Consider the following 140,384-nt stretch of genomic DNA (forward strand, 5'->3'; position numbering starts at 1 on the left):
GTTAACTCTACCCACAGCGACTGGCAAAGATACATTCCGTATGTGGCAAGTGCGTACAATAGCAGTTACCAAGAAGCCACTTAACATACCCCTTACAAGATAGTGTTTGGCCATCCTATGGACTCTCCCTTTGAGATCAATAAATTACCTCCGGGAGATCGATCACACAGCCGTTAAGGGGCTAGACCACCACCTTAAGGCCATTTGGAAGAAGGTACAAGGGGACAACCGCAAGGTAACCATGAGGCAGATAGAAAGAAGCAATAAAAATGCCATCCTCCCCCCTACAAACCTGGTGATTTGGTTTTACTAAAAAATCTAATGTAAAGAAAGGAAGAGTGAAGAAATTTACCCCCTGTATGACAGACCATATTCAATTATTTGGCTTACTTCCCCTGTTAAAGCAGAACTACAACTACCTGACTGCAAGGTCCATTTTTATGGGTTAAAACCCTATTCAGGAACTATGCCCCTCCCACTGCCTTCTGAGACAAGCACCGGACCTTCAGCAGATCCTGTTCCTCCTGTGAAGCGGAGAAAACGGAAAGTTCCAGCACCCCCAGCTCGCCCCAGATCAAAACATCCTTATGCTCTCAGGTCCAGGGATTAGAAAAGGAGATGCTAATTTGTGCCTAGGAGATTCCTAGTTTGTTCAACCAAAGGAGAAAGTAACAAGATTCAGGCAACCACTTTATTTTTTTTTCCCTTCTTCTTTGCAAGTGAACATTTTACCCCTACAATTCATATTTTATGCTCCCATACTACAAGATAGTTCTAGTAAGCGTATAGTAATTTACCTCTCCCTCCTGCCCCTCTCTCTGCATGCCTGTCTTCCGCCATTAAATTACTGTATGCTTACTAGAACTATCTTTGCTAGCAATGCATAGCACTTAAACATAGAAAGGCACCACATTGTTTACGCAATACCTACTTTAAACGTAATTTCTTCCATCCTTCTGCCTCACCACCCGAGTAACTTCACCTCGTAAATTTATTTGCATTCCTAAGCCCCTAACATGTCTGCTAATCATGTACGAAGTGTATTAAGGGTTTAAAGGTACCCTCTCTCAACCACTGTATAAATATTTGTCACTTGATAATATTAAGCTACTTGCCATATGCAGCTTTGTTGCAGAATTTTTGTATTTTATTGTTATTTCCCTTTTAGATCTCCCTTACTGATAATGATTTTGTTTTGCCTTTCGAAAGAATGATCAAGTTTACCCTCCTAAGTCATTCTCCAACGCTACTTTTTACAAGCCTACATCACTGAACATTTTGTTTTGTTATCAAACCTAGAATGTGGAGCCCCTCCTTGTGTTGTCTATTCTATTTGTCTTTTACTGTTCAACAGATTGCGATATTTCAGATTTCCATCTGCCATAAGGAATTAATGTCCCACTGCTTTGCAGATGTGCTAAGTCTACTGTCGTTTTAGTAGCATTTATTTCCCTGTTTTCTTTCAAGCTGCCTAAGATTACAAATGACTGCGAGTTTCTCACTCTCATGTCCGCTAATCAGGCTATACCTCCAAGGGAAGTTTAGAAGCAAGCGACCTCCAGCTGATGGATCGTGAAGTGGAAACACACCACAATAACAAAGCGTGCCATTACAGAGGTGTCTTCCAGCACATCGACATTTAGTTTGGTGGCGCTTTGCGGTTCCGAATCTCCCCTGAAGAATAGTACCACCTTCTCACCCTCCGTCTAGTCTCGCGTACCTTCATAACCGACTATCTACTCTTTCACCAAATTCATAAATGGCTTCACCATTACATGCTCATCACAGCCTATTCAACCCTTCTTTACCATTTCATTGGTCAATACTATTCGCGTCAATACTATTCGCTACAAACACTGAATTCGCTTTAATTTTCCTAATTTTTATGGACTACGTCTACCACTGGTTCATTACAATGCGAAGGCGTCGCTCACTCAAGATGCGCCGCTACTGACCAGCTCAGCGTCACACGTGCCTCGCAGATGTCTTGCTATCTCAGCACGCCACCTGCGCACACTGCGCTGTGACCTCAGCATTAATTTGAAACCTGCTTCTATCGCCTCTGTCTGTTACTGCCTCCAGCCAGCTTCATAGCGCAACCTGTTTTCCCAGTACAGAGTCCGATAAATTGTTTCACCACTCTGTATTATATGCCTTTTGTATGCTTAGCTGTGTTGAGTGATGTCCGACCCACTATGCGTTGTCAGTTGATTCCAGTTAGTAATTGGTACCAATAACTTGTATTTTTCTTTTTTTTTCTCCCCTTATGGCTTTATGTTAGTTTTCAACATTTCATCATTTTGCTGCACAGCAACACCCTTGCTATTTTCCATATGTTATTTCATGCATGTGTTTTTATAATTTATGCCATTTGTGTTGTATCTTATGTACTTGTATTTTATATTGCTAACCCCAGTATGTAAAGGCTCACCACAGCCCTGGATTTTAGATACGAGGGCCGTTCAGAAAGTAACCTCCGGTTGATTTAAAAAAATACACCAAGTTAAATAAAAATATTTTAATATATACATCTTACAACTACATCTTTGCACTATTTTTCTACATAGTCTCCATAGCGATTGAGGCACTTATCGTATCTCTTCACAAGCTTTGAAATTCCTTCTGCATAAAAATCACCCGCTTGTGCCTGGAGCCAGCATGTGACCGCATCTTTGAGCTCTTCGTCGTCATCAAACTGCTGTGACCCGAGCCATTTCTTCAAATGCTTGAAGAGGTGATAATCACTTGGCGCCAGGTCTGGGCTGTAAGGTGGATGGTTGATAACGTCCCACTTGAAGGACTCAAGAAGGGCCGTTGTTCTGCGAGCAGAGTGAGGACGGGCGTTATCGTGCAAAAAAATGATACTGGGAGTCAGCATACCACGGCGTTTGTTCTGTATAGCCCGTCGTAACTTTTTTATTGTTTCACAGTACACGTCTTGATTAATGGTCGTACCACGTTCCATGAATTCAACCAACAACACCCCTTTGGCATCCCAAAACACCGTTGCCATCAGTTTTCTGGCAGAAAAATCTTGCGAGGCTTTTCTTGGTTTGGTAGGCGAATTTGAATGTGCCCACATCTTTGATTGTTCTTTTGTCTCAGGGTTCACGTACTTAATCCAGGTTTCGTCACTGGTCACGATTCTGTTTAACAATGGTTTTCCTTCGTCCTCATAACGTGACAGAAAGTCTAATGCAGAGGCCATTCTTTGAGTTTTGTGGTGGTCGGTAAGAATTTTGGGCATCCATCGTGCACAGAACTTACGGTAACCCAATCTTGCTGTCACTATCTCGTACAAGAGAGTCTTAGAAATCTGTGGAAAACCAGTAGACAACTCCGACATTGAGAAACGTCGATTTTCACGAAGTTTTGCATCAACTGTCTGAACGAGTTCATCAGTCACCAATGATGGTCTACCACTCCTCTCTTCATCATGAACGTTTTCTCGTCCACTTTTAAATAAACGTACCCATTCACGGACAACTCCTTCATTCATAACTCTTGGTCCGTACACGGCACAAAGCTCACGATGAATAGCTGCTGCAGAATATCCTTTGGCTGTAAAAAACCTTACGACAGCACGCACTTCACATTTGGCGGGGTTTTCTATTGCAGCACACATTTCAAACTGCCACAAAAACTAAACTAGCGCAGGTACGACGTTCACTCGACCACGGCTTGATGCCGGCTGACCTGTTGAGTGTGTGAACGCACAGATGGCGTCGCTACTCCCCCCACAACCCGCACTGTGACCAATCGGAGGTTACTTTCTGAACCGCCCTCGTATATTGCACTACACCAATCCTCCCATTTTGTAAGACTAGCCCTACAGTCGGGTTATCTGACTTTGTGAGTTAGCGAATCCGGAATCCTATTATGCACCATGTCCATACCCAGAGCCAGACTAGTATGTTTAGAAGTGAGTGAAGCACCCCAGTTACATAAAATACCCAATAGAGATGAGTTGAACATGCCCCTGAAGTTGAAAAGAAGTACGCTAACCTCTGGATGGAAGTGCCCACTGAAATAAGCATTTGTTTGTGGATGATTAGTGCCATGACGTGACGTCATTGCTCAAGCATGGTAATGTGCTATCTTGCTGAAGATTGTACTTCTACACTATAGCAGTTTATTATACTTTATTGCGGTAGCTCGTGCCCCTATTTTTCAGTTCACCCTGTTACTTCAGGGATTTTAGGAATTTTGTAGTTATTACCTCCCCAATATGTATTAGCCCTATGTCTTCCTTGCCCATGCATTCCACCGGGTTCCAGCTGTTGCTTTGAGTTGCTCGTCCCCACCTCAACAATTACTTTCTACCTCCCTCCTCCAGGGTCGTGTACCTTGCACCGTTTCAGTTAGCACCCGCAGAGTGCCCAGCTGATCGACTTATTCTTTCAGTTTTCAATTTCTTAAATCGATCATCTACCTATCCCTTTCGTCTATGCGTCAGTGGCTCTTGTCTCTCAATGCAACTAATATAGTCTAGCAGTGTTCTTCCTGCACCATTGTACTCTCAGGCCATTGTAATCAGAGGCTCAATCAGTGTCTTGCAGTTAGGCTATACACCCATTCTTGGGCCCTTGTCATTCATCTCATAATATTTTTTCAATGCTGATATGTAGCTCCGTGTTATTTTCTTTTCCTGGGGGCACTTCAGATAAAGTGATGGAACAGATTGCCACATTCTACAGATAGAACAACCAATCTGCCAATTTGTCTGAGGGCTCCTTTCTGATATTCTGTCCTACAATCCTCCAGGGTTGCGGTTAGTGCCCAGCTGATCGGTTTATTCTTTCAGTTTTCGGTTTCGTAAACCGAACGTCTACCTACCTCTTTCATCTGTGCGTCATTGCCTCCCCCGAGAGGGAGGGGGAAGGATGCCTTTTGTAATCCAATATGACTCCTACAGTCGGAATTTCTCTGTTATCACTGCTGAATCAAGTTTTACTCTGAAACCTGTCACCTGAGCTCATTCACAGTTATACCCAATTCCTTATTCTTTACCTTGACCACGCACTTGGTTGCGAGTGGGCCGCTTGGCATAAATGGCCAATATGTCGGGCTACCCTGACATTGCGATCGCAGACAGCTGTACACGAATATACCCATAACAAACTCCTCGTTAAACGTGACATTATTTTTCCCATTGGTAAAATCCCTTTTCTTCCTAAATCCCAACATCTAGTACTAAAGCTTCTGATTCAATGAGTCACTTATGAAACCCCTACATACAGCGAATTCCACCTACGCATCGATTGCAGGCATTTATTAATGCAACCCCTCATTGTTGCACCTTCCTGATCTAGACGACGAGTAAGCATGACCATACCCCCCTCATTCCCTCACCACCCTGTTGCTACTAACGTCTACCCCTGCAATTCTTTGGAATCTTTCCCGACTATTTATTCTTTTTCTCTCCATACCTTCTGTTTTTCATAAGTGGTAGTTCCTTGATTGTTTAACTCAGTGCACGAAGCTGTGAAACAGAATTGATCTGTTCTACCCCTGTAAGTGTATAAGAGAGGATATGACGACTTCCAGCTGTTAACACCCAGAGGGCAGCGAAGTTTTATTGATGATGAAAGAAAATTGATTTGTTTTATCCCTGTAAGTTGATTTGTGTACAGGCAAAAGTTCCTGTGTGTGTTGTTGTAGGTGATGCTAAATGGTCTGTTTTATGCTGTCACCCCAAGTCAGAGCAAAACCAATAGCCATCATTCACTTTACCATGCAGAGAGTTTCCAGTTGATACAAAGTTTTGGAGTCGTTTAAATTGCATGTTATGCTACCAGGGAACGCTTAATATAAGCAGCGTACGGTGCAAACATGTGGACCGGCACAGCTGTCGCCTTGCGATAAGCTAGTCACATCCCCGAACACTACCACTTCCTCCCTATTCTTCGCCCCGTTTGCCATATTCAATTCTAAATTTCATGTGATTTATCAGTCATTTTTGTACAAGTTTTAAGTAACAGCCAGCATCGCATGTAACAAATACTTTCGAACAACCCAGTCCTACCATGTTCTACTTAACGGTAGCAGTTTACTATTTAATAGTTCTCCATGTGTTATCATTAGCCTCACTGAGGAGGTGTTTGCATCCTTGTCCTAGTTCTGTATTACTCCTTTAGAAATTATCTTTATTGGTTTACCACTATGAGTAGAGTTTAGAAAAGGACTTTTTGTGTGACTTTGTCGCCCCCTTCTGCTGTCCCTGAACAGTATTCTCCTGGGGAATACCATGTTAAGTTGTGAAATGTACTAGTACCGCCCTCCCCCCTCTTGATCTGTGCATCGACCCTTCTGTTCTGGAACCCCCCACTTATACGCTCTGGCGGAAGTTGCAGCGCGTCATAGCGCACTGCTGCCTGCCGTGGTCATCAACCTCCGCCGCTGCCACCGCCAGCAGCTGATCGCCGCAACCAGCGCACTACTCGCAGTGTCCCGCACCACCGCCGCCATCCAAATTTTATCAAACAAGCATTCATCACCTAATTATTGTCATTTTTTAATACAAATCTAACACGAAAAAACAAATAATCAAGATATACTGTTAAAATTATGTAAGGCCATCCTTCGCAGGAGCCCTTTAGTAACTGTCAATTTACCATCCCCCCCATGCTTCACTCCTGCGGAGGGGACAAGGGTGTACAGTGGGGGCCAATACCGAATGGATTTATTAGTATAAAGTTTGATTTTTATTTTTTGACTCGATGTTCGTCAGTGCCTTCTGCCTGGCGGTAAGTTGCAGCATCTCAGTCACATTGCCCAAAACCGGATAGAACGCACTCTGAAACTCACATGTTGCTGACGAGGTAATGCTACTGAACTACGTGTCTTACAATCTGACCGACCAATAGGGAGGCTTAGAGGTGGTCAAGTGGGCGTGGAACTGCGGCCAGCCACCAGGAGCGGACACGCCGTTCACTCTCTTCTGCTGGCAGCTTCCAAACTGACCAGACGCCCTCCTCACCTGCTTTCTTGGGTGGCTGCCCATTTAGTCAAAGCGGCTTCTCCAGGCCTGCCTTTCCTTTTTACGGCTTTAAAACTTCATACCGTCAAACTGTGTTTGATTTTTCACCTCAACGGGTGCCCCCTGCTCTCCCCTCCTGGCAAATCCTGACTCATTAACACAGTTGTGAAACAAAAAATCATTTTATTTTTGGTTGGCGCACTTTATACACAGGCGCACCGGCTCAAAGAGTTAATACTACTAATGTCTACTTTCATACTACTAATGTCTTTTTTCATACTATGTTCTACCCTACTAATGTCTTCTTTCATACTCATATTACTCAAACTACTTATAATTTGCCTTAACTTCGCTTCCAAATTTCCATCTGCCATAACCTGTTGCTCTTGCTGACTTTCGCTACCAGGTTCCTCCTTCTTAACCTTAATGATCTCACCCACTTCAATTCTGTTTTCGACCATTTCGCTCACCAGTACTGTTTTCGACCATTTCGCTCGCATCACCACACAATGTAGACGACACTTGTATCATTCCATCTACAATAGGACTTTCATTCCCAACATTCAAAGTTACATTCATGTTTGATTTATAATCATTGTCGTCTGCCAAACCAGGCCCCTGTTGTGCCCTGTCTCCCATCACACTGTCTAGTTCATTAAGGCCACTCTTATTTATCACTTAATACAAAACAGATTTTGCTATGAAATTACCTTATTTTTTTAATCACTCATTTCCAGCTGCTACCGTTGCAGTTGTCATCTCAACTTGCTATCACATGCAAGTTGTAATTCTCTCAGCGAGGCCTCTTGTTTATCTCTGTCAGCTGTGTCCACCTGTGAGCTGCTTGGCTGCTCTTGTACTTAATGGCTGCTTCCATAGAACCCACTCGCTTATTGGCTGCTGTACTACTGTGGCCATGAAACCCCAGTGCTGATTGGCTGCATCATCTCCTCCATTTAAAACTGTACTGCAAATCACTCGAGTTCACACTTCACTGTCAAAGTTCGTGAGTCCTAATTTATTGTGTCCACATACAATAGTCCTCACATCGAGGCACCAAATGTGACAGTTTGTCCACTTTTTTTGTTTGCTGATTGTCCTCGGTGTTGACGTACTGCGTTGTGATACTGGATGAAAAATGGGGTCTGGAAGTACAACACTAACTACTTTAAATAATGTAGCCCATAGGTGCACAGTTGTGTTTCACAGTAGTTTACTTTCACTGTTCACAAACCCCCTAATTATACACAGTTATATGGCCAGTACACAATTGTCTAACTTTCAATAAAGCCTCATTAATAGTTTGCAGGCAAACCTCCACATACTGCTACAATAGTTTACTATTGAACATCTACAAGCAATAAAAACCTAACCACAAAGTTCACAGTTCTTGAAGAATATGGAGCAGACACTGTCATTGTTTTAACACATGACCTAATTGTGTTACATTTATTTTATGGATGCATTGTTGTTGATATAACCAATACATGTACCTCATCTGAAACTCGGCCGTGGACTGACTGTCTCGGGACCAAAAACTGGGGTCTTCTATATCCTCACAATAATAGGTACTGAAACTTCACATGGATGTTTAATTTACAAAAATTACAATTAAAACTTAACTCAGTAAATTAACTAAATACATCAAAAAGTTCAGTTCTTGAACCAAGGTTATGCTCTGTGAAAAATTCTACAAGGCGGCTTCCTCTTTCATTTCTTCCCCCCAATCCATAATCACCTACTATGTTTCCTTCTCTCCCTTTTCCTACTGACGAATTCCAGTCACCCATGACTATTAAATTTTCGTCTCCCTTCACTACCTGAATAATTTCTTTTATCTCGTCATACATTTAATCAATTTCTTCATCATCTGCAGAGCTAGTTGGCATATAAACTTGTACTACTGTAGTAGGCATGGGCTTTGTGTCTATCTTGGCCACAATAATGCGTTCACTATGCTGTTTGTAGTAGCTAACCCGCACTCCTATTTTTTTTATTCATTATTAAACCTACTCCTGCATTACCCCTATTTGATTTTGTATTTATGACCCTGTAATCACCTGACCAAAAGTCTTGTTCCTCCTGCCACCGAACTTCACTAATTCCCACTATATCTAACTTTAACCTATACATTTCCCTTTTTAAATTTTCTAACCTACCTGCCCGATTAAGGGATCTGACATTCCACGCTCCGATCCGTAGAACGCCAGTTTTCTTTCTCCTGATAACGACGTCCTCTTGAGTAGTCCCCGCCCGGAGATCCGAATGGGGGGACTATTTTACCTCCGGAATATTTTACCCAAGAGGACGCCATCATCATTTAATCATACAGTAAAGCTGCATGTCCTTGGGAATAATTACGGCTGTAGTTTCCCCTTGCTTTCAGCCGTTCGCAGTACCAGCACAGCAAGGCCGTTTTGGTTAATGTTACAAGGCCAGACCAGTCAATCATCCAGACTGTTGCCCCTGCAACTACTGAAAAGGCTGCTGCCCCTCTTCAGGAACCACATGTTTGTCTGGCCTCTCAACAGATACCCCTCCGTTGTGGTTGCACCTACGGTACGGCCATCTGTATCACTGAGGCACGCAAGCCTCCCCACCAATGGCAAGGTCCATGGTTCATGGGGGGGATCATGCCCTTATGACTAACTAAAGTTTTCCCTTGGTCTTTCTCATCCAATAACACTTGATAATACCCCTTGGATAAATCAAATGTTGATAAATACTTGGCTTTACCTAGCCCATTCAAAATTTCATCGATACACGTTATTAACAGATATCACTGAGGCACGCAAGCCTCCCCACCAATGGCAAGGTCCATGGTTCATGGGGGGGATCATGCCCTTATGACTAACTAAAGTTTTCCCTTGGTCTTTCTCATCCAATAACACTTGATAATACCCCTTGGATAAATCAAATGTTGATAAATACTTGGCTTTACCTAGCCCATTCAAAATTTCATCGATACACGTTATTAACAGATATCTCATTTACACATCTAGAGTCCACAGCAGCTCACCATTTCTGTTTCTCACTAGCATCTATTTCTTTGAAATCATAATTACGTGAAAATTCCATGCACTCTTATTCTGAACTATAATATCATTTATATTTTATTAATTTCCTCTTACAAGACCTCTTGTTATTCAATACGTTTTTGTACATAGTACCCAACCTTCTGCTTCTGGTATTAACTTGATTTCATGTCTTATTACATCAGTATGCGTGAAGTGATTGCCTGGGAAGTGAATCATTGTATGCTAAACATATGTACATAATGGCAGTTCTTTCTTTGCTATTCAGATGTTCAACCTGGAGTTTTCTTTTAACTTACTGGTCCTTGACTTCATTTCTATCTTTACTCTTCTCACATCAGGTGCCACTTCCTAACCACCAGTGCCAGACACTTCATCGATGTATTTTCCTGTGTCACATTTACCACACTCATTATACATGCGGCATCTCTTACCATCACCAGTGCTTCTGGTACACAAACTCCTGGCCTTACTTCTTACTTAGGAATTATCACCTCTGTATGTCTACACTCACTCTCAAAACTTGTTTCTCTCTGGGACCCATTTAGAATGTTTGCCCTTTTTTATCTCTTCTCACATGGAATCTCTGTCCACCGTTTCTGCTGCCATCGAACTGGCTCTGAACACATTTGATAAAACTTATATGTCTTCGATTCTGACCACAAACAAACCTATACCTTGCTGTCTTGCAGCTCCTATCACCAACGAACCAGCACCTGCTGTGTTTGAGACAACTTTCCTCAGTTTGGTGAATCCAACCACAACTGAAGAGCCATATTGCTTTCTCGAAACTCCTACCATTTCCACCTTAACACCCTGCTTTTCTGTGACTCCTACTGTTATCAAACATGCCCTTCTGTCTTCAGTAATATTTCTCCCAGTCTTGCAACTCCAACACAAACACGTCGCAGTTTTGAGGCTTGTACCACTACCGAACCAACATATAGCTGTCCTGCAGCTCTTATCACACTTGCACATAACATAACTGTTTCCCATGGCTTCTACTACTCTAACATATTTACCATAAAATTTTCTCTCTGGGAGCTGACTTTCCTGTAACATTCGCAACTCAATTCGCTTCCCACAAATCTATATGCCTTTTGCACTGTAATCAATCACAGCATGCCATCCTATTACGAAATCCCTTCCTAACAAAACCTCGAGTGCAGAAATACCTCTGTCTCAATAATATGAACTTCATGATTCACTAACAGATCCCTTGTGACCTGCAATTCAGTATCTATAGCACCTTCTATCTTGGCAATAGTATTTATGATCTCTCTGATCCTAATACTTTCACCTAGATCACGCATTCCATAAACTTTTATATTCAACTTAACTCATTTATAAAATCATTCCTAATCATATAGTCAACAGTAAATATTTTGCCTCAGAATATGCTATGCAACAGTCTCATTACACCTCTTTTTAGTTTTCTGGACTCTATGCTTTCTTTTCACCAGCCACGCATATTCATGACATTGTCTTGCATAGTGGCCTAATAACTTACACTGGGAGCACTTTACTGGCTTTAACCATTCTGTTTCTCTGTGGTGCTCTTTAAATCCCTGTTTTGTTTCTGCTAGCCTTTCTGCCTTTGCTCATTACAATTTTGCCATCCAGTCCGGCATTTCTTTTTCCTCCTCGATTTTTGTTTCCAGTTCTGTCTCAAACATCCATATCAGTCTACTTGCACAGCAAGCTTTATTTACTATGTGCCCTCGAGAATTACAATTCTAGTATACTGGGCTTTAAGGCAGTCGGTCTGTCTACAGCTTCCTAACTACATTTATTGCTATTGGCTTTTCTTTTGCCGATGCAGTAGCAATCTCCTCCACTGAGGCAACTCAAGGCTTCAGAGACTGTTACTGTCTCTCCTCTAGCCCTTACTATAATTTTAATTCGGATGTCATAAAGACCCTGTATGAATGCTGCTCTGTCCAATTTCAGAACCAGAGCAATTCTTCCACCCACCCCAGCTAATGTCATTACGCACCTAATTGTTTCTCTAAAATGATGCTGTAAGGCATCAATGTTCGAATCCAACTGTGCAATGCTTTCACTATGCTCTTGTCTACCTGCAAATATTTTACAAGACTAATAGTCCAATGTCCATTTACAAGCATGATTTTTCAGTAAAATACCACTTTCAGCAGACAAGGTGGTTGTCAAATCCCTGACTAACTATGTACTAATGGTAGCTCCTACTGTTTGTGCCCTAACAAAGATGAGCAAAACATCATGCTGTTCTGGGGCCACTAACTTGAACGCACTATCATAGTTATCCAAAAAACTCATTTAATTGCATTTTGTTGCCATCAAAAGATAGTGGCAATTAGGCAACAGTACTATCGTTTGCATCTAATTACTTGTTTTTCAGCATGCTGTACCCTGTACCAACAAGTTTTCTTATCTTATTCAAGTATTTCTGCAGTTTGCACTGCCTCTTGCACCACTATCACAGCTCTCGTCACCTTTCAGCCACGAGACCCGCACTGCCAGTCCAGCTTGGCACCTATGCACCTCCAATTACGATATCTGCATCCTCGCAGCTAGCAAACTTCTCTGGTCTGTCAACTAACTGATGTCACCACCTTTCTGGAATAGCATGTTCTTGTGCCTCACTGTCAACTTGCCTCCCACTAAGTTGAACCTGCGCCGTGGCAGACGTTCCTGGCCCGTCAGAAGATCTCGCTCCACTTCTTCTCTGGGTCAGTGCACTGTCACACCTACTTGTTAACCCATGTCCCACATAATCAGACCCGCACTATAACGGACCTTCTCAGCCCATCAGAGTCATCTCTTTTTTCCCTTGCCTCAGAATGCTTACCACACTTCGTCTCAGTTTTAATTCTCAAAGCCATCAGTCCTTTCCTAACTTTGGGCTGAGTACTGTCAGAAGTTAACAATGTCCTACACCAATTTATCAAATCCGTTTCCTGTCCCATTCCAATACTGTGCAGAGAGACAGTAAGGTGGTGGCCTACTGATAGCCAAAACTGGCAAAAGCGGTGCCTAATTTGTGCCAACCCCACAGAATAAGGTACCTATTTTTAGCCAATCCCATATGCGGCACCAAAATAAATGGCATCTGTAGTGTCCTACAAGGAAATCAGCATGGGACCTGGCACTACTTCCACTTGCGAAATGGCTCATCCAGCTCACAGTCTTGAAACCCTAGAGTACATGTTGGAAATATCTGCAAATAAGGGAACTTGTTTGGAAAAGGATAAGGAACTCTGTTTTTTAAAAAAACTGAGACTTAACAGCTATGTGGGATAGGAAACTACTCTCAAAGCCCATGAGGTACTAACACACTGACTATACAAGGTGTTACAAAAAGGTACGGCCAAACTTTCAGGAAACATTCCTCACACACAAATAAACAGAAGATGTTATGTGGACATGTGTCCGGAAATGCTTAATTTCCATGTTAGAGCTCATTTTAGTTTCGTCAGTATGTACTGTACTTCCTAGATTCACCACCAGCTGGCCCAGTTGAAGGAAGGTAATGTTGACTTCGGTGCTTGTGTTGACATGTGACTCATTGCTCTACAGTACTAGCATCAAGCACATCACTACGTAGCATCAACAGGTTAGTGTTCATCACGAACGTGGTTTTGCAGTCAGTGCAATGTTTACAAATGTGGAGTTGGCAGATGCCCATTTGATGTATGGATTAGCACGGGGCAATAGCCGTGGCGCTGTACGTTTGTATAGAGACAGATTTCCAGAACGAAGGTGTCCTGACAGGAAGACGTTCGAAGCAATTGATCGGCGTCTTAGGGAGCACGGAACATTCCAGCCTATGACTCGCGACTGGGGAAGACCTAGAACGACGAGGACTCCTGCAATGGACGAGGCAATTCTTCATGCAGTTGACGATAACCCTAATGTCAGCGTCAGAGAAGTTGCTGCTGTACAAGGTAACGTTGACCACGTCACTGTATGGAGAGTGCTACGGGAGAACCAGTTGTTTCCGTACCATGTACAGCGTGTGCAGGCACTATCAGCAGCTGATTGGCCTCCATGGGTACACTTCTGCGAATGGTTCTTCCAACAATGTGTCAATCCTCATTTCAGTGCAAATGTTCTCTTTACGGATGAGGCTACATTCCCACGTGATCAAATTGTAAATTTTCACAATCAACATGTGTGGGCTGACGAGAATCCGCACGCAATTGTGCAATCACGTGATCAACACAGATTTTTATTTATTTATTGTTCCGTGGGACCAAATTAAGGAGAAGTCTCCATGGTCATGGAACAAGTCAATACATGAAATTGTAACACAATATTAGAAACGGATAAAATGAAATATAAAAAACATATTCAGGTGACAAGTAAGTTTAAATAAAGGAAATAAACAATGTAACACTGGAATTTGCTTAATTTTTTAGATCTTCGAGGAGCACCTCGACAGAATAGGAGGAGTGAGCCATGAGGAAACTCTTCAGTTTAGACTTAAAAGAGTTTGGGCTACTGCTAAGATTTTTGAGTTCTTGTGGTAGCTTATTGAAAACATACAGATTGGATTTCTGCCTAGTATTAACTGAGTGAAAGCTGCTAACTCTTGGGAATAGGCTAATATTGCTAACAACAAACGACATTAAAGAAAATATATACTGTGAGGGCAATGTCAGAATTCCCAGACTATTGAATAGGGGTCGACAAGACGTTCTCGAACTTACACCACATATAGCTCGAACAGCCCGTTTTTGAGCCAAAAATACCCTTTTTGAATCAGAAGAATTACCCCAAAAAATAATACCATACGACATAAGCGTATGAAAATATGCGAAGTAGACTACTTTTCGTGTTGAAGTGTCACTTATTTCAGCTACTGTTCTAATGGTAAATAAAGCAGCATTTAGTTTCTGAACAAGATCCTGGACATGGGCTTTCCACAACAGCTTACTATCTATCCGAACGCCTAGGAACTTTAACTGTTCCGTCTCGCTTATAATATGCCCATTCTGTCTGATCAAAATATCGGTTCTTGTTGAATTGTGAGTTATAAACTGTAAAAACTGAGTCTTACTGTGATTTAGCATCAAATTATTTTCCACAAGCCACGAACTTATTTCATGAACTACATTATTTGATACTGTTTCAATAGTACACACAAGATCCTTCACTACCAAGCTGGTGTCATCAGCAAACATAAATATTTTTGAATCACCTGTAATACTAGAAGGCATATCATATAAATAAGAAACAGCAGTGGCCCCAGCACCGACCCTTGGGGAACGCCCCACTTAACAGTGCCCCATTGGGACTGAACATCACTACCACTCTCAATATTGCGGAGAATTACCTTCTGCTTTCTGTTCTTAAAGTAAGAGGCGAACCAATTGTAAGCTACTCCCCTTACTCCATAATGGTCCAACTTCTGCAGTAATATTTTGTGGTCAACGCAGTCAAAAGCCTTCGTTAAATCAAAGAAAACTCCTAGCATTCACAACCTTTTATTTAATCCATCCAAAACCTCACAGAGAAAAGAGCATTTTCAGTTGTTAAACCATTTCCAAAACCAAACTGAACTTTTGACAGCAAATTATGTGAATTTAAATGCTCCAGTAACCTTGCATATACAACCAACCTTCTCGATAACTTTAGAAAACACCGATGGCATAGAAATAGGTCTATAATTGTCAATATTATCCCTCTCTCCCTTTTTATAAAGTGGCTTCACTACCGAGTACTTTAATCGGTCAGGAAACCGACCACTCCTAAAGGAAAAGTTACAGATATGGCTAAGTACTGGGCTAACATACATAGAACAATACTTCAGTATTCTGCTAGATACCCCGTCATATCCATGAGAGTTCTTGGTCTTTAGTGATTTAATTATTAACTCAATCTCCCTCTTGTCAGTATCATGGAGGAGCATTTCAGGTAACAGTCTCTGAACACTTTTTTCTAAGAGCGCTATATGATTCCCTGTTGGGACTAGGTTTCTATTTAATTCTCCTGCTATATCCAGAAAGTGATTATTAAATACTGTACATATATGCAACTTATCAGTAACACGGACATTCCCACTACGCACTGATCCTATATCCTCGACCTGTCTCTGCAGACCAGCCACTTCCTGTGCCATTTCTGTGAACGTTTGGGCAGGCATTGTTGGTGATGTCTTTATTGGGCCCCATGTTCTTCCACCTACGCACAATGGAGCACATTATCATGATTTCATACGGGATACTCTACCTGTGCTGCTAGAACATGTGCCTTTACAAGTATGACACAACATGTGGTTCATGCACAATGGAGCTCCTGCACATTTCAGTCGAAGTGTTGGTACGCTTCTCAGCAACAGATTCGGTGACCGATGGATTGGTAGAGGCAGACCAATTCCATGGCCTCCACGCTCTCCTGACCTCAACCCTCTTGACTTTCATTTATGGGGGCATTTGAAAGCTCTTGTCTACGCAACCCCAGTACCAAATGTAGAGACTCTTCGTGCTTGTATCGTGGACGGCTGTGATACAATACGCCATTCTCCAGGGCTGCATCAGCGCATCAGGGATTCCATGCGACGGAGGGTGGATGCATGTATCCTCGCTAACGGAGGACATTTTGAACATTTTCTGTAACAAAGTGTTTGAAGTCACGCTGGTACGTTCTGTTGCTGTGTGTTTCCATTCCATGATTAATGTGATTTGAAGAGAAGTAATAAAATGAGCTCTAAATTGGAAAGTAAGCGTTTCCGGACACATGTCCACATAACATATTTTCTGTCTTTGTGTGTGAGGAACGTTTCCTGAAAGTTTGGCCATATCTTTTTGTAACACCCTGTATATTGGCAACTCAACATGTACCCTGTGCACACAAGTGCCACGAGAAACTGTCCCGTCCCATCCCATAATCAGAGTAATGCAAGTCCCATGTCTCAAGGAGACTGAGTATGGAATCTCTGGTGTCGCTGCTTAGAAAGGCTCACATGATGCACCTCCCATGTGATTGTGCGCTATCCTTTTCTCTGGTCCTTCCAGAAACTTCTCTTAGCATGCACTACCCTGACCACAAAAACACAAGCTCTACTGCTTCCTACCATATGCTGATGTTCGGTTACACTTTTACCCACCCTCATTGTGTAACATTATAATTGTGGCTACTCACTCCTAGTACGTCACCTGACTCATTCGCAACAATATCGGCATTAAAACATCCATTCATACTGTGCTTAAAAAACACATAAGCACTACTGGAAACAGTAAGTAATTTTTCACTGTTGTCTCAGTTTTGTAAAAATCGTAGTCACAATGTGCCAACTTTTAATACACCTATGTACTGTTAATTGTACCACTATTAACGTCAAGTAGAAAAATGATGTAACTGAACAAGCACCTGAAAATGAGGCCCCTCCGAAGGATTGAAAAGTATTTTGCTTTGAAATAAAAATCACAAATTGTGATAAAGTGGTTTTTTCTGTTTTATGAAAGTAGTAATAAAGCCATGGAAACAACACTAAGAGCAATGGATAAAATTAAAAACAGCAAAGTGGCATACACACTATTCGGTGCCGCCAAAAATCACCTTACCTTTATGAATCCCATACTAGTAATTGACGAAGCTGAAAAGATTGAATAGTCTGTGCTATGATTTTTGAAACCTTAGTCAGTCCTGTGATACCACAACACTAAAGACAGATTTTGTATTATTACATTCGAGTAACACTTGTGACAGTCAATCGTAGGGGTCAGCACATAGCAAAATTTTTGTGATGTAAAGGAGGCTCATAAAGATAATGAAACAGCTGTCTCCTCAAACATCCACTAAACCAATATATAGAGAATTAAAAATATTGCCTGTTCCCTGCATTTATATACTAGACACCTTTGTTAACAAGAACTCACATAAGTCTGTATACAGTTATAACACATTCCAGTGTAAACATCCTACAAGCCACAGAATGACCAGGAATCTAGTTCAGCAGTGTGCTCTATAATAAATTACCCTTACCAGTTTGTAAAAACAGCCCGACTTTTCAAAATAAAGTTAAGAACGTTTTGCTTACACCTCTTTTTATTCATTCAATGAAAAACCATTTTGTATTAACTCTACTTTAACCTTCATTATACTTACTGTTGGTGTTAATTACTCTTATTACTTTGAATGTTACAGTGTTACTAACTTGTAGTGTATAAAGCTGGCACATAAGTTAAACAATTTTTGTTGATTTTTGCTATATAATTTTATTATTTTTGAACTTTACCACATTTTGCTGTCAGATTTTTATATTTCTGTGTACACGGCTTGTCCTCTATCCCTTGTAAACTGCACAAGGCAAGAGTCTTGGGAAGTAAATAAATAAATCTCCACATGTGATTGTGTCCTCTTAGATCTCAACCTCATCTGACTGCAAAAACGTTATCATAATAGAGGAATAATGTACCTTCCTTAGGTTGCTAAACTGCCAGATCTTCCACGACCAATAAACAAATTAAGGATACGCTAATCTAGCCAGCACCAGGCTAAATACACAACACATGTAATTATTAAAACAAATTTGTTCACGTACATACAAATCATATAGAAGCTAATAATACATCACAACAGCCATAAAGACAATTTTACATTCTTTAGGAGAAAGGGTAAATAACAGTATAAATAGAATAATTTGCTATGAAGTGATATTACAACTTTATTTCTTGGTCATAGGGTGGCTTCTTAATGGCAGATTAAGCACTACAAACGTAAGATAATACTGCCGGACAGACTGTATATGGTATTGTGTATCAGTTCTCTGTGAAATAAGCAATTATATGTTCAGGTTACAATCTCTTAAAAGGCTAATGTGGATCCTGTAAGTTTTTGCATCTTATGGTGAGTGTAAAGAAGTGGTGATATTGGGACATTAGTGAACCAGTCTGATTAGTCTCAAGCACAAAATTACTGTGATTGCAATATCATCTGCCTGAAAATAACTTGAGATGTAAATCACTTTCTGACATTGAATTCCACATTCACAAGTTGGAGGGAGCCTCTGCCTATACTGTGGATGTGAGGAAAGTTTCACAGATTCAAGCACATCCTTATAATGGACATTAGGTATCATCAACCTCACATCCAGTCCATAAACCAAGATTTTCTGGCAACAGCAGATTGCAAATTACAGTACTGGGAACCTCTCTACTGTCGTGTTTCTTCCTATACCTCTTTCTGCACACTATATGCCCTTAGTTTAAAGTTCAGGGATGTGGTTGGAGTCACTGAAATTGGTGCTAGCTATGTGCTTGTTATTTGTTGGATGTCAGTTAATTTTTGAATGACTGGGTACTCTGGAGTTTCGATTCTCTAGAGCCTCTTGATATCCTGTGTATGCAGGAAATGTCATAGCTCAACTGAATGTGTGACCAACAGGTGTGAAGCAGCCCATAGATACCATGATGGATCTGGATTTTAACAGCACAAATGGATTTCTATATTACCTCACGAAGTCAAGATACTGAAGAAGATGGTCAGGACGATACACCACATGAACACAGTCCAACCATCAGTAGTTCAACAGGGTAATGAATGTCAATGCCAGAGGCAGGTTGAAGGTTTGCATGACTATCAACAGAAGTTCCTTTAATGTACTGAAGATAGCATAGAAAGCGGTTCTTCAACATGAGAGCAAATGAAATTATTTAACACGTGACAGATGATGGGGGCAGCTGTGTTCACAAAATAATCTATCCAGCCTGTGACTATCTTTGATGAGCATAATTTTTGCTTATAACCTCTTTACTATCCATATGTCCACCATGTTAGCATTGTGTGCCAGTAAGCCACACAGTGAGTCTCAAGTGTTAGTCATGAATTGTTACAAGAACGCTTTATCTCAACACCAAAGCATTTGTATTTTAGGGACATTTCCTCTGGAGGCTGCCATCTAAACTCTTGCAACAATTATCTTCTTAAAGCCATACTGTAAGAGCATCCCAGATTCCACCATATTGTAGCTTGCTTCTTGCAAGTACTGTGGACAGTTTTCCTTGGAATGATTGAAGAAGCTGCTCTTTGCAACATTTCCATGAACCAATCATGTACCATACATCCAACAAGGGGAGGAGGGAAATTCATTTCCTCTTTTACATTGGTTGAATAACCTTCCCACTCGGTTTTGTCACATTTCCATTTGCCTGGTCCAGCTACCCAGAGCAGAGGAGGAGAATTTGTTGTCAATGTGATAACAATGAGATAATGATGTGATCCCATGAAGTCTTTCATGACTGCTGAGTCACGTATCAGAATAAGAGACAAGAATAGACACATATTTATCAAAAGCTGAATTTATTAGAGAAGGTGAAGGTACAACAGTGGGTGAAAGCTCATATTGCTAAATGAGGTCTTGACCTTCTATTAGTGAAGGAATAACCACATTATTTTAGTCTGTTGTTTTGCAGCCCCATTCTCCAGTATGAGAATTAAGATTACTAGAAATTAAGCAAGATGGCTGAGTTTGTGCAAAAATTTCTTGCCTTGTATCATTTGTGGTGTGGAGTAAAGTGACATGACTGGTAGTTCTTTAACATATTGTTATAATATAGTTCAGTAGGTCAACAGAGCAGTATCCCTCTTCCCCCTTCACTCCGGTATTCTAGGATTATGTTGTTTCTGGAGAATCTAACAAAGAATTAAGCTTGAATCATGTTTTCAGAATGAGATTTTCACTCTGCGGTGGAATGTGCGCTGACTTGAAACTTCCTGGTGCTGATATGAAACTTCCTGGGAGATTAAAACTGTGTGCAGACCGAGACTCGAACTCAGGACCTTTGCCTTTTGCGGGCAAGTGCTCTACCAAATGAGCTACCCAAGCATGACCCATCACCTGTCCTTCAATTCTGCCAGTATCTCGTCTCCTACCTTCCAAACTTCACAGAAACTTTTCTGTGAACCTAGCACTCCTGGAAGGCAGGATATTGCACAGACATTTTTGAATCATGTCTGTGATTGTGAAAATCACCGGATGAATGATAATCACTGAATGGAGCACCCTTTCTGTATTAGAACTCGCTGATTATGCATTCTATTGGACAATTTTTAGATCTCTTTTGTAGATTTCAGGACATGGATGATTCTACCTTGAACAAGTGGCACAGCATTTGGATCCAGTTGACCATGGACTGCCTGTTATACCAAAAGAAATCTCGCATATACATCAGTCAGGTTTTGCCCCAAAGTGCTCCCATTTGGCTGATGAGTTACGGTAGGCTGTGCCACTGAAACACAGCAAGTTGGAAGTTTTTCCAGATGTTACATTTTCTACTCCCAGGAATACATTTTTTTTCTTCTATTTTCAATGCAGTTGTACATGTAGTAAGTTGTGAATACTACAGACTGTTATTTAGACTAAGTTCCAGACAAATTTATTGTTCATTTGGTCATATTTATCTTCCCAATGCCAATGATACAATTAGTTTAACTAGCTCAAATAATTAAAAGTTATGACTAATTGAAATTTCGACATAGTGAGCAAGGGGGGAAACCCCTTTCAGCTAATAGAATACATTATTATTCATTTGAAAGTAGCTATTTCAATCCTTTCGAAAACTTACTTGAAACTAACAAACTTCATATAGCTGGCACTGAAACTTCAGTACCTCTTAATTTTAATTGCCTATTTTGCATTAATGCTTGCAAGATTCTTGTATCTTATCTATTTACTTTCAAATTCTGAAGGTGGCAGGGATAAAATACAGGGAGCGAAAGGCTATTTACAATTTGTACAGAAACCAGATGGCAGTTATAAGAGTCGAGGGGCATGAAAGGGAAGCAGTGGTTGGGAAAGGAGTGAGACAGGGTTGTAGCCTCTCCCCGATGTTATTCAATCTGTATATTGAGCAAGCAGTAAAGGAAACAAAAGAAAAATTCGGAGTAGGTATTAAAATTCATGGAGAAGAAGTAAAAACTTTGAGGTTCGCCGATGACATTGTAATTCTGTCGGAGACAGCAAAGGACTTGGAAGAGCAGTTGAACGGAATGGACAGTGTCTTGAAAGGAGGATATAAGATGAACATCAACAAAAGCAAAACGAGGATAATGGAATGTAGTCAAATTAAATCGGGTGATGCTGAGGGGATTAGATTAGGAAATGAGACACTTAAAGTAGTAAAGGAGTTTTGCTAATTAGGGAGTAAAATAACTGATGATGGTCGAAGCAGAGAGGATATAAAATGTAGACTGGCAATGGCAAGGAAATCGTTTCTGAAGAAGAGAAATTTGCTAACATCGAGTATAGATTTAAGTGTCAGGAAGTATTTGTATGGAGTGTAGCCATGTATGGAAGTGAAACATGGACGATAACCAGTTTGGACAAGAAGAGAATAGAAGCTTTCGAAATGTGGTGCTACAGAAGAATGCTGAAGATAAGGTGGGTAGATCATGTAACTAATGAGGAGATATTGAATAGGATTGGGGAGAAGAGAAGTTTGTGGCACAACTTGACTAGAAGAAGGGATCGGTTGGTAGGACATGTTTTGAGGCATCAAGGGATCACAAATTTAGCATTGGAGGGCAGCATGGAGGGTAAAAATCGTAGAGGGAGACCAAGAGATGAATACACTAAGCAGATTCAGAAGGACGTAGGTTGCAGTAGGTACTGGGAGATGAAGAAGCTTGCGCAGGATAGAGTAGCATGGAGAGCTGCATCAAACCAGTCTCAGGACTGAAGACCACAACAACAACAACAACATCTATTTACTTTTGTTACAAAATTTTTTTCTCTGAATCTGACAACATATCTCACTAATTGAGACACTAAGACTGAATAATACAATAATTTTATAAGTATTACAGACTGCTGAAAATACCTAACATGAATGGGCAAAAAAGTCTGGTAATCAAAAATAAATTTCAGCTGCAAAAGACAGAAGTTTTCTTATCTTTATGATAAAACGTAACTGAATATTTGCAAAATTAGTGAAGCTGGTGTATGATAAAATCGTGGTCCTGTCTGTGACAGAACAAGATATGACTGTATGGGGATGGAATAAGATGGGCCATGTGAATGTATAGGGCAGGTCTTGCACCTCTATTTAGCACAAGGGTATAGAGCCCATGTGGCAAGGTGCTGGGAGTAGCTGTGGCATAACAATGAACCACGATATTTCTTACTTTTGGTGGGCACTGAAATATCACTTTGGGAAGGGTGGAAAGGATTGTGGTAGGATAATCCTCATTTCCAGACATGACAACAAGTAGTCTGAGCTCCTCTGGGGGATATTGGGTAATTAGCAGGATGCCCCTTTGCAGCTGATTCATGGGTGTGGATATGGCACAGGAAATCTTTTTGTCAATTATGTTTGAAATGTAAAGCCTGCGCCTGAATGCCTTCGTAGCAGACGCACGGTTCCGGACTGAAGTGCCTAGAACCGCTCGTCCAATGCAGCTGGCCATGTCGTGGTTATACCCAACTTAGAATCTTGTGGACACAAACTGCACAAAAATTTTACACTTGAGTAGATTGAGAGTATTCCCTATGATAATATTTTTGAAGTTTTATGACATGAAAAGACAGACCCCTTGAAATGAATTGCATAGTTGTCATGCATTACACATATTGTTGCATATGGGTTGTAAGATGAGTATACAGATAATCTCACCTCTTCAAGGATGTGTGGATAAAGTTGCAAATGTTATAAATTACTCTTGCTCTTGTTCTGAATTGTGGCATGAGCAGACCCCCCCCCCCCCTCCACACACACACACACACACACACACACACACAAGAAACACATGCAAATAAGAACACTGTTAGTAAAAAGTGAAAAATATAATTTCTCAACAGTATACATTTAAGATTCTCCAGAATGTTGTATATACAATCAGTCTATCACCAAACGGCTGGCATTGCCAAAAATAAAAATAATAAAAAACAGTTCGGCCAACTGAATGAGTATTATAATTCCATTTTTCTGGCTTGTTCTCTTTTAATGACACCATGTTGCTGGAATGGTATTTTCATTAGTAAGTACTACTTATTACCCTTTCTTCAGAGTCATTATATATATAGTGTTAGACAAACTACCGAGAAAAACTAATATAAACATGTTAGTGCAATGCATTACTTACAACCACAGAGGATATATACCACCATTAAAAAGAAATATCAATATTAACGAATATTTTGTAGGTAACATTTCAAAAGTGTGCAGAAATCTTCAGAACAAACACCTTAGTAGACTATATCCTCAATGGCTCATTAAAAAAAGGAATGTCTCACACTGTGAACATATTATGCTATTGTTTCAATGTCTTCAACAATTGTTTGGAAACACACGGACACATTACATGTGTTTGGTCTTCTTTAGATCTATGCCCCAAAAAGGCATTAATAAATGCAAGCACCTTTTGGAGAAATTCCTCTCCTTGTCCTTCAAATAAAAAACTTCCGTATGAAATTATCAATAACAGACGTTAACGAAAAATTTGAAGAAAGCATGACTGTCATGAAACCATCCAACAAGTATAGATACAGTATGACATGGTGCGATGACCATCGAAGTACAAACTCAGAACTCTCCCAGGCAATTTCATCATTCACCTATCAATATATTGAAAATTAAAAACACAACAAAACCTTGCATTTACAATACAACAATCAGTGATAACAATTTTAAGTAAATATACAATTTTAAGTAAATATACAATTTTAAGCAAATTCAGTTTTAGCACTATACTAGAGCTGACAATTGTGAAGATTTACCTTACACATTAAGCATTTGCGGTGAGTACAACCTGCACAACTTCTCCTTTCTTTCTTTCTTTCTTTCTTTCACAGGGGTTTATTGGCAATGACAAAGTAAGCTCCTGGCTGAGGTATGAATGTAACAAATGACACTTCCATCTAGTTTGTGTATGGAGGTCAAAATGAGAAATTGTTTTTGCATTTAATATTTCTTGGTAACTACATTACAACTTTAAAGGTAACATGTAAAAATGATAAATACCTTATTTTAAACACAAAAAGTTTCCAATCCACAGATGTACACAATTGTGTATGTTGACAAAATGTAAATTTTATTTTTTTCACAAATGATAAATTAAAGAAATGAGGTTTGTGGCAATGATGTCATTGTTACTGTACTTAAATATTGTTTGACCGGAAAGATTGGTGGTTGCTGAAGAAAGCTTTTTACCTAATGTCTCCAACTTATGTCAATTGAAGAGCAGGGTATGAAGAACAAATTAAGAAATGTGGAGATAGCAGCATTGACTGATAAGTACTAAACATTCATTGTGTGTAGCATAGAAACTGGCAACATAAAACAGTATTCACATGAACTTTTGAGCTCTTCCTCTTTTTCCTGGTAAAAAATGCGCACATATTCTCTCTCTCTCTCTCTCTCTCTCTCTCTAACACACACACACACACACACACACACATTCCTCCAGCTGCAGTGAGACTCGCTGTGGCAGTGAATATTTGGGTGTCTGTGTGGATGTGTGCACTTTTACAAGAAAAAGAGCTCAAAAGCTAGTATGAATACTGTTTTCTGTTATACGTTTCTACTCTCCACACATCAGTCCACTATAGGGGAATCGTTACCTTACCTTTATTTTATGTACTGTTCCATTCAGGAATTTCCATTATTGTTAAACATTTATTACTAATCTTTGCCAGATCTTTTTGTAAGTGAAAAGTGGACAAAATGTGCACTCATTACTCTACTTACATAGTAGCGTAGTGTATTACTTTGTGATACTGGGCATGAATACATGAGTAATGAAGACAGCAGATCTGTGTCGTGGTACATCAATTATAAAAGACACCTGGATCAATCTGGGAAGGTATACACAAAATCAGATTGAAGGAACAACTTGCACAATGCAGCCCACAGACAAGAAGTAGACAGTAATTACAAGCAAAAGTGAAAAAGACGCTACCTGATGGCCGAAAGTACAACAGAAAGAACACAGTGACTGGACATAGAGCTCAGCTTGGAGTGACAGAGAGCAAATGGGAAGATCAACAAATTAATGGAGTTAAAAGAGAATGAATGAATGAGAATTAAATGAGAAAGAGGAGCGAAGAAAAAATGCGAGACTAAGACAGGAAAATAAGCCAAAATTTTCAAAAATAATGCAACAGTTAAGGAAAAAGACAATCCCTTTGTAGAAGTGAACCTTATTCTACATTAAGATACCGTGTTGTTATTCATACATTATCAGGTCATTTATGTCAAAATACAAAATATAATTATAATTCGATAGATAAAAAAATCTACTCACCAAGTGGCGGCAGGAGAATATACACCCAAAAAAAGATTTTACGTATGCAAGCTTTCTGAGCCAGTGGCTCTTTCTTCTGGCAGAAGGGTTGTAGGGGAAGAAAGATGGATGAAGGAAAGGACTTGAGGGGTTTAGGAAAAGGGTTAGAGTATGGAAAAGTCACTCAGAACCCCAATTCAAGGAGATAAGAAGGAAAAACTGATTGTTCAGTCCTCTTCCTTCCCCTTCACACCTTCTGCTGTAAGGAGGAGCCATTGGCTCCAAAAGTTTGGATATGTAAAACCTTTTCTTATATGTGTGTTCTCCTGCCACCACTTTGTGAGTAGCTTCTTTTATATATGCAATTACATTATACTACAAAGAATTTATTACTTTCATTAAAATACAGAATAAATATGATACTCTAAATATAAATTCTATCAGTAATTTAGAATCATGGGAAAAAAGAAAAAAAAGGAAAAAAATATTAGTCTTGCAGAAGGAGCTGTCAATAAATGACTACAGTAAAATCCATAGCATGATTCTCTGCAACTAATGCTCTTCTTTATAAAAACAATTCCTAGGTGCTAGATTAATGTGACTCAGCGAAAGCTGATGGTGAGGAATTGTGCAGTAGCAACAGAAGCGTGCCATGTGACATGCCAGTCAACAGTGCCTTCTGCCAGTTCTGTTCATTTCTCGCATTTTGAAATATGTGTTATGGGATTAGCATTTTGGGCCAATTTTTGTGTTAGTGCAGTAGTCATGTTTTTTTTTTTTATTACAGGCAACAGGAGAGTATATGATTCGAGTTCCCTGTGTAGAATGCACCTGCCAGAGGATTTCCCACTTCTCTAATACTGTATTACTTATTTCATATTCTATGGTTTATTTAAGTATTTTATAATACTCTTCACTGCTTTCTCAATTTTCTTTGAATAATAGAGCCCAGTTAGCTTTTTTGAGGAACATCATCTAAATGTCATTTACACTCCGAGTTAGATGTATCTATTGCAAAATGCTCTTAAAACTTAGTATTTTGTCTGATAAAATCTTCTAATTACTTGCCATAACACTTTTCATAGAGCCATGAGCATTTCATTTTCATAATGAGGATCCGACTTTCTGAGGAGTAAATATAACAATGTTCAATTTACTTTGTAGGAATTTACATTATCAATAGCGTCAAAAAGTAAATATTAAAAAAGAAAAAGCTATAGCACATATAGATACACAAATATCAATAGCTGATACATATCACATTATTTTTCCTTCAGATATTTTCTGAAGATGTCATAACAGTTTTAGTATTAATGTATGAAAGATTCAATGGGAAAGGTCAGTAATTCTAAAGTTTCAGTTCTTGTTCTGCATCTGTTACACTGCCATCACCATAATCATTCTGCAGCACATCATCTTCTTCCTCATCATCCTGTGACAGACGACACTCTGTACACCTAAAATGAAGCATGTTATACAATTCTTCAAACAAGCAACTTCAACATAAGACACCTTAATCAAACATGTAAGGAGCATAAGGAAAAAATAGGCAAGAGACATTTAATAAGTCTACTCAGAGACTATACCTGCTTTCATTGATTCCATAGTTGATGCAAGTGTGCCCAACACATTCACAACAACCATCATGAAACCACCTGTAACTGCTGGCACCCATAGAGCGGCAAGATTCCTTGCATTTGTTCCAAGGTGAGCAATGTGCCATGTAAGTTACAGTGCAGTTCACTACAGCCAGTGAACTCTTCCCATTAGCTGTAACATGAAAATTCCACACTTAATCCATTTATCAACTTTATGGGTCGCATTACTGAGAAACATTTTTCCATTACTGCCTGCAGTCATTAAGTCAAATGAAATGATTGTTGCTAATATTACAGTGCTATAAATAATGAGAATAGTAAAATCATTTATTTATATCTGTGTACAGATAAAGACAAAATTTTTCTACCAAATTATAACAGAGTTTAAGACATCGGTCCACCACATTGATCAAAACAGAAATATCAGAGACTAAAAGCAACAGGAGAGTATATGATTCGAGTTCCCTGTGTAGAATGCACCTGCCAGAGGATTTCCCACTTCTCTAATACTGTATTACTTATTTCATATTCTATGGTTTATTTAAGTATTTTATAATACTCTTCACTGCTTTCTCAATTTTCTTTGAATAATAGAGCCCAGTTAGCTTTTTTGAGGAACATCATCTAAATGTCATTTACACTCCGAGTTAGATGTATCTATTGCAAAATGCTCTTAAAACTTAGTATTTTGTCTGATAAAATCTTCTAATTACTTGCCATAACACTTTTCATAGAGCCATAGAGAGATAGTGACTGCCAGAAATGAAGGTGAGATAAATGTTGGATTGCAGTGACAGTCTTCAATAACTGATAGGAAAAACACACCACCTTGTGAAATTCCATGATGAAATTACAGCTTTCACATTAGGAATGTTTGCTAAAAGTGTCCTGTTTTATAAAATAATGTGTGTTGACTACCGCTTTGCTGTAATTTAGAAATTTTAATTGGGGCCAGAGTTAGAGAGAACTTTTTGGTTATGGCCACCACTCTTGTTTGATTAGAAATCTAAATACAAAACTGGCCAAGGATGGGGTGGGAGAGGTGGGAGACGAGGCATCAACTTCCAAAAACTGATTATATTAAGGCTCCAAAAATATAGTTTTCACCATTGTAATACATTTTATTGATGAAGGTCATTCTTCTGGGAATATCTCTCAGCTCTTGCAAGCAACTTAAAAAAGGTGAAAAGATGAAACTCCTAGAAGAAATATAAACTTGTGTATGAAATAACACACCCTAAATGAACAGATGGATGTAGCAGTTTACAAAACTTCTACAACATGCTTAACAATAAATAAATACAATTCTGTGAAAGAGACATCACCATTATACATGGATTCTGAAAAACAACTGCTATTGCCAGTGCAGCAGGGTGCTGCAATTTATGGACAGTAGCTGGGCACTCATTCCCAAGAAGCTGTCTAGCCAGTACGAATGACTTGTGTATTTGGTATAGCAACCGCTTTTTGGCAAGGAGCCTGACAACAGCTTTAATACACAAGACTGGTGCATAACCATGATTTGAAAATCCTTTGCCAATTTGAAAGGAAACTTGGGCTGGAGGATCTGGAACACACTCGCAAACCAGCAGGTGAGAAACTCTGACAAAGAAATTCTGTAATCACCTGACTTGAAGAACAGAAGTATTTTGAGTGAACTGTGTTTGTAATTAATATAATAAAGTATTTTTCTTGCTGCAAAAGTGTCTTATAATCCTTCAATTACAAAAGAAAGATTAGGGATTAACATCCTGCTGACTTGCAAGGACATTAGAGACGGAGTACGAGCTTTGACTGTTTCAAAGAATGGGAAGGAAATTGGCAGAGCTCTTTCAAAGAAACCATCTTGACAATCATCTGGAGCAATTTAGGGAAGAAATCACAGAAAGTCAAAACGAGGATGACTGGACACAGATTTGAACAGTCGTCGTCCTGAATGTGAGTCCAGTGTGTTAGCCACTGTGCCACCTCACTTGTTTCAACCAGGAAAAGAGAAGAGTTAATGTGTACATAGGTAGACATGTCAGTACACATTAACAGAACCAAGTTTAGCAGCTATGTAAGTTATGCAATCATGAGAATAGGGAGTGGTGACCTGCTGTGGACAGGTTGAAACAAGGAGAAGTAACATCGCTACTGAGACTCGGGGAACTACTATTCCGAAACAACACTGTGGTACTGAAATAAACATTGGTCCATAACATTCCACCAAAATCTTGACACAGTAAGTATACAGTATTTCAAGTATAACACTGGTTTTTTCACTTTCATGTTCTTTATACAAAGCTTGACAAAAAAGTGATGCCCTCAGAGTGGGAGGGGGAAATAAAACAAAACTGCACAGGTTGCGAGGGTGTGTGAAATTTCAGTGATTACAAAATTGACTCAAATTTATAAAGACTTGTCAGTATGGTGTGCACCCCCTCTGACATGGCTGCATGCACCAATTCACTTGGTAAGAGTGTCAAAGCTGTTATACCCTCTCCTGAGGCAAGCTGGACCACAAGAGTTGCAACTGGTCTTCCATATCCTGGATAATATCGCTGGGACAGATTTGACTTCAGAGTTGGTCCCAAATACGTTCTATCAGGGACAGATCTAGGTATCTTGATGGCCACAGGAGGGCCTCAACATCATACATACAATTTGTAGACACACGTCATACTTGGACGAGCATTGTCTAGTTGGAAAATGATGCCATGATAATGTTGCACGAGAGGCAACACATGAGGACGCATGATGTCTGTGGCTGTGCTGTCACGAGTTCCCTCGATCACTAAGAGGTGTGACCGAAAGTCAAACCTGATGGCTTCCATCACCACAATGCCAGAAGTAACACTGCTGTTCCTCTCCAAAAAATGTGATGAATGGGACCTTTCCACAAGCTGAAGCCATAATCACTGTTGATGGTCATCTGGAGTAGTGCAAAATCTTTATTAATCATTGAACACAATGAGATGCTATTCGTCAGCAGTCCATGCTTCTTGGTCACAGCAACATTCCAAATGCTGCCATCTGTATTGTGATGTTAGCAGCCTATGCATTGGACAGTAATTATGTAGTCTGACTACTGGTAGTCTCTGACCAATGATTTGGGATGACCCATAATGTTGCAGGGGAGCCATTACTTGTTCTCAGATGGCAGGCAAAGATGTGAAGGGGTTATGATGTGCTGGTACCCAATATGGTGGTCCTTACATACCTTTGTAAATGATTAAAAATCGTACATTTCTGTGACAGGCTGAATTGTTGAATGGCCACTCAAGTGCATTAGTGTTCTGAGTGTATAATGTTGTTACCACACCTGGTAGTGTATATAAGGGATGTGAGCGGCATTAGTTTTTGAGTGATCACTGTGAAGATGCCATGTGCTCGTGTAAGACAGCTTTATCAATACCTGACTAAAATTTGGCTGACTGTTTGAATCTGGAAATATCCAGATTTGTTGGGTGTTAGGATGTGAAAATGGCCTGATATTGGACTGCATGGAAACAGGGCATGCATACTTGTCATCAAGGTTCGGGTTGACACCTGACCAACACGAAGAAGTATTGCCATACTGGGAACCAGCACTTCGTAACCCCATCATCTCTCTGCCTGCCATCTGAGAACAAGTAATGGATTCCGTGCAACATTCTGTGTCGTCCCATGGTGCCAATGGTATGTCAATTTCCAAAGTTACACTGACATCCAACCATGTCCTCTGGGTGCTTCACTTTTTTGTCAGGCGTTACACATGAGTAATTTAAATTAGTTGGTATGTGATGCTTTAAGTCTGAGACGGGACAGTGTTGCAATAAGTATTGCCTGCCTACAAAAATCATACATAAATACTACGTGTATGCTAACAGTTTCTGTAAAAAAAGTCTAAAATTTGTTAGTAATTCTAATTCGGAACAGAGTAAATTGATTTTTTCAACACAATAGATTTTTTCTTTTCCAGAAAATAGTTTCCAACTTACCATATGAAATCTTGAAAACTATCAAACTCTGTTAGGCATCCCCCCGCCCACCTCCAGACTGTCAAAATGCCCTGTTCATTATATCATTATGTACCATGTTTGGTTCTATTTAAAATGTTAGTTCCACACTTCACATGAAAATAGCTTCACTATGAAAGCCGAAACTAAATGTGGAGTGAAATAAAAAACTTTTTAGCAAGTGAAACAGTTAGTCTTCAATAACAGAAAAGTACATGTCATCCTTTTACATAGATTAGTTTACTTTAAATACTGACATCAAAAATAAGGCACAGTTATCTTTTAATGTTAGATACAGACATTTGACGAAAATGCGTGAACATTTCTTTTTTATGTCTGATGATGTAGACATTACTGCAAATGATTACGCTTCACACACACACACACACACACACACACACACACACACACACACACACACACACACAATTTATTTTCAATGGTGAACTGTTGTGGAATGTTGTGTTGCATAAGCCTAGATGCGTGGTGTCATTTGTAGGATGCCCGAATATGGAAACATCTCAGAAAGTCTGCTGGGTTGTGAAAACAGGGGGGAGGCTGATCCGAGTGTTCATTAGAAGAGTCTTAGACATTCAAATAGAACAAAAATATGGAAACTAAAGAGTAAGTCATATGTTTGTCCGGAAGGATGCAATTTACTAGAACAATTTACCAGAAGACAATCCGAGAATGTAAATTGAACAGCCAAAAGGCAGCAGACAGCTTTTGTGGCAAAGCTGGCAGAATGGCACACAATGCGGCACCAGATGTAGGGTAGCTATGTTTGATGGCACCTATACAGGGCTGAAAGCGCGTGTGCACGTTGACCTCTCAGTACAAACTTTTTTTAGAAATACTACACAGTTTGTGTGTCTTGATTTGATGGTTAGTTCGGGGAACTGTTCCAATTGAGTGCACTTTCAAAAATAGATTTTGGAATGTTCACAGCAAGAATAGTGTTTACTTGCTTGCTACACAACAGTGTGACGTAACGTGTGGCAATAGGATGAAGCATGTAACACATAAAGGAATTCTGTGAGAACTACGCGTGGTTGGCTTCAACACCTTGTTCAATAGGTATTGTTTAATGTATCCACGGCCAATTGTCTAAATGAATTAATACAGCTGTTGATTGGACATTGACTGCATTTAAAAAAAATTACAAACAGTTACTCCTGATCTGCTTTCGACTATCTCAATTTATTATCTGCCTCCAAACTCATCTTAAAGTGCCTTACCAGTGCACAGATTAAACATACATTGAAATGTGCAGAATATGTAGTGACGAAGTATGCAGTAGCCACTGTCACTGAGAGTGCTGCATCATCGACATCGTCAAGAAGTGAGACACACACGACACTGGGATGAAACAGACCCATCACAATAAAATTCATCTCGCAAGGTCTCAAAAACTAAAAGATGACTTTCAGTGCTACTATTTTCAAAAACTTAACCACTGGGGTGTCCCAAATTTTTTTTGTTTTGTTGTTAGTTTTTTCTCTTTTTGTAGCTTGCTTGTAGCACCAGTCCTTTTCCAGTCTGGAGATTTTCTTTCAGCACTGCAACATACCCACCGATTTTGAGCAGTTTGGAAAACAGACGATAGTACTGTTAAAAAAAATTAAAATTGGCAATCAGTTTTGACAACTAAACAATTATTTCAGGCACCTCTCTATAGAAAGTGACAAGCCACCAGTGGTGGGAAGCAGAGCAAGGGGGGAGGGCACCACAGAAATCTGCTACGTCCAGCGAAGAGACAGATAGCCACAGGCAGGTGGATGGGGAACAACCAAAACGTTGGTAACTTTGAGGTAGCCAATAGCTTGAGTGTAGACAGCCCAAGTGGTGTCCCTTCTATCAGTTTTCTTGACTAGTTTGATGCAGCCCTTCACAGTTTAATCTCCTGTGCCATTCTCTTCATCTCAGAGTAGGACTTGTGCCCTATGTACTCAATTATCTGTTGGATGTATACCAATCTCTATTTTACCCTGCAGTTTCTACCCTCTACAGCTTCCTCTAGAATCACACAACTTTGCCCTGATGACCTAACATCCTACCCTTCTTGTCAGGGTTCTCCCCCGAGTTCCTTTTCTCAGCACTCGTGGGGATAAGCACCTTATTTGTTTTCAGTCCACTAATTTTCAACATCCTGCAATACAACCCCAAGTTTCTTTTTAATTCTTCTGTATATAATTCTTTTCTGCAACTCGGCTGTTAAGCTGATTTAACAATAGTTCTACATCTTGTGTGTGTGACGGGTGCTGTAGTTTTTTCCATGTGGGTGACTGTAGTGGCGTGGGAATAGGGGAAGTAAATGAGACTCATCAGTGGTTTTCTAGGATATGTAGTAGAGATAGGAAGATACTAGAACAGGAGGGGAAAATTGCCACCCTTCAGGCTGAGTTAGACAAGGCCAGGGGAGATCTTGATAGGTTACGGAGGGAGAAGGGTAAAGAGAGGTGGGAAGTGGCCACAGGCAACAGGCAACAGGACGAACAGGCCTGGAACTTTGTATGACAGCTTTGTGGTGAATGTGGAAAATAGATTTGACCTGTTGCTTCAGTTAGGAGCTGGTGAGCCTCAAGCAGTTGCAGGTGTAGACAGGGCACAATAAACTTTCAGCAGCAAATTGAAAAGTATGAATGTAGGGAAATCAGTAAAGAGAAAAAGTGTTGTTGTTAGGTAGTTCCCATGGAAGAGGTGTTGCGTAACTTTTGCAGGATGAACTAGGATCAGAAAATCAGGTCACCAATTTTTTTAAACCTAGTGCTGGTCTGGAGCAGGTGACAGAGGATTTAGGATCACTTTGCAAAGATTTCACTACGGAAGACACCATGGTTATAGTGGGTGAGCCAAGTAATAGTACTTACAGAGATCCTGGGTACGGTATAGCGTGTGACCTGGCAAAGACTGCATCAGCATCGAAGCATACTAGTGTTGAGTTTGTATCTGTCCTTGGGCACCATGACCGACCTCATTTGAACTCTTCTGTCAAGAGAGTTAATTTGGAGTTGAACAGCTGCTTATGTCGGGTGCAGGGTCACACATTGGCGTGGTTCCTGTTGATTTTCTCAATAGGTGGGATTATACTAGGCATGGTTTTCATCTCAACAGGAAAGGGAAGGGTAAGCTGTCTGGGAAAATATCAGGAAAGTTAAAGGGGGGAGGTACTATCATGAGTGATAAAATACCAGTGGTTATAGGGTTCAGAAAAGACCCTTTTTTAGTGTTGGGAGGACAGAAAGAAACCAAATTTTAAGAGAGGTTAGGACTGAGACAAACCTTCAGTTTGAGAAAGAAATCAAAAAACATAATTCTAGCTTATTACATCAGCATAAACAGCTCTTGGTTAAGAATTTTCAACAATCAGCAGATATTTCAACTCTGCCAAATTTTAACTCAGTCAATGTGAAATGTCAGCTATCTTTATTGCATCAAAATATTCGAGGACTGAGAAATAAAATTAATGAATTAATTATCTGCATAGACGAATTGAGTCCTCAAACCCAGCTAATATAATATGCCTCTCTGAACATCATGTGACCACTTGTATGGAACTTTGGTCAAATCCAAAAAAAATTAAGTTTTTTTTTTTTTTTTGCTACTGAAAATTAATTGGAACATTCCTCTTTAATGTAAACTTTGAATTATTGTTCTACTCGCCCTAGAAGTGGAGTTATTACCATTTTCCCCCCACGCCTGCAGAGGAAATCGGCAGCTGCTGAATACATCCAACACCCTCTCGTGACTTCCTGGCGAACTGCTTGGGATTTTCTCGGCCTGTTACGCATACAGCGAGTGTGCAAGGGTTGGCTACATTGTTTTCTGTGACAAATGAAGCGCTAAGAGCGTGGAACATCGTCTCTTTGCTGTTTACCGTTTCGAATTAGTTCAGTGTTGCGTCTGTTGTTGGTAGTATTATACTTCTTGTGTAAAGTGTTGTTCTGGTTACGATGCCACGTTTTAGTAACCGTGTATATAAGGAGAGGAAGAACGTAGGGAAAAGAAAATTAACACTAATACCAAGTTGCGATACTACAATTACTGAAACAGTGCATTCTTCTGCTAAGCAACACATGGCCCTGTGACATCTTCTAGCAAGAAGCTGACTGATGGAAGTGACAGATTTCGTGAATATGTTAGTGACAGTGATGATATTAATGAAGTACTGAATATTGGATTATCATCTTCTGTGCTGAAAGAAAGTGTTCTGTGCAAAATGTGTTCAAGTGTAGGAGTGGGACTAGAGATAACAAAGCACTTTGGTTTAGCTTGTGAGATGAAGATAATCTGTGCATGTTGCAAGTATCAAGTGACTTTCTACAATTCACATGCCAATCTCTTTGGTGAAAATGGACGATCTAGAGTGTTTGATGTGAATGTTCAACTTGTGTATTGTCTTCGATCCATTGGAAAAGGGTCTGCTGCTGGTAAACTGTTTTGTGGTATTATGAACTCGCCATCGCCTCCAAGCAAATTTGGGTACTACTGTGAACTGGTAGGATCCTCTGTTGAAGATGTGGCTTTGAAAACCATGAAGGAAGCAGTGGAGGAATCTGTAGAAATGAACGGTGGTTCTAGGGATTTGGTAGTGGCATTAGATGGTTCCTGGCAAAAGAGGGGTCATAAATCCCTGAATGAGGTTGTAACTGCTACTTGTGGTGATAGTGCAAAAGTGATAGATGTTGCAATATTATCAAAACATTGTAGGTGCAAAAATAAAATCAAATGAGAGCACAGTGGAACCTGTGAGGCAAATTTTAGTGGATCAAGTGGAGCAATGGAAGTGGATGGAGTGAAACAAATTTTTGAACGTTCAGTTCCCAGATACAACGTTAGGTACAAATACTACCTTGGGTATGGTGACTCCAAAGGTTTCAAGACTATAGAGGAACTGAAAACATATGGAAAAGAATTTGTAATTGAAAAGTTGGAATGCATTGGGCATGTGCAAAAGCGTATGGGTGCACGGCTTCGAAGGCTCAAACAAACTTTGGGTTCACGTAAGCTCAGTGATGGAAAGACAATAGGAGGGAGAGGCAGGCTTACTGATGAGGTGATTGAACGTCTACAGAGATACTATGGGTATGCTATAAGGCAAAATACTAGTAATGTTAGTGACATGCGAAAAGCAGTGTGGGCATTGTTCCTTCATACTGCCTCTTCCAATAAATACCCTCAACACAGCCTGTGCCCAAAACATTCCTGGTGCAAATATAATGCAAAAAAGGACTATGATCACAAACATGGTTTGCCAGCAGCTGTGATAAATGCAATAAAACCAATTTTTCATGACTTAGCACAGCCAGAATTGTTACACAAATGTCTACACGGAAAGAAGCAGAATCCTAATGAGAGTGTAAACAATTTGATTTGGAAAGTGATTCCTAAAAGGGTGTTTGTAAGCATAAAAACACTGCACTTTGGTATTTATGATGCAACAGCAACCTACAACCAAGGGATCAGTGTGAAGTGTGAAGTTCTGAAGGCATTAGGATTTACAGCTGGGGTGAACACTGTACGAGCACTAAGAAACAGAGAAAGGATAAGAGGAGCAGGAAGAAGAGAAAGGCATATGAAGTATGATGGAACAACAGGCCAGAAAAGAAGACAGAAGAGGAAGCTTTTGGAGGATGAAGAAGAAGACCCTGATAATCCATCCTATAGTGCAGGAATGTATTGAGAAACTTTGATAGCCATTTCCCGTAAATTAGAATTTTTCGAATATAAGGAACATTTTCTCAAAATCCACTCAAGCTAGCGAGATGAAATTTTTATACAGCACTCCTAGTGGTCAAACTTACATTGTAACACAGCCATTTGGCAATATGTTCAGTAGTTTCACTTCAGTTTAATTATAAAGCAATTATTTGTAAAAAAATTTGGGTGAGGCCTTTGGATAGGACAGAGGTTTCGGATTGGGAGAGAGGTTTGGAGGAAAGGTTATCTATGTCCTATTTTCTCAGGCTTGTCTATTTTCTCATGCTTGAAACTTCCTGGCAGATTAAAACTGTGTGCCAGACCGAGACTCGAACTCGGGACCTTTGCCTTTCACGGGCAAGTGCTCTACCAACTGAGCTACCGAAGCACGACTCACGCCCGGTACTCACAGCTTTACTTCTGCCAGTACCTCGTCTCCTACCTTCCAAACTTTACAGAAGCTCTCCTGCGAACCTTGCAGAACTAGCACTCCTGAAAGAAAGGATATTGCGGAGACATGGCTTAGCCACAGCCTGGGGGATGTTTCCAGAATGAGATTTTCACTCTGCAGCGGAGTGTATGCTGATATGAAACTTCCTGGCAGATTAAAACTGTGTGCCCGACGGAGACTCGAACTCGGGACCTTTGCCTTTCGCGGGCAAGTGCTCTACCAACTGAGCTACCGAAGCACGACTCACGCCCGGTACTGGCAGAAGTAAAGCTGTGAGTACCGGGCGTGAGTCGTGCTTCGGTAGCTCAGTTGGTAGAGCACTTGCCCGCGAAAGGCAAAGGTCCCGAGTTCGAGTCTCGGTCGGGCACACAGTTTTAATCTGCCAGGAAGTTTCATATCAGCGTACACTCCGCTGCAGAGTGAAAATCTCATTCTGGAAACTTTCTCATCCTTGTCTATTTTCTCAGGCTTGTCTATTTTCTCAGGCTTGTCTGACATTTGGCATTACCCCCAAAGGCCACACACTTAAAGTTCCCATCTCTGGCTGCAACCCTTCTTTCCATCAATCCCTATACCAGTTCCAAACTGAACAATCCATTGCCTTCACCCACCTAATCCTTCACCTACACATCAACTCAGCCAGTGAACACACCCGTCAACTCCTATCCTTAATAAAAGTCCTCAATCTTTCCTCTCCCACATCCACACTGGCTGTTCAGAGCATCCTCCTACAGGCCAACCGCAAATTAGAACAGCATGCCACCCTCCACCTCAAAAAACTATCCAATCTCCTGGTTTCCCACCTCCGGAAAGGCAACTCACTCACCCTTCACAACCTTTCCAGCAAACCTCAACCTCCTCTCATTGCACACAAACCCAGTCTCTCCCATCTACTCAATCTCCCACTTCCAGCTCCACTCCCTCCACAACCTCAAAATTCCGATCAACACAATCTGGAACCACAACACCCTAATTCAGTAGTTAACCTTTCCTCCAAACCTCTCTCCCAATCCGAAACCTCTGTCCTATCCAAAGGCCTCACCTTCAGACCCACTCCCAGATTCAACCAAACAGCCCTCGTCAAAGATTTACTGTCCTACACTCGTACTCTCTGCTGGAAATATCACTTTGCCACAAAGAAAAATGATCCTCATCCTACTCCTAATGATCAGACTCCCCAAGACACTATCCAAATTGAACCCTGCCTGGAACAGTTCCGTCCTCCGCCACAGAGGGACCCACCTCCTCTTCCTCAAAATCACTCTCTCCAAACCTTCCAGGAATTTCTGACTTCCAGCCTTGCCTCTCGATCCTTCTTAAAAAACCTTAATCCTACTCCCAACATCACCACTGCTGAAGCCCAGGCTATCCGTGATCTGAAGACTGACCGATCCATCGTCATTCTTCCGGCGGACAAGGGTTCCACGAATGTGGTACTTGATCGTCCGGAGTATGTGACTGAGGGACTGCGTCAGCTTTCAGACAACACCACATACAACGTTTGCCAAGGTAATCCCATTCCTGATGTCCAGGCAGAGCTTCAAGGAATCCTCAGAACCTTAGGCCCCCTGCAAAACCTTTCACCTGACTCCATCAACCTCCTGACCCCACCGACACCCCGCACCCCTACCTTCTACCTAAAATTCACAAACCCAATCATCCCGGTCGCCCCATTGTAGCTGGTTACCAAGCCCCCACAGAATGTATCTCTGCCTACGTAGATCAACACCTTCAACCCATTACATGCAGTCTCCCATCCTTCATCAAAGACACCAACCACTTTCTCGAACGCCTGGAATCCTTACCCAATCTGTTACCCCCGGAAACCATCCTTGTAACCATTGATGCCACTTCCTTATACACAAATATTCCTCATGTCCAGGGCCTCGCTGCGATGGAGCACTTCCTTTCACGCCAATCACCTGCCACCCTACCTAAAACCTCTTTCCTTATTACCTTAGCCAGCTTCAACCTGACCCACAACTTCTTCACTTTTGAAGGCCAGACATACCAACAATTAAAGGGAACAGCCATGGGTACCAGGATGGCCCCCACATACGCCAACCTATTCATGGGTCACTTAGAGGAAGCCTTCTTGGTTACCCAGGTCTGCCAACCCAAAGTTTGGTACAGATTTATTGATGACATCTTCATGATCTGGACTCACAGTGAAGAAGAACTCCAGAATTTTCTCTCCAACCTCAACTCCTTTGGATCCATCAGATTCACCTGGTCCTACTCCAAATCCCATGCCACTTACCTTGACGTTGACCTCCATCTGTCCAATGGCCAGTTTCACAAGTCTGTCCACATCAAACCCACCAACAAGCAACAGTACCTCCATTATGACAGCTGCCACCCATTCCACATCAAACGGTCCCTTCCCTACAGCCTAGGTCTTCGTGGCAAACGAATCTGCTCCAGTCCGGAATCCCTGAACCATTACACCAACAACCTGACAACAGCCTTCGCATCCCGCAACTACCCTCCCGACCTGGTACAGAAGCGAATAACCAGAGCCACTTCCTCATCCCCTCAAACCCAGAACCTCCCACAGAAGAACCACAAAAGTGCCCCACTTGTGACAGGATACTTTCCGGGACTGGACCAGACTGAACGGGGCTCTCCAGCAGGGATACGACTTCCTCAAATCCTGCCCTGAAATGAGTTCCATCCTTCATGAAATCCTCCCCACTCCACCAAGAGTGTCTTTCTGCCGTCCACCTAACCTTCGTAACCTCTTAGTTCATCCCTATGAAATGCCCAAACCACCTTCCCTACCCTCTGGCTCCTACCCTTGTAACCGCCCCCGGCGTAAAACCTGTCCCATGCACCTTCCCACCACCACCTACTCCAGTCCTGTAACCCGGAAGGTGTACACGATCAAAGGCAGAGCCACGTGTGAAAGCACCCATGTGATTTACCAACTGACCTGCCTACACTGTGACACATTCTATGTGGGAATGACCAGCAACAAACTGCCCATTCGCATGAATGGACACAGGCAGACAGTGTTTGTTGGTAATGAGGATCACCCTGTGGCTAAACATGCCTTGGTGCACGGCCAGCACATCTTGGCGCAGTGTTACACCGTCTGGGTTATCTGGATACTTCCCACTAACACCAACCTATCCGAACTCCGGAGATGGGAACTTGCTCTTCAATATATCCTCTCTTCCCGTTACCCACCAGGCCTCAATCTCCGCTAATTTCAAGTTGCCGCCACTCATACCTCACCTGTCATTCAACAACATCTTTGCCTCTGCACTTCCGCCTCGACTGACATCTCTGCCCAAACTCTTTGTCTTTTGAGTATGTCTGCTTGTGTCTGTATATATATATATATGTGTGTGTGTGTGTGTGTGTGTGTGTGTGTGTGTGTGTGTGTGTGTGTGTGTGTGTGTGTGTGTGTGCGCGCGAGCGAGCGAGTGTACACCCGTCCTTTTTCCCCCCTAAGGTAAGTCTTTCCGCTCCCGGGATTGGAATGACTCCTTACCCTCTCCCTTAAAACCCACATCCTTTCGTCTTTCCCTCTCCTTCCCTCTTTCCTGACGAAGCAACCGTTGGTTGCAAAAGCTAGAATTTTGTGTGTATGTTTGTGTGTCTTTCAACCTGCCAGCACTTTCGTTTGGTAAGTCACATCACAAAATTCAAGCTTTCGCAACAAACTGTTGTCTCGTCAGGAAAGATGGAAGGAGAGGGAAAGACGAAAGGATGTGGGTTTTAAGGGAGAGGGTAAGGAGTCATTCCAATCCCGGGAGCGGAAAGACTTACCTTAGGGGGAAAAAAGGAAAGGTATACACTCGCGCACACACACACACATATCCATCCACACATATTCAGACACAAGCAGACATATTTAAAGACAAAGAGTTTGGGCCAAACTCTTTGTCTTTAAATATGTCTGCTTGTGTCTGTATATGTGTGGATGGATGTGATGGATGTGTGTGTGTGTGTGTGTGTGTGTGTGTGTGTGTGTGTGTGTGTGTGCGCGCGCGCGCGCGCGCGAGTGTATACCTGTCCTTTTTCCCCCCTAAGGTAAGTCTTTCCGCTCCCGGGATTGGAATGACTCCTTACCCTCTCCCTTAAAACCCACATCCTTTCGTCTTTCCCTCTCCTTCCCTCTTTCCTTATGAGGCAACAGTTTGTTGCAAAAGCTTTAATTTTGTGTGTGTGTTTGTGTTTGTTTGTGTGTCTATCGACCTGCCAGCGTTATATATATATATATAAGACAATCATTCCACTTTGGACCTGTGGAAGGTACATTAGCTTATTTGTTTCAGTTGTAAATATTTGTCACGTATTATTGTTTTTCTGACATGTTCTACATCCTAGAGGACCTCCTCAATATGGATCAATTGGAATGAAAGTAAATCTAATCTAATCTAATCTAATCTAATCTTGCTACCTTCAGGACTGCATGGACAATATTTCCCAAAAGTCTGATGGTGCATCTCAAGTCTCATAGATTCTACATAGCAAATTGAGTAGTCATTCGGTTGTCACTTCCCCGATTTAGAATTTCCTGAGGAATATTATCCATCCCTTCTGTTGTGTCGATTCCCTAAGGTCTCGACACAATGAGTGGCTAGGTGCACGCGAAACTAACGCAGACGGGCGTAAATTCTGAAACAGGAGACTGGATGAAAACTATAAAGAAAAGAAGAGAGATTTTAATATACTTAACTTTAATGTAGTCTTGTTCTTGTTGAAATACATCTCTTGCATAGTAGTAAGCAATTAGCAATGATACACATGGCGCCTTGCTAGGTAGTAGCGATGGACTAGCTGAAGGCTATTTAATCTGTCTCTCGGCAAATGAGAGGAAGACGTGATACGTCTTGTCGCAAGCTATGTCGTCCGTACAACTGGGGCGAGGTCATGTCCGTGTCTTGTGACCTGCCCTGTGGTGGCGCTACTTTTGCGAATACACAGTGGCGACACGCGGGTCCGACATGTACTACAGGACCGCGGCCGATTTAAGTTACCACCTAGCAAGTGTGGTGTCTAGCGGTGACACCACATTCCTCCCCCGCAAATCGGCGAACGGTCGTGAGATAAGGCTTCCGCCCGCCGTGGGGAGGACCCCATGTTGACGTATGCGATGAGGTGGGGAGCCTAACAACAGGCGAGGCTGTGCCACCCGCACCCGGCCATTCGGTCCGAGGGGAGCTAGGAAACGCCTGCAAACCTAGTCCAGGGTGCACGTCAACATGAGGTGTATGCGCACGTAATGATATAAGAGGAGCCGCGGGGTCGACCTCCATGTGGTCTGAGCACCCGACGGGCGAAGACGACATCTGGTCCGGAGCGGGCAAGAGGTCCATGGCGGAGGACGGCTGGTCACGGGAAGCAAGCGGCGGCGCGTGACCCAGGGAGGCGCGAGGCGGCTGCAGCGAAGCGTCCGCTGCTGGCGGCGCCGGCGGCGGCTGCGGCGGCGCGACGCCATGAGGCAAAATGGAAGGCATCGTCGGTAACACCCGGGGATGAGGCGAGCCAGTAGATGGGTCCCCAGGGCGCTGACCTGACGGCTCCGTCGCTGAAAGCAGACGGGGAGCGGCAGAACCCAGGCGACGACAGAGGCGCAGCTGATTGAGATGCCGACGCACCTCACCAGAGGCCCCCAAAACCAAATACATCGCGCGGCCGAGGCAGCGAAGAATGCGCCCTGCGAGCCAACGCTGTGAACCGCGATAGTTGCGATAATAGACAACGTCGCCAGGAGCAAAAGCAGGAGACTGCCGCTGCACAGGAACCTGATGTGGCGGATGCAGCAAAGACATCAGAGTTCGATGAGATCGACCATGGAGCAATTCAGCCGGCGAGCGACCATCGCGAGGCTGAGAGCGATATGAGGACAAAAAGAGCAACAAAGCGTCCTCCCGAGAATGCGACTCTTTCAATTTCAACATCTGGGACTTGAAAGTCCGGACCAATCGTTCCGCGGCACCGTTTGACTGAGGCGAAAACGGCGCGGACGTCAGATGTTGAATACCATTGGCCTGGCAGAATGACTGAAATTCTGCGGACATGAATTGTGGGCCATTGTCGGAAACAATAGTCTGCGGAAGACCTTCAATGCAAAAGATAGCAGACAAGGCTTGGATTGTGGCAGAAGACGTCGTGGAAGACATCCGGACAACAAAAGGAAAATTACTGAAAGCATCGACCACAACCAACCATCGAGCATTCCAGAACGGACCAGCAAAATCGATGTGCAAGCGTTGCCAAGGGGAAGTGGCTTTCGGCCATGCAAAGAATTTCCGCGGCGGTGCGGATTGTTGTTCGGCACACGCCACGCAAGAGGAGCACATATTCGCAATCGCAGCATCGATTCCGAACCAAGTACAGTGCTGCCGAGCAAGTTGTTTCGTTCGCACTATACCCCAATGTCCTTGGTGAAGAAGCTTTAAGACAGAGGACTGTAACGAACGTGGGACCACGACTCGGGATTGATCATTATCGGAACGCAACAACAAAACACCACGTCGGACAAAAAGTCTCTCCTTGTGGGCAAAAAATCGGCGAACCAAAGGATCCTCGATCCGTGACTTTGACAAGGGCCATTGCGAAGCAACAAAACGCAAAACAGTAGCAAGGACAGGGTCAGCAGCTGTGGCTGTAGCTACACGACGAAAATCAATCGGAAACGATGCGACCACGTCATCGGTTTCCGAATCAATGAACATGCAAGCAAGTTCGGAAGAATCGAATGTTTTATCCTCAGCAACAGGCAAACGGGACAACGCATCAGCGTTTCCGTGCTTAGCAGTGGACCGATACAAGATATCGTAGCGGTACTGCGAGAGAAAAAGAGACCAGCGAATGAATTTCTGCGCTGTACGTGGAGGTACAGGCTTGTTTGGATGAAAAAGCGATGTCAAAGGTTTGTGGTCCGTGATGATTGTAAAGTGACGACCATACAAGAAATCGTGAAACTTTGTTACACCAAACACAAGAGCCAAAGCTTCCTTCTCTATTTGGGAATAATTTCTTTGCGCAGATGAGAGCAATTTTGACGCAAAGGCAATAGGGCGATCATGCGAGCCATCCTTGTGCGCAAGCACAGCACCGATCCCGAAATCCGATGCATCGACCATCAACAAAAGGGGTTTTCGGGGATCGAATGGCGTAAGGCAAGTAGTTGAAAGTAACGCCGATTTCAACTGGCGAAAGGCGCGTTCGCATTCCGTCGTCCAGACGAACGGAACACCTTTACGGCGTAAGCGATGAAGCGGAGCGGAAATGGAAGAAGCATTGCGCACAAATCGGTGATAATAATTTACCTTACCCAGCACACTCTGTAGCTGTTTTAAGTTCTGCGGTGACGGCAAGTCCTGAATGGCACGAAGGTGCTCTGGACTCGGATGTATTCCTTGGGCATTTATGACATGCCCCAGGTACGGTAAGTCACGAGCAAAAAACACACATTTGTCCTTCCTCAAGCGAAGACCATTTTGTCGCAATACCTGAAATAATGTTCGGAGATTCTGCAAATGTTCTGCTTCTGTCTTTCCTGAGATTACAATATCGTCCAGATAGTTCGCAGCAGTAGGGACCGACGCACAAATAGTTTGTAAATATTGCTGAAATAAAGCAGGGGCGGATGCACACCCGAATGGCAGTCTTTTGAAGCGATACAAGCCAAGATGCGTGTTTACCACTAAGACGCGCTGGGAGTCTTCGTCCACAGGTATTTGCAAGTACGCATCTGCTAGGTCCAATTTTGAAAAATATTTTCCCGGGCACAGTTTGTCAAAAAGATCTTCCGGGCGGGGCAAAGGAAAAGTAGCAGTCACAAGTTGTGGATTCACAGTGGCCTTGAAGTCCACACAAAGTCTCAGTTTTCCGGAAGGTTTTGGCAAAATTACTAAGGGTGAGGCCCAGAGAGAAGCCTGCACACGTTCAATTACACCATGAGATTCTAAATCGTGCAATGTTCTGGCGACCTCATCACGCAATGCGTGGGGAACATTGCGCGCTCTGAAAAATTTCGGTTGCGCGTTGTCTTTCAGTTCCAAATGCGCTTCATAGTTCTTAGCGCAACCAAGGCCCGGTGCAAAAATGTCTACAAATTCTTCACAAAGACTAGAAACGCTGGCGGAAGGCACAGTCTGATTCACTGATAGGACCTGATTTACAATAGACATATTAAACAATTGAAACAAATCTAAACCAAACAAGTTCACTGCACTAGAGGAACGAAGAACATAAAATGACACAAGTTTTGTCTGGCCCTTGTATGCGGCAAGAAGGCTGCACTGTCCTAACACAGGTATATGCTGTCCTGAGTAACTAGTTAACGTAACATTTGCGGCACGCAACGGCGGGGCGCCCAGTTGTTTGTACGTGTCGTGATTGAGCAAGGAAACTGCAGCTCCGGTATCGAGCTGGAATGGTATCACTTTTCCTGCAAAGTCTAAGTCCACAAAAAGTTTATTGTCTTGTTGACGACAAGAGCGACTGTCTCGTGCAATTTGAACTGATACAGGTCCAGAAGCACTTGCAACTTTACGGGATTTCCGGCGACGTCGACGCACACTTTGGGTGGGACGAACACAGTCACTGTTAGCTAAAGTGTCACTGGACGGGTGGGCATGAACTACATGAATGTCCATGGGCGAAGGTCCACGAGCCTGATTGTCCTGGGTTCGATTCCGGCGCGAAGCAAAAGGCCTGGAATTATTGCGAGTGTCTGATCTAAGCTTTTTCTGGCAAACACTTTGTACATGTCCTTTCTTTTGGCAGTAAAAGCAAATAGCTTGGCGTGACGGGCAATTTTCACGCGAATGTCTAGTTGCACACCGCGGGCAAGATTTCACTGCATTTGCTTGCTTACGCGGCGCACGTGGTTGCAAGCTAGGCGGCCGCAGCGAAGTCGGGCGCGAGGGCCGCTTAGCGTCCCGTGCAGCGGGCCCGGCGGGCCGATTAATGTGACACACTGCTGGCGAAGTTTCAAATGATTCCTGAGCAAAGTCAAGTGTGTCTTGCCTGTCCAATATGTCTATCACTTGTTGCAGGGAGGGATTAACTAGCTTCAAAATCTGTTCCCTTATGCGAACATCAGAAACGTTCTGTGCAATTGCATCACGCACCATAGTATCTGAATATGGGAGGCCACATTCACAGGCAAACGCGCAGTCTCTAGTAAGGCCTTGCAAAGTCGCTACCCACTCCCTGTTAGTCTGACCGGCCGTACGTTTTGTACGAAAAAACGTATACCGTTTGGCAACTACATTTACTGTTTCTTTGAAATAGGCATCTAAAGCAGACAAAATGTCCTCGTAGGACAGAGTTGCTACGTCGCGTCGGGGAAACAATTTCACTATCACCCGGTAGGTAGACACACCGACACAAGAAAGCAAAAACGGCTGCCGCTCTTTACCTTGAATTCCATAAGCAGTGAGGTGGAAGTTGAACTGATCGGCCCACTCAGTCCAGCTCTCGTTATGGGCCTCAAAGGGCCTAAATGGCGGTGCGACAGCGGTGTGTGGCTGCGGTAGCGATGAAACGGCTGCCGCCGCATCGGTTTGCAGCGCACGTTGACCCTGGACGAGCTGTCCAAGGGCTTCCAATAACGCCTGCGTCTGCTGATTCTGCAAGCGAAAAAATTCGGACAGTACATCTGGAGAATGCGGCGAAGCCATGACACAAGCAAATTAGAGCAAGTATAACACAAAGACTGCAACGTGGGCGCGGCACCACTCCTCGGCGCCAAAATATTGTTGTGTCGATTCCCTAAGGTCTCGACACAATGAGTGGCTAGGTGCACGCGAAACTAACGCAGACGGGCGTAAATTCTGAAACAGGAGACTGGATGAAAACTATAAAGAAAAGAAGAGAGATTTTAATATACTTAACTTTAATGTAGTCTTGTTCTTGTTGAAATACATCTCTTGCATAGTAGTAAGCAATTAGCAATGATACACATGGCGCCTTGCTAGGTAGTAGCGATGGACTAGCTGAAGGCTATTTAATCTGTCTCTCGGCAAATGAGAGGAAGACGTGATACGTCTTGTCGCAAGCTATGTCGTCCGTACAACTGGGGCGAGGTCATGTCCGTGTCTTGTGACCTGCCCTGTGGTGGCGCTACTTTTGCGAATACACAGTGGCGACACGCGGGTCCGACATGTACTACAGGACCGCGGCCGATTTAAGTTACCACCTAGCAAGTGTGGTGTCTAGCGGTGACACCACACCTTCCACATTATTTGATCCCAAGTTTTCCAAGGTTCTGTTAAACTCTGACTAATACTGGATTACCTGTATTTTCCGTATCAACTCCCATTTCTTCTATCATATCATCAGTTAATTACTTCTCTTTGTAGAGGGTCTTCAATGTTCTGTTTTCACCAAGCTGCTCTTTCCTCTTGCACTCTGATATTGTTGAGCCTGTTTTTAATTTCACCAAATGTTTTTTCGACTTTTATATATATGCTGAAACACTCTTTCTGACAACCATTTTTTCCACATTTTTTCCTGCAACCACTTTGATTTAGGTTCCCTGTACTTGTTTTTTATTCCATTCCTAAATGACATACTGGTGTAGTCCTGTCATTTCCTGAAGATTTTTGTACTTCCTTCTTTCACCAATCAAAGTATTTCTTCTGTTACTCATGGCTTCTTCACCATTACCATCTTTGTATCTGCGTCTGTCTGTCTAGTTTCTGTAATTGCCCTTTTTAGAAATGCCTATTCCCCTTCACCTGAAGCGCTTACTGTAGTTTTTGCTATCACAGTACTGACAACTTCAAACACACACTGCCAGTGTCGTCGTAACTGCCGTCCGCTTCACGTCTGCTGTGCAGCGAGCTACCTTAATTTATATATTAACTGTATTTTTCTTACTTGTCACTTCTTCCAAGTGTTTTTGCTTTTAGGAAGCTTTAATTGTCGAGTGCTAGTAATAGTGTTCCATAGATTTCGTGGTTGTTTTGAATACAGTCAAAGAGAGTCCCTATAGTTAAGCATAGTGCCAGTAGTGCTAGTGTTTGTTTTCAATACAGTCAAGAGACAGGTAGTGCTATTTTCATTGTTTTCTACAAGAAGTGGCTAGTAACCACAGTTTAGTCAGCCGCCTTTAGTGGATTAGCAGTCTAGTTAAAAGTTGATTAACTCCCTACAGTAAGTTGATTTCTTAGGATGGATAGGATGTGTGACTACTGTGTACGGACGCAGGAGGAGCTGGCCACTGTTCGCGAACTGCTGAACGTGTTCATGGCCGCGGTCAGCCATCTTCAGGCTGCTGCCTCAGAGTGTAGCGGCATTGGGGAGTCTGGTGCGTCGCATGGTACACCCCAGGTATTACGTGCTTCACCCACTGTCCCTGCTGTCGAAACATCTTCGCGGGTACCGGGAGCGGTTGGGCCACCCTCTCCCCAAGGGGAGTGGCGGGTTCAGCGGCGTTCACGGCGCATGAGGCGGAGGGTCAATGTGGAGGCTGGCCGTGTGGCATCGCCCGCTCTGCCTGTGATTGGGCATGTGGCCGCTCCTTCAGCAAGGTCCGAGCAGGCACACGGGGGGAGGGGTGTATTAGTCATTGGGAACTCCAATGTTAGGCGGGTGATGGAGCCCCTTAGGGAAATAGCGGAAAGGTCAGGGAAGAAGGCCAGTGTTCACTCTGTCTACTTGCCGGGGGGTCTCATCCGAGATGTGGAGGAGGCCCTGCCAGCGGCGATAGAGAGCACTGGGTGCACCCGACTGCAAATTGTTGCTCATGTCGGTACCAATGACTCCTGCCGTCTGGGTTCAGAGGTCGTCCTCAGTTCGTACAGGTAGTTGGCGAAATTGGTGAAGGCGGAAAGCCTAGCTCGCGGGATAGAATTTGAGCTAACTATTTGTAGTATCGTTCCCAGAACCGATCGCGGTCCTCTGGTTTGGAGCCGAGTGGAAGGCTTAAACCAGAGGCTCAGACGATTCTGCGGAGATCTGGGGCACAAATTTCTCGACCTCCGCTATCGGGTGGAGAAATGTAGGGTCCCCCTGAATAGGTCAGGCGTGCACTACATGCCAGAAGCGGCTACAAGGGTAGCGGAGTACGTGTGGAGTGCACATGTGTGTTTTTTAGGTTAGAGAATTCCCTCCCTAGGCCCGACAAGACGCCTCCTGAGACGCGGCAAAGTAGGAGTAGGCAAAATGCAACAGTGAATAACAATATTAATGTGCTAATAGTAAACTGCAGGAGCGTCTATAGAAAGGTCCCAGAACTGCTCTCATTAATAAACGGTCACAATGCCCATATAGTACTAGGGACAGAAAGTTGGCTGAAACCAGACGTAAAAAGTAATGAAATCCTAAACTCAGATTGGAATGTGTACCGCAGAGACAGGCTGGACAGTGAAGGGGGAGGTGTGTTTATAGTGATAAGAAGTGCAATAGTATCGAAGGAAATTGACGGAGATCCAAAATGTGAAATAACTTGGGTGAAGGTCACGGTTAAAGCAGGCTCAGACATGGTAATCGGATGTCTCTATAGGCCCCCTGGCTCAGCAGCTGTTGTGGCTGAGCACCTGAAGGATAATTTGGATAATTTTTCCAGTAGATTTCCCCACCATGTTATAGTTCTGGGTGGAGATTTTAATTTGCCGGATATAGACTGGGAGACTCAAACGTTCATAAAGGGTGGCAGGGACAAAGAATCCAGTGAAATTTTTTTAAGTGCGTAATCTGAAAACTACCTTGAGCAGTTAAACAGAGAACCGACTCGTGGCGATAACATATTAGACCTTCTGGTGACAAACAGACCCGAACTGTTTGAAACAGTTAACGCAGAACAGGGAATCAGCGATCATAATGCAGTTACTGCACTGATGATTTCAGCCGTAAATAGAAATATTGAAAAAAGTAGTAAAATTTTTCTGTTTAGCAAAAGTGACAAAAAGCAGATTATAGAGTACCTGACGGCTCAACACAAAAGTTTTGTCTCAAGTATAGATAGTGTTGAGGATCAGTGGACAAAGTTCAAAACCATCGTACAATATGCGTTAGATGAGCATGTGCCAAGCAAGATCGTAAGAGACTGAAATGAGTCACCGTGGTACAACAACCGAGTTAGGAAACTGCTGCGGAAGCAAAGGGAACTTCACAGCAAATATAAACATAGCCAAAGCCTTGCAGACAAACAAAAATTACGCGAAGCGGAATGTACTGTGAGGAGGGCTAAGCGAGAGGCGTTCAATGAATTCGAAAGTAAAGTTCTATGTACTGACTTGGCAAAAAATCCTAAGAAATTTTGGTCTTATGTCAAAGCGGTAGGTGGCTCAAAACAAAATATCCAGACACTCTGTGACCAAAATGGTACTGAAACAGAGGATGACAGACTAAAGGCCAAAATACTAAATGTCTTTTTCCAAAGCTGTTTCACAGAGGAAGACTGCACTGTGGTTCCTTCTCTAGATTGTCGCACAGATGACAAAATAGTAGATATCGAAATGGACGACAGTGGGATAGAGAAACAATTAAAATCGCTCAAAAGAGGAAAGGCCGCTGGACCTGATGGGATACCAGTTCGATTTTACACAGAGTATGCAAAGGAACTCGCCCCTCCTTCTTGCAGCGGTGTACTGTAGGTGTCTAGAAGAGCATAGCATTCCAAAGGATTGGAAAAGGGCACAGGTCATCTCCGTTTTCAAGAAGGGACGTCGAACAGATGTGCAGAACTATAGACCTATATCTCTAACGTCGATCAGTTGTAGAATTTTGGAACACGTATTATGTTCGAGTATAATGACTTTTCTGGAGACTAGAAATCTACTCTGTAGGAATCAGCATGGGTTTCAAAAAAGACAGTCGTGTGGAACCCAGCTCGCGCTATTCGTCCACGAGACTCAGAGAGCCATAGACTCGGGTTCACAGGTAGATGCTGTGTTTCTTGGCAAGGCGTTCGATACAGTTCCCCACAGTCGTTTAATGAACAAAGTAAGAGCATATGGACTATCAGACCAATTGTGTGATTGGATTGAAGAGTTACTAGATAACAGAACGCAGCATGTCATTCTCAATGGAGAGAAGTCTTCCGAAGTAAGAGTGATTTCAGGTGTGCCGCAGGGAAGTGTCATAGGACAGGAAGCCAGAATGAGATTTTCACTCTGCAGCGGAGTGTGCGCTGATATGAAACTTCCTGGCAGATTAAAACTGTGTGCCCGACCGAGACTCGAACTCGGGACCTTTGCCTTTCGCGGGCAAGTGCTCTACCAACTGAGCTACCGAAGCACGACTCACGCCGGTACTCACAGCTTTACTTCTGCCAGTACCTCGTACGTTGGTAGAGCACTTGCCCGCGAAAGGCAAAGGTCCCGAGTTCGAGTCTCGGTCGGGCACACAGTTTTAATCTGCCAGGAAACTGTCATAGGACAGTTGCTATTCACAATATACATAAATGACCTTGTGGATGAGATCGGAAGTTCACTGAGGCTTTTTGCAGATGATGCTGTGGTGTATCGAGAGGTTGTAACAATGGAGAATTGTACTGAAATGCAGGAGGATCTGCAGCGAAACGACGCATGGTGCAGGGAATGGCAATTGAATCTCAATGTAGACAAGTGTAATGTGCTGCGAATACATAGAAAGATAGATCCCTTAACATTTAGCTACAAAATAGCAGGTCAGCAACTGGAAGCAGTTAATTCCATAAATTATCTGGGAGTACGCATTAGGAGTGATTTAAAATGGAATGATCATATAAAGTTGATCGTCGGTAAAGCAGATGCCAGACAGATTCATTGGAAGAATCCTAAGGAAATTCAATCCGAGAACAAAGGAAGTAAGTTACAGTATGCTTGTCCGCCCACTGCTTGAATACTGCTCAGCAGTGTGGGATCCGTACCAGACAGGGTTGATAGAAGAGATGGAGAAGATCCAACGGAGAGCAGTGCGCTTCATTACAGGATCATTTAGTAATCGCGAGAGTGTTATGGGGATGATAGATAAACTCCAGTGGAGGACTCTGCAGGAGAGACGCTTAGTAGCTCGGTGCGCGCTTTTGTTGAAGTTTCGAGAACTTACCTTCACCGAAGAGTCAAGCAGTATATTGCTCCCTCCTACGTATATCTCGCGAAGAGACCATGAGGATAAAATCAGAGAGATTAGAGCCCACACAGAAGCATACCGACAATCCTTCTTTCCACGAACAATACGAGACTGGAATAGAAGGGAGAACCGATAGAGGTACTCAGGGTACCTTCCGCCACACACCGTCAGGTGGCTTGCGGAGTATGGATGTAGATGTAGATTCCTCAGTACTTCAGTAGGCCTGTCCCACTTCTTTTCAAAGTGATTTGTCTGGGTGATTCTCTTTAACTTCAGTCCACTATTCACCATTACTTAGGTGTGATTAGAGTCAATATGAAATCTGCCAATATCTTCCCAGGCCCATTTCCAAGTATACCACCTCCTCTTGTGATTTTTGAAAGAGTATTCTTTATTAACAACTGAAATTTATTGCAGAATTCAAGTGATCTTTCTCCTCTTTCATTACTACTACTGAGCCCATATTATCCTGTAACTCTTACTTCTATTCCCTCCCTACTACAGAGTCAGAATCATGCACAATTATTAGATTTTAATGTCTCTTTACATACCACATTAACAGTAACAGTATCACTAAAGTGTTTGCAGTAACTCAGTCTATGCCCCACCTGCCTGTTTATGAGGAATCTATTTCTGTTACATGATTTTCTGTTGCTGTTGATACATCCATATACTCCATCAGAGCAGCTAACCCTCACCAACATTGTTCCTCATTGACATCAGATGTTGTTGACAGTAGTATAGTACCTTTCTTGATAGCGATGGGTATAGCAGTACTGAGCACAATTCTTCATCAATGGCAGTGAACTGCTCAACCTGGATTTGTTTGGTTATTCCTGCATATACCTTTACGAATGAGGTTTTTTTTTGGGTTTAAGGGCGCTCAACTGCTGAGGTCATTAGCACCCAGTCACTGTTGTGAGAGCACATGGAATCTGGTAAAACTCAAGGGGATGGGGGGACACCAGAAGGACCTGACAAATATGCAGATAAAATAAGTAAAAAGGTTAAATGTCTTTGGACAAGCCAGTTAAAGTTATAAAACGCAGAATACGAGCAGCTGCTCGAGCGTCATCAGCTAAAACATCCGGTAAAGTAGATGGCAGGGACAGGACAACACGAAATTGACTAAAACGGGGACACGACAATAAAACATGGCGCACTGTTAATGCCTGACCACAAGGGCACTGCGGGGCTGGGTCACCGGAGAGCAGGTAGCAGTGGCTAAACCGGCAATGCCCAATCCGCAACCTGGTCAGAAGGACCTCCTCGCGCCGAGATGGTCGGGAGGATGTTGTCCAAGCAGTTGGGAGCGGTTTTACTGCCCGGAGCTTGTTTCCTTGGAGGGATGACCAAGCATCCCACCACAACGACACAAGCCTCTTACATACATCCCCACGAACGTCAGATGACGGGACACAATGGGAGGCTGGCCGAGGCATGAGGACTGCAGCCTTGGCTGCAGCATCCGCAGCCTCATTCCCAGGCACTCCTACATGTCCGGGAACCCACAGAAAGCTGACAGAACCACCATTATCAGCGAAAGAATGGAGGGACTGCTGTATCCGTTGAATCAAGGGATGGACCGGATAGGGAGCTCCAAGGCCCTGAAGAGCACTGAGCGAGTCAGAGCAGAGTACATACGATGAATGGCGGTGGCGGCGGGCATACTGAACGGCCTGATGGAGAGCAAAAAGCTCGGCCGTAAAGCTGGAACATTGGTCGAGGAGCCGGAATTTAAAGGTGGCGGCCCCGACGACAAAGGCACAGCCGACACCATCGTCAGTTTTGGAGCCATCGGTGTAAATAAAGGTGTGACCGGCAAGTCGAGCACGAAGTTCGACAAACCGTGAGCAATACACTGCAGCCGGAGTACCCTCCTTCGGGAGTGAGCTGAGGTCGAGATAAATACGAACCGGAGCCTGGAGCCAAGGTGGTGTCGGGCTCTCACCCTCTCTGAAGGTGGTAGGGAGGGCAATATCCAATTGTCGAAGCAGGCGACGGAAGCGGACTCCGGGGGGCAGCAGGGCAGACACATACAACCCGTACTGACGGTCGAGAGAATCGGCGAAGGACTTGTAAGAGGGGTGGTCGGGCATAGACAACAGCCGGCAGGCATACCGACACAGCAGTACGTCGCGCCGGTAGGTCAATGGTAACTCGGCAGCTTCAGCATAAAGACTCTCGACAGGACTAGTATGGAAGGCTCCGGTCGCAAGACGTATCCCCCGATGGTGGATGGAGTTGAGCCGGCGTAAGAGGGATGGCCGAGCGGACGAGTAGACGAAGCTCCCATAATCCAGCTTTGATCAGACTATGGACCGATACAAGCGAAGCAGGACAGTGCGATCCGCTCCCCAAGATGAACCGCTAAGAACTCTGAGGACATTAAGGGAACGTGTACAACGGGCCGCCAAATAAGAGACATGTGGAGACCACAGTTTCCTGTCCAACTTGAGCCCTAGAAACTGAGTTGTGTCCACGAATGGGAGAACAACGGGACCGAGATGTAAGGATGGCGGAAGGAACGCTTTATATCGCCAAAAGTTGATACAAACCGTCTTCTCTTCAGAGAACCGGAAGCCATTTGCCACACTCCATGAGTAGAGGCTGTCTAGACAACGCTGAAGACAGCGCTCCAGGAGGCATGTTCTCTGGGCACTGCAGTAGATCGCGAAGTCATCGACAAAGAGAGAGCCTGAGACATTAGGTGGAATGCAATCCATAATTGGATTGATTGCGATGGCAAAAAGGGCTACGCTCAAGACGGAGCCCTGAGGCACTCCGTTCTCCTGGAGGAAGACGTCGGACAATACGGAACCCACACATACCCTAAACTTTCGATCCGTTAAATAGGAATCAATAAAAAGGGGCAGGCGACCGCGTAGGCCCCACCTGTGCATAGTGCGGAGGGTACCTCCTCTCCAACAGGTATCATAAGCCTTCTCCAAGTCGAAGAACACGGCTACCGTTTGGCGCCTTCGCAAAAAGTTGTTCATGATGAATGTCGACAAGGTCACAAGGTGGTCAACAGCGGAGCGGCGGCGACGAAAGCCGCATTGGACATTAGTAAGTAGCCGTCGAGATTCAAGAATTCAGACTAACCGAGCATTAACCATGCGCTCCATCACCTTACACACACAGCTTGTAAGAGAAATGGGGCGGTAACTAGAAGGAAGGTGTCTATCCTTCCCGGGTTTGGGTATAGGAACAACAACGGCGTCACGCCAACGCATGGGGACTTGACCTTCGGTCCAGACGCGATTGTAGGTACGAAGAAGGAAGCTTTTGCCCACCGGAGAAAGGTGTGCCAGCATCTGAACGTGAATGGCATCTGGCCCCGGAGCAGAGGACCGGGACAGTGCAAGCGCACGTTCGAGTTCCCGCATAGTAAACGGGGCATTATAAGTTTCCAGATTCAGCGAGTGGAAGGAAGGTCGCCGAGCCTCTTCTGCCTCTTTCCTGGGAAGGAAGGCAGGATGGTAATGGGCGGAGCTTGAAACCTCCGCGAAAAAGCGGCCAAAGGCGTTGGAGACAGCCACAGGATCAACAAGGACCTCATTACCTGAGGTCAGGCCAGGTACCGAGGAGTGGGCCTTAATGCCCGACAGCCGGCGCAGGCTACCCCAAACGACGGAAGAGGGAGTAAAACTGTTAAAGGAGCTGGTGAAAGAGGCCCAACTAGCTTTTTTGCTGTCTTTGATGACTCTACGGCATTGCGCTTGGAGTCGTTTGTATTCAATACAATTCGCCAACGTAGGATGGCGGCGAAAGGTGCGTAAAGCACGTCGTCGAGCACGAATAGCGTCCCTACAAGCCTCGTTCCACCAGGGGACGGAAACGCGACGTGAAGAAGAAGTAGTACGAGGAATGGAACGTTCGGCAGCATTGATGATAACAGCCGTGAGATATTCGACCTGACTGTCACAACTGGGAAAATCGTGGTCCGGAAAGGTCGCCAGGGAGGAGTAAAGTCCCCAGTCAGCTTTCAGTATGTTCCAGCTCGAAGGACATGGGGATGGGGTGTGGTGCAGGAGACGAACGACACAGGGGAAGTGGTCGCTCGAATAGGTGTCAGAAAGGACATACCACTCGAACCGACGGGCAAGAGTGGTAGAACAGATCGAGAGGTCCAAGTGGGAGTAGGTATGAGTAGAGTCCGAGAGGAAAGTCGGGGCGCCAGTATTGAGACAGACAAGATTGAGATGGTTGAAGACATCCACCAAGAGTGAGCCTCTTTGACAGGATGCAGGAGAGCCCCAAAGGGGATGATGGGCATTGAAGTCGCCAAACAATAAAAACGGCGGGGGAAGCTGAACGATCAGGTGCATCATGTCAGCCCGACTAACAGCAGATGACGGTGGAGTGTAGATGGTACAAACTGAAAAAGTAAAAGCAGAAAGAGTAATGCGGACAGCTATTGCTTGAAGAGGGGTGGTCAATGGGATGGGATGGTAATAGACATCGTCCCGAATGAGCAACATGACCCCACCATGAGCTGGGACACCGTCCACAGGGGTGAGGTCATACCGCTCCGAGGTATAGTGGGTAAAGGCAATACGGTCAGTCGGGCGCAACTTGGTTTCCTGGAGACCAAGGACGAGCGGACAGTGCAGGCGGAGGAGCAGTTGTAATTCCTCCTGATTAGATCGAATACCTCTTTATGTTCCAACGAAACAACGCCATCGCTAGTCAAAAAGTTGGGGGAACGAGATGGGGGAAGAGCTGGTCACCTCGACGGCCGCGGAGGGCCAGGTTGCGAGGGAACAACGCTACAACCAACGGGAGGCGGATCCGGTTCCATCGACTCGTCGCCAGCTGCGGCCGCTGTCCCTGGTTGTGTAGGAGGGGCAGCATCGTTTGCCGACGAAAGGCCAGCTGAGCGCCTGGCAGCAGAGCGTCCCGGCGAAACTGAGGACGGCCGGGAGCAGCGACTCACGGATGGAGCGTCAGACGAAATGCGCCGGGGTGGAGAGGGGGATAGAGACTTCTTCTTGGAGGCCTTCTTGGAAGGCCTAGGAGGCACAGGGATGGTGGGCTGGACCCGAAGAAGGTCCTCACGCGCGGTGTCCGTTTTGGAACGCCGGACCTCGGAAGCTGGGGTCCGGAACGTTTCCCCGATGGACGCCTGAGAAGAGGATCGCTTCTCAGGTGGCGTGGGGGCAGGAGGAGGAGGAAGGGTGGCCCCTGGGGCAGAGGGGGTGGGGGCCACGGGGGAGGAGGATTTGGAAGGGAGGGATTTGGGAGGCGGAGGCAGAGCCCCCTGATGGGTGGAGGGGGGACAGGATAGGGGTGAGGATACCGCGGAAGGAGTGGACACAACTGAGGCAAACGAAGTGGTCAATGGCACGGGATGGAGGCGGTCATACTTCTTCCTGGCCTCAGAATAAGAGAGCCGATCCAAAGTTTTGATTTCTTGTATCTTCTTCTCCTTCTGATATGCGGGGCAGTCTGAGGATCTAGGCGAGTGGACGCCAGGACAATTAATGCACCGAGGTGGTGGGGTGCATGTATGTTCCTCACGAAGAGGACGTCCACAATCGCCACAAAGGGGCTCAGCCTCACACCGTGACGACATGTGCTCAAAGCGCAAACACCTAAAACAGCGCATAGGAGGCGGGACGTAAGGTCGCACGTCACACCGGTAGCACATCACCTTTACCTTCTCCGGGAGAACGTCCCCCTCGAAGGCGAGGATAAAGGCCCCGGTGTCGATGCGACGGTCTTTGGGGCCGCGCTGGACTCGCCGGACGAAATGCACGCCTCGGCGCTCCAGGTTGGCCCTGAGCTCCTCATCAGATTGTAGCAGGAGGTCACGATGAAAAATAACCCCCTGCGTTCTATTTAGTGCCAGATGTGGGACAATGGATACTGGGATGTCCCCTAGGCGGTCGCACGCCTGGAGCGCCGCCGACTGTGTGGCGGAGGTGATCTTGATAAGAACGGACCCTGAACGCATCTTGCTGAGAGCCTCGATTTCCCCGAAGATGTCCTCAATGTGCTGAACAAAGAACATGGGCTTGGAGGTGGCGAATGTCCCCCCACCGGTTCGAGAACAGACCAAATAGTGGGGGAAGTACTTCGCCCCAAGCCGGCGGGCCTGTCCTCCCATGGAGTGGCCAAGGGGGAAAGGGCAGGAGAACCAGAACTAGAAACGGTACCTTTTCTTTTGAAAGACTCGGCCGCAGAGCGACCTGATACGTGTTGACGTTTCATCTGCGAAACGTCCGCCCCGATACCACCCACTCTGACCAGGGGCTCTCCCCACGGGCGCCACCCAGCCGCAGCAAGGGCCACCTGGCAGGATGACCATTGCTGGGAGTCCTGATGCCCCAAGGAGACGGGCATCTACTCCTTGGCCGACGTGGGGAGGGTGCAGCTCAGGTATCGGCAGTACGATCCCTGTGTTGTCAGGGGGCTACAACCTAGAGGGTACATGACGACCCCACCACAACGGGCTGGCTACCGTGCTGGATTTCTGGTGCCATGGAAAACCCATCATGATCGCTGGTGCAGATGGAGATGCACTATGGGCGTAACTTGGACAACCCATCAGGCGTTTAGGCCCAATTTGAGGAATAGTGGGTATGGTTACAACGCCGGTGCAATGCTGAGTGCCAAGGTCTTAGTGCACTTAGGACCAGTGGTACACCACGTAAGGTGTCCTTCCCCAAAAGGCTCGTACTTCTTTAGAATTTTGAAAAATGGAGGTCAAACCCCAAGGGGGACCATCACATGGAAGGCCGAAACGGTTGAAACTCCTTTTAGTCGCCTCTTACGACAGGCAGGAATACCGCGGGCCTATTCTAACCCCCGAACCCGCAGGGGGTACGAATGAGTTGTGGCTGCTCATAACATTTAGTGATCTTAATTTCTCCTTGCTCTTCCACAATGCTATGAGTGTTGCTGGTATGTAGATTTCTCGTGATGCTGAATAGCTTTTTGCAACTGACAAATGCTTCACTGTATAACTGAGCATTTACACTGACAACAAATTCATCTCACTGATGATGGCTGGATAACATTTTCAAAGACAAACAACTGCCCAGAGCAATCTGTTGTGTGTGCTTGTTGGAAAAGCTTCATCAGTTCTATGCTCTGATCTTCAACACTATGACTGCTTGTTACGTCTACAAAAAGTTCCATCTAAGATACCATCGTGACTACATTCTGTTGAGACGACCCCGGGTTCCATAATTCATAGTTATTCTTGCTATATGTGTTCCTGTTGGCTGGACTTGTCTCCCATTTGCTAGCTTTATCACAATCTCTTCCATATCACAAAACATAGTCTTGGAGGGTACGATTCGACATTGTAGAAAAAAAATACTAATGAATAGACTTTTGCCCGTACAGGCTCGTCACTGATGATGATGATGTACAGGATATTTCTTGACATCTCGTTAACTGTTGTCCGTTAAGGATTTCCACTTTTGGCAGCTTCACCTCCATAGATGGTCACATTGATTACTTTCCTAAATTTGGCAGCTAGGTGAGTGGCCAGTACCTCTGTACAGTGATGGGGAACAGCTATGGCATGTTGGGGAGCGAACTAGTCCAGGATATGGTGATGGGCTTTGTCCCACAGGTTCGTTACATTTGTCTGTGGTTGACTGGCATGAATACATCTGTTGTAATGGTTGATAGCTTGCAGCATAATAGTATTCTTTCTGTACAGTAATGTACATGTCCAGGTTTCCCCATAGTGGAAACAGACTAGTGTATTGTTCTCCATCCTCCAAATGTATGTTCTTCTGCGGGGCATTATACTAAGTGAATAAGCTGGGTGTACCTCCATTTGTCGGATGCTGAGATTCTTGTCTGACAGCTGTGACATAAATCGGAGTTGGCTGTGTCCATTCTTCATGGTGTATTCAAATGGAGGCTGGGACTGCTGCCAAATATCAATACACTTCTTCTTCAACATCCTGTATCACCTTCTGAAGTATGGAGTTGACATTCCTGTTTGCTACCTCTTACATACTCAGTCAGACATTTCTAGCTGCCATAAATGGTTGTATATCTTCTGTTACTACCTGGCTTAAGAGAGAGGCGAGATCTTCCACAATCGCCATAGAAACCCCACTTGGGAATCTGTCATACGTTTCTATCAGTCTTTTCTGCTGCATTTCCTCAGCACACTCACTCCACGGTGTTCGTCTGCTAAGTCGATCTGCCATAGATTGTTTTCACCAGTTCAGCCTGGGATTTGTCCCTTGAGCTCTTCTCTTCGATGTTCTCAAAGCACTGCTGGGCTGTCCATGTAACATTACAAATTGCTAAATACACCATGTTGTCTCACTTCTTGCATTTGGAGACTGTCAAATCCTTTCAGCCACTTTGTCAGGTCCCGACAACCCTCTCTGGAAAACATTGATGGATGCCTGATGTGCAGCTGACCTACTGTTGGCATGAAAGCCATGTGCCTCCTGAATATAAGCACATTTGAAATGATGCACTGCTTTTATTCCGGTTCCTGTCCATGTAGGTGATGGCTTTTACACTGCCTAATTGGAGCCACAGTCACCCTCATGTTACGAAGTACCCGATGTACAATATTGCATCATAATCCACGATGAAGTCTAAATCCGAAAGCAAGGCTGGCAATGAAGTGCAACTCTTAGCACTGAAAGCATGTTTATTTTACAGACACCAACCTACAGCCAGAGCTAACTCCACTCTCGGATGGAGAGTGCTGCTAATCACACAACCACAGAATATTACAGAACTTTCAAACATTACAAACATAAGAAGTTTTAAGAACTTTCCAGAAATGATAAACACTAAGTAACAAATATTTTCTGGTGATGGGGTTTCAACTGGCAACACGCAACATGCTTAAAAAAAGAATTTTCAATCTTCTGTTTACCACTTCTTTTATTTTCTTCATAAAACCCAGATTTACCTGGAAGCTAGCCTTATTGTCCTATTAATCTTTCTTAAACTTACATATCTATCATCTTATCCTGAATAGTTTAACCATAAATTATGTTTGTACAATGAATTCAGTACTGAACTTTTTAAAATGTTTTGTATTTAAGAAGCATGTTTAATAAAATGAGTCCACTATTCAAAAATAGTTACATAATTAAAAGTATTTCTACGATTTCTCACTGTCAGTCTCTGCAACTGATTGATCACTGCAACCAACTGCCATGCAGAGGGCCCATGTCCAATTCCCAGTATTGCCAAGGATATTTCCTCGGTGGGAAGACTGGAATGGGGTTTACTCAACCTCGTGACGGCAACTGAGAAACTACTTGAGCAAGTAGTAGTGACTCCAGGTCACAAAAGCCAACAGTGCCCACAAAAGTGGTGTGCTGATCCCATGCCCCCTCCATACCACATCCAACGTCGCCACTGATGAAGCAAGACACCAATACTGATAGACCCAACAGAGCCTGTGGATGGAGTTTACCTTTATGACTTCTTGTTCCTTCAATAGCAGAGTTTTTCATAGTCTCTGTAACATGCAAGCCATGGTGATGGCTCAGTCACTCTCAAGAATGTTCAGATGGGGAGGCAGCAAAAGCCCAGAATTTTTTTTGAACATAGGGCCAGCGTAACAGTATTGTTGCTGGCTCTGAATGACATAGGGTAGAAATCTAGAAAGATTAGTGGTAGGTCTAACTTCTCTTCTTTAAATGTGATGAGCTCAGTGCCCAGTCATGAAGTAAAGATTTTATCATGGCTTCTACAATGTGGGAAAGTTACTTTGCTACCAAAAATAGCAAATGTATAGTATATACAAAATTCATACAAAATAAAATATCATCAATTGTCTTGAACGGTATTTATAAACCAGTTACACAAAGTTGTGAAATGGATAAATAACTTACATAAATGTTTGATACAGCACTGAATGGAGTATATCTTCATGTTTTATTCCCATGTAACACTGTTAGTTCCCAACATTCCTCTAGGTGGCATGTGCAAATGAGCTATTCCAACAGTTATCATGCAGTCATAAAATCATGCAGAATGACCACAATGTTGTTTATGGTCTCATGAATCCAAATCTGCTACCACAGTTCAGAGGCAATTCAGGACTTAAAATCACAAGCCACGAACTCAAAGACAAACTGATATTGATTGATATGAACATTTCACCGAAACAGGATGTGTATCATAGAGGATGCCAGATCAGGATTGGACGGCATTCTGACACAGTGACTGAACAAGTCTGGCTGCCTTACATTCATAGTCCATGTAAATCAATGAGACATGCCAGCTTAGATTTGAATATGCCTAGTTTTACAGATTGGAAAGTGTTACTGGAACACCTATCATTCAATTCCCACAAATTACAAATGTTGCAAGTTTTAAGAGAAAGTGACAAAGGAAAACAAGGTGAGTTTTGCGTAGAAATGTTTGACAAAATGCAGAATGAAGATGATTTTCTAGATAAAATTGCACTCAGTGATGAAGCCACCTTCCATACCTGCAGTACAGTGAATCAGCATAATGTTTGGATATGGGATGAGCAAAAACCACATCACATAATCAACTTATACGGGAGTTGCCTAAGGTAAATGTTTTTGTGCTGTAAGCTGTAACAAATTTATGATTCTTCCTTTTTTTTGCCACGTCAAATATAACTAGTACATCAAACCTGGGAATGCTTGAACATTATCTAACGCCTCAAGTAGAACAGGATATGGGCACACAGGCAGTTGTCACCATACATAATAGGATTTGGCAGGAAACTGATTACAGATGCGACATATGCCATTTTATTGAAGGAAGTCACAATGAATATTTATTTATAAAACTTTAAGATCTATTGCATTTTGTGCTATATCAAACATTTCTGTAAGTTATATATCTTTTTCGCGATTATTAAACACCCTGTATATGGTCACCAAAATGTATAAAAGAACTATGTAACGACTAAAAATTAACAACTAAATACTGAGATTTTTTATTCATTTCTATATAAACAAGAATTAAATAATTATGCTTATTGACTCACTGTTTGCCATTATTATCTCGTTGTCTATTTTTGGGCTAAACAGAGAAATATCAAGTTCCTGTGGATAAGTATATGATGTCCATCTTCCCTCTGTGTCCGGATCCATGGTCAAGGATTCAAACAGCGATGGTATGGGATCAGTAAACTCTTCAACATGGCTTATTTTGGTAAGTGGACTACCAGTGGAATTAGACTTTGTACACATATCTGAAAAACGAAAGTATTAACAAACACAATATTAGTTTAGTTTATATTGAAGGCATTAATTACTATGGCCATTTCTTATATAATATGATTTAAACATTGGAAATTCCAGATGGAATACTATTGTCATGATCTAAACACTTCTACTTCTCATAAATGGAAACTGTGCTATCCCTTCCCCTTCTCCGGCCTTTGTTGGAGATGGTGGTCATTTGTATGTGAGACGTGCTTGGTTGTGTGAATGAATGTGTGTGTCTTTTTCTGAAGAAGGCTTCAGTTGAACACTAATGAGTAAAAGTCTTTCATTGTGTCCACCTGCAACTCAATATGCTGCCTTTACAGTGAATAGCAATCTCTCTTTTCCTTACTGTTGCTACTTCTCACAAAGGCTGCATGTGTTTGTGTGTATGTGCATAGATACTGTATCAACAAATGTCTCATCACACATGCAAATAGACTAAGTTGGTTCACTTGTCACCTTTTATTACCTTCCACATATTTTATGAAATCTGCAGCAACAATGAACAAGCAGTAGCGTTATCACTTGTTTTCATTAAAATGCGGTATTATCATCATTTTTACGTGATTCTTCTTATCACCACCACCACCACCACGGAGATGTGGTCCACCTATATAACTAAACAAAAGTCTGTTTCCATGCCCTACCCATTTTGCTTCCTTTCATTTACAGATCATCAATGGGTTGTAATACATCACATGTCGTAAATAAAAGTAACTGAACTGCTTATGACATAAAAACATAGTATTTTATTTACCTGCATAGATGGAAATGAAGAGGTACTGAGAAGAGTGGGAGAGAAAAGACAGTTACTAGATGTAATAAAGAGAAGAAAAAGAAATTGGATTGGGCATATATTAAGAAAGAATGACGGACTGATAAAAACAGTTTTAGAAGGTTATGTAGAAGGGAAAAGGAAGCGAGGAAGGAAGAGATTCCAGATACTGGATGACATGATGGACGGTACAACATACAGCAGCCTTAAGAAGGAAGCAATGGATCGCAGAAAATGGAGAGGCAAAGGACCTGCTAATATAGCAGATAACTGATGATGATGATAGATGGACCACATCTGCAAGAATATAATAATCATAATCATTTATTGTGTGCGTGTGTGTTATTACATTTGTCTGCAAAAATTCAGTTTCATCACATTACAATACGTAGTTGTTAAAGGATGTTATGTTAAAATACAACATTTGTTTATCCTGCAACTGAAAATAAAACATCATTGTCACTGACTATACAAAACAACTGTTCCATCATCTCAGCTACCTACGATTGCTCGCAACAGGTATTACCAACGTACGGCTCGGATAAGAGTGTGGATGGCCCTTTGTAAAGTTTTACCCAAAATGCTCAAAATAATAACTGCTAGACATGACATTGATTACAGTTACAGAAACTACAATGGCAATCACATGAGAGAGAGAATCAAAGTTGACTCAAACTACCGCATAATGACCAACAATAAATTTATATACAATATTTTTCAAGTTTAAAATATCTGAAGACAGCCACTTGGAATTTTTTTTTCTATTACAGTAATTTACACACACTGCGGTAATAAATGACAGCATCAGTTTCAGTCGTCTAACAGAAAATATGTGATTAAATTTTCTTTTTAAAAAAAATTACCTGCAATTCATGTAATACAAACATCTTTTCTGTTTTGCTTTGTTTTTATTTGAAGAAAGAAAGAGTAGTGTTTTATAACCTGTCAATGATGATGGAGCAAAAACTGACTGGGGAAGCATTATATTGGAAATTGGCCATGACATTCTAAAAAGAACAATCCCCGCATCTGCTTTAACCATTCTAACAAAATCACAAAAACCTAAAATAGGATATCGGGGCTGGAATTTCAACTGCTGTCCTCCCAAACGCTAATCCAATCTCTTAGTCACTGCATCATCTTGCTCAGTTCTTCTTATGTGAGTCACAACACATGTTACAGCTATTTACCAGCAATTTTTGGATTGATAAACTACTTTGTTTTAATCACTAATGACTCTTAGACTATCTAACTGAACATGTACCAATGTTCCATACTGATCTGAATTACTGATCTTAAAAAACTGACACCTTCATACAAAATGCAGAACAAAGTAATAGTAAGTAATTTGTAAACTGAAAAGTCAAAAATATATTAATATAGCATTGTCCTCTGCTTCATAACAATTAACATTTTATTGTGTGATGGTGTTCTTTTGTTTCTGTATTACATATTTGATACATTCACGTAAAGAAGTAGTCTCTTGGTAGGTTGGGTGTTAGAACTTGTCAGTTATCCACTCCTAATATGGGTGGGTGTTAACAACAATTGTTAACATCCTGCTTCTGTCCCTTTGGGTATTCAGGAAAATAATATTTAACACAAGCAAAAACATGCACATCATGGTTTGTCTAATGTATGCAGTTTGCCAATTAACACTATTCCCTTCTCTGAACTACTAAATTCAATGTTTCCCTCTGTACAGCGAGAGATCCCTGACAGACATACAAGCCCATGCCAGAACCATAGAACACAAAGATGCAAAAGGAGTTAAAAGTGATGGAAGGAAAGACAGCTAAAAATAGTAACTTGCTCTTGGAGAAACGCCACAGAGACGAGAGAGATAAAAAGTAAAACACGGTCTACAGTCCAAGTGTTGTTCACTAAAACAGCTGATAACTCAGATAGGAAACATAAATTAGAATGAGAGTGGTTAAAAAAAGGACATTCTGTCAGGAAATGGCAAACCGTCAAAGGTTGTTGACAATCAGCACAAAGTGGTGGGGGATCACTGCTTAACAAATGGCAATGTCTAAAACAACAGTGCCCAATACGAAACCTAGCTAAAATGATCTCCTTGTGGCAGGAGGGCTGAGAAGAGGCCGGCCAAGCTGCTGGGAGAGGTTTAATTCGACAGAGCTCGTTCCTGTGAAGGTAAGACCAGTGTTAATGACCTGCTGACAGATGACAACACAGAGATCATTGGAGGGAATGGAAAAACTAGCAGGCCGAGGTACAAGAACTGCAGCCTTGGCAGCAGTGTCAGCGGCCTTGCTGCCAATCAGAACGACATCACCAGGGACCCACACAATCATCATGGTGGCTCCATCAAGAGTGAGAAAGTGAAAGCTTTCCTGGACCCGTTACACTAAGGGATGGACGGTGTACAGCACACACAGGCTCTGAAGGGCAAAGAGTGTCAGAGCAATTGACAATTGAAAAGCCTGTGTCACCAGATATTCTGTGTAGCCTGATACAGGGCGAAGAGCTCCGAGGTAAATACTGAGCAATGTTCTGGAAGCCAATATCGAAAATTGTCAGTGCCAATGATGAAGGCACGCCCGACACCACAGTCAGTTACAAAGTTGTGTATGAAGGATGATAAACTTCCAGCGATAGAGTGAGTCTGGAGTTGTGTCCTTAGGAAGTGAATTAAGTCCAAGGCAAACGCAGGCCGCAACATGAAGCCAAGGTGACGAAGGATTCACACCCATTGGGAAAGTGGCAGGCAACGTTAAGTTAAGCTACTGGAGCAATAGCTGAAAGCGAACTCCAGGAACAGTGAAGAGGGACGCACCCCATACTGGCAGTCAAAGGAGTCATCAAAGAAAGAGGTATAGGATAGGTGGCCATGCAGGGTAGACGAACAGCACGCATATCTGCTGAGGAGAAAGTCGCAGTGGTAGTGGCAGCTTCTGCATACAGACTCTAAACCGGGCTTGCGTAAAAGGCACCAGTGGCCAAACGGATGCCATGATGGTGGATAGTATTGAGACGGCATTAAGAGTGATGGTCATGCAGATGCACAAGCGAAACACCCATAGTCTAGTTTTGAACAGACAAGGGACCAGCACAAATGGAGGAGGGTGGTTCGGATCTGCACCCCAGGAAGTACCTTTGAGGACATCTAGGACATTGAGGGGTCGCATACAGAGGGCTGCCAGGTAAGACACATGGGAGGACCAAGAAAGTCACCTACTGAGCATGAGACTCAGGAATTTTGTAGTTTCAACGAACGGGAGAGCAACAGGCCCGAGATGAAAGATGGTGGAAGAAACCAATTGCACTGCCAGGAATTCATACAAACTGTTTTGTTAGTGGAAAAACGAAATCCATTATTGATGCTACATGAGCAACGACAATCGAGGCATTGCTGAAGATGGCTCTCAATGAGACAAGTCCATGGAGAACTGCAATAGATGGCAAAATCATCAACAAAAAGAAAGCTGGAGATGCCTGGCAGGAGACAGGCAATAATAGGATTACTGGTGATGGCAAAGAAGACGACACACGGATCGGAGCTCTGAGGCACCCCGTTTTCCTGGATAAAGGTGTCAGACATGACAGAACCCACACTGACCTTGAAAACTCTTGGATAAAGGTGTCAGACATGACAGAACCCACACTGACCTTGAAAACTCTGTCTTAAAAATTCCTGAAGGAAATGGGGAACCATGTTTAGAGATCACAGAGGATATCAGTCCTTCAGCAGGTATCGTAGGCTTTCTCCAAATCAAAAACACAGCCACAGTCTGGTATTTCTGCAGAAAACCATTCATGACATCTGTTGACAAAGTGACGAGATGGTCAACTGCGGAACGGCACGCTTGAAATCCACAATGTGAAGCGATCAGTACATTGCGGGACTTGACCCACCTTACCAGCCAGGCATGAATCTCACATTCCACCACCTTGCAAACACAGCTGGTGAGAGAAATGGGGCAAGTAGCTAGAAGTTAGAAGGAAGATGTTTGTCCTTACTGGGCATAGGTGTGGGTATGGCACTGGCTTCAAGCCAGCATCTGGCCAACATGCTTTCTGTCCAGGTGCAAATAAACATATGAAGGAGCAAACGCTTGCCCACAAGAAGAAGGTGCTGCAATATCAGAATGTGAACACTGTCTGGCCCTGAGGTGGAGGTTCGGGATGAAGTGCGAACATGATCTAGCCCCCTCATTCTAAAAGTGGCTTTGTAGCACTCACGATTCTGAGAACGGAAGGGTATCGCGTGAGCCACCTCCACTCGCTTCCGATGGAGATAGTTGTTGGGGCTCGATATCTCCAAAAAATAGCAGCCCAAGGTGTTGGAAATAGTAATAGGGTCCACTATGACATCATCTGCTATAGTCAGGTTCGAAATTGGTGCCAGGGGACAGTCGCATGTTGGCCCACACAACTGAAGAAAATGTTTTTGTTTGCTATCTGGAAGAATGCATCAACACTGCGCACACAACTGTTTATAATGAATACAGTTTGCCATCGTAGGATGATGGTTGAAACTGCGGAGGGCATGTCTCCGTGCAAGAATTGTGTTGTGGCACGCCTCAGTCCAATAAAGGACTGGGACACAGTGCAGTAAAGATGAAGTGTGAGGAATGGAACGTTCTGCGGCAGTAAGGATAAGGTTGATAAGGTATTCTACCTGGTCATCACAACTGGAGATAAGTTGTTTGTCGAAGGTTACCAGGGAGGAGTAAAGCCTCCAGTCGGCCTTAGAAAGCTGCCATTTGGTTTGCAAAAAGGTGGGGTAGGACCAGAAAATGGATAGCACACAGGAAATGGTCGCTCAAGTACATGTGAGAGAGAACCGAGCACTTGAGACGCCGGGCAAGCTGGGTAGTGCAGAATGAAGGGTCCAAATGGGAATAGGTGTATGAGGAAGCTGAAAGGAACATGGGTGCTCCAGTGTTAAGGCAGATGAGTCTGAGCTGGTTTAAAATGTCAGCCAAGAGGGCACCCCCCTCACAGGTTCTGGGAGAGCCCCACAGTGGATGATGTGCATTAAAGTAACCAAGTAGCAAAAAGGGGTGAGGCAGTTGCCCAATAAGCTGGAGGAATTCTGCCCTGATGACACCGAATGATGGAGGGATGTAAACGGTACAAAGAGAGAAGGTGAAGCAAGGAAGGAAAATGCGGACTGTAACAGCTCGCAGATGGGAGTTCAGGGAGATGGTTTGACAATGAATGACATCCCGGATGACTAGCATGACTCCCCTATGAGATGAAGTGCCATTCCCACAGGAAATGTCAAAGCGAACCGGAAAGAACGGCGAGAGGCCAAAGTGGTTGTGAGGATGCTATTTTGTTTCCTGGAGGCAAAGAAGAAGTGGCTGCTGTGATTCCAAGAGCAGCTATAATTCCTCCTCATTGGATCTAAGGCTGCAAACATTCCATTTGAGGAGAATCATGATAAGGAAAGGGGCGGAGGAAAAAATGAAGGGGTGTCACCTCGGTGGCTGCAGGGTGCAAGGCTTTGAAGACCTCTGCTAAAGGGTGCAGAGGCTGAAGGATCCTGCTACACAAGATCTACAGAGGCGCCAGCATTCTCCCACAGTCGGTCTGCAGAGTCCAGGGTAGAAAAACAGTTGGCGGTGTACACTAGCGACATGGAGGTTGGTCGAGCGAGGGTATCATGCGGTGACACTGTTGACGAGGGTCTCAGAGTTGGTGAAGGAGAAGACCATTTGCCTTTGTTTGATTTCTTGAAGCCTTTGCGGTTGTCAGATGACGATTCAGGTGATCGTTGGTTGGAGGCACATAAAAAGCCTTCGAAGGAGTATTTCTTCTGGCCTTTCCGGCCTGCTGGTTGTGAAGCAGGTGATTTCACTGTGTGAGGTGAAAATTTGGTGGCTTGTTGCACAGCTGGAGGAGAAGGAGACAGGGATGCTACCATTTGACACTGGATGATTTTACAACTGCAGTGTTGAATTTGAGGTCGCATACCTGCGTGGCCATGTCCTTCATGGAGTGAGAAGTAGCAAAAATGGTACTGTTAGTGGCGCATGGCAAAACACAGGGTTTCTGACTAGCCAAAAACTTGCAAGCGATGGGGTAAAGCACTTTTTCCTTCACCTGGACATTCTCTAAGGCCCATCCGTCGAGATACATGGGGCAATGTCGGGAGGAAACTGCATGTTCTCATTGCAACTGATGGAGCGGACAGAAGGCAGGAGGTTTGACTGTGGTTGTAATGATGACATTGGTAGCAGCACATCAGGTTTGGAATGTATGGTCAGACTGTGATAACTACACAGCCTGCTTTGATCTTCGATGAAAGCACTACTCTAACAAACGTGAGAAAAAGAGTGAGTGTTGACACTAAGGGTGCATTTACCTTTTTCATTACCCAACAGCCTGCAATGATGCATTGGTCAGAGAGGTAAGTTTGGATTTCTGCCTTGGTCAGACCATCAACAGCCTATTGTAAATTACACCACGTGAAGAATTCAGCATTCGATGGGCCTCAACACGAACAGGATAGCTGTGGGGGACCGAAGAGGCAAGCCACTGTTGCACTTGAGAATCACAAGTAGTCTCCAAGAGCTCTCCAAGTGAAAAGTTCCAGTGCATAAAGGAGAGCAGGATTTCACACAGCCAGCAATTGTATCAATGACTTTCTGAATAATAAATGGATTAACCATAGCAAAAGTACTGACCATCTTCAGCATGCAAAACCATGAGGAACCGAGGTGTAGCTGGTTGTGTCTTTGAATTGTTAGTGTCATTATGTTTAGTAGATATAGACTGAGAAGATGATGATTGGCTCATTGCGAGAAAATCCCCCATGACTGCCAGCATCACCAATGGTGAATGACTTCACACCTCAGGTCACACCTCCTGAACACCTGGCAGAAGAACCAATTGACAATTTGTGAAGGTAATAGCTCACACAATCATCCCTCTCAGGCCGGCCGCTGTGGCTGAGCAGTTCTAGTCGCTTCAGTCCGGAACCATGTGGCTGCTATGGTCACAGGTTTGAATCCTGCCTCAGGCAAGGATGTGTGCAATGTCCTTAGGTTAGTTACGTTTACGTAGTTCTATGTCTAGGGGACTTATGAGCTCAGGTGTTAACTCCAACAGTGCTTAGAGCCATTTGAACCATTTCTTCACCCCTCCCTGGGCCTGGCCTGTGCGAACCCTATCTGTTGACCCAGGGCTGGAAACTGTGCATTACCCATACACCTGTTACGCATCAGACACATGGGCCAGCCTTCAGGAGAGCACCGGGAGGAAAGACAAAGAAGAACCTCAAATGCCGAAGCGGAGGAAGGATAGGCGAAGGGGAATGAAGAAAGAAAAAAACTGAACGAAAGACAGTGAAGGGACTCTTCTGATGTCAAGCAACTGGAAATGCAGAACATGTTCCCAAAAATATACCAAAAATGTTCCTCAAGGTAGGGGAAAAAAGAATAACAAGAGGATAAACATGCAGCATGGAAGGGAAAAGATGCTGCAAAGGCTAGGGCCTGTGGTAGCCAAGCACGAACTTGCAAAAGAAGGCTATCTGTCTCGACCAGTCATGTGAAATAGTATTGTTTCTGTTTCTATGGCAATGTCTAAGTGTTACCACAATTCTAGGCAGACTATAACAGTCAGATAATACCAGCAAATGTATTTACACTTTGCAGTTGAAAATTGCCAATAATGCAGCCAACTATCAGAGACCTATCACTGTATGGAGTACAGCTTCATTGTAATCTACTTCAATATTTCTATCTGGTCACAACATTTCAACTGCAGCGTTAATATTCAACATTTCACGGCTTATGACCAAATTTATGTCTGCTTATTGACTGAAAAACTCATACTCATTATCAAACAACAATATGAATAATATTGTATGTTTAACAGCATGGTTAAATAAGAGACTTTTCGAGAAGACATCACAGTTATGTAACACAGGTATGTTATACTGAAAATATATTGTTAGCCAAAACTCATTTAAATAAACAGGAACATTCTATTTAAAAACATAAAACAGATGAGTATGACAATTAGTAACTACTTACCAACGCAAGAACAGCAATCGTCAAACCGTTCACCAAGACAACTGAAGCACTCCTTGCAGCATGAACAATTCTTTAGATCACACTTGCAAGACTGAGTAAGCATACATTTGCTCACCACACTTGCACACACAGCTTCATTGCATCCATCAACTATCAATGATGACACCCCCAACATTAAAGTGGCAACTACCACAAATAACACAAAACGCAACATGATGTACCAGGTCAGTTCTGAAAGACAATGGACCGCATGTTACAACAGCAATTCTATCAATATTAATAAATGCATAATTAATTTTGAATATTGTAAAATGATGCTGAACACTTACATCTTGTTAAAACTAGGGGCTTCAAATGCAGCCCATCAGCTTTGATCAGCATGGTCATCAACATTGTAACATTCATGACATAAGTAACCTATTCACAGTGACTACTTCTGAATCACTGCTTCAAGTGTTCAGTAACTACAACCACCTTCTTCTGACATTAAATTTTATGGTTTGGCCACTCATAACCACACCAGTATCTTCGAACCTAACCAAGACATCAGGCTATACTATCCCTTTCCACTCCAAGAGAAAATTTCTTAAACTATTCTCTGATATATACAAATGAGCAGAGTGTCCTCAAAGTTTGTGAAAGAAAAGTGGTTCTCATACAAAAAAATATTATCTAAGCATGAAAGTGTCTCGTCACATAACTTGAATGCAGATTGCAGCACCAGCATTTTGTGCAGTGTTGACGATATTGACTTTTGACAAAATGCTTAGAGAGAAATACAACTACTACCCAAGAGACATTAACAACATGAGTATACATAACAATATCCAAACTGAATAAAAATTGCAATACATGAAACAAAATTAGCATTTTGTTTATAATATTTAAGCATTTTGTCAAAAGCCAATATTTTCAACACTGCACAAAATGCTGGTGCTGCAATGTGCATTCAAGTTGACTTGGAACTACACATGTGATGAGACACTTTCATGCTTAGATAATTTTTTTTTTTGTATGAGAACCACTTTTCTTTCACCATCTTTGAGGACACTTTGCTCAGAGTATAAGTACAGCCTGTTGCTCTGGTGATATTAACTTCACACAAAATATGAGAGAAAGAAAAATCATTATCAGGCCAACAGAAGGACGGGTATGGTCCATGAGGATGCATGAACCTTACTGTAACATCTCCTCCTCCACAATTCACCTTCTCAACAATTCCCAAATATCAAGAAGAGTCACATGCACATGCAACATAGCAGTTGGGCTTCACAGTGCATTCTGGCATTAATGATGGAAGTGCATCTGAGAAATCATGTGCCATACTAAAATCCGTATCACAACTCAACCTTTTTGTTCCAATCTTGGTTGGTGATATTCATACAATGTGATGCATAGATCGTGTTACAGGAATTGTTTTTACATTTGTGAAATGCTGAGACAGGTAGTGTCTGACTTGTACCATTTCACCTTTTGAAACAAAGAGAACTGAAATGCCTTGCAGGTTCTTGCGACAGAATTCAAATACCTGTGAAGCTGTAAGTATTTGATCTTTATAAGATCTTTGCAAACTTGTTTTGTGACAAGTCTTTTAACAGTGCCACCAATACCATCACAGGGAGATCTGCCATGGCTGGCAGCAGAAAAGGACCAGCTGCACTTTATGTTGAAGTCGTGTTCATGGTAGCAGATATTTCTGAAATTCTTACAATTTTTATATTGTGCAGCACAACCATCAGTGAAATATTCAACATATGCAAGATGAATTTATCGAAATTCACACTTTAAAAAATTCAATACAGTCTTCTGAGTCTGATAAACCAAGGCAACATCATGTTCTAGATCATCAGAAACAATACAAAAAGGACAGGTATACACTGGCGCGCGCACCCACACACACACACACACACACACACACACACACAGACAGACAGACAGACAGACAGACAGACATTTCTTGCTTGCTGTCTGTGTATGTGTGGATGGATGTGTGTGTGTGCGCGCGCGCGCAAGTGTATACCTGTCCTTTTTTCCCCCTAAGGTAAGTCTTTCCGCTCCTGGGATTGGAATGACTCCTTACCCTCTACCTTAAAACCCACATCCTTTTGTCTTTCCCTCTCCTTCCCTCTTTCCTGATGAGGCAACAGTTCGTTGCGAAAGCTTGAATTTTGTGTGTATGTTTGTGTGTCTATCAACCTGCCAGCACTTTCGTTCGGTAAGTCACATCATCTGTGTTTTTAGATATATTTTTCCCACGTGGAATGTTTCCCCCTATATACATAGAGGGAAACATTCCACGTGGGAAAAATCCAACTACAGAGGTAGGTGTTAGTCCTGTTAAGAAACCATGATCAGTGAAGTTGAGTCGTAAGCTCTGTGTGTTAAGAAAGTGCAGAAAAATTACTAAAGCTATGTATGAATAGACTACAGCAAAACTGTCCACGCTCTTCAAAGTAGAAATTCCATCTTCAGAAGAAAATGAACCAAAGCACTCTTGCACCTCTAGCCAGCAATTTTTCACGAATATCAATTTTGAATATTGCATATCCTACAGTGACAAGGTGCAAATTTTAAATATTATTCCAGAGACTTTTCAAAGAAAATTTTGAACCAATTTCCGTCAGTATCAAAGTACACGGTAGACAAATCAAGAAATGTGAGGTCTGTAAAAGGAGTCTTTGAAAGACCAGATCCCTATTATGGCCATTCTGTAGAAGCAGCTCAAGTTCAAATAGTGCAGTCATTTTATTTGGAAGATAAATGGGACTTTTTTCGCCAGAGTGCCAACAAAAAAGACACTATAACTGTAACAGTTGAAGGTCAAAAAGTTGTGAAAGTGAAGAGGTACATGACTCGAAGTATTAAAGAAACTTTTGCAATTTATAAGAGCAACCATACAATTTCACACATTGGAAGATCAAAATTTTGTGCACCAAAAACCTATGTAGGTAGTTCCACACCCACGTAGAGATGTCTGTTTGTACGTACTGCACTAATTTTGAACTTTGTGTGGTAACTTTGAAGCACTTACTGGAGCAAGTGACATATGACACCTGTGTGAAGTCATTAGTAGTCTGTGACATTAGGCGAGAGACGTTTTTGTTACTAGAATGTTGTGACTGCCCTGGAAAGGGAGGAGTGTCCTTACTGACACTTGGCCTGGAAGACATAGCAGACAACTATGCAGAAATTACATATTCAAGATGGGAGGAAAATAAACTAATTAAGAAAACTGTTGCCTTTGACAGCTTCATTGATGAACTTCGTAAATGGTCTGTGAAAGCAGTAACACACCAGCATCGAAAGAAATTGCAACAACACATTGCAGAAGTGAAAGGGGGTTTACAATCTGAAGAACTATATTTAGTACTTCACTGTGATTTTGCTGAGAACTGGTCTGTACTTCTCCCACAAGAATTACAAGGATATAATTGGAGTAATGACCAGGTTTCAATTTTTACAGGAGTGACATATTTTCAAAACAAGACCACAAGTGCTGCAGTGATGACACAGTACATGTCTCAGTTCATGCTTTGCTAGCAATGCGCAAAATTCTTCAACTGCAAAGAGGAGCAGAGAAGATCATCATCATTTCTGATGTTGCTCCTAGTCATTTTAAAAATTGTTACCAGCTGTTTGAATTGAGTAAGTCACTTGTGCCAACTGACTGGGTATACAGTGCTGCTGGTCACAGGAAGGGGCCTTGTGTTAAAAGGTGTAGGAGGCCTGCTGAAGCACCATGCTATGAAACAATCTTTCCAGACCAAATACAGCTGCGATTCAGAATGCTGTGGGTTTTACGAGAGTCGTGAAATCTTACACATCCACAGCCCTCATTCTTTTGTCCAAGAGGAAATCGAACAATTCCATGAGCAGAAAAAGAAGAATGGCCCAAACAACCTACTCCTGTGAAAGGAATTCAGAAGACACATTTTTGGACTCAATGTGATGGGCAAACTCATATTGCAAGCACTTTAAAGAGCAAGAAAGAAGAAATTTCGTTTGTCCGGCCAACACCTCAGAAACAGCAGGATAATATTCAGATTCACAACCTGAGAAGGGGGTGTTTGTGGCGTGTGTGTATGACTGACGGGTGGATTACAGAGATTATAGATACCAGTTATGAGTTAAACAAACTTGTAGTGAACTTTATACTGCCACATTAAGCAGCTGCTGGATAAAGGTTTCCAGCTGAAGGACAGCAACAATGCCATTAGTGTTACTTCCTATTGGTTCAACACAAAGGCATCACTCTACATCAAAGGAAGGTAATGAAGCAGTGGAACCCAGTTTTAGTTCATTGACTGGCTAATTTCAGTACAAAACAGAGTGCACAGAAGTTGTATAAATTGAAACCTTTAAGTCTCTGGACCTTTCAAATACATTTTGGAACCATTTAAAATGCTTGAAACATGAGTCTCTTACTCATCTTTCAAAACTAAAAGCATGTTAAATAAGGCTAGTTTAGATTTTTATGGGCTTGCTATGTAATAATGTGGTAATAAAAAAGGTTTTATGTATGGCAAAAATTTCAAATGTTCATATCACCTGTTCAACCTAAAAGTGGAAACTCCTTTTCACGGAATGTAGAACTATGTGGTACTAACCAAAAGAAAAATATCAAAATTTTATGGATTGGCATTTCTGAAAAAAAAAAAAAATTTCCATAAATTAGCTATAAAAAACATTCAGAACGCTATAGTAAAAGAACTTTGACAGATAAGCCCAAATCGAGGATTTCTTTGTAATCACAAAGCAATTACCTTTAAAATAAAAAAAAATCTAGAACTGGTCCAGAGATACAGCATTTTAAAATTTTTTCTAAAATTCGCATGTTCAAAATGGTATGTCCAGTGTCATCTTTGGAGGGCTGTATCTCGGAGCAGAAATTTTTTTGGAGATAACAAAAAAATGTGAGTTCCTTGCTTTATTTTAACATACGCTAAATTCAATAACATCCGAGACTATGAAGGTAAGATTTTTTCCTAGCCTGCCTGAATCGATATGGACTATGCCAAACTAAATTGTGCTCTTTTAAAATTTTACGAAAATATATTTTTGCAGGTTACCAGTATGAATGTTTTGGACACACAATTTATTTTGTAGCAAATCAGTGTTTGTATTTCACAGTTCTGCCAAAGAATGTATCACCCCTGAATTTCACTGTAGATAAACGCAAATAAACGTGAATTTTTGAGAATTTTCAGTAGCTACTGTTGTTGTTTGCATAATCTATGAACAATTTGTAGCAAATCGGTGTTCATGATTTAGTTACTGTAGCAGATTTTCTAACTAACATATTCTGTTACATCTAGTTTTCCCTTGAAGAGGAGTAACCCTAATTATTATCTGGATTTTTCGTAAATTAACTCTCTTTTGAGTTAGCTAACAACTATAATTAACGTCAAAACATTTTAGGAAACTAGTAAATTTTACCACAGGTTTTTGTACAGCCTTGACAGAAATCTCATTTTGTGTATTTGCTTCAATTATTATAGGGAATTAGCATCTTTTAGCTCAACAGATTAAAAGATAATCAGCGGGCTTAATTTAAAGTTATTTGTGCACTGCCTTGTAATACACTGCACCAGCCAAAATGCAGACCCACTGTGAATGCTGTTCTCAAACACAGGATGAGTTGGTTAATGTTTGTAAACAGCTGGAAATTGCCCTGACTATTGCTAAACAATTGGCAGCTGCTGCTAATCAGTGTGTTGGGAGAGCTGTGATAAATGTACCAAAGATACCTAATGTATTATCCTCTCCTGTGGGTCCTACTTCCTCTACAGAAAATAGAGGATATGTTATTACCCATCCAGTTGACTGCGAGTGGTGTGTCAATGGTAGATGTAGGCATCTTTTACAGTTTGGATGGGGACTAGGGAAGACAGGGAGGACTCAGGCTGTTGTACTGATCCCCCAACCAACAAGTTTCAGGTGCTGTTTTTCATTAAAACTGAAACTGAGACAGTTTGACTCACTTCACCTGTTTTGAGGAAACATGTTTTTTCCAGTGTAAGAAGAAGGCAAACGCAAAGGGATAGGGGCCTATTAAGCTTCAAATGTACAGTGAATGGTGGTACCCTTTAGGGAAATGGCAGCAAAGGACAGGAAAGGACAATGGCTGCTCTTAGTGTGTATGCCTGGGGCCTCATTCAGTATGTTGAAGAGGCTATTCCAGCAGCCATTCGAGAACAGGGTGCAACCAACCAGGGAGTGTGGCACACATTGAAACAAACGACGCCTGTCGTCTGAGCTCTGAGATCATTCTTGGGCCATTCCAGTGAATGGTGGAGAAGGTTGAGAAGACCAACCCTGTGCATGGAGTTTCAATGAAACCCATAATTTGCTTTATTTTTCCCTGAACTGATAGTGACCATTTGCTTCTGAGCCGAGTGGAAGGACTGAACAAGATACCTCAAAAGTTCTGTGAAAAGCTAGGCTGCAACTTCCTGGACTTGTGCCATATGCTTGAGAACTGTAGGGTCCTCTAAATAGGTCACATATGCACTACACATCAGAGGCTGCTAATCACTTAACTGATTGTGTTGCTGGAGACTTTAATTATCCAAAAATCAATTGAGGAAATTACAGGTCTGTAAGTGATGGGTGTGATAAGACAGCCTGTGAAACTTTACTAAATATATTCTCTGAAAAATACCTAGAGCAGATAGTTAGGAATCACACTCATGATGTAAATATATCGGATCTAATGGCAACAAGTAGACCAGACCTCTTTGAGGACATCCACATCAAAAATGGTATCAGTGACCATGACATGGTTTGGGTAACAATGATTACCGAAGTACAAAGAATAACTGAAACAAGCAGAAAGATATATAGGTTCACTAAAGTATATAAAAAAAATCACTAGTGTCATACCTCAATGAGAAACTAGGAACTTTCAGCACAAGTCAGGAGCATGCAGAGGAAATTCTGGCTCAAGTTTAAAAGAATAGTTGACCACACACTGGATAGATATGAACCCAGTAGAACAGTTCATAATGGGAGGGAACCTACATGATATACACACACCATAAAGAAACTTCTAAAGAAATAGAGATTACTGCACAGTAGGTGTAAAATAAAGAGTAGGGCTGTAGATAGAGAGATGCTGAATGAAATGTGTTTGGCTGTCAAGAGAACAATGCGTGATGCCTTCAATGACTACACAGAATATTGTCACATGATCTTTCACAGAACCCAAAGAAATTCATGTCATATGTAAAGGCTGTTAGTGGCATCAAAGTTAGTGTCCAGTCCCTAGCGAATGAACTGACATTGAGGGAAGCAAAGCAAAAGCTACAGTTGTTTCACATATTTTAGTCCCCATTCGCCCCTCAACCAGATTCTACACTTTTTATGTGCATGGTACGATCACGTAATTTTGCTTTTATTTAGTTGCTTGCATACTAAGTTTTTCACCCTCTAGTGTCATACCTCAATGAGAAACTAGGAACTTTCAGCACAAGTCAGGAGCATGCAGAGGAAATTCTGGCTCAAGTTTAAAAGAATAGTTGACCACACACTGGATAGATATGAACCCAGTAGAACAGTTCATAATGGGAGGGAACCTACATGGTATACACACACCATAAAGAAACTTCTAAAGAAATAGAGATTACTGCACAGTAGGTGTAAAATAAAGAGTAGGGCTGTAGATAGAGAGATGCTGAATGAAATGTGTTTGGCTGTCAAGAGAACAATGCGTGATGCCTTCAATGACTACACAGAATATTGTCACATGATCTTTCACAGAACCCAAAGAAATTCATGTCATATGTAAAGGCTGTTAGTGGCATCAAAGTTAGTGTCCAGTCCCTAGCGAATGAACTGACATTGAGGGAAGCAAAGCAAAAGCTACAGTTGTTTCACATATTTTAGTCCCCATTCGCCCCTCAACCAGATTCTACACTTTTTATGTGCATGGTACGATCACGTAATTTTGCTTTTATTTAGTTGCTTGCATACTAAGTTTTTCACCCTCTAGTGTCATACCTCAATGAGAAACTAGGAACTTTCAGCACAAGTCAGGAGCATGCAGAGGAAATTCTGGCTCAAGTTTAAAAGAATAGTTGACCACACACTGGATAGATATGAACCCAGTAGAACAGTTCATAATGGGAGGGAACCTACATGGTATACACACACCATAAAGAAACTTCTAAAGAAATAGAGATTACTGCACAGTAGGTGTAAAATAAAGAGTAGGGCTGTAGATAGAGAGATGCTGAATGAAATGTGTTTGGCTGTCAAGAGAACAATGCGTGATGCCTTCAATGACTACACAGAATATTGTCACATGATCTTTCACAGAACCCAAAGAAATTCATGTCATATGTAAAGGCTGTTAGTGGCATCAAAGTTAGTGTCCAGTCCCTAGCGAATGAACTGACATTGAGGGAAGCAAAGCAAAAGCTACAGTTGTTTCACATATTTTAGTCCCCATTCGCCCCTCAACCAGATTCTACACTTTTTATGTGCATGGTACGATCACGTAATTTTGCTTTTATTTAGTTGCTTGCATACTAAGTTTTTCACCCTCTAGTGTCATACCTCAATGAGAAACTAGGAACTTTCAGCACAAGTCAGGAGCATGCAGAGGAAATTCTGGCTCAAGTTTAAAAGAATAGTTGACCACACACTGGATAGATATGAACCCAGTAGAACAGTTCATAATGGGAGGGAACCTACATGATATACACACACCATAAAGAAACTTCTAAAGAAATAGAGATTACTGCACAGTAGGTGTAAAATAAAGAGTAGGGCTGTAGATAGAGAGATGCTGAATGAAATGTGTTTGGCTGTCAAGAGAACAATGCGTGATGCCTTCAATGACTACACAGAATATTGTCACATGATCTTTCACAGAACCCAAAGAAATACATGTCATATGTAAAGGCCGTTAGTGGCATCAAAGTTAGTGTCCAGTCCCTAGCGAATGAACTGACATTGAGGGAAGCAAAGCAAAAGCTGAAATGTTTAACTTGATCTTCGAAGGAAAACACAGGAGAATTGCCCCAATTTAACCCTTGTACAATTGGAAAAATGAATGAAATAAGTACTGCATCAGTGGCATTGAGAAACAGCTGAAATCATTTAAATTGAACAAAGCTCCAGGGCCAAATGGGATCACTGAGTTAGCACCTCTCCTAACTATAACCTATCCTAGACCCCTCAGACACAAAACAGTGTCCAGTTCTTGGAAAAGGACACGGTTAACACCTGCCTACAAGAAGGGGAGTAGAAGTGATCCACAAAACTATACCGTCAAATATCCTTGACACTGATTTGTAGTAGGACCTTAGAATACATTCCAAGCTTGAACATAATGAGGTACCTCGAACAGAATGACCTCCTCAATGCCAACCAGCACGGTTTTCGAAAACACGATCGTGTGAAACCGAACTTGAACTTTTCTCACATGACATACTTTGGATCAAGGCAACCAAGTAGATGCACTATTTTTTAATTTCTGAAAAGCATTTGACTCGGTACCGCACCTAAGTTTACGATCTAAAGTACGAGATCATATGGTGTAGCAAGTGAAATTTGTGACTGGACTTATGCGGGGGAGGACACAACATGTTATCTTGGATGGAGAGTCACAGTCAGATGTAGAAGTTAACTCCGGTTGTACCCAGGGATGTGTGTTGGGACTCTTGCTATTCATGTTCTATATTACTGACCTTGAAGACAATATTAATAGTAAAGTCAGTGTTTCTTCAAAAGATGCAGAACTAACTGAAAGAAGCTGCATAAATATTCAGTCAGCTCCTGATACGATTTCCTCTAAATGTTCAGAAAGGTAAAGTCTTGCCCTTCACAAAATGAAAAATGTAGTATCTTATAACTGTAATATCAATGAGTCAATGTTAGAATTGGCCAGTCATACAAATACCTGGGTGTAAAAGTTTGTAGGGATATGAAATGGAATGATCACATAGGTTCAGTTGTGGGTAAAGTAGGTGGTAGCCTTTGGTTTATTGGTAGAATACTGGGGAAGTATGATTAGTCAACAAGAGATTGCTTACTAATTACTCATGCAACCAGTTCTAGAATACTGCTCAAGGGTGTGGGACCAGTGAAAGATGGGACTATCAGGGGATATTGAATGTATATAGAGAAAGGCAGCACGTATGGTCACAGGTTTGTTTAATTGGTGGGAGAGTGTCACAGAGATACTGAAGGAACTGAACGGAAAGACTCTTGAAGATATAGGCTATGTAAAATATCCCAAGAAAGTCTATTAAGAAAGTTTCAGGAATCGGCTTTAAATGGCGACTACATGTATGTACTACAACCCCCTATTTCTTGCTCACAAAGGGATTATGAGGATAAGATTAGAATAATTACTGCACACACACACACACACACAGATGCATTCAAACAATCTTTCTTCCCATGCTCTGTTTGTGAGTGGAACAGGAAGAAACCCTACAAACTAGTACAATGGCATGTACCAGGTGCCATACACCTAATGGCGGTTTGCAATGTATAGATTTAGATGTGTTTAATTTAGTGCCATACTCTTGTAAGTATGACTTATTAAGAGTCAAGTTTAACAGATGTCATGTGATTAATGCATGAATCCATTTTCATTTATTAGTAATCATTTTATCTGTTTTTGTTATGTTACATGCACAGTTCCAAGACAGCCATTACACTATTCCCTACAAGTTTAGAAACAAAAACAACCATAAAACTGTCTTAACATTGGGTGTGACTCTACAACAAAAAAGTGGAAAACTGTAGAAATCACACAATTCTAATTTCTGGTGTGTGAAAACAACAACAAACACCAGAAACTTAATCTTAACGACACAATCACCTACGGTATACCCATGAAATAGGCGATTAAACTCTAGGCGGTCAGCTCATAATACAAGCGAGCATTTGTTGGACACTAAAATCAAAATGTCATTTGAAGTCCTTGCACCCAGCGACTGCGCTCGAGGGTGAAAAACTTAGTATGCAAGCAACTAAATAAAAGCAAAATTACGTGATCGTACCATGCACATAAAAAGTGTAGAATCTGGTTGAGGGGCGAATGGGGACTAAAATATATGAAACAACTGTAGCAACAAGGAACCCATAGGATACACAACACACGATAAAGTACAATAAATATATGACAATCACAGGTACGCCACATTTACGAGAAAACAATGAAATTATTACATACGATTTTCAAGGCAAGCGATCTATGTAGTACTTGAGCCCTGTTTGTAATGTATACCAAACTCAAACTTTTCACAGACTTAAACTTAATTTACCACCACATTTTGAAAAAACTAAATAATAATATTATGATATTATAGGCTGCTCATAAAAAGGAGCAATAGGAAAACCTAATATTACAAAGTAATATACGCTGCTGTTTGTTACTTTTAAGCATGCCCATTTCCATCACAGAAATCGTACAGTACAGCAGTGATATGGCTTGATAGACGTATCTAATACACGTTTTACTTGCCTAACTTCTGCACTACCCCTTCCGATTCTTTTTACGTTAGTCGAAATCTGCTAAACGTTTACACACATTTTACTTGAAAACACTCAAAATGCCACCATTAAACAAACAATAAGCACTGCAGTGGATCCAACGTTCTAGTTTGACAATTGGCGTCCATTATTCGAATGTTTCACTTGCCATTTGCCAACATGAAGAAAAAACACTTTCATAACTATAATTACTGGAAAGTGGAAAATATCTGAACTACCCATGCATGGACTTGAAGTTATTATAAATATTAAGAATAATCTGTCCTCACTGACTGTATCTACAATTAAGGCGAAGCGAGCGCACACTTTTGCATTTCGAATTTGTCGAAGTTCGTTGTGGTGTTGACGAGTACTCGCTTTGGAGACTGTATTCGCACATTGGTATGCTAGTCGTTCTGGGACAACGAATATCCCTTAGTCAGTCAGCATCCGTGTGGAATGGAAATGCTTCTTATTCTCAATAAAACTAGCTTTTTTCCATAGGCGATTTCTGTCGCTTGTAGGCTCTTTCAGTTCCAGCTCCTTTTCTCAAGCTTAGCTCAAGGGATACTATTAAATAATTCTCCTTTTGCAGTCCTATGTCTTTTGCGATTCACATTAATCTTTCTACGTTATCAAGCATCGTAAACGGCATTTCCTTTTTTCACGGCTCGATAAAGATGCATTCCAAATTATCGGTTCATTTCTGTACCATTGGGGCAGTTAATTTCTTAAGACAAGTGCGATAACAAATGGTCAAATACGTTCGCTGAACGCGAATACGTAACAGACTCCAGGGGTCAAAAAAGAAACGCGAAAGGAAATTCCATTGTATTGAATGCGACATTATATACAATTTATAAACGTGAATCGTTAAGAGTCAGTAGAAGATGGGTAATATTTCTAAGTCACAGAAATTTAGTTTCTTGTGGCAAGAAAACAATATCGAATAGATTGTTGAACGGATGCTTACCCACGAAAGATTGTGAGCAGAACCGAACAGTGGATGTAACTGCTATTCCAAGAATGCTTGGACGACGTTCATGGGGACGTATAGACGAGAATGTTTACCGATACTTTAACGTGACACACACAGCTGGTAAGGACGAGCACCAAAGCTTACAGGCATTTGGTAAACAGCTGTCCACACATCCCCTCTACTCGACTGTTTTGGAATTTCCTTTAATGTGCACGTTTCGATTCCTGATCACAATGACGTGAATTTGCGCGGTATGCATATAAGTTACGCTTCCCCAATTTGGAACACACAGGCTTTCGCTCGGTTCATATGTCGTCATGCATTCCTGGAGACAAGACGTATCACTCCTGCACTAATACTCCCTTCCGACTGATTATCGACTTACAAAGAAAATAATGTAACTAAGTTTACGAAATCCACAGAGCAGAATCCCGGTATAACTATAGTGGCAAATGAAACGACAGGCAAACTGTGAGCCATACGGTTCGTTATTGAATCGATTTTTTAGCAGCATTCATACCGCAACGATATGCTGACGAATATCTTTTAACAATATGGAATACAAGACGGCTACTGATTGCTCACTAGTAACATCAAACTGCCCTTTGCTACAATTTATGAATATCAAACCTTTTCTAATACAATGGTAACATGCAATACTACACTAATGGAGTTACTTTCTGCTATAATATTTACCATGAACATATTAGGATGCTTGGGAAAAAAATTAGCACAGCATGCTATGCCTTACAAATATTAGTCACTGTGCGCAATAGTTCATGCCAGAGAATGATATACTTTGCACACATACATTCTATAATAAGTTACGGCATAACATTCTGGGGTGCAAATGCCCAAAATGTGAAATATGCGTTCAGATTGCAAAAACGAGCTATCAGAATAATGAGCAAGAGCCACAAAATAGCACACTGCAGAGAGCTATTTAAAAAATGGGGTATTCTGACAATCCCATGTGAATATATCTTGCAAACTACAGTTTTTATTAACAAAAATATTGAGCAATATTTAGCAAACAGCTGCATACATAATCACCAAACCAGAAACAGCAATTGCTTGTAACTAGACAGAATGAATAAAACTAAAACCCAAACCACTATGTTTTACTGAGGTGTCAAGATATATAATAAATTGCCAAAAGAAATCAAAAACATAAAGGAACTCTGTAAATTTAAAGCATTCCTTAACGAATATTTATTAAAAAATAGTTTTTACTCGATTAGAGAATTCATGCAGCATAAAATTGGCGTAAATAAATAATCAGGTTACAAAGTGGACATTCTAGATTGTAATTTACCCATACAAGTATTAGAGGAGTTTTGTGATCTATTTCTTGTGATTGAAGCAGGTTCTTCTGCATTATGTAATTCAATGATAAATTGTGTGTGTATATATATAGTATTTCATTATCTTATGTGACAAAATAATGTACATATGTATGTATAATGACAACATCCATACAAAGAAATTTGTTTACAGATGAATAAATAAATAAATAAACAATTTAAGCTCATGAAGAATATCAGGTTTATTATGGACACCCCTAAACCTGGGCCACAGAGAGAGGGTTCTTTTTCTATTGTCTGATAGGGTGTTGCACAAGAGTTTGGTAAATGTTAATTACTGTTGAAAGCATGCCAGGGTTTATTATTTTGTTTCATTCTTTATAGTTTTCAGTTTTTAGTATTTTCATACAGCCGGCTTCATCAATGTACACAGTGGAGTCGAGATTTATACAGTTAAGAAAACGTTAGAGAAGTGCTTGTGTTTGGGGGCAGTGCAACTGGCAGCAGTCTGGAGACACCAAGAAGCTGTGTTCACCAGAGTCGACAGGTTTCAGACTGATACACCCAGAATGCAGCAGTTTATATTCACTTAGAGATGTCACTGAAATAATCAAGGATTTTCAGGAAAAATGATAAAGACTTAACATCCTGTTGAGGACAATCTCATTATATACAGAATAAAGGTTGGAATTAGGAATTGATGGAGAAGGAAATTGCCCTTTTCAAAGAATCCAGTCCAAAATTTGCATCAAGTGATTTAGCAATACCATAAACAATGTCAATCTAGTTAGCCAGATAGGTACGTGAACCAAACTACCATCCTCCTGAGAGCAAACCCGCTGTCTTACCAGCTGAAAAGCAATAACTCCTATGATTATGATGGTATTACAATCAAAGCACAAAAATCTCATGGTGTGATGGTAGTTCCCCAATTGATTTAACTCTGTAAATAATCAATGAATCAAGATTTATTTCCCAAAAAACTGACAGCAGTAATGCTCATTAATAAAAAAAAGGGGATAAGCATGTCACCTCTAATTGCAGATCCATCTTACTCCTTACCACATTCCAAAACATTTCTGAGAAGGTCTTGTATTAAAGCTTGTTATAACATTAAGTTTTCAACAACAGTTCTTTCATTCATTCATTCACTCACTCACTTATTCAAATGTCATGTTTTGCAAACCTGTCAAGAAGAAGAACCTTTAGAAATGTGCAACCTGACAAGTTACACTTTAACACACAGAAGCAACCCCGATTGTTACTTCTGTAAAGTACACGTACAAAAATTATGACTCGCAGTAATCTGCTTAAACTGATAATTATGGTAATTACTTCTAGATTACCTTATATATGTATGTTTAAAAAAAAAACAGCTACTCCAAAAAAATCTGTGCCCCTCCTACATTATGCAACTGCTGTTTTTATCTAGCACAATTTGACTTCTGTGAAGCCTTCTCTATATAGAAAGCAATAGATGATCTCTGAAAATGAGTCACTCCTGCTCTCTCTGCGAAAGCTAATGCTCAAACTCAGTTCTGATAGAACTAAACAACAGAAATTACCCTCCAGTCATTTTGTGTGATCTTACCAAGGAGTTGTGTAGATTCTAAAATTCTATTAGGGAAACTGAAATGTTATGATGTCACAAACATCTCTGTTGCCTGGATGGAGTCACCAAGAGAAAACAGAAGGAATTTAATAAATGATATCTGAGTGAGAAACCATTAATTATGCAGTCCCACAAGGTCCAGTTCTCGGCCAATGCCTGTTCTTGTCATTCATAAATAATTTACCGAAGGCTTTGGAGGGAAATTCAAAACCTGATATGTTTGCAGATGATACATGTATACTGATAAGGGGGCCCAAATACAGCCATACTAGGGACACACTGGGATATAATGGAACAAACTTGCCATTGTTTCACTACAAACACCTTTACTCTCAGTATTACAAAAACTCAAATCATTCAATTTAGTACCATAAGGAAAGATTAATTGACACATACAAAATGAAACTTGTCCTAGCCATCCATACAGATGATAAACTGAGGAAGCACCAGCACAAGCACAGTTTTAAGTTAACGAGCAAGCTCCTTTCTGCCTACTTTTCACTTAGAAATCTCTCTCATTCTGTTGTCCTAGAGTCAGGATTGTATGCATACTTCCACTCATCAGTGTACTAAGGCATAAACTTCTGAGGCAGTGGAGACAAGGCCAAAGAAATGTTCATTATATAAAAGTATGAAATAATAATGTTATGTAAAGCAGGTATTCAAACATCTTGCAGAATTCTCTTCAAGGATTTTGGGATTCTTACACAAATGTGGAGCATACATTTACTTATTAAGGGAATTTATGGTTAATCAGAGTGGATTCAGGAGAAACTGTGAATTTAAAATAAAATTAATTTCCATGAAAAAATTGCATTTCTTTCTAGGATTCTGATTAGAGGTTTTATATTCTGGTGCTAAATTGGTAACAGGTTAGCAGTAGACAGGCAAGAAATAGGAAGTTTCCCAATATTCAAAACTGAAATAAAAGTGTAAGTTATTAGCCATTCCATCTAAAATTTATTATACTGTTTGGACTGAGGGATGTAAATAACACTCAGCTCTAATGTTTGTATTAACCAGATTTTGTCTTTGTCACAATATACCTTATACTGTTCTGTGTAAAGTTACATAAATGCTTTGATGAAGTATTGGCCATTTCTCTCTCTCTCTCTCTCTCTCTCTCTCTCTCTCTCTCTCTCTCACGCAAACACAACTCACACATATGACCATAGTCTCTGGCTGAATCCAGACTCGGAGAGTCTCACTGTGTGTGTTGCATTTGTTGTCTATTTTCAACAAAGGCCTTGTTGGCAGAAAGCTCACTTTCTAACACTCTTTTTGTTGTACCTATCTGCAACTCAGCATATCGGCTATATGGTGAGTAACAACTATGCTCTTCATAATCTTGTTATAATCTATGTTAGTTGGCCATGACTGCATTTGCATATTTTTAAAATATTTTTATTTTTGAAATAAACAAGTTATCAAACTGATCAATTAAAAGCAAAATTATAGTCTGCATATGGTCACATACCTCTAACCAGTATAAAGGATTCCTTGTTACCAAGGGACCTTGGTATCAGCACAGAATGCCTCATCAGTTGGAATAGGGCTCAGTCTTCCTAAAATGTTAGGAGAGCCAAAGAGGTTGGTGTTCTAGATATTATGCTGACAGTATATCATTGCAGTCAGCCACAAATGTAAACAAATGAGAACTTGGACTGTTCTCTGGGAGAGGAGCAGTGCACTCTTGAAGAGCTGCCATCCTATGTCCACATTCTGTGTTTCCACAAAATAAAACTGACATAATGATCTTAGGGATCATTGATTCCTTTTTTCTGGTGAGAGTCTCATTCAAAGCCCTTTATGCACCAGGATTAGTCTCATTTTAAAATTAGGAAAAAAACAAGCAATCCACAATGCAAAGCAAATTGGAGTGCAAAAAACATTTGGTAAATGCTACAGCACAGTTGTTTGCTGTGGATGGCAGTGGTAGTTCAGGCCCGACCTCTACCAGTAATGTACATGACCATAGTTCAAAACACTCCCCACCTAAAACTGCCACGATATACAGGGTTATTACAAATGATTGAAGCGATTTCACAGCTCTACAATAACTTTATTATTTGAGATATTTTCACAATGCTTTGCACACACGTACAAAAACTCAAAAAGTTTTTTTAGGCATTCACAAATGTTCGATATGTGCCCCTTTAGTGATTCGGCAGACATCAAGCCGATAATCAAGTTCCTCCCACACTCGGCGCAGCATATCCCCATCAATGAGTTCGAAAGCATCGTTGATGCAAGCTCGCAGTTCTCGCACGTTTCTTGGTAGAGGAGGTTTAAACACTGAATCTTTCACATAACCCCACAGAAAGAAATCGCATGGGGTTAAGTCGGGAGAGCATAGAGGCCATGACATGAATTGCTGATCATGATCTTAACCACGACCGATCCATTGGTTTTCCAATCTCCTGTTTAAGAAATGCCGAACATCATAATGGAAGTGCGGTGGAGCACCATCCTGTTGAAAGATGAAGTGGGTGCTGTCGGTCTCCAGTTGTGGCATGAGCCAATTTTCCAGCATGTCCAGATACACGTGTCCTGTAACGTTTTTTTCGCAGAAGAAAAAGGGGCCGTAAACTTTAAACCGTGAGATTGCACAAAACACGTTAACTTTTGGTGAACTGCGAATTTGCTGCACGAATGTGTGAGGATTCTCTACCGCCCAGATTCGCACATTGTGTCTGTTCACTTCACCATTAAGAAAAAATGTTGCTTCATCACTGAAAACAAGTTTCACACTGAACGCATCCTCTTCCATGAGCTGTTGCAACCGCGCCGAAAATTCAAAGCGTTTGACTTTGTCATTGGGTGTCAGGGCTTGTAGCAATTGTAAACGGTAAGGCTTCTGCTTTAGCCTTTTCCGTAAGATTTTCCAAACCGTCGGCTGTGGTACGTTTAGCTCCCTGCTTGCTTTATTCGTCGACTTTCGCGGGATACGCGTGAAACTTGCCCGCATGCGTTCAACCGTTTCTTCGCTCACTGCAGGCCGACCTGTTGATTTCCCCTTACAGAGGCATCCAGAAGCTTTAAACTGCGCATACCATCGCCGAATGGAGTTAGCAGTTGGTGGATCTTTGTTGAACTTCGTCCTGAAGTGTCGTTGCACTGTTATGACTGACTGATGTGAGTGCATTTCAAGCACGACATACGCTTTCTCGGCTCCTGTCACCATTTTGTCTCACTGCGCTCTCGCGGCAGAAACCTGAAGTGCGGCTTCAGCCGAACAAAACTTTGTGTGTTTTTCTACGTATCTGTAGTGTGTCGTGACCATATGCCAATGAATGGAGCTACAGTGAATTTATGAAATCGCTTCAATCATTTGTAATAGCCCTGTAGTGTCCGCATGATACTTTGAGTTATATATGAGGTGAGTGATGGACCCCCTTCCCCCCCCCCCCCTCACCCTGAGAAAAGTGACTAGCAGATCAAAAAGGAAGAGCACTGTGCACTCAGTGTATTTTGTGGGTGATATTGTCTATTTTATGGAATGGCTGTTGAGTACACTTGGTGGAGCCAACTGCAAGTCATGGCACACATTAGCACAAACAATGCCTGCTATTCAGGTTCAAAAGAAATCTTATTTTCCCTTTGGTGGTTGAATGAACTTGTAAAGGCAGCTACTGACACACAAAACTTATTTTATTTATTTATTCATCCATCCACAAACAATATAAATTGTATAGATATTGTCAACACATAAATAGCTACATACATTATTTGCTTTACTACATTACATGTTTGTATGTAATATTTCAATATTCTATTGAACATATTGTAAAAGTGCTTCTTAACTGCAGTAATTAATCATTAGTTTAGTTAATCCTTTACAGTACAAAACACTTTTATAACATAATTTTTTAGGGTACTCCTGAAGGTATGTTTTCACTTTTGTCTTTCATCACTTGTGGAAGTTTATTGTGTAGTTTAATTCCATTATACAGCACAATTTTGGGATTTTGTTTTTCCTACGGAGATGTAACCTAGAGGTGGTTCAATCAGGTTCCACATTCAAGCAGACACCTGTTCGATGGGTACTGACTGGTGTGTTCCTTTATGTAGATCACTGTTTGCAAAATGTCCTCAATAGAACATTCAAGATTCACATAGATTTAAACAACTGACTGGAGTGAGTTCTGTTGCTACTTTTTGTCATAACCATACAGCAGTTTTTTGTAGCTTAAAGATTGTTTGTATATTATGCTCATTTGTTCCACAGAACATTATCTCCTAACTAATTATAGAATGAACATATGTAAAATATGTTGTTCTGGAACAGTAGCTACCACACATTGAATTTATTATTCTTAGTGCAAAGCATGCTTAAGTTATTTGCTTCCTGATGGCTGTAATATGCTCAGTCCTCTTTAGTTGTGCATCAACAGGCACCCCTAGAAATGTTGTTTTTGACACACATTCTATGAGCTCATCTTTCAGTTTTTAAAAGTTATTTTTCGATTTTCTGCTTATAAGGAAACCAATACCATTGGTCTTTTTTCCATTTAAGGTTAATTTGCTGTGATCTAATCACCTCCATACATGCATGAGCATTTCTTCAGCTTTGTTATTCAGTACACTGGTGATGCATCACTGATTGTAATTTTACTGTCATCAGCAAACATTTCTGTTTCATTGTGTTCGACACTTGGCAGAAAATCATTAATATATATCAAGTAGAATATTGGGCAAAGCCACTTCATTGGAGGACTCTAATTTTAATGTATTCTGGGTTATAAGGGTGTTTTATTGTGTGATTGGCATTTGCTTGAGATATCTCTACCCGTGTACTCTGTTTTTCAGGTATAAATGAAACCATAATTTCATACCAGCCTCATCCATCCAGACCTTGTCATGTACGTGAACAACACCATCTAGTGGTATTTCAGAAGTTTTTGCCATTGTTTTGTGCTTGAAAGTGCACATTGGATTAAGTTTAGTACCGTCAGCACAAAATGAAAGGACAACAGCATAATGTTCACTTGTTTTTATAGTTACAATGTAGAAAAAAACAGATTGCTACTTACTCTAAAGAAGACACATCAAGATGCAGACGGACACAATTAAAAGACACTTACATAAACCTTTTGGCCACAGTCTTCATCAGTAAAAGAGAAGCACACACCATTTACACGCAAAGCCAAGCGCGCCTCACGCACACATGACTGCCAACTTCAGCATCTCGGGCCAGAATACAGCTATCATGTAGGATACAAGCAACAATCTGGAGGGTGTGGGGAAGGGGAAGGGATGGTAGTGTACGGGTGGGGAGAGACAAATGCTGTCTGGTGGAGTGTGCAGTAACTAGAATTCCAACAGGTGCAGTGCCAGGAGATTGTGGGGCAGCGAGGTGGGGAAAAAATGAGCAAAAAAGGAGAGGAGCAGGGACAGATGAGTAGAGGGCTGCAAATAAATAGGGTGGGAGATGAGAATGGGGAGGAGATCAGCTGCATCAGGACTTTGTGCAGCAGCAGCGGTGATGAGCGAAAATGTGTGCTAGACCGGGACTTGAACTCAGTATCTCCTGCTTGCGAGACAGTTGTTAACCACTCTGCTACCTGGACACAGTGTTTATCACTAATGCACAGACTACCTCAGCATGCCTCTCTATCAACCCACACTCCCACCTAGCGCCATGTATCCACAGTCCCTGTCCATGTCCTCCATACTTGCTACTCGGAGATTACCGCAGGAGGTCGGACATAATTGTGCATCCGTAATGAATGTGGTGGATTCATTGCCCATCAAGGCAAATGAATTGTATGAATGCGTGGTGCCTGTTGGTTTGGACATGTCCAAAAGAACAGACACCACCCAGAATCTGCAGCTGTGATACATAATGGATTCATTGTCTGATGAGGTGAATCAGTTGTGACTGCATGGTGTTCGTTCTTTCTGATATGTCCAAAAGGACAGACACCGTGTAGAATCAGGTTTTGCACCTGGGTCTCCCACGGGCAAGGGGTTGGGAATGGGAATGACATAGGGATGGACTAGGATGTTGTGGAGGCTGGGTATGTGATGGAACACCACTTTGGGAGGGGTGGGAAGTATCTCAGGTAAGATGTCCCTCATTTCAGGACTTGATGATATGTAATCAAAGCCCTGGCAAAGGATGTGGTTCAGTTGTTCCAGTTCGGGGTTGGTACTGGGTGATGCAGGCAACACTCTTTTGTGGCAGTTTCTTGGGGGGGTGGGGAGGGCAGGGGGGGGGGGGGGGAGGGAGGGAGAAATGTCATGGGAGATCTGTTTGTGGATTAGGCCTGGGGGGTAATGCCTGTCTGTGAAGGCCTAGGTGAGACCCTCACCATACTGAGCAAGGGAGTTTTTGTCACTGCAGATATGGCCAGGCTCTATGGTAAAGATTTCTTGGTGTGAAAGGGATGACAGCTGTCAAAATGCTGGTATTGTTGGTGGTTGTGGTGGGTTCAATGTGGGCAGAGGTGCAGACAGAGCCATCATAATGGAGAGAAGGTGTTAAGGCTGTGAAGGAATGAAGATAGGATGTCTTAGCTCTGAGTCCAGTTCATAAAGATAGCATCAATGAGTCTGAACCAGACTAGGGGTTTTGTGTTTAGGATGGTCAGGAAAGTCTCTTCTAGATGGCCCACAAAAAGGTTGGCATAGGAGGGTGGCATATGGGTGCTCATGGCTGTGCTACTGATTTGTTTATATACCTTCCCTTCAAATGATAAGTAGTTATGTGTTGGATAAAGTTAGTAAAGTTACTAAAGTTAGTTCCTCACCACCGTTACAGCCAGCAGCCACCACTGAATCCATGCCACAAGCAGGCAAGTGCCAAGTGCCAGTGATTCACAACTTCCCACGTGCACTATTGCTGCCGTCACCCTTCGCATGTAATGCCACGTTAAGTACCTTTGAACTTTTTGCTCTGTGTGCACAAAATGCCCTCCGCACATTCTCAATATGGGGTGCACCAGGGGGAGTAAGTAAAGGTCTTGTTAATGATCCACAAAAACAAGCTGAAAATCTTAAGTTAAGAAATCAGTAATTAGGTGAATGATTGTGCGCAAGACAGGAATTGCCACCTGTCCCCAAAATTGACTTAAGTATGCAAACCACCCCTGATGTGGCTGCTATTGATCTGCAACCCCCTCCCCTTCATGTCACAGACTAAGTTATAAGAATGCATGGTATCTGTTCCTTCAGACATGTCCGAAAGACCATGCACCATTCAAAATCCGCAGCAGTGACACATAATATGTAAATTGAAAGAGGAGTGGGGAGAAAGGAAAGGGAAGGGAAGGGTCCATTGATATCAGTTGCATCAGGACATTGTGTGGCATCAGCGATAATGAGTGAAAATGTGTGCTGGACTAGGATTTGAAACTGGGATTTCCTGCTTATTAGCAGTTGCATTCATCACTGCACCTCCTAGACACAGCATTTATCGCAGTTGCATGAACTATCTCGGCTGACCCACATTCCCACTTAGTGCCATCTATCTGCAGTCCCTGTCTGTTTCCTCCATACTTGCTACTTGGAGATTTCCACAGGAGGTTGGATATAATTGTGCATTCACACTGAATGTGATGGATTCATTGCTCATCAAGGCAAATCAATTATATGAATGCGTGGCATCTGTTCCTTTGGACATGTCTGAAAAAAGAGGCGCCACATGGAATCCACAGCTGTGATACATATTATGTGATACATACTCTCAATACCTCCACCTTGAATGTAGCCACAGTAAGCCATCCAGTACCATGACTAAATTAATCATCCTTCACAAGTGAAAAATCCAAAATACCACCTGCAAAAGCACAAGGACCATCAAGGACAACATGCAATGCAGTGCCTTCCACCTTCACTTCATTTTTCTCCTTGTCCCCAGTAGTGATTTCAGTATCATCAATGGCCTTGTAAACAGCCATGTGTGTGTGCCAAACACCCTAAAATGATGTATCTTGTGAGTAGTTCAAAGCAATTTCCTGTGCAGCAGCCTAATCCAGACTACCAGTGCCCACAGCTGTCGCATGCTTTATAAAGTCTCACGGTGCCTTATCGAAACTGCAACAACCTGCTTCAGTGTGAACAATCACCCACAGTGGAATGTAAAACTAGTGCCACCACAGGGGCAACTGCACAGAGGCAACCCAGATAACTGCACTTCAGCCTACAGCTCTTTATTGAGTAAGGCAATTGAGCTGCGACTGATAGAGATGCACAGGGGTGTCTTACACAGAGCGCATGCCAGGGTGCCCCTGAGAGCTACAACACCAAGAACTGCTTCTCAGATTTTGGCAAAATCAATGTGTAGGTCTTCTTTATCATATGTGTCATAGCTGCTGATTCTGCATGGTGCTGAAGAAACAGACACCATGGCAGTCAGAACTGATTCACCTCAATGGGCAATAAATCCATTATGTATCACATAATATGTATCACCGCTGCAGATTCTGGGTTGTGTCTGTTCTTTTGGACATGTCCAAACCAACAGGCACCACACATTCATTCAATTCATTTGCCTTGATGGGCAATGAATCCACCACATTAATTGCGGATGCACAATTATGTCCGACCTCCTTCGGTAATCTCCGAGTAGCAAGCATGGAGGACTTAAGTCCAGGGAGTGTGGTGGATGGTACAGTGCTTCCCAGTCCCATCGACTGAACACAGCAACCACAGCTTGCGTTGTATGCGCCCATGCATTGTCATGCAAAATGATGGGTGGATTGCGCAGAAATTGTTGCCACTTCTTTTGCAAAGTTGGTCACAGGTGATGCTCCAAAAATGAACAGTAATATGACTTAAGTCCTTGTGACTTTGATTTGATTCCAAAGATGAAGGAACCACTTCATGACATTCACTTCAACACTGTTCCAGAGATTCGACAGGCAGTAGATCACTCCATTCACACCACAACAGAACAGACTCTGCTAACAGTATACTAAGCCTTCCACATCGCTGGCAACGGGTTCTAAGCAAAGCTGATGACTACTCTGAAGGACAGTAACAAGTGCAAACATGTAAATTTTTGTATCAGTTGTGAATGAATAGTTGCCATTATTTAAGTTCCAACCCTCGTATTTCAATTTTCATGTATTTCTTATTTCAGTCTCTAGCAGATGCATGTCCACGAAGCTCTTGCTAAGCTAAGTGATTAATATTTACATAAGAGCTAATTTAGTTAATATTACATTTTAGACTAGTGTATTTACTTCTTCGATATGGTGTCTATTGAAGGTTTTGCTTTTCTGAGCATATTTAGATAGAAAAGAAAGTATTTCGTAAAGGCTGATACTCATTAGTTTTGTTTACATTTTAGGCATAAATTTCATGTGAGTGTAGATCTTTATTTTTTCTTACTAGAGTTAGCAGTTCAAAGTTAAATTAATTTGTGTCTGTCATATAGACTTTAGGTAGTTAGTTAAAACTTTCAAAAGTAAGTTTAAAAGTTTGTTTACATTAGCATTTAGTTACTGCTATGAAACCTCAGTGCTCTTGTGCCAAGTTATTCTCTGCTTTTGTGTACATTTTTCTATCAAACCATGTGTGACAAATGTGCTTGCTGTAGAAATCTGAAGGAGGTGGGTGTTCTGTGAAGACTGAGGTTATGGTTTCAATGGGGCAAATGTAGTGGCAAGGAAACAGGGGTAGATAATGAGGTTCCTCCATGGTAATCTAGGTTATGTAGAAAGGACAGAAAAATTTCTGAACAGGAGGGAAAAATTGGTGCCCTTAAGGCTGAATTAGAAAACGCAAATTTGGAATTATGTAGGCTACGGGAGGAAAAAGACACATGATGCTTGGGAAAGGTAGCAAGCAAAGGGTGAAAAAGGGAAACTGTTGAAAAACTTTAGAAATTCAGTTAGTAAATCATATAGCGGAGATGCTGAGTCGCGATAGGCACAAAAAAAAAGATTCACACAATTATAGCTTTCGGGCATTAAGGCCTTTGTCTGCAGTACACACACATACACAGGTGCACACACACTCACACAAACACAACTTGCATACACATATGCAGCCTCAGAGGACTGAAACCACACTGCAAGCAGCCTCACCAGTGCAAACCACCTTCCTATATGTTGACCTCCACCTCAGAGATGGCTACATCAGTACCTCCGTCCATATCAAACCTACTAACCACCAGCAATGCCTCCACTTCGACAGCTGCTACCCATTCCATACCAAGAAGTCCTTTCCGTGCAGCCTAGCCACCCGTGGTTGTCACATCTGTAGTGACGAGCAATCCCTTTCTAAATATACTGAGGGTCTCACTGAAGCCTTCACTGACCATAATTACCCTCCTATCCTTGTACAAAAACATATCTCCGTGCCTTATCTTTCCAGTCTCCCACCACCTCCCAGAGTTCCAGAGTCCGGCCACAGAGGAGCATTCCCCTCAAAACTCAGTACCATCCAGGATTGGAGCAACTGAGTTACATTCTCCGCCAGGGTTTCGATTACCTCTCATTATGCCCTGAAATGGGAAATGTCCTGCCCACTATCCTTCCCGCCCCTCCTACCATGGTATTCTGCCATCCACCAAACCTACATAATATACTCGTCCATCATTACACAATCCCTGCTCCCAAACCCTTACCTCATGGCTCATACCCCTGTAATAGACCTAGATGCAGGACCTGTCCCACACATCCTCCTACCACCACCTACTCCAGTCCGGTCACTAACATCACCTATCCCATCAAAGGCAGGGCTACCTGTGAAACCAATCATGTGATTTACAAGCTAAGCTGCAACCACTGTGCTGAATTCTATGTAGGCATGACAACCAACAAGTTGTCTGTCTGCATGAATGGCCACCATCAAATTGTGGCCAAAAAAACAAGTGGACCACCCTGTTGCTGAACACGCTGCCAAACATGATATCCCTCATCTCAATGACTGCTTCACAGCCTGTGCCATATGGATCCTTCCCACCAACATCAGCTTTCCTGAATTGCGCAGGTGGGAACATTCTTTGCAATACATCCTACGTTCCTGTCAACCCTCCTGGCCTCAACCTTCGTTAGTCACTGTCCTCACCCATCCAGCCCCCCTCCCTGTTCCCATTCCAGCACTACACAGCCATCATTTCACTGCCACATCCAGTCTTTTAATTTCTTTTTATTTCTCTCATTTCTGTTACTTACCCCTCCCCACCTTCTCTCCTGCCCTCCGTCTAAACTGCAACACTTCACTGTCTGCCACTCCCACCATACTATCCCTCCCCCTCCCTGCCCCAGCCTCCTCCTTACCCCCACCCAGTCACCACTCCCATCATGCACTGGTGCTGCTGCTTGCAGTGTGGTTTCAGTTATCTGAGACTGCATACATGTGTGCAAGTTGAGTGTGTGTGTGTGTGTGTGTGTGTGTGTGTGTGTGTGTGTGTGTGTGGATGGATATGTGTGTGTGTGCGCGAGTGTATACCCGTTCTTTTTTCCCCCTAAGGTAAGTCTTTCCGCTCCCGGGATTGGAATGACTTCTTACCCTCTCCCTTAAAACCCACATCCTTTCGTCTTTCCCTCTCCTTCCCTCTTTCCTGATGAGGCAACAGTTTGTTGCGAAAGCTTGAATTCTGTGTGTATGTTTGTGTTTGTTTGTGTGTCTGTCGACCTGCGAGCACTTTCATTTGGTAAGTCACATCATCTTTGTTTTTAGATATATTTTTCCTACGTGCTGGGCACACAAATGTGGGGTTTAAGGCGGCCTTTTAGCACCATGATTGGCCTGGGGTAAGCACTACTGTATGGCATGTTAACACTGAGCTGAACAGGATGCTCCAGTCACCAGAAAAATCTCACATAAGTGTTGTTCCAGTTGATGCTATAGCTATTGGTAGGTGGGGATACACTACACATGGCCTGTCCCTAAATAGGAAGAGTAAAGATAAGTTAGCTTCTCTACTAGCAGATAGTGTAAGGGGGAGCCACAGTCACACAAAGGATGATCCCTGTGATTAATTGAACCAGGTAGACAGGTTTTTTAGGTTAAAGCCAAAGTCCAGACAGATAAAAATCAAGAAAAATAGAATAAAAAAGCTTCATATACACATAAGAATGTGATTGATATACTTTGTCTGTCTGAACACCATGTAACTGTGTGGATGGAAAGATTCAGTATCAATGGGTGTAATTTAGCATCTTACATTTGCAGATCTAGCATGGATAAAGGAGAAGTCGCCATTTATACAAAACAAGGTTATAAGTACAAAACTGTAGAAGTAAGCAAATTTTGTGTCGATCAGCACTTTGAAGTTTGTGCATGTGAACTACAGCTAGAGAATGTAGTGTTGACATTAGCAATAGTGTATAGGTTCCCATTAAGAGATTGGGAGCTATTCATAAAAAAGTTTGATTCCCTATTATGCTGTCTGTCAGACAAAAAGAACAAGTTATTAATCTGTGGTGATTTCAATGTAAACTTCCTAAGTAATTTTGATAGGAAAAGTGTTACTAATGACATATAACTTAGAATCAGTGAACAACTTCCCTACACGTATAGCTCAAGACAGTAGCACTCCATTCGATAATGTATTTGTACAGTAACAGGATGTAGAACTAACAGGTGCTTTCCCAGTGATAAATGGGTTATCAGATGATGATGCATAAAGGTTGGTCAACCCAGTATCTATAGAGCACTTCAGATAAAGCTTAAGAAATGTTAAACGAGGAGATGTATATAATGAGCCGAATGCTAATGATAAATGCAACATATTTCTTGATAAATTTATATCCCTTTCTGAACATTACTAAATTTAACACCAAACAGTTTTCAAAGAAACCTTGGATTACTACAAATTCTAAAGTGTCTTCAGAAAGAAAAAGAAAACTGTATGAGACAGCAAGCATTAGTAACGACCTAGAAGTAATTTTACACTATAAAAATTATTGTAGCATAGTGAGAAAAGTTGTCAGGAAATCAAAAAATATGTATATTAGAGCTGAAATTAACAACTCAGGCAATGAAATGAAATCAATATGGAATGTTGTTAGAAGAGAGACATGAAAAATAACCACTGGGGTAGGTAGTATTACTATTAAAGAGAATGAGACCATCTTAACCAACAGTACACAAGTAGCTAATGTATTTAACAACCATTTCTTAAGTGTAGGTGAAGAAACTGGTGAGAACAGTTCAAAAGAAAAAGCCAAACAGTACATGGAAGAGTCAGTTTTGAGAAAGCCTTGTCAGTTAATTTTCTTGTAAAAACCTCTTGTGAAATAAAGAAAATTATTAAATATTTGAAAAATAAATGTTCTGTTGGAGTAGAGGACATCTCTAACAAGTTATTAAAACAATGTGGTGTGGTTACAGCTGAAGTTCTGGGTCACATCTGTAATGCATCACTAACTCAAGGTTTTTCCCAGACAGGTGAAAATATGCCACTGTCAAGCCTCTCTACAAAAAAAGGAACACCACATATGTCAATAATTATTGGCCAGTATCCTTGCTTAGAGCATTTTCAAAAAATCGTCAAGACAGTAATGTACTCAAGAGTGGTTAGCCATTTCAACAGTAATGGGATACTTAGTAAATCACAGTTTGTATTTCAAAAATGCTGTTCTACTGAAACAGCAATATACATTTTCACTGCCCACACGAGTCTTTAAATAGTAAAACATCACAAAAAGGAATATTCTGTGACTTATTCAAAGCATTTGATTGTGTGAACCATGACATTATGATACAGAAATTACAATTCTGTGGTATAAATGAAACATAATATGAGTAGTTTGAGTCATATCTACAGAACAGGAAGCAAAAAGTTTCTTTATAAGGATTAAATGATTTAAGGAAGTTTCCCCACTTCATCTAACTGGGGTGAAATTACATTAGCTGTTCCACAAGGTTCGATCATGGGTCCCCTCCTGTTCTTGACTAATGTGAATGACCTCCCTTCTTATGTGAAACAAGATGCTGAACTGACACTGTTTGCTGATGATACAAGCATAATTATTAATCCAGTAAAAGAAAGTCCAACAGAAAATGATACAAATAAGGTCATTGGAAAATCTATTAATTGGTTTTCTGTGAATGGGCTTGCTCTGAACTTTAAAAAAACACAGTACATCCAATTTTCTATTACAAGGAGTACAGTTCCTTCAATAAATATAACAAATTAACAGAAATCTATAGCCAGGGTAGAGCAAACTAAGTTTTTGGGTGTACATATAGATGAGACTCTTAATTGGAAAATTCATATTTGGGATCTCCTAAAGTGACTAGATTCAGCAACTTTTGCAATCAGAATAATTGCTAATTTGAGGATATAGAAATTAGCAAGCTAACATACTTTGCATACTTTCACTCTCTGGTGTTATACACATTTTGGGGCAGCTCAACTCTTAGGCAAAAAGTATTCACTGCTCAAAAGAAAGTGGTTAGAATGCTGTGTTGGACTCATAGTCACACATCTTGTAGGCATCTCTTTAAAAGGTTAGGAATTCTTACAACAGCCTCGCAGTACTTTTATGTAGTAATGAATTTTGTTCTCAGTGACATGGACCAGTTCAAAAACAACAGTGACATTCATTATTACAATACCAGAAGAAAGAAAGACTTGCACTATCCTCTACTTAACCTATCTTTGGCACAGAAAAGGATAAAATATGCCGCTATAAAACTTTTCGATAAATTATCAGATGAAATAAAATGTCTGATAGACAGCAGTAACAGTTTTAAAAATAAATTGAAATCATATCTCCTTGACAACTCCTTCTGTCCCATAGATGAAATTCTTGAACAGGAATAAATAAATCTGTAGGTAAAATATATGCATGTTTTGCCATTTAAGGGAATGGGATAGGTAATTAAAATTTTAAGCTTTTTTTTGTAAAAAAATCATGTGTACATTTCTTATGCATTTGACGCACTCCACATCATAACGGTTTCCATGAGACTAACAAGTGGAACACATAACTAACTAACTAACTATCTAACTAACTAACATACTAAGTTGATGAGTAGTTTTCCTGCAATAAATTTTATTTGCTCTTTCTCAAGGAAACCTTCTGAAAATGTAGATATCTCTTTATAAAATGTCTGTGATGATGTTACATTTGCTCATGGCCTGAGGGTTCTCTCTTGAATATGGCATGCATCTAGTTATTAGGTGATGCACGTTAAAGTCAGTAGATGCTTTGAAAAATTCAAAAAGGTTTGATATTCTGGTGAGGGATTAGGGGAGAAGTATTTGGGTAAGATGAACATGAACTATTATCAAGATAAGTTGCCCACCCTTATGGAAAGGGAAGGATAAGATTTTGATGTATTTGTGGATAGAATTTGTACACTCTCATGTTCTACATATACTTTGAGGGAAGATGTGACACGGAAACATTTCCTGCTAGAAGAGGCTGAGGCATGACCCACTGATGTGTTCATCTGTGAAATAATCCCACAAGTTGAAGTGACATCACCTTTGTCTTTCCATGATACAGTCCATCTTGCCCTATTGCATCAGGAAGCCAGGTTATTTATTTCGACACTCTCACATAATAATGACCCTCGCCAAGTGTTCACAAATGAGACAAGCTACTGGAGATGCAAGTGGCGGGGTCACACTACTGACACATGCTGTTCTTCTGTTGCATGCATCGATTGTAAAGCAGAAACTCTCATAAAAGTTAATTCTCCACAAGTAATAAAGAAACTAAACCTATCAGGCGAAAAATATGTGTGGAAGAAGAATTTATTCAAACCTAAGCATTACCCAGAACTGCTGAATTTTTCTAGAATGCAGATACAATATACCCCTTTCTCTCTTTATTACTGTAATACATTTTGTTCTGTTTTCAAATCAATTTCCTTTTCAGTTTCCAGATCCATTAAACACTCCCCTCCAGTATTTTACCGCATATATTACAGACGAATTCTTTAAGGTTACTGAAGAATATACTATTCAGTATGATGTGTGGTAGCATGGAAAAAAGCTTTAAAACAGATGCAAATGAATTTAGGAAATTTATAGCTGTCAACCTGATTATGGGTCACATCAGATTTCCTTGATTGTGATTATACTGGATCATTGCGTATGTCTATATTCCAGTTTCAACAATCATGTCAAGAGACAGATTTCTGGCACTCAGAAATACTTTTTACATGGTGGATGCTTTCTCTCCCCCAGATAATAATAATAAAAAATTGCAGAAAGTACACCCAGTTCTTGATGCAGTAATGAATGTGTGGTTGAGTCTTCCATGGGATCATGTAACATGTTAGGTTGATGAACAAAGGATATCATTTACAGGTCACTATCCACTGAGGCAGTTTGTAAAAACAGACCTTCACCAGCTGGATTAACGAATTTCGTATTTACTGCATCAGCTAGTCTTGTATTAGACTCTGAAATATATCAAGATGATTCAACTGCTCTATGGACTAAAGAGTTTGGACTAGGCCCTTCTGTAATATTTAGGTTGGCACAAACTTTACCTCAAGAAAGCTTTATCTACTTTGATGATATTTTGTGTATCGCCTTTACTGGAGAAACTGACTGAAATGAAGCCGAATGGAAGTGGAACAACTATGGCCAACAGACTAAAGAGCTTGCCTCTCTCCAAGGCAAGCAAGATGGTTTATGAACAAAGGATAGAACACATTCCTCAAAACCATAATTTAGTAGTTGTAGAGTGGAAAGATAGCAACAAAGTAATCATGGCTTCAAACTGCTGTGGCTCCACAATGACTGAGCCTGTGCAACATTGGCCCAAAATAGAAAACAAACACATTGAAGTTGATTGTTCTACTGTGGTGCGCGTAAACAACCAAAACATGGGTAGACTTGATGTTTGTGACCAGCAGATACAACTCTATACAGCCGGGTTCAGAAGTAAAAAATGGAAATGGAAAGTAATCTTGCACTTTGTGGACCTCAACATGACAGACACATGGAACCAATAAATGAGAAGCATCAAAGGGAATAATATTCCAAGTAAATAATGGAAAGATTCACTACACTTCAAATTAGAAGTAATGGATAATTTGCAATATCAAATTATTTTAAGTTTACACAAATGTTATTTGATTTTATTATATGTTTCTAGGCAGTAGAAGGACTGCTTGGAGTTCCACTTGTGGACAGAAGAATGTTAAGTAACAGTGAGACTGATCAAGATGAAGATAAATTTCCTGTGGCCAAGAGGCCTAAATTCTTTTATCCATCTACTAAGCTTCCATACAGTGATAAGCGCTATGATGGATATGAACATTTTCCAAGTGCTGATGATATTCCAGCACCATGTACTGGCAAACATGAGGCATAAAAAAGTTGCAAGAAAGTGCAGTGCAAAAATTGTAATGGATACTTGTGCCTGTCGGAGGAGAAGATGTGTTTTAAGGACTTTCGTGTTTCTTCCAGTTAAAAACCAAGAAGACAAAATTGCATTTACAGAAGAATGGAGTATTACCTTTGATCTTAAATTTAGATACATAATCACTAATACTACCTGGGTTATTGGAAAAAACCACTTCATAGTCTAATAGAATCCTGGATAAATCTAACTTTTGGTCATTTGTTAATATTTGGGATTCGTATACTTTGTTTTGTATGTTGCCCAGTGTGATATATGACTTACATTTTACTTTCTCTGGCGACAATTTTGCGGTCACTGTTAATTTCAAACTTTGAGCCTCTGCTGTTTGTTTACCCACATCATTGTGTGTCACAAATGGTACACAACATTTATAGTCTCCCTTTCCACAATAAAGCAAATTTTCCTCAAAATTTAACACAATGTTAAATTCTGATAGCCAATCTAAGCCAAATAACACATCCCTATTAATATTTTCTACCAGCAGTGTTTGATGGAACGTAATATCGCCGAAGTTACAGTTTACTTGGGTTTAGTTTTTGACAACCTTACTTTTAGTTCCAGTTATACCGATTATATATACTTCTGTTACTGGTAATATAGGTAAGTGCTGCTTAATTCTTAATGTGTTAAAGAAACCCCGATAAATAAGTGACACACCTCAGTACCTGAATCTATAAATACGTTAACGTCAAGATCTTCTACCCTTCCAATTATAATTTGTCGTGGTTTAATGCTGTTAATGGTATGTTCTTCTAGTAACAACCATTCTCTGGTGAGTACCTTATGCATAAAAGTAACATATTTATTATGATTTAGGCCTCCTAATGTATTTCTACGACCTGGGCCCAGCCCTGGGTCCAGATCGCACAACGTTTTCGTCACTATTAGTAATCACAGGCTGGTTACCAAATCGAGGTATGACATTCCCATTTTGTACTCTATTATTACTAGGTACATATTCCTGTGTAGTTACTGGGCCTGTATTCAGAGGTGGATGTCTTTTTTAATAATTTTCAATACCACTGTTCCAATTATACCAGTGTACTCTAGCCAAATTAGTTTCATGTCTTTTAAAATTACTATTATTATTATTATTATTATTATTCCTTCTGTAGTTCTGATTCTCATTTTGATGCACATTCTCATTTCGGTCCTTATTTGTGGCATCAAGTGCATCTACAAAGGAAACAGTTCTTCTACAGTCTTCCACCTACTACATATGTCTTTCCTGGTGTAAGTGGGTAATTGCCTTATCAAAATTCTTACCAGTCCCTGTTCCTCCATGGGTTTATCTAAATATTTTGCTTATGTTAAATGCCAGTCAAAATATTTTCTCATTGTACCCCATGTACTATTATACTTTGGGTCCCGCAAATAAGATATTAACTTTTCTTGGACACTAGTTAGCCAATATTTCTCCTTAAACCTTTAATGAAAGTTGGCCCTAGATGAAAAACTCTCAGTGTTTGCAGTGCCCCTTCTGATGCTTCTCCCAAAAGGTAACCTACTGTGAATTCTATTTTTATTTATTTATTTATTTATTTTTGAGTCTTCCCAGTTCTTAGGCAAGGCTTGGTTAAATCGTTTCAAAAAAATTAATTGGGTGTACATTCCCATCTGGCTTAAATTTTGAGAACTGCCTGGACAATCTTGAATTCACTCCTCATTGTAGATCTGTCATGACTTCACTAGTTAATACGACATTAGGAGAAGTCACCCTGTTACTTACTCTATCCAGCATAAGCTTGAATTCTTTCCATAACTCATCGACATTTTTCTTAGTGTCATTGAGTTCATAACAGAGAGTTGTAGACAAGTTGTTGGAGGTTACCCTCGTGGCAACTTTTCTGTCTATCATTTCCTCTAACTGTTTCTCCAGACCACTTATATTTAGGGTGTCTTACGTTACCAGTTTTTCCTAAAAATTTCTCTCTACGTCATCAACTCGAGTGGTGATGCCTGCAATTTGCGACTGGACAATAGGGATTGTCTTATCCTGTCTTTCTTCACTGTCTTTTAAGGAATGCAGCCTTTGCTTTATCACATCGAATGTAACATTGCATACATTTTGAAATGATCCAAATGTTTTGTCAAGTCCCATGTCTACATTATTACATTTATCTTCAATGTCAAATTCTAATTTTTTAGTTAAATTCTGAAATTGCTCATCCCGTCTTTGGTTAAACTCAGTAAATAGTTGTTCAATATGAGTATTCAAAGAACTGGTGAGTTCATTCTTTAAATATAATTTCAGATTTTCTACCTTATTATTTAAAGAGTCAAATTCAGTCTTTAAAAAAACTATATCAGCTGCTTGATTGTTCAAGGTTTCGCTTTGGTTACTTAAAATTTCACTCTTCTAACTTGGTGTTCAACTGTGTATTTACTGAATCTAACTTAAGACTTAGATCACTTAGTTCTTGTCTTAAAGAAGCACTAGGAGTATTTAAATCTGCTCTTTCAGCATCTAACTTAGCATTTAGTTTTTTTTCTTAAAGCCACTGAATCTGCTCTCTGGGCTTTAAGTAGATTCACTACCTCAGACCAGTCTAGTTCCTCTTTACTCACTGTTGTAGCCATGGCTGATTCTGAAGTCTCCCCCATTTTCCGAATGCTATCCATATCCCTATTGATTTTTGACCTAGTGATAATCTAAAACAACTTCCCCTCTAAATGTACTAACTACAGTACTATAGTCTTTGAATAGTTTTTTTTTCTAATTTTCTTCTCAAACAATAATTGTTTTTTGCTTACCCGGCATAGAGTTTTATGCTGCATCAGCGAGCAGATGTAGAATCGGCACCGGTGAATAGAACACGTGCCAGCAGCATCGAACGTTGGTTGCAGTGTCAGCGAGCGGACGTGAAGTCAGCCATTGCAGTCAGCAACGGTGGCGGGTTACTGCGTTGGCGGCTGGTTACTCCGTTGACGTTGGTGGCTGGTTACTGCGTGTGTGAGAATTGCTTCCTCCCCACACCCATATCTTCTTATCCGAAATATTTTCTTCATCTTCTTTTGTGTTGCATTTACTACATCATTCACCCCTTTTTATGTTTGGGCCGCACCCAATTCTCCAGAACAATTTCCCAGTCCTGTTACTCTTGGTTGCTATGGCAACTCCCAATTTCTTCTTGTCTCAATTTACTTCAAAAATTCCTCATGTTTGAGTCCTGATCACGTTGGTTGCCGCGTTCTGGCGGTTTCCGGCGACTATAGGAAGCCGTGTGGTGCTGGTGTGCAAGACTCACATGTCCCCTTCATCATTGGACTTACTTGGAGATGCCGATCTTCTTTTCAGGATAGTCGGCTGTGCTGATCTCCCCAACTTCTTCTCCGAAGATATAATGCTGTTTGGAGGAATTTTCTCTATTCTCAAAATGATTCCGTACACTCAAGATAGTTTTAAATAAATCCCACTATGTTTTCACTTCCACAAACAGATCATCACATAGTAGTTTTCACATAAACAACCAATATTTTATAAGCCCAATGACTCATGGACCGTCAGAACTACTAAGTACTTTTACAATAAATTCAGTTCCAGACATCCCTCAAAGTTCTCGCAAGCCCACCATCAGACTGTCAAGAGAGTAAGTAAGTAAGTAAGTGTCTTTTTCTTTTCTTATAACATAATTCAACTGTTCACAATAATGACTGACATAGCACAATCATGGAGTATGGAGCAGTTGCTCCTTGCGCTGGGCATGTAGCTTCTGTGGTGAGTGTGGCAACCACTTGCCCACGTCAATCAACCATCCACATTGTAGCATTCTCTTGATACACATCCACCCTGCGTGCATAGAAAACCAGCACGAGGTAGACACTCTCCAATCTCTCACTCTCGTACATAAAATATCGGGTGTTCGAGACGGTGGAAAGCTGAGGTTCTCTAGAACTGGCGTCAAAATTCTCGAGGCGCTACACAGTGACAATATGGCACGGATGTTTGTATGGCATAAAAGTATAGCCAGACACAGATCAGCAGAAATTACGTCTTGCCTCCTGAAATACTGTATACAATTTTGAATTTTGAGTGCTAAAGTCAGGTGAAGAAAGCACTTTAGTGGTGTGGTCAGGTCAATGTACAGGACAGAACAATAACTGGAAAACTATTGTTTTTCATCAATATCTGCTGAACATGAAGTATTTCCCATCTGTTGAGCAAAAGTTTATAATCACAGGGCTTAGCTTTTTGCCTTGTGGTTGACATTTTGAATTAAATGAGAGAAACAAGAGAACCAACTTGTGTAGGAGCCATTTGAATGAGTCCATGTAACAGCAACTGCAAGATAACTGACTTGTTTTTGTCTCTTACATCCAGCCAGAAAATCTCAGTGATCTGAGCACTATTGAAAAGCAAATCTGCAAGGATCCAAAATGGAGCATATTTGAATGAAGATATATTCAGACTCTCCAACAGAGCTTCAGTGCCGCCAGAGTCACACCTACTTGCAACCTTGGTACTTCGCAAATTGTGTAGCGGTAAAAACAACGTTACAGTGCAGCCTGTGATGATTAGTTCAAATTGACTATCCAGACTGTATGGAGACCCATTGTCTGTATCTGTAGAAACTAAATCTAATCTGCTAGATGTAGATATATTCCTGACAAATATTGAGCCTTTAAGAGAACCTAAAGGTAAAGTACAGTGTTAATGTAATGCTTAACCATTGCAAAACATTCTTTTGCAACAATATTTCTAGTGTTCAGTGAATTCTGTTAAACAATGCGAAGCTCTAATAATGCAGATTGCAAGTATGGTTTCTGTCTCATTATTTTTGTACAGAATAAAACCAACAAAATATATTAAAAAGCTAAATATTTTCAGTGGCATAAACATTGTAACCCATAAAAATGTGCTACTTCTTTTAAGGTGACAAGATTTTTGCACAGACGTCCAATAATCATTTCTCATACTTAAAGTTGCACATTGTCAAAATTATTGCACAGTAGATCAATAACCAGTGAACTCATTTAAACTGATTACCAATGCCAGAATAAGCATTCACAAACATTTTGCTTATTTACTCATTTTGCTTCTCTCCTGAAAAAATTGCATTTTGACAGTTATAATTATTTGGCCAGCAGGTATTCAAATGTGAAGAAATAGGGATACCACTCCTGGGAGATAATGTCGAAATGATCTGCAGAAGTATTAGAATGCCTTTTTTTATGTTGGTGTATTTCTACTGTTACCTTCAGTAGCAGCAGCAAGATAATGGAAATGGTTACACAGGTAGTTATCATTACAAATCATAAGTTACTTTTGAAGTTGTTTTATTTTGCACCATCTGTCACCTGTGAATGCTTGCTACAAGCAGCAGACTACACAGTGAGAACATATGGTCTAGCACACAGGTGTTGCATTTGTGGTAAGCCGACCAAGCAAAGACATACTGCCACCTCTTCTCACTCCTCCATTTCTGTCGGCATGTATGTAGCAGCCATTACCAATGCACGTGACATTATATACCTCGTTTCCATACTCTACATACACAGGGTCACTTCTGTCAAGTTCAAATACCAATGGGACAGAATGAGATTTTCACTCTGCAGCGGAGTGTGCGCTGATATGAAACTTCCTGGCAGATTAAAACTGTGTGCCCGACCGAGACTCGAACTCGGGACCTTTGCCTTTCGCGGGCAAGTGCTCTACCATCTGAGCTACCGAAGCACGACTCACGCCCGGTACTCACAGCTTTACTTCTGCCAGTATCTCGTCTCCTACCTTCCAAACTTTACAGAAGCTCTCCTGCGAACCTAGCAGAACTAGCACTCCTGAAAGAAAGGATATTGCGGAGACATGGCTTAGCCACAGCCTGGGGGAGGTTTCCAGAATGAGATTTTTACTCTGCAGCGGAGTGTGCGCTGATATGAAACTTCCTGGCAGATTAAAACTGAAGGTAGGAGACGAGATACTGGCAGAAGTAAAGCTATGAGTACCGGGCGTGAGTCGTGCTTCGGTAGCTCAGATGGTAGAGCACTTGCCCGCGAAAGGCAAAGGTCCCGAGTTCGAGTCTCGGTCGGGCACACAGTTTTAATCTGCCAGGAAGTTACCAAAGGGACAATTGCACCAGCTGAGTACCTCATCGCCTTATGTCTCAAGCCCCTTGTCTTGTACCTCAGTGCAATAGAAACTATAATATTCTAGAAGGATCATAAGTGCTATTGATGCAGTACCGAGAGGCATGAACTCTAATATGTCACACAATGGTTAAGGTTATACCTGTTAAGTGAATTCTGTATTTAGTAATAAATTTGTCTGGTAATTATATTACGTGAAACTCCAAGTATCTCAGCTGTATGTCCAATATGGAAAGTGGTGGCACAGAAATCTTTCATGCAAAATTGATGTCATAGGACCATTACACTTTGCCATAGAGTTAGTAAGAATATTATTTCCATTAAGTTTTATGGGCAACACAGTGCTACCCAGTTGCTTTTGTAATTTCTCTCTACGTTAGGGCAACTGAGGACAACAGATTCATGCTGAAATTATATAAACAGAATATTGTATGTGCGCTTATCATTCCTTGTTTTTATCTGAATTACTGTAGTTTTAAGGATATGCCTAGTTAACTTGAAGGAATGTTAATCTTCCATAATTGACATATTGCCATGTTGTCTCCCAGTGCATGGTGGACTGATAGAGTGGGGAAAAAGCTTAAGTTTTAATCCAAATTTTTAATTTTTCAAGTTTCATTCCTTATACAACCGAACTGAGCTTCACTGCAGAGCTATGGCTAGGTATTGGCGGGCTCAGTACCAGCTACTGTTGGATATCACCACCAGCCCACACCTTGTACATGTCCACACCATTCTCACTGTGAGTAATGCTGAAAAGGTGACACTTAAGTGAAGTGGGGCTGACAAGGGAATGTTCTAGAAGCCCTCCAGCAATCAAATCACAGAACTGAAAATGGTCACTTGGGAGCCGCCGAGCGGGCTGGCGAGAGCAGACTGGGACTGACTATCCAGTCTCTGGGCCTTCTGCATCCTTCTCTCGGGTGACATGCCCTTCAGCCCGTTGGTGGCCTCCCAGGCACCACTACTATCCCTTAGAAGTAGATTTTGGTAATAAACACCCATCAGTTGTTTCGAACCATACACACTTCTTCTCTTTTGAAAAATTCCTTCAGTTTTCATGCACTCCCAGATGCCCACATCCTAAAATTGTCTTACACTTGCTAATTTATGAACAACTGGTATCAACTCCAGGATTCAAACACACCATTTCGTCTGGCATATGGATGTTTTCTTTCACAGATGGATGCCGCACTATTAATCCATGTTAGGGAGCTGGTTGCATGTCATTAGCCTGTGGTGTTGCTATACTGTCTTGAACATGTGATGAGCTAGCTAGGCTTTACTGTAAGGCATTTTCCCAACCTTTCTTGGCATTGAGATACACCCATATATCCTATGCCAGCATGGAAAGGTAGGTGTAGCATAACACCATGGCGTTCCTGTCACAGACGGCAGCTTTGCCATGCAGGCACATTCTGTAGTCCACATGGCTGTTGGTGCCAGGCCTGCCCAAGCCATTGTCGCTATGCCTTCATTCAATGAGAGTTTGGGCTGTTGTGGTGGTTTTAATGGCAACCAGAAGAGTCGCGGGGTTGTAATGATGGAAATGCGGCGGGACCCGCGGAGCGGCCCGCGAACAACAACACAACGGGTGAGGACGGACACGACCAGCGAAGGACCTTACGACACAACAAGAACAGACAACAGAGTCACGAACCAAACAAGACAACCATGTCCACTCATAAAGAAAACACGAAAGTCAATACGCTGTCTAATTCGAGGCAATATGTCCTGAGACACACGCGAGGTTAGACTGTCAGGCTGAGTGACAGGCAGGCGCTCAAGTACTCAATCGGGGACACTGCTATTGGCCGCTGCAACCATGTGTTCCGCTGTGGCGCCCTCACTCTAAATGTGGCACAGGAGGCGCGCGCCGCCACAGCTTACGGCACAATGGTACAGAGACCTCTATGGGTCTTCGACATCCATGACATCTGGTGGGGATTCAAATTCCGCGGCGCGTGGTACCATATCCCTCCCCCCTGAAACATGTGTGTAGGAGCGGAAACGCCCCAGATGGTGCCGAGGCGGGTGGCAGTGGCAGTGGGAAGAGGAGCCGGGCTCTTCAACTGCTATTGGCCGGGAGGAAGGGACCCCGAGGTATCCATGACAGCCGATCCAGAGTCCAGGGTCGGGGAGGGAGCCACCGATCCACCTGGAGGTGGAGAGGTCTGGCGGCAGGCCCTCGTGGAGATGGCAACTGGGGGCAGGGACGGTGGCTCGAGGACCACGTCCATACCTGAAGGAGGTAGGGACAGAGGTGGCAGCGTGAATCCCGTGGCGGCACACGGGCGGAGCTGATTATGATGGCGGCACTCCAAGCTTTTCGATGTCTGCACCGACGTCACACACCGCCCATGGGCCGCGACAACAGTGGCAGGTGTCCAACCCGCATTGCGCCCATATTCGCAGGCCAACACTGCCGTGCCAGGGGTGTACTGCCGTGAGGGCCAGGAGTGGGGGTGGGAGCAGGATGGCATCAGCAAACGCATCAGTTCAAATGCGTCCAGGCCAAATATATTAGAAGCCGACGGATGGTTGATGACAAAGAGGGTAAGGAACCGGGGAACACGCTTGTACGTTGCCTGGACAACAAACTGCCCACAAAGGGGAAGGGAACCATCTCCGTAGGCGACCAAACGGCGAGAGGGAGGTGACAACGCAGGAGAGCCCAGCCGGGTATATGTCGCCATATTAATCAGGGAGATGGTGGCCCCAGTGTCGACCTGAAAACTGACATCCTCAGTGAAAATGTGGAGCGTGAGGAAATGCTTCCGCACTGACGGGTCGTCCTGTGGGACGACCGATTGCAGAGCATGAACCGTATCCTGAGGCCCAGGAGGGGCAGGACTGGAGCAATTCAAGCGACTACGACAAACCGATCGGATGTGGCCCTCCTTGTTACACAGCATGCACGTTTTACAGCGGTGGGGACAATCAGCCCGCGAATGTGCAGTACAGCACTGTGGGCAAGATGGAAGTGGGCTGTGCGACCGGCGACGAGGGGCGACTGAAGGTGCTGATGCCATAGAGACGTCGGACAACGAGGAGTCCCGATGGTGCTGGCAACGTCGACGTCGCGAGGGCGGAACCTGCTGTGACGCCGCGATTGCCGCCACCTGCAGCTGCGCCATAAGACGCTCGTTAGCCGTTGAGCAGTTTCAAAGGAGGGGGCAATGCGGAGAATCTCTTCCAAGGTTGGGTTGTCGAGTTTCAACACCGCAGTATGGACCTCAGGATCGGGAGCCAGCTGAACCACCACAGCCTGGATCAGGGAGTCTGCATACAAAGCCTTACACTGCTATTTGGTGCACATAAAATTGCATTGACGGCTGAGACCCTGCAAGTCCGTGACCCAGGAACGATACGATTGACCAGGCTGTTTACGGTACTGGTGGAACTCCAGCCGAGAGGCGACCACATGGAAGTGTTGGGAATAATAGTTTGTCAGCAAAAGCCAGATCTCCTGGAAAAAGAGAGCCACTGGATCGGCAGGATCGGACAACGGTGCCAGCTTGCGGAGAAGAAAGAACGTGTCCGGGGAGGCCCAAGACAAAAACAATGACCGCTGCAAGGAGTTGTCCGTGACTTGAAAAGCCGTCAAATGTTGTTTCAGCCGATGTAAGTAGGTTTCCCAGTCCTCGTTAGCGTCATTAAAGGGCGGAAACAACGGTGGACGTGGGAAAGCATCGGACACCTGAGGACCCTGAAGCTGTTGTGGTAACATGTCCCGGGCATCAACTTTGTCTGTTAGCAACTGCAGCGACTTTTGTAAGGTGTCTAACTGGAGCTGCTGCTCCTGCGTGAGCTGCTGCTGTTGCTCCAGCAGACAGACCAACTTCGCCTCCATACCAACAACAACCACTGTTTACCTTGTGGCCAAAATGTTGTAACAGCGACTGGTATGGTCATGGGGTTGTAGCGACGAAAACGTGGCGGGACCTGCGGAGCAGCCCGCAAACAACAACACAATAGGTGAGGACAGACATGACTAATGAAAGACCTTACAACACAACAAGAACAGACAACAGAGTCACGAACCAAACAAGACAACCACGTCCACATGTAAAGAAAACACGAAAGTCAATAAGCTGTCTAACGCAAGGTGATATGTCCCGAGACACACACAAGGTTAGACTGGCAGGCTGAACGACAGGCAGGCACTTAAGTACTCGGTCGGGAACACCGCTATTGGCCGCTGCAACCACGTGTTCCACTGTGGCGCCCTCACTCTAAATGCGGTCCACAGCTTATGGCACAATGGTACAGAGAACTCTATAGGTCTTTGACATCCATGACATCTGGTGGGGATTCAAATTCTGCGGTGCATGGTACCAGAGTGGTGGGCCAATGCTGCTGTCTGCTGCAAAATCTTCTACATTCCTGGTCATCATCCCTTCCGTCAATGTGCCGTTATTGATGCTGGCACCAACATGTTACGCTGTTGCCCTCCATGCCACAAATTAAAGAAAGTCTCACTACCCATGCTTGCTTACATTGCATGAGCCATCATGACTGTGAGCTGCCATCATTGTAATTAGGACCTAATTTTCTTTTGAGTAGTTTCACCCCTTTTGTGACAGTTCTGTGGTTTTTAATTAACTGTTTGCCTGTATTTTGTAACCATACCCAAGACACACTCTGGAGTGAATCATGTACCAGTGCAGACCCTGTTGACACACTTGCTGAGCAAATTAATATACTTACCTATCAGAAGCTAGAATTACATGAAAAATGTGAAGAGAATTTGTGCGAAACTGAGCAAAAGACCTGCTAGTTCTGCAGCATTTGTACCAACCCTTGAAAGCAGCTTCCTGCAGCATCCTTTATACCTACTTCTTCAGGAAACCTAAATGAAAATGTCACTGATTTCCTCCAGAATGTTAGGGACATAGGATGTACTTGCAGTTGGTCAGATGGATTTCTGTTAAATGTAACGTGGTTAAAGTTGTCAGGTGATGCACATTAGTATGCAGAATCTGTTGACACGTTTAAAAATGCTGTAACCTTTTAAGCACTGGCATAAGGATGAGCAGAGCAGTTTTCTGACAAAAGAGGAGTCAGCTATTACAGAGACCATTTATCTCTTTTTGCTGACTGAATATGTGATGTGTCATGTTGCACATACATGTTAGGGTGGGATGCTGCATGTAATGACATGTTAATTGAGGAAGCAAAAGCCAGAGCAACTGATGTCTTTATACATGGAATAAATTTGCTGACAGACAGTGAAGTCAAGGTGGCTCACCTACTTGTGTGGAGGATTTGGACAGTTCGTTTCTGCTCCACTGCAAAGTAATGAGCAATGCCATGTCTTTTTAAACTACATGAATTGCAAATGCTGTGGGAAGCCAGTCCACACTGCTAAGCATTGTCACACACCATGTGGTACGACACGAGATTAGTAGCTGCCCACAAAATTAGACACAGAATCCCCAACAGTGGAATTCTCTGCATCTAGGGAGGGGGGCCTCTTCCACAAGCATTAACATAAGTATACATGGTCACTGAAAGCTAACACCTGTTACAATCAGTGGTAGCACAGGGGACAGTTCTCTGGATATGTGTCAAAACCTGAACACTGCTGAGACTGGACTTTCTGGTTGATCCATTCAGTCAGAATGTAGTTCTCGACAGCTAGCAGCAGATTCAGTTGAAAAGAGGTAAAACAGAGAGACTGGGAAAGAAGTTTTGTGTTCCAGTACGTAGTGATAACTTTGGGCAGAGAGATCTATAAATTCCAAGTGGAACAATATTTACTAGTGGTCAGGAAGTAGTACAGAAGGAATTTAAGTGTAAAAATAAGTGAAAGGGTAAAAGAAAGAAGCAGTGCCATTAAGGAAAGTTTGTGCACTTGCACCCTTACTTAAAAATCAATTATTTGAGAAGTTAGCACATTTGTATGAGTTAGGGGAAATCTTTTGTATCCAGTATTTGAGGAAGAGGCTTTGTTAGAGGAACAGCAGTATTTGCTGGCCACTGACATTATGTAACACGAAATTCCAATTGGAGATGCTAGGCTAATTGCACAGAAACCATACACACTCCCATTTAATCTACAATCCATTGCTGAAGATACTATTCAACAACAATTGGATCCAGAGATACTTAACCCTCTGCAAGCCCCTGGTCATCACCTCTGTTGTAGTACCCAAAAAGGCAATCAATTGGAAAAAACCTGTCACCTATGCATTGATATGCAAGTGGTAAATACGTTAACTATACTTGATACTTACCGCCAGCCCCCCCCCCCTCCCGCCACTATACTTGATACTTACAGCCCCCCCCCCTCTCTCTCTCTCTCTCTCTAAAGAAACACTGGACAGATTAGGGAACTGTAGGTATTTTACCACACTTGATATGCATTCTGATTACCACCAAGTTCCCCTTGCATCACAAGTTCAACAAAAAAATGTATTTGTGGTTCCCTAGCATTGATGAGCTTTTATGCATACCTTTTGGCCTTAGAAATATGCCTGCCACTTTCCAAAGGTTTGCACACTTCTTGCTAAGAAGACTGAAGCCTACTATTTGTTTACTGTATTTGGGTGATACCATATTTTCAAGGAGTACTGAGGAACATGTAGAGAGATTGAGAAATGTATTATCAAGGCCACGGGATGCACATTTGAGTTCAAAGATACAGAAGTGTTCTTTTGTACAGTCATAGATTGTACCGGGGACATATTACCAGTTCCGATAGGGTTGAGCTGGATCTATGGGCAACCGAAACAGTTGAGAGTTTTCCAGTGCCCACTAATGTTATGGAGTTCCAATCTTTTCTTGTCCTCATCAATTATCATTACTGTTTTGTGAAGGATTAGGCTGTTGTAGCCAAACCATTAACTAAGTGTTAAAGAAAGGTGCAGTGTCTGAGTGGACAAAAGAATTTGAATGAACTATGAGGGAAATTAAAGATGACACAATTGAAAGTCCAAGTGGTTGGTTGGTTGGTTGGTTTGGGGAAGGAGACCAGACAGCGTGGTCATCGGTCTCATCGGATTAGGGAAGGATGGGGAAGGAAGTCGGCCGTGCCCTTTCAGAGGAACCATCCCAGCATTTGCCTGGAGTGATTTTAGGTAAATCATGGAAAACCTAAATCAGGATGGCCGAACGCGGGATTGAACCGTCGTCCTCCCGAATGCGAGTCCAGTGTCTAACCACTGCGCCACCTTGCTCGGTGAAAGTCCAAGTGGGAAATCAAAAATTTTATGAAAAGACAGTTACATATTTAGCTTTTGCCCGGAGTCGCCTCCAGAAAAGAAAACATGCGCAAATTCAAACACGCAAGCAAGGGTCATGCACACGACTGCTATCTCCGGCTGCTCTGGCTAGAGCAGTCATGTATGCATGAGATGTGCTTGCTTGTCTGAATGTGTGTGTGTGTGTGTGTGTGTTGAGATGTGCTTGCTTGTCTGAATGTGTGTGTGTGTGTGTGTGTGTGTGTGTGTGTGTGTGTGTGTGTTTTCTTTTCTGGAGAAGGCTCTCACCAAATGCTAAAAGTGTTAATCTCTTTGTTGTGCCAGTTTGCAAATCTACATCTCATCTTTATGATGAGTAATATTAAAAATTAAGGATGTTTTGACAGGTTCACCTTTACTAATGTATAGAGATTTTAAAACACTTTTTATCCTTCCCAGAGATACCTCAGATTATGGTATTGGTGGTGTTCTTAGTAAGGAATATAAGGTTATGGAAATATCCATGTGCTTCTAGGCAGTTCAACCAAGCAGAGAACAATTACAGTACCACTGATAAAAAGTTGACAGCACTTATATTCAGGATGAACTATTTCAAACATTATTTGCAAGTCAGAAAATTTACTGTGGTCACTGACCACACTGCTCTTTTGTGGATGCTCAGTTTAAAGGACACTGGTAGTGATTTAACTCACTGGGCGTTAAAACTATCAGAATATGATTATGGAATATGCCACAAACAAGGTCGTTTACATCAGAATGCTGATGTGGTAAGTTGTAAGGTCAGAAAGGTTATGTGTCAATAGAAGAATTGAAAAAAGCACAGGAGAGAGATGGAGAATTTCACTGGTACATCTTCCTCTGCGATTTTGTACAGAGGATAGTATTCTATACTGCAAGACCCTCCTGGGTAATAGCATAGCAATTCTAAACACTGCAACAGCACATAACAACAGCTCACAAGCGTGTCACAGGGATGAAGAGCCACAAATGCCAGCCACACATTTCTGGTGGAAGGGCAGACAGACTGATGCTCCAAAGTACAGGGTGGCGCACGAAATGTGTTACCATTTTGTTTTTGAAAATAAACTTTATTGTCAATACAATCTGAAAGGAACATATACTACAATGAAGAGTCGTCCATAGAGATTTGTTCTAACTCAGCACATTCTCAATATGTCCACCATTTCGTTTCCTAACTTCCTTCAAACGAACACTGAAGTTGGTGATTACCCTACGGCATATGTCTTCCGTAATTTCACTGCAAGCTTGAAGAATAAGTCTTCTGAGCTCCATTAAATCACGAGGACGTTTTGGGAAAATTTTTTCCTTTAGGTACCCCCAAAGAAAAAAGTCACATGGATTGAGGCCTGGACTATTGGGGGGCCAATTTTGTCCATCATTGAAGTTACCTGGAAACCTGAGTGAAATGATCCGCATGTCGAAATGCTCACGTAAAAACTCCAACATAGTGTTTGCAGTATGTGACCTTGCTCCATCTTGCATGAACCACTGTGTGTTGAAGGGCAAGGCAGTAGCAAGAAGCTGTGGAATGAAGCTATTGTGAAGCATGCTCAAATAACGCTCGCTGTTCACAGTGTCTTCAAAGGAAATGGGTCCAATAAGTCTGTGACTGGAAATTGCTGCCCACGCTGTAATCCTCGGAGCATAATGTTGTCATTCATGAAGTACTTGTGGGTTTTCAGTGGCCCAAAAGTGTACATTTTGTTTGTTAACCACACCGTCTAAATGAAAATTCGCCTCGTCTGAAAACCAAATGTTGAGAGTTTCTTCCCTATCCTCTGCCCACTGAGCAAACAGTAGTCCCTGCTGCTTGTGTTCTTCAGTAAGCTTCTGTGCACAGGTCATCTTGTATGGGTACATATGGAGGTCACTTTTAAGAATGCGTTGAACGGAGCGTCTGGACATTCCCAGTTGCACTGCTGCCTTTCTCTGTACAGCAACTCGTACCGCTTCAATATTCTCTGGCGAACAAACAGGCTTAGGCTGAGGTCGCTTCGCTTCCAATACTGTTCCTTCCTGTGCAAATTTATCATGCAACCTGTGGACGGTCTTCTTGCAAGGGACCCATCGTGTGTTAAACTGTTGTCGAAAACGCCTCTGAGTCACAACAAGGCTTTTTGTTTCATAAAAAAGTAATACAATTGCCGATCGTTACTGTGTCGTCAGTCTTCCATTGTCAGCCATTGCTGCTTACTAGTCTCCTAGCGGCAGTATCTTGAATTACACGTCATTTCGTAACTCATTTGTTTTTCCAACCTCTGCTGGTACTGCTGTAGAGATCCTAGCGGGATATCTAACGTGTGTCATAAATTGTGAAAGAAAAATTGGTAACACATTTCGTGCGCCACCCTGTATATACAAAATTGCTTGCCTTGTGCCCAGAGGGTGCCCACAGCATGAACTAAAATTCCCTTGCAAACCCTCACAGAAGCTACCAAACCATTTCAAAATGTTGCTTTAGATATTTTTGGACACTCCCACAGAGCACAAAAAATAATAAATATATTCTGTCTATCATTATCACTTTTCTAGGTACCTAATTTTAATATCACTTGCAGATATGATTACAGAAACAGTGGAATGTGCCTTTGTCATTCATTTGGTGTAACCATTTGGAAGTCTTGCTGCGATTTTGTCTGATCAGGGTATTAATTTTATGTCCGCCCTGTTCCTACACGTTTGCAAATTATCGTGAATTAAAAATTAAAGAATCACACTTTTTCACCCAACAGCCGATGACTGCCTTGAATGTGTCCATTGAACAATAGTTCTGATGTTGTCTTAAATTACATAAACTGCTACATAGCTTCTGTGTACAGTAGTTGTATACTTGAATCAACTGGGTACAGTATATGCCCTATGAAGCAGTATGCAGTCAGCCTATGAGCTCTCAGTTTGAACTTGATAAACTATCGCCTGGTGTGAACCTGGCTGAGATTTAAGGGCTAGCAAGCCACCTCAAGGCTATCTGGAAGCAACTAAAACGAAATAATTACAAAGCTATTCAGAAACAGAACCAACTAAGTAAGAAAGGGGCTGTGCTCCCCCAGTATAAACCCAGAGACCAAGTGTTGCTCCATAACCCCATGGCTAAGAAAGGTGTGAAAAAGAAATTCACCCCTCAGTATGAATGCCCTTATTCCATCATACAAGTAATCTCTCCTGTTAATGCAGAGCTGTCTAATCATTGTGTAATAGTGCATTATGACTAGTTAAAGCTGTATTACTGTCAAGCTCCGCCACCCCCCTGTGGTGCTATCTAGTCCACCTCAGAATAATTTGCTGCCACATAGAGGTATTGTTGTGAAAAAAACTCAAGTCTGACAGGTTGCTGTCAGCACATGCTTGAAATGGCTTGAGAAATAAACACCCTTATGTCCTGATGTCAAGGGTATTTTGTTTCGTGTAGAAGTGATTTCATTTAGGGAAGTAATGTGCTTTATTCATGTTGCTATGGGCAATAATGTTGCTGTTCAGTCAGTTATTTTGTGATTTGCATTTTAGTGTGAAGGAATTGTGTTAGTCTTTTGTGAACAATGAACAACTTACACGAACACTGTGCATCAACACAAGCTCTTACACATGTTCTACCTTATCGCTCTGCACTAGTAAATCAAATTGTGAAACTGTATTTTTTTAGAGTAAAATAAAGCATCCCCTTGCTCTCGCACTGGACAAACCGTGGTTGGTTCATGCCTGTTGGTAAGAGCTTACTGTATTCCGTATCACAGCCCCCCCCCCTCCCTCACTGTAGTAGCATGTCTTTGCTATAAATATGTATTTACTTCTCAGACTTATTGATTTACTTTAACAGTTGACTTTTATTCAACAATTCTTATTGTGATGTAATCTCACCCTGTTAGGTTATCTGTTAGTTTTAAATCTTTTCTGCTATATTTGCCTGAAGCAAGTTTTGTACTGCCACCATCTGACAGCTTGCCCATGCTACCAAATAACTCAAAGGCTAGCCTTCTACAATCCATTGGTGAACTACCAGCTCGGGAAAAATGGCAAATTACCCTTGATCACGCCACCATGCAGATCGCTGAGTGGAATACTCAAGAATACCAACATAGAGTGGTTGTTCCCTGTTTTGTATCTGTTCCACCAACTTTAGTTGTTCTTTGACTGATTGTACGAATCATATGTAACCAATGATACTATTAGTGATTCAATTCATTAAAACCAGTAGTTCTCGAACACAGCCAACGGGTGATTATCTTACTTAAAGGCATTTTGGAACCTGGTGCTATTCAGACATGGCCTTCCTTTATGACTAAGCATTAAAATATAAGATGTTTATACATATTGGTTTGTTTTCATTGGATAATTTTGTTCTTTTTCATATTTCATAATATGTGAACCAAAACAATAACTTGGGATTTAACAATTAATATTAGTATCATTGGAAGTATGTGAATTATGTTTTTTATTGTCTTCAAGGAACCAACTCATTATGGATGAATAATGAGTTTATAATGTACCTTTCAATAACTTCTCACATTCATAAAACAAGCTTTAGAGTTATAGGAAAAGTGACAACTGTTACCAATTTTATTCATCTAAATTCTCCTTTGTATTCAAATACCCCCATGACTTCCACTGTCACATCCCTTTGATGGAGTTTAACAGCCTTCCATTATCTGTGAGCTAGACCGCCACACTAATAACCATCTTCGGCAGCACTAATGCCATCGTTTCAAATTGCAATAATTCGTTATTGCACTGAGGCATGGCCATCATACCATAAATATTATTGAGTCAGCGTAAGTTGATACGTGACAGTTGCAGTGTGCTGGGCATGACAGCGTCGTAGGCCTACCTCAACCAATAACGTAACGCAATTTTGTAAAGGTCTCTGTGGCAATGTCTCAGTGTTGTCACAGCTCTGTAGATGGCTGTTTTCGCCTGCAGCCATCAGTGCATCCCACCTGAAGGCTGACAACAGCAGTATGTGCTGTCAGTACAGCTGTCATGGATCTTGAAGCATCTCAACTTTAGACACTGCACTGCAGACCCATCTCGGCAGCCCTCATGCTGGCCCTACTGGCTGGATACACCACCCCACACCTCACGTTGTCTCTGTGCCACTATGCAGCTGCATCAGTGCACCACCTCAATTGACCACATATCTTTCTATTCTCATTAATCAAAATTGGTCACTACGAACTGCAGGATATTTTACTACAATTTGTAAAGAAAAAAAATTGTCAAAATTTTTATCCTTACCCGTTTTTTCTAGTCAGAAATGTTTTCTATATTAATTAGCCTCCATTAGAAGGTAGCAGCACCCCTTAGCAAGTGCACTTTTAATCATTCAGCTACCATGTTTGTAATTTTGGGATCAGTAACCTTCTCCTGTGGAAGGAGGAGGGAACTTGCACCATGGACTGACACAATGAGTGGGAAAAGCTTTATTTTTAATCCAAATTTTTAATTTTTCGAGTTTTGTTCTTTATACAACTGAACTGAGCTTTACAGCAGAGGTGTGACTAGGCATGGGCTGGCTCAGTACTGCTTACTGCCAGATTTCATTGCCAAATGGTTCAAATGGCTCAGAGCACTATGGTACTTAACATCTGAGGTGATCAGTCCCCTAAACTTAAAACTACTTAAACCTAACTAACCTAAGGACAGCACAAAGCATCACCAAGTGTCACCGACAAGGGAAGGCTTCTTGAAAAACCTCCAGCAACCAATCACAGAGCTGAGAATGGTCACATGGGGGCTGCCGGTCGGCTGGTGAGAGCGAGCTGGGACTGACGAGGTGCTCTCTGGGCAGCCAGCTTTCAACCCAATCAAACGTGCCTCTGCACCCCTCTCTCGGGCGATATGTTCCTGTCTGCTGGTGGCCTCCCAGGCGCCACTTGTCTCCCTCAGAATTAGACTTCGATAATAAACATCAGTCACTTGTCTTGAACCATACTCAAGTTCTCTTTTGAGCAAATCCTTAATTTTTCATGCACTCCTGGATGCCCACATCCTGAAATAGCCTTGCCCTCATCGATTCCTGAACATTCCCTATCAGAATGACATTTTATCTGACGATGAATGACAAACTCCTATACCGACCTGTTGTCCCTACACATCTCTTGGTATATCTGGCTAATTTAACCAACCTCAGTCTAAACGTAAGATTTATATTGCGTATTTGCTTTAGGATTCACTTACATGCATGTTAAGAATATTTAAGCTACACAATTCAGTAGACTCATGGGTATGTCTACCTTCTATAGTGGAACTTTTAACTGTTTTGTAGCATGTGTTGTTATAGAAAAGATAGCCACTCAGACTGGCAACATGAATGTGCATTTCATGGAACTGTTTCAGCGTCACGATCGGCCTCATCTTAATACAGCCGTCAGGCGTAATAACATGAGACTTGGGGGTGCGCTGATGACAGAAAGCATGAGTCACATTTCAATGGTGTCGGTGGAGTCTATCAGCAGGACGGGTTTCACTAGACATGGCCTGCACCTCAACAGGTATGGGAAGGGGAGGTTGGCAAAGCTTATAGGTGACAGCATAGGTGGGGTTGGTAGGATCACTCATGGGAAAATTGCTGCAGTAGTGGGTGTTAGAGCTGCACCTTTTTTAGATTGAAGTCAGCTGATAGGTATTCCTGCTTAAGGGAAGTCTCTCTAACAAAGGAACCACTTTTGACAAAGCTTAGGTATCCGAGTAATGAGGGAATTAGTAAATTTCATCAAAATATACAAGGTATTAGAGATAAAGTTAGTGAACTGCTTATAGATGTTGACTCTGAAATTATTGGTATATCTGAACACTTCTTAAATAAGGAGATAATTCAGAGGCTTCCTTTACCAGGATACAGGTTGGCTGGCAGCTTTTCGAGGAGCTCCTTGCGGTGTGGGGGAGTAGCCATGTATGTGAAAAACGGCATCCCATTTGAGTCAATTGGTGTTTCAAAGTACTGCACTGAAAAGGTGTTTGAATGTTGTGCAGGTGTGGTTAAATTTAATGGAGCTAAACTTCTAACTGTTGTTATTTATAGATCCCCAGACTCCGAATTCACAACATTTTTGCTAAAACTGGAGGAGATTCTTGGTTCACTTTATAGGAAATACAAAAAGTTAGTTATATGTGGTGACTTCAATATTACTTGTATAAGTGATTGTGCAAGGAAGAGGATGCTGGTAGACCTCCTTAATTCGTATAATCTTATGCAAACCGCATTCTTTCCAACGAGAGTGCAAGGGAACAGTAGAACAACATAGACAACATTTTTGTTCATTCCTCATTACTAGAAGGGCATTCTGTTAGCAAAAAGGTGAATGGCCTTTCAGATCATGATGCACAAATTTTAACTCTAAAAGATTTTTGTGCTGCAACACGTGTTAAATATAGTCATCAGCTGTTTAGGAAAACTGATCCAGTTGCTGTAGAGACCTTTGTAAACGTTATTAAGGAACAAGAGTGGCAAGATGTTTATAGCACTGATACAGTAGACGATAAATATAACGCTTTTCTCAAGACTTTTCTCGTGCTCTTTGAAAGTTGCTTTCTGTTAGAACGTTCAAAACAGGGTACTAGCACAAACAGGCAGCCTGGGTGGCTGACTAGAGGGATAAGAATATCTTGTAGAACAAAGTGGCAATTATATCAAAACGTTAGAAACAGTCAAAATCTAAATGCAGCAGCCCATTACAAACAGTATTGTAAGGTGCTTAAAAATGTTATTAGGAAGGCAAAAAGTATGTGGTATGCAGATAGAACAGCTAAGTCTAAGGATAAAATTAAAACCATATGGTCAGTCGTAAAGGAAGGTCGAGGATATAGAATCAGTGCGTAGTGGGAATGTCCGTGTTACTGATAAGTCGCGTATATGTACAGTATTTAATAATCACTTTCTGAATATAGCAGGTGAACTAAATAGAAACCTAGTCCCAACAGGGAATCATATAGCGCTCTTAGAAAAAAGTGTTCCGAGACTGTTACCTAAAATGCTCCTCCATGATACTGACAAGAGGGAGATTGAATTAATAATTAAATCACTAAAGACCAAGAACTCTCATGGATATGATGGGGTATCTAGCAGAATACTGAAGTATTGTTCTATGTATGTTAGCCCAGTACTTAGCCATATCTGTAACTTTTCCTTTAGGAGTGGTCGGTTTCCTGACTTGATTCTTGAGTTTCTCCTGGCGTATTTGATAATCAAAATATCTACGGGTGTGCTGCCGGTCTATAGTGTCCAACGGGCACAATATTTCGGCGATCATACATGTCGCCATCATCAGGTGAACTGACGGACTGAGCTCCTGTGAACGTGCCGGCATGGAGATCCGTACGCTATGGCTGCTCAGAGGGAACTGGGTTCGGCCGCGGTCGTGGCCGATTTAAATACCCTCCGCCTGCGGCGCGCTCCCTCCGCCGTCCGCGCCCCGCGCCACAGTCGCGCGGTGGAACAGATTGCGACGGCGTCTGAGATGACGTCGGTGTGATGGCTCTGTCTGCCGTGGTCGTCACAACTATACGTTTGCTAGATTTACTCTTGATTAACCCAATCGCTGGTTCCCAAGCCTTGCTAAGATTATAGCCACAGTCACGGTTTATGAGGTCGTCATTGGTGCGTTTGTCGGAAAATCACGCCATGGAGTATGACCGCACGAGGATTCTGGTACAGACGTCGAGATACTGGGACAGCGTTGTTAGAGAGGCCATCGAAATTCGCACCAATGACAACCTCATAAACCGTGACTGTGGCTATAATCTTAGCAAGGCTTGGGAACCAGCGATTGGGTTAATCAAGAGTAAATCGAGCAAACGTATAGTTGTGACGACCACGGCGGACAGTCATCACACCGACGTCTTCTCAGACGCCGTCGCAATCTGTTCCACCGCGCGACCGTGGCGCGGGGCGCGGACGGCGGAGGGAGCGCGCCGCGGGCGGAGGGTATTTAAATCGGCCGCCGCCGCAACCGAACCCAGTTCCCTCTGAGCAGCCATAGCGTACGGATCTCCGTGCCGGCACGTTCACAGGAGCTCAGTCCGTCAGTTCACCTGATGATGGCGACATGTATGATCGCCGAAATATTGTGCCCGTTGGACACTATAGACCGGCAGCACACCTGTGGATATTTTGGTTTCCTGACTGATTAAAGTACTCGGTAGTGAATCCACTTTATAAAACGGGAGACATTGATAATGTTGACAATTTTAGACCTATTTCTATGCCATCGGTGTTTGCTAAAGTTATCGAGAAGGTAGTATATACAAGGTTACTGGAGCATTTAAATTCACATAATTTGCTGTCAAATGTACAATTTGGTTTTAGAAATGGTTTAAGAACTGAAAATGCTATATTCTCGTTTCTCTGTGAGGTTTCGGATGGATTAAATAAAAGGTTGGGAACGCTAGGTGTTTTCTTTGATTTAACGAAGGCTTTTGACTGTGATGACCACAAAATATTATTGCAGAAGTTGGACCATTATGGAGTAAGGGGAGTAGCTTACAATTGGTTCGCCTCTTAATTTAAGAACAGAAAGCAGAAGGTAATTCTCTGCAATATTGAGAGTGGTAGTAATGTTCAGTCCCAATGGGGCACTGTTAAGTGGGGCGTTCCCCAAGGGTCGGTGCTGGGGCCACTGCTGTTTCTTATTTATATAAATGATATGCCTTCTAGTATTGCAGGTGATTCAAAAATATTTCTGTTTGCTGATGACACCAGCTTGGTAGTGAAGGATCTTGTGTGTAATACTGAAACAGTATCAAAAAATGTAGTTCATGAAATAAGTTTGTGGATTGTGGAAAATAATTTGATGCTAAATCACAGTAAGACTCAGTTTTTACAGTTTATAACTCACAATTCAACAAGAACCGATATTTTGATCAGACAGAATGGGCATATTATAAGCGAGACAGAACAGTTCACGTTCCTAGGCGTTCGGATAGATAGTAAGCTGTTGTGGAAAGCCCATGTCCAGGATCTTGTTCAGAAACTAAATGCTGCTTTATTTACCATTAGAACAGTATCTGAAATAAGTGACACTTCAACACGAAAAGTAGTCTACTTCGCATATTTTCATACCCCTTATGTCGTATGGTATTATGTTTTGGGGTAATTCTTCTGATTCAAAAAGGGTATTTTTGGCTCGAAAATGGGCTGTTCGAGCTATATGTGGTGTAAGTTCGAGAACCTCTTGTCGACCCCTATTCAATAGTCTGGGAATTCTGACATTGCCCTCACAGTATATATTTTCTTTAATGTCGTTTGCTGTTAGCAATATTAGCCTATTCCCAAGAGTTAGCAGTTTTCACTCAGTTAATACTAGGCAGAAATCCAATCTGCATGTGGAATGCACTTCCTTGACTCTTGTGCAGAAAGGAGTGCAGTATTCTGCTGCATCCATTTTGAATAAGCTACCACAAGAACTCAAAAATCTTAGCAGTAGCCAAAATACTTTTAAGTCTGAACTGAAGAGTTTCCTTATTCTGTCGAGGAGCTCCTGGAAGAGCTAAAAAATTGTTGATTTTCTTTATTTAAACTTACGACTTGTCACCTGAATATGTTTTTTTTATATTTCATTTTATCTGTTTCTAATATCGTGTTATAATTTCATGTATTGACTTGTTCCACGACCATGGAGACTTCTCCTTAATTTGGTCCCACAGAACAATAAATAAATAAATAAATAGAAGTTTAAGTATCAGTTTTATTGTAATTCCAACTTCTTCCTCAAGCAATACATCTGGACTGCTTTTGAACATTTCTCAGTGGTATGGTTTCTTCACACTGCCAAGACTGTGCAACCACAACTGTTCGGACTGCTGCTCTACATGTAATTTTATATCGGCGGGCAATTGTTGTCTGACACTGGAGCCAATTTTGAGCCCACCTCTGTTTATTCTAACTCACTTGCTGTGCCACTTGTGGTAAGAAGTTAATGCTGAATCCTTCCAGCAATACCAGTTTTCCTATCACATCTTTCCACTAATAGCTGCTACAGCATTGAGCTTCCCTTCTATCATAGTTCAATTAGCACAAGTTTTGCAGCTCAATTGTGAGTGTTTATGCCTCCTTCACTTTATGGTCTACAACAGTGGTTGTCAAACTGCAGCCTGAATCAAGTATTCGTGTGGCCCGTGATTCTAAGCTGTATTTTATAACAATATGCATCTGACAACTAACAGCCAAATCCAAAATGTCAACAACATTAATAACAGTAGTTCTCCTGCTTAATAACAAAAAAATACACAGCCAGGACGATTTTAAGATGTGCATCCTTTTAATCGATGTTGATGAATTCGTCCATGAGCTAAGTACAGTTGACCGATTACCTCAGGGGTATAGGTGTCAAGTAGTGTGGCCACTGCTGCGTTACAGCGGGAAACTTATTGTTTTGTCTTCCAGTACTGACAACTCACGTGTGCGAGCGTCTCGTAGCGATCAGAGTCTACGGTATGAACTTTGAGACGGAAGTAACATGGATTTGTGAATGCGCGTTACAGAGAGTGTCATCTTCAAATGTGATACTTGCTTCCAGCAAGGAACATTACATTAAGGAGCTTATCATACAGTGCAATGAGCAGAAGAAAACTGACATTCAAATCATACGTCATAGTGTCTCATATTGAATAATGCTTTAAAACATAAGTACAGTTACTTTTATTAATCAATTAACCATCTGTTCACACAGACAACACAAGACTGACTTACGCAAAGCTGTGGTATGACTTTGGGGTCACTGAGGGTGCAACAATCTGAAATAGAGGACAGTTGACACGAAGTGGTCTGAATGGTGCTGATGTTTAACAGTCACTACACAGGGGCCAGCTGCCAATTTATCGCACCCTTTCCACATCTAGTCTACTGGACGCTTGCAACATACCAATTTGTATACCTTACCAATTAATAATAAGATTTGTACATATGCGGCCCAAGGTGTCATCCCTCAATGTTAATACTGGCTCTTGAGCAAAAAGCTTTGATGACCACTAGTGTAGAACCTGGAGGTACTTCACTCCCTAGCCACGCATTTATACCCAATACTGCCGCTTTTAAGACAGTACCTACTTATTTTATTTGTATGTTTCAATATTACTGTTGCTGTACCAAACTATATACTCTACATTACTTGCCTTACCTTATGATACATGGAACTGTCACTCTTCATTGCAAGTTATCCTGATTTACGCCATGAGCTAATTATTAAAGATTTGATAGTAACAGAAAGAGCTATATATACGTATATGGATTTCAGGGGTGCATGTGTTTGCACGATCTTAGTCTCCATAGTAGTGTAAGTCCAAGTTAAATATGGTTATAAGACGTAAATGGGTTTCAAGGGTTTCTGTACAATTTTCCATACACAATTAGAGAGCAGTTCAAAGAGTTTTGAAGTTTACATTTGATGTGAATTATTTCAATTAATATTAATTTGCCCATGTATTAGTAATGTGGGAAGCCAATAAGTATTTTTCTAACAGCTATCAAATAATGGGAAATCCAGGATAGAATAATGGCAGCATTACAAAAAGATAGTTGCTACTCACCACATAGCGCAGATGCTGAGTCGCAGATAGGCAAACAAAAAGACTGTCAAACAAAGCTTTCAGCAACAAGCCACCACTTCCTGCACTTTGCTGAATAAACTGGCTATATGTGACACCACAGCCAAGCAATAAGAGGAGTAAAAAGGGGGTTACATGGTGGTTGCAGACCATGCCTAGGGGGCAGAGGACAGTTGAGTCACTCTCTGAGATGCCAGCCTTAGACTGAGTAAACATCTTCCCCAGTCTCTGCTCTCCTCAACCAGCCACTGTCAATTTTGAATGTGAAAAACCTTTTTCTCTCCCTCTTCCTACATCTGTATTCGACTATCATTCAGACTGGCGGATACCATGAGTCCCACCGGAATGAGCCTTTATGTAACCCATAATTTCAGAATATAGTTCATGTTTACCTCATTTCACTCTATTTCGAAACCTACCAATCCAGTACCCTCCTCTTCCATCCTGGCCAAGCTTTCCTTCTTAAGCCTGTACAACAATATCCTGTGCCCACTGTGATAATGAAGAGGTTATTACAGTCAAATGCTTATGTAAAACACTACCGTTAGGTATTACTGGCAGGAGCTTCACGCATATGGTAGCCTGCAACATATTCTGTCCCATCTTTAGGTAAGAAATATACATTTGGCAATTGAAAATAACTGATAACTTCAAACCAGTTCAACCAGCTTCACTGTTAAAATAAATGTGCTTGTTGTTGCTCTAGGCGAGATACATGGCACATATGAACACTGTGATGTGTAAGTAGATCATCACTGGCATTTTTGATGGCCATTCTCAAGTTAATCAGTTTTGCATTTGAATATAAATAGAGGTTGTCAAAATACACATTGACGAGATGTCAGGTATGAGCAAAACCATTGTGTTGCATTACATAGAAAAATTTAGGGTGGTAAGTCTGGTAAATAAAAAGTCAAAGTCTATGTACCAAAGGCTTTGCTAACATCCATGATAAACCTGTTAAAATGGGTGGCAAGTCATGATGTTTTATGAAGCCTGAGAGAATTCATCACAAAGTACTCAGACTGCTTGTTATCGGCTACATATTCTAGATGACAAGCTAACATGTAGCATGAATTTTTTGAAAGTATAGTCAGTAGTATGGCTAAGAAATAATCTTTTGCATGGGCACTTGCCTCTACGAAATAATTGGTACATTGTACCTTTGCTTGCAGTTCAGTGATGTTGCTGGAAGAGTGAAGGCCTGGTTCCATTCCTCGTCAGAGACAATGATCAGCAGCAGCCACTATTTTATCTATATCCAGACCACACACACATCTTATAGGACATACAGTCTAACTCTCTGATCAGTTAATGTTTTGGTACGTCTATGTTTAGTGTCCTTCATGGAACAACTGACTGTTCCTTATCTGCCTGCAGGCAGTACGATTTTACTGAATTGGACAGCATTTGTATATCCTATCTTAGTAGTGTCGGATTTAAAGAATGCTGCATATGCCTGAATTTAATAGCATTATAACTGTTGTCTTCCCCCATGAACCATGGACCTTGCCGTTGGTGGGGAGACTTGCGTGCCTCAGCGATACAGATGGCCGTACCGTAGGTGCAACCACAACGGAGGGGTATCTGTTGAGAGGCCAGACAAACATGTGGTTCCTGATGAGGGGCAGCAGCCTTTTCAGTAGTTGCAGGGGCAACAGTCTGGATGATTGACTGATCTGGCCTTGTAACATTAACCAAAACGGCCTTGCTGTGCTGGTACTGCGAACGGCTGAAAGCAAGGGGAAACTACAGCCGTAATTTTTCCCGAGGACATGCAGCTTTACTGTATGATTAAATGATGATGGCGTCCTCTTGGGTAAAATATTCCGGAGGTAAAATAGTCCCCCATTCGGATCTCCGGGCGGGGACTGCTCAAGAGGACGTCGTTATCAGGAGAAAGAAAACTGGCATTCTACGGATCGGGGCGTGGAATGTCAGATCCCTTAATCGGGCAGGTAGGTTAGAAAATTTAAAAAGGGAAATGGATAGGTTAAAGATAGATATAGTGGGAATTAGTGAAGTTCGGTGGCAGGAGGAACAAGACTTTTGGTCAGGTGATTACAGGGTTATAAATACAAAATCAAATAGGGGTAATGCAGGAGTAGGTTTAATAATGAATAAAAAAATAGGAGTGCGGGTTAGCTACTACAAACAGCATAGTGAACGCATTATTGTGGTCAAGATAGACACAAAGCCCATGCCTACTACAGTAGTACAAGTTTATATGCCAACTAGCTCTGCAGATGATGAAGAAATTGATGAAATGTATGACGAGATAAAAGAAATTATTCAGGTAGTGAAGGGAGACGAAAATTTAATAGTCATGGGTGACTGGAATTCGTCAGTAGGAAAAGGGAGAGAAGGAAACATAGTAGGTGAATATGGATTGGGGGGAAGAAATGAAAGAGGAAGCCGCCTTGTAGAATTTTGCACAGAGCATAACTTAATCATAGCTAACACTTGGTTCAAGAATCATAAAAGAAGGTTGTATACCTGGAAGAATCCTGGAGATACTAATAGGTATCAGATAGATTATATAATGGTAAGACAGAGATTTAGGAACCAGGTTTTAAATTGTAAGACATTTCCAGGGGCAGATGTGGATTCTGACCACAATCTATTGGTTATGAACTGCAGATTGAAACTGAAGAAACCGCAAAAAGGTGGGAATTTAAGGAGATGGGACCTGGATAAACTGAAAAAACCAGAGGTTGTAGAGAGTTTCAGGGAGAGCATAAGGGAACAATTGACAGGAATGGGGGAAAGAAATACAGTAGAAGAAGAATGGTTAGCTCTGAGGGATGAAGTAGTGAAGGCAGCAGAGGATCAAGTAGGTAAAAAGACGAGGGCTAATAGAAATCCTTGGGTAACAGAAGAAATATTGAATTTAATTGATGAAAGGAGAAAATATAAAAATGCAGTAAATGTAGCAGGCAAAAGGGAATACAAACGTCTTAAAAATGAGATCGACAGAAAGTGCAGAATGGCTAAGCAGGGATGGCTAGAGGACAAATGTAAGGATGTAGAGGCTTGTCTCACTAGGGGTAAGATAGATACTGCCTACAGGAAAATTAAAGAGACCTTTGGAGAGAAGAGAACCACTTGTATGAATATCAAGAGCTCAGATGGCAACCCAGTTCTAAGCAAAGATGGGAAGGCAGAAAGGTGGAAGGAGTATATAGAGGGTTTATACAAGGGCGATGTACTTGAGGACAGTATTATGGAAATGGAAGAGGATGTAGATGAAGATGAAATGGGAGATAAGATACTGCGTGAAGAGTTTGACAGAGCACTGAAAGACCTGAGTCGAAACAAGGCCCCGGGAGTAGACAACATTCCATTAGAACTACTGATGGCCTTGGGAGAGCCAGTCATGACAAAACTCTACCATCTGGTGAGCAAGATGTATGAGACAGGCGAAATACCCACAGACTTCAAGAACAATATAATAATTCCAATACCAAAGAAAGCAGGTGTTGACGGATGTGAAAAATACCAAACTATCAGTTTAATAAGTCACAGCTGCAAAATACTAACGCGAATTCTTTACAGACGAATGGAAAAACTGGTAGAAGCGGACCTCGGGGAAGATCAGTTTGGATTCCGTAGAAATGTTGGAACACGTGAGACAATACTAACCTTACGACTTATCTTAGAAGAAAGATTAAGGAAAGGCAAACCTACGTTTCTAGCATTTGTAGACTTAGAGAAAGCTTTTGACAACGTTAACTGGAATACTCTCTTTCAAATTCTGAAGGTGGCAGGGGTAAAATACAGGGAGCGAAAGGCTATTTACAATTTGTACAGAAACCAGATGGCAGTTATAAGAGTCGAGGGGCATGAAAGGGAAGCAGTGGTTGGGAAGGGAGTGAGACAGGGTTGTAGCCTCTCCCCGATGTTATTCAATCTGTATATTGAGCAAGCAGTAAAGGAAACAAAAGAAAAATTCGGAGTAGGTATTAAAATTCATGGAGAAGAAGTAAAAACTTTGAGGTTCGCCGATGACATTGTAATTCTGTCAGAGACAGCAAAGGATTTGGAAGAGCAGTTGAACGGAATGGACAGTGTCTTGAAAGGAGGATATAAGATGAACATCAACAAAAACAAAACGAGGATAATGGAATGTAGTCAAATTAAATCGGGTGATGCTAAGGGGATTAGATTAGGAAATGAGACACTTAGAGTAGTAAAGGAGTTTTGCTATTTAGGGAGTAAAATAACTGATGATGATCGAAGTAGAGAGGATATAAAATGTAGACTGGCAATGGCAAGGAAAGCGTTTCTGAAGAAGAGAAATTTGTTAACATCGAGTATAGATTTAAGTGTCAGGAAGTCATTTCTGAAAGTATTTGTATGGAGTGTAGCCATGTATGGAAGTGAAACATGGACGATAAACAGTTTGGACAAGAAGAGAATAGAAGCTTTCGAAATGTGGTGCTACAGAAGAATGCTGAAGATAAGGTGGGTAGATCACGTAACTGATGAGGAGGTATTGAATAGGATTGGGGAGAAGAGAAGTTTGTGGCTCAACTTCACTAGAAGAAGGGATCGGTTGGTAGGACATGTTTTGAGGCATCAAGGGATCACAAATTTAGCATTGGAGGGCAGCGTGGAGGGTAAAAATCGTAGAGGGAGACCAAGAGATCAATACACTAAGCAGATTCAGAAGGATGTAGGTTGCAGTAGGTACTGGGAGATGAAGAAGCTTGCACAGGATAGAGTAGCATGGAGAGCTGCATCAAACCAGTCTCAGGACTGAAGACCACAACAACAACAACAACATAACTGTTGTACAGAAAATTTATGTTGCTTTCACTGGCAGCAATTATATATTCGTACACTGATTTAAGACTAGAAACACAGTTTTCAAACATGGTATCCTGCCTACCTTCAGGAGTTTGCAGCAGAGATAAACAGGGATTTTCTGTTTATGAAGCCTGAAATATCTGATCTTCACAAACATGTATTTGATCTGTTTGTCTTTTGAGTTGCTTTTATCACAAACAACTTCCTACCTCTACTCTTCTGAGTTGCTCTTATCGCAAACAACTTGCTACCTCTACTCTGAGTAATGGATATGCACTTTGACAAACTGTTCTACAGTGGTGAATGTCATTTTTAATTAACTTTGAATGAATGTTCACTTCTTACAGAAAAGAGATGGTTCACCAGGCTTTCCACAGAAGCTGGTAATGCACCTCATTTTGCATATCCCTGTCACACTTTATGCCTTCATAATAGACAGGATGCAGGTATGAAACTTTCTGGCAGCTTAAAACTGTGTATCGGATTGAAACTCTAACTTGGGACCTTTACCCTATGTGAGCAAGTGCTCAGCCGACTGAGCTGCCCAAGCACAACTCACAATCTGTCCTTACAGCTAACCTTCCACCAGAACCTCATCTCCTACCTTCTGAACTTCCTGTGAAACTTGCAGGAGGCAAAGGTCCACAGTTTGAGTCTTGATATGGTACAGCCCAGTCCTACGAATCAATAAACAACACAGCTTTGGTCTAGATATGATTTAACACAGACTTTTTACGTGTGCAAAAATCGTGCACTGTCTGAGCCCATAGTGTTGCTATTGAGACAGTACAAGAATTTAAAGGAAATTGTTTTAGAGAGGCTATTTGTAGTGAACTGTATCCAGAGGAACTATTTTATCAGGGTTAGTTTGAAGTAGCATCATTTTGTGCATTTAAATATACAATGAAGCGCCAAAGAAACTGGTATACGCATGCATATTCAAATACAGAGATGTGTAAACAGACAAAATATGGTGCTGCACTTGGCAACACATATATAAGACAACAAGTGTCTGGCAAAGTTGTTAGATCAGTTACTGCTGCTACAATGGCAGGTTATCAAGATTTAAGTGAGTTTGAACATGAGTGATGGGACACACAGCACTGCCGAGGTAGCAATGAAGTGGGTATTATCCCATAAGACCATTTTACAAGTGTACTGTGTATATCAGGAACCTGGTAAAAATCAAATCTCCAACATCACTGTGGCCAAAACAAACTCCTGCAAGAATGGGGGCAACGATGACTGAAGAGAATCGTTCAACATGACAGAACTGCAACCGTTCCAAAAATTGCTGCAGATTTCAATGCTGGGCCATCAACAAGTGTCAGCCTGCAAACCATTCACCGAAACATCATCGACTTGGGCTTTCTGAACCGAAGGCCCACTCGTCTACCCTTGATGACTGCACGACACCAAGCTTTATACCTAATGTGGGCCCATCAACACAGACATTGGAATGTTGATGACTGGAAACATGTTACCTGGTTGGACGCGCCTCGTTTCAAATTGTATTGAGCGGATGGACGAGTACGGGTACGGAGACCTCATGAATCCATGGACCCTGCATGTCAGCAGATGACTGTTCGACCTGGTGGAGGCTCTGTAATGGTGTGGGGCTTGTGTAGTTTGAGTGATACAGGACCCCTGATACGTCTACATACGACTCTGTCAGGTGACTCATACGTAAGCATCCTGTCTGATCACCTGCATCCATTCAGGCCCACTGTGCATTCCAATGGACTTGGGCAAGTCCAACACGACAATGTGACACCCCACATGTTCAGAATTGCTACAGAGTGGTTCCAGGAACACTCTTCTGAGTTTAAATACTTCTGCTGGCCACCAAACTCCCCAGATATGAACATTATTGAGCACATCTGGGATGCCTTGCAACATGCTGTTCAGAAGAGATCTCCATCCTCTTGTACTCTTACGGATTTATGGACAGGCCTGTAGGATTCATAGTGTCACTTTCCTCCAGCACTACTTCAGACATTAGTTGAGTCCATGCCACATCATGTGGCAAGTCGGTGTGTTTGCTGTGTCAAAGACAGCGATAGCAAAATAAAAAGTGCACAAACGTAAATATGTCAGTGCACTTGATGCTCCATTGCTGTGCGAACTGTGGGTGGTTGAATGGTCTATATAAAATACACATCCTGTAATGGAATGTAAAACTCAGCCGTGGAACCCAGCAGCTTACAAAAAAGAAAAACATTCATTTGTCTGCTAGTTGAAGTTCAGAAATGGATATAATGTGGATATATTTAAGGTGGCTGTTTCAGGGAGCAAGTATTTTGAACTGTGGTTGCATCAAATACTGGTGAAGATTGGGCCTGAAATACCTTGTTAACAACATTGTCAGCCTCAGTACGTAATTGTGTGGCAGTCATTACCAAATGCTCTGTGTTGTGCATTGTTCTACGTCAGAGTATTCTGAAAAGCCTGAAGAAACTAACCCTGGTCTGTCATGGAGTTCAATTAGGAACCTCACAACACCAGAAAGGATTGGCGATCCCTGTGACCATGTGTCAGTTCTGCTTTGGCAGAAATGCAGTACACAGGATTAACCGGCAGCCCTTCAAGGGAGGGGTGGGATTTATTTCCTCACACTGCTGCTCTCCCCTCTCGGCACTGTAATTCTAGTTTGTTTACTATCGTATCCATCTGAAAGTCTATACTGTCTGCACTTGGCACTATAGCAACAAAAAAAACAAAACCTTTAAATGTATTTCAATTGTGCCAAAATTCTTCCCCTAATGTGCAAATAAAAGAGTTACTTGTGGTTCTACTTCTACACTAAATACCTTGTCAATCCTACCTGTAGTGTTGTCAATTGTGGGCTGTGCACCTCTGAATCCCCATGAAAAGTCAAAATTAATATTCTGCAGATTTTGTAATTATTAAATTGTGTGGGAAAACATCTTAAACAGAGAAACACGCAGTTCACTGGTGGGAAAATGCTACTGCTTCTCAATGTAAACAATCATTTGTTGACAGAAATAGAACCAAAAGAAGAAAAGCAGCAACGACAATTTTGGAAAAAAAGCTGTTGAAGTTTCTGCAAAAAGCAAACAATCCACTCAAAAACTTCCCCAATCACCAGACAGTTATTTCAAAGCACTAAAACATTATCTTCAGGCACACAGCATTACAATCTTTTATATCTGTTTGTCTAATTATTTACAGAAAAAATGATAATTTCATCAGAAGTATTTGCAAATTCTGCCCAAAATAGATGCTACATATTTCAGTCTCTTATCAGTAACTATTGTACCTGTTTTACATGACTGGCAGTTTTGGCTGTTTCCAGTAAAAAAAAGACTGCAAACTTTATGTGGCCTATGTCTCAAACAGTTTAAGCACAAGCTTGAATGCATACATTTCACTCTAATCACAGATCATAAGGTACCCATGTTCAACTTCTATGAGAAGCAAGACATCACCACACAAGCTGCATCATCTGAACTTTATTATAGCTGTTCAAGACGAAGTTGATCATCATCGACTAGCTGACACATTTTCTTGCACTGATGTCACTGAGAAAGAACTTTACTTCATACCACTTCCCACCACTAAGGAAGGAAACAACAAACTGAAGACATTCCTTGAAACATCATTAAAATTACAGCTGTGACAACTTCATCTTAAAATACCATGCTCAAATATAATGCCATATTGTGATACATCAGTGTCACAATTCTACCGACTGTTACAGCAGTTTTCTGCTGGCAAGCAATATTCCCTCTCCACAGCCGCTTTCATTCAGGAGTAAGGATGACAATACGGCTGGTGAAATTAGGCATTTGTTTGCCACAATACTAAGAAGGATTGCAAGACATTTGTTAGCCAGTGCACTGTTTGCCAGTGCAAAAAAATAATTTGAGATGTTATGGCACTGCTTGGTACTTTCATTTCATCAAATTAATGATTTGAGTGTGTCCATTTTGACATCACAAGATCTTTACCACTGGCAAAACAATATTAATACTGCCTGAGTGCCTGTCCATATAAGATGCAACATCAACAACTGTAGCCACAACCTTGCATGGGCAGATTGCCCTCTTCTGTTTATATATCACAGCCAATCAGGGCACACAGTT

General features: G+C 41.9%; 1 protein-coding gene across 4 annotated transcripts; it reads right to left on the reverse strand.

The window, feature by feature from the left end:
• Nucleotides 1–26,931: 26,931 nt before the first annotated feature.
• LOC126260902 (protein twisted gastrulation-like) lies at nt 26,932–85,680 on the reverse strand. 4 transcript variants are annotated; one of them, XM_049958358.1, is made up of 5 exons: nt 85,413–85,680; nt 72,953–73,183; nt 63,946–64,152; nt 27,804–27,987; nt 26,932–27,674 (listed from the first exon to the last, which is right to left on the reverse strand). In XM_049958358.1, the coding sequence occupies exons 2-5, from the start codon at nt 73,164–73,166 to the stop codon at nt 27,566–27,568; spliced, it is 714 nt and encodes a 237-aa protein (XP_049814315.1). In that variant the 5' UTR covers nt 73,167–73,183; nt 85,413–85,680; the 3' UTR covers nt 26,932–27,565. The 4 variants fall into 4 exon arrangements, with proteins under 4 accessions (XP_049814315.1, XP_049814313.1, XP_049814314.1 ...); XM_049958356.1 differs by lacking the exon at nt 85,413–85,680 and adding an exon at nt 84,734–84,862; XM_049958357.1 differs by lacking the exon at nt 85,413–85,680 and adding an exon at nt 84,432–84,610.
• Nucleotides 85,681–140,384: the final 54,704 nt, after the last annotated feature.

Source organism: Schistocerca nitens, chromosome 5, assembly GCF_023898315.1.
Source record: "Schistocerca nitens isolate TAMUIC-IGC-003100 chromosome 5, iqSchNite1.1, whole genome shotgun sequence".
Lineage (NCBI taxonomy): Eukaryota > Metazoa > Arthropoda > Insecta > Orthoptera > Acrididae > Schistocerca > Schistocerca nitens.

Coding starts and splice junctions, on each gene's coding strand:
- LOC126260902 (XM_049958356.1), bottom strand. CDS start 84,839: ATGTGCGAATACAGTCTCCAAAGCGAGTACTCGTCAACACCACAACGA. Junction 64,153..72,952: donor CGATTGCTGTTCTTGCGTTG/GTAAGTAGTTAC, acceptor TTCGTTTTTCAG/ATATGTGTACAAAGTCTAAT. Junction 27,988..63,945: donor CGAGATAATAATGGCAAACA/GTGAGTCAATAA, acceptor TTCATGTTACAG/CTAATGGGAAGAGTTCACTG.